At 42.5% G+C, this 144,179-nt stretch overlaps 1 protein-coding gene across 1 annotated transcript; it reads right to left on the bottom strand.

Annotated features, from left to right (window-relative positions):
• Window positions 1-33,805: 33,805 nt before the first annotated feature.
• Xdh (xanthine dehydrogenase) lies at window positions 33,806-95,599 on the bottom strand. Its single transcript, XM_051181842.1, has 36 exons — window positions 95,387-95,599; window positions 89,387-89,444; window positions 86,177-86,273; window positions 85,205-85,310; window positions 81,235-81,361; window positions 80,196-80,257; window positions 72,910-72,978; window positions 72,516-72,602; window positions 71,197-71,338; window positions 68,473-68,565; window positions 67,969-68,120; window positions 66,829-66,922; window positions 66,157-66,266; window positions 64,015-64,199; window positions 62,589-62,763; window positions 61,643-61,726; window positions 59,908-60,077; window positions 57,971-58,094; window positions 55,703-55,822; window positions 54,786-54,882; window positions 53,503-53,627; window positions 52,740-52,873; window positions 52,237-52,324; window positions 52,059-52,145; window positions 47,699-47,890; window positions 47,411-47,556; window positions 46,462-46,543; window positions 45,813-45,908; window positions 44,883-45,011; window positions 44,178-44,252; window positions 42,927-42,979; window positions 40,126-40,240; window positions 39,293-39,358; window positions 37,745-37,933; window positions 36,089-36,265; window positions 33,806-34,359 (listed from the first exon to the last, which is right to left on the bottom strand). The coding sequence occupies exons 1-36, from the start codon at window positions 95,426-95,428 to the stop codon at window positions 34,309-34,311; spliced, it is 3,999 nt and encodes a 1,332-aa protein (XP_051037799.1). The 5' UTR covers window positions 95,429-95,599; the 3' UTR covers window positions 33,806-34,308.
• Between the last annotated feature and the right edge of the window lie 48,580 nt (window positions 95,600-144,179).

Below are 144,179 nucleotides of genomic sequence, written 5' to 3' on the forward strand. Positions count from 1 at the left end.
AGGTGAAGGGCATTCTAGGTGATGACATGGTAGGTATTGGGCATGCTAGGTGATGGATGCTACTTGCTCCAGCCACCCGTGATTTAAGACATATTCTGTGATCAGGAATTCATCCTGATCTGGAAAGAGATCCAGATGCAGAGAGGGAGCAGGTAGGCTCCAGTGCATTAGCCTATTGTTCAAAAGGCCTAGGATATACTAGGGATAGCCCAGAAGCCAAGATTTATCTGTCTTGTTCTGGGGCCCATATACCTATCAATTCAGAAATCCTTCAAGTGTTAGTCATTTGCAGAAATTCTAGAGTAACTACTGCTACTCTGCCCATTTTCAACAGGCACTGGCTATTTACACACACCTTTCTTATTATATCTCATTATACAACCATAAGCCAAAAGGCTCCAGGTTGCAACAGTAGAATACTTCCCTAGTTAGGGCTACTATTGCAGTGAGGAAACACCATGACCAAAAGCTACTTGAGGAAGAAAGGGTTTGTTTCGGCTTATGCTTTCAGATAACCATTCAATCACTGAAGAAGACAGAGTAGGAACTCAAACAGGGCAGGAACTTGGAGACAGGAACTAATGCAGAGGCTGTAGAGGAGTGCTGCTTACTAGCGTGTTCCTCATTGCCTATTCAGCACCCAGGACCATGAGCTCAGTGATGGCTCCATCCACAATGGCCTGGACCCTCCCCCATAAATCACTGAATAAGAAAACACCTTAGAGTCTAATCTTATGGAGGCATTTTCTCAACTCAGATTCCCTCCTTTCAGATGACTCTAGCTTGTGTCAAGTTGACATCAAATCAGCTAGGACAAACCTTTATCACATAAAGCAGTCACACAGAGAATGGGTCTTCAACTGGAAGAGATCAAAAGCCATTCCTAGTGGGGTAGGAACTGTCTAATTAAGAGAAAAGTGGCCATAGTCCCAGATATTATCAGAATATAAAGGTGCATGGCACAACTAGAAGGCATCAGAAAGGACTTTCTTGGCCACTAGGATAATAGAGATGCCCTGGCAACAGCAACCAGGCCCAGGATCAGGCCAAGGTGGAAGCATATCACCAAGAGCAGTGAAACTAGACATGTCTCTTTTATCCAGAGAAAGACAATAGCATCTTGTTTTTGGGAAGCATATGCCAAGCTCAATGTTAGTTATGTATTTTTCTTCATAGTACTAAAACTTAGTGGAAAATAGAGGTCAACAGCAGACTGTGGTTTCTCCTTCCACATCCATGCCTTCCCATCATCTCTCCTTGCATCGTCTTCAGAAAACAAGAAGCTGCCATCTCAGGGAGCCCATTTCTACTCTTTGTCCATCTATGTCCTCTTAATTCTCCTTAGCAACCATCTCTCCAGCCCTATAATGGATTTTTTGTTTGTTTCACCATGAAACACAAACAAATAGGCAGAAAACACTCAGCAAAAAAGGTATTGGTTTACACAAATCTCAGACCTAAAAAGCTAATTAGCAGGTCTGCAAGAAACTGTCATGTGACTTACAAGTTGAAGCCAGCTAGGCAGTGAGGGAATTTCTTAAGTACTGTCTAAATGCAGTGGTGATTTGTGCTGTGGTTAGAGTCTTGCAAAAACAGCTGAACTTGGAATCACATAAGTGCTCTTTGAAAGAGAAAGGATTTGTAGCAGACTGCCAGCCATTGAACTGGTAGTGTCCACACTAGAAGATTCTGGACCCATTTCTTTGCTTTGACCTAAAGTAGAGCAAGATGCCAGAAAAGAGAGGGGGGAAAGGGAGAGATGGAGGGAAGGAAGATGGAGGGATGGAGGAAGGGAGAGGATAAGAAGGAAAAAGAGAGAGAGGAAAGAGGAAGGCAAAGTCTATAATCAAGATGACTAGGGCCAGGATGAGGGGGCAGAGGTATGGCTTAGCTGGTAGAGCATTTGCCTAGAATGAACAAAGCCCTGGGTTCAATACTCAGCACTGCAGAATGTGGTATAACATGGGCACTCAAAATGTCGAGGCTAGAGGATCAAAGTTCAAAGTCAACCTGGCTTCCAACATTGATGAGAAACCTCTAATGTCATCAGTGATAGCTCCTCCTGGGTGTCTGCTATCAAGATACTCAAGATACAACAGCTTAGCCCATGTAAGCCAGTATTAGGCACACTGTCAGGGCTCAGTGACCTCTGCCTTCACTTTCTCCTAGTGGCTTTGTATGAGGACCAATTTGGGCCAGGGGAGCAAGTGCTGCCACTTGCTTTATGTCCTCCCCTTCAACTCCAGCAACTCTGGGGTTGTTTCCAAGCCCAACTTTGCCTCCCAGGTGCCATGACCTTTGGTTCCCTCAGAAGCTCAGCAGCACTGCTACCAGGAAGAAACAAAGATGAGGCACCCAAGTGCTTTGTCTCCCCTGCCATCAGTGCCAGGCTGAGGGAGGAAACCCTCATAGCAAAAGTTGGGGAGGATGGCAGAGCTTCTCTAGTAAAGGATAAATTTAGTGCATGGCTTTGATAGAGAAGATCTCCCCCACCTCTCTCTCTCTCTCTCTCTCTCTCTCTCTCTCTCTCTCTCTCTCTCTGTGTGTGTGTGTGTGTGTGTGTGTGTGTGTGTGTGTGTGATATTTTTAATTTGAACATCAAGTAAAAATAGAATTTCCTGTTGATCAGATAAGACATTCCTGTTTTTCCAGGGAACAGGGCAAACTCTGTTAGCGGGCACGGACAGTGGGGGTTACCAACTATTTCCGAGATGAAGAGTTAAAGAAAGCAGAGGCCGGGTGGGTCCTGTTTCACATCTATTTATTTTTGAAGTGCAAAGACAGCTCGTCACACAGGTTGTGATGAATAATTTCCTACATGCATTACACTGAGAACTTGGGCTGCCTTCAGAAAAGCTCACTCTGCTGGTTCCCTGGGGCCTGGATATTTTTAGTTGCTAGATGCAGTTGGTTTTAGACTTCTGAGGCCTGAACTGCTGGACTTAAAGTACAGTGCACAATGTAAAATGAGAGCATCCTACAGGAACATACAGGTATGGGCCCTCAAACTTGCCCAAGTCCCTTGTCACTCCAGCTTGGGCTCTTCTCTTCTGATTGGGCTCCAGTGCCCTAGGTTCAAGGTACCAGTCTTTACTTGATTCTGCAGAAGGGATTCAAAGAGCACATTTTCAGTGGACCACTGAGGATTTGGGAGCCCCCAGCATCTGTTTTCCTCTGAAAAGCAGCCCCCTGATTTAGGTCAAGGCAATCACTTCTTCCTCAATGTGTAGCTTGATGGAATTGTCAGTCAAGGCTTCTCCACCTCTCCCTAGATAGGCCTGCCCATGAGTCAGCCCCTCTCCTAGGATTCTGAGCTTGGCTGGGGTGATGCAAACATAAAAAGACCACAGTTTATCCACTATAGTCCTGCCCTTGGACCCTAGGCCTTGTTTGGTCCCTGCCCTTCTTGACCAATTATTGATATTCCCATCAATTTCTGTGGGCTCCTCAGTGGCCTTCTGGCAGATATCCACTTACTGACATCCACCACAAAGAAAATGCACTGACACCAGGTGACTAACAGGAAAACCATTGCATTGAGTCAGATTCAGAAGTGGCACTGGTGTGATTCTTAATGGGATTAATAGACATAGCACAAATGTGTGATCTTGTGGCCACTTGAGAAAACACTCACACATGTGACTGCACCTTAACCCATTTACAGCTCTGTGAGAAAAGCAACATCCAGCCCCATGAGAAGAAGGAGGAAGCTGGGGTATAGAGACCTACTCTGCAGCCTGAGAACTCTAGCACTGCCCCTTAAACTCCAGGATATTTACTGTTCCAACCCAGAAGGCTCTTGATCAGACCACATTGCCTCTCAGGCTACTAGAGCTTGGAACAAAGGCTGGAGTGAGTTCCCTGGCTCGAGGGCTATGCAGTCTTTAGCCTATGCTGTTTATGGAGACTCATGGCTCACCCAGTATCCAAAAGTGGGATCTGGACTAGTTATATTTCAGAAAGTTTGGCTTGCCACAGTATCTAAGGAAGGAATATACAAAGACATGAAAACATTTAAATTAGTCTTTAGGATTTCACCATGACAGTATATACAAGCATGAATGTTTGTCCTATTTAAGTAGCCAAACATAGAAAGAGAGCAAATGTCCATTAAGACATAGATTAAATAACCAAAACATGGTAGATTCTCACAACAGAATGGCTTTCAGCCATGAAAGGGAATGGAGTATTGATGAGTACTATAAACTCATTCTCAACAACTTCATGCCATGCCAAAGAAGCCAGAGACAAAAAGCTGAACATATTATATGAGCCCATTTATATGTAATGTTCAGAATATATCATAGAGATCAAACGCAAATTGGCAGCACCCAGACCCTAGAGGGAGGTATGATTAGAGACAAGGTATATAATGATAGAAATTTTACTGTCTGGTAATGGTTTGGAACTAGATAGTGGCGATGGTGGCCCAACACTGTGGAAATACTAAATGCCGTTGAACTGTTCACTTCGACATGATCAATTTTTGTTATATGAATTTCATTTGAAATTGTGTGTGAAATTTAAGTCAATGGATCCTAAGACAAACTAAAAACAAATAAAAAAGATGTCACCAAGGTCTTTTGCATAGAGTGTATAGAACATCGGTTCAGGCCCTTGTGGCTTTGGAGTCTCTGTTGATAAGTCAGGTGTTATTCTAATGGGCCTGCCTTTATAGGCAGGTCAGTTCTTTTCTCTTGTAGCTTTTAATGTGCTTTGTTTTGTATATTTAGTGTTTTGAGTATTGTGTGCCAAAGGGAATTTCTTTTCGGGTCCTGTCTATGTGGGGCTCCCTTTGAGTCTTGCACCTTGATAGGCATTTCATTATTCTTTTTTTATTTAATTTATTATTTTACATGTCAAGTGCAGTTCCCTCTCCCTCCCCCTCCCTCCTTATACCCTTGCTGCCACCTCACATGCACCCTGACCACCCTCCCCTCCCATCCCCCCACCCCAATTCCACATGTAGGGCAATGCCACCCAGGTGGGGTCATGTAGATCTGACATGTCATTTGAAGTAGGGACTAGGACTTCTCTGCTGTCTCTAGGTTAAGACAGTATCCCTGAGGAACCACCATACTGATCTCCAAAATTGCTGTACAAGTTTGCACTCCCACCATCAGTGGAGGAGTGTTCCCCTTTCTCCACATCCTCTCCAGCATGAGTTGTCATTGCTGCTTCTAATTTTAGCCATTCTGGCAGGAGTAAGATGGAATCTCAAAGTTGTTTTGATTTGCAATTCCCTGATAGCTAAGGATGTTGCCCACTTTCTTAAGTGTCTTCAGCCTTTTTGATTTCCTCTATTGAGAATTCTTTCTTTAGTTCTGTACCCCATTATTTAATAGGGTTGTTTGGTGTTTTGTTGACTAGTTTCTTGAGTTCTTTGTATATTTTGGAGATCAGCCTTTATTGGAAATAGGATTGGTGAAAATCTTTTCCCAGTCGATGGGCTTGCCATTTGGTCTTGTCCACTGTGTCCTTTGCCTTACAGGAGCTTCTAAGTTTGAAGAGGTTCCATTTATTAATTATTGCTCTCAGTGTCTGTGCTACTGGAGTTATGTTCAGGAAGGGTTTCCTATACCAGTTTGTTCAAGGGTACCTCCCACTTTCTCTTCTAAGAGATTCAGTGTGGCTGGATTGATGTTGAGGTCTTTGATCCATTTGGACTTGAGTTTTGTGCATGGCGACAGACATGGGTCTATCTGCAGTCTTCTACTCATCCAGTTGTGCCAGCACCATTTGTTGAAGATGCTGTCCTCGCCCCCATTCTATTCTTTTAGCTGTTTTGTCAAAAATTAGATGTTCATAGGTGTGTGGGTTAATATCAGGATTTTCAATTCGATTCCATTGGTCTACCTGTCTATTTTTGTGCCAATACCAGGCTATTTTCAGAACTATAGCTCTCTAGTAGAGCTTAAAGTCAGGAATGGTGATGCCTCCTGAAGTTCTTTTATTGTACACGGTTATTTTGACTATCCTGGGTCTTTTGTTTTTCCATATAAAGTTGATTATTATCCTTTCAAGGTCAGTGAAGAATTGTGCTGGGATTTTAATGGGGATTGCATTGAATCTGTAGATTGCTTTTGGCAAGATTGCCATTTTTACTATATTTATCCTACCTATCCAAGAGCATGGGAGATCTTTCCATTTTCTGGTATCTTCTTATTTCTTTCTTTAGAGCCACAAAGTTCTTATTATATAGGTCTTTCACTTGTTTGGTAAGCGTGACCCCAAGATACTTTATGTTGCTTGTTGCTATTGTAAAGGGTGATGTTTCTCTGATTTCTTTCCCTGCCTCTTTGTTGTCTGAATAAAGTAGGGCTACTGATTTTTTTGAGTATATCTTGTATCCTGCTAGTTTGCTGAAGGTGTTTATCAGCTATAGGAGTTCCCTTGTAGAGTTTATTGGGTCGCTTATGTAAACTATCATATCATCTGCAAATAGAGACAGTTTGACTTCTTCCTTTCCAATTTGGATCCCCTTGATCTCCTTTTTGTTGCCTTATAGCTTTAGCTAGAACTTCAAGTATGATATTGAAGAGATATGGTGAGAGAGGCAGCCTTGTCTTGTTCTTGATTTTAGAGGAATTGCCTTAAGTTTCTCTCCATTCAGTTTGATGTTGGCAGTTGGTTTGCTGTATATTGCTCTTATTATGTTTAGGTATGTTCCTGTTATCCCTGACCTCTCCAAGACCTTTATCATGAAAGGGTGTTGAATTTTGTCGAAGGCTTTTTCAGCATCTAGGGAGATAATCATATGGTTTTTCTTTTTCAGTTTGATTATATGGTGGATCATGTTGATAGATTTTCTTATGTTAAACCATCCCTGCAATCCAGGGATGAAGCCTACTTTGTCATGGTGGATGAGTTCTCTGATGTATACTTGAATTTGGTTTGCCAGTATTTTATTGAGTATTTTTGCATCGAAGTTCATCAGGGATATTGATCTGTAGTTTTCTTTCTTAGTTGTGTCTTTGTGAGGCTCAGATACCAAGGTTATTGTGGCCCCGTAAAAAGAGTTTGGCAATCAACCTTCTGTTTCTATCTTGTGGAACAATTTGAGGAGTATTGGTATTAGTTCTTCCTTGAATGTCAGCGAGAATTCTGTACTGAAGCCATCTGGCCCTGGGCTTTTTTTGGTTGGAAGGCTTTCGAAGACTGCTTCTATTTCATTGTGGGTTATAGGTCTATTTAAGTTGTTTGTCTGTTCTTGATTTAATTTTGGTAAGTGATAGTTATCCAGAAATGTGTCCATTTCCTTTGAATTTTCAATTTTTGTGGAATACAGGTTTTCAAAGTATGACCTGAAATTTGTCTGGATTTCCTCTGTGTCCGTTGTTAAGTTCCCCTTTTCGTTTCTGATTTTGTTAATTTGCATGTTCTCTCTCTGCTTTTTCGTTGGTTTGGATAAAAGTTTGTCTATCTTGTTGATTTTCTCAAAAAAATCAACTCTTTGTTGTATTGATTTTTTGTATTGTTTTCCTGGTTTCTATTTTGTTGATTTCAGCCCTCAAGTTGATTATTTCCTGGCATCTACTACTCTGGGGTGAGTTTGCTTCTTTTTGTTCTAAGGCTTTCAGTTGTGCTGTTAATTCTCTAATATGACTATCCTCTGTTTTCTTCATATAGGATTTTAGTTCAATGAACTTCCCTCATAACACTACTTTCAAGGTGTCCCATAAGATCAGGTATGTTGTGTCACATTCTTGTTGAATATTAGAAAGTCCTTAATTTCTTTCTTTATTTCTTCTTTGACCCAGGTGTGGTGCAATTGCACATTGTTCGGTTTCCATGGATTTGCAGATTTTTCTGCTATTTGTGTTGTTGTTGAATTCCAATTTTAAAGCATGGTGGTCTGATAAGATACAGGGGACTATTCCTATTCTCTTGTATCTGTTGAGGTTTGTTATGCCACCTAGTATGTGGTCAATTTTAGAGAAGGTTCCATGTGGAGCAGAGAAGAAGGTATATTCTTTTGTCTTTGGATGGAATGTTCTATAGATGTCTGTTAACCCCAGTTGAGATATAACTTATGTTAGTTATTTTGTTTCTTTATTGAGTTTCTGATTTGTGGTCCTGTCTAGTGTTGAGAGTGGTGTGTTGAAGTCTCCCACTATGAGTGTGTGAGGTTTTATGTGATCTTTGAGTTTTAGTAGTGTTTCTTTTATGAATGAGGGTGACTTTGTATTTGGGGCATAGATGTTCAGAACTGAGACTTTGTGTTAATGGATTTTTCCTGCGATGAATACAAAATGACCATCTTCATCTCTTTTGATTAATTTTGGTTTGAAGTCTAACTTGTTAGATATTAGGATAGCCACCCCTGCTTGCTTCTTGGTTCCATTTGATTGGAAGATCTTTTCCCAACCCTTTACCCTGAGGTAATGTCTATCTTTGAAGCTTAGATGTGTTTCTTTTATGCAGCAGAAGGATGGATTCTGTCTTCGTATCCATTCTGTTAGCCTGTCTTTTTATAGGGGAGTTAAGACCATTAATGTTGAGGGTTTGTAAGGACCTTGATTGCTGGTGCTTGTTTGTTTTAGATTTGTTGTTGGCAGTGGTATTGTGAATATATTTGTGCTGCTTTACCCTTGGTTTCTGGTGTAGTTAGATTATCTGTTGCCTATGTCTTTGTGGGCATGGTTACCTTCTTTGGGTTGGAGTTTTCCTTCCAATACTTTCTGTAGGGCTGGATTTGTAGATACATATTGGGAAAATCTGGTTCTGTCATTAAATATCTTGTTTTCTCCATCTATAGTGATTGAGAGTTTTGCTGGGTATAGTATCCTGGGCTGGCATCCGTGGTCTCTTAGTACTTGTAGAACATCTATCCAGGACCTTCTGGCCTTGAGGGTTTCCATGGAGAAGTCAGGTGTAATTTTGATAGGTCTGCCTTTATATGTTACCTGTCCTTTTTTCTTCGCTGCTCTTAATATTCTTTCTTTATTCTGTATGCTAGGTGTTTTGATTATTATATTTCGAGGGATCTTTTTCTTTGGTCCAGCCTATTTGGGGTTCGGTATGCTTCTTGTACTTTCATGGGCATGTTTTTCTTCAGATTGCGAAAGTTTTCCTCGATGATTTTGTTGAATATGATTTCGGCACCTTTGAGCTAGGCTTCCTCACCTTCCTCTATGCCTATTATTCTTAGGTTTGGCCTTTCCATGGTGTCCCACATTTCCTGGATGTTTTGTGTTAAGGATTTGTTGGGTTTATGATTTTCTTTGGTCGGTGAATCTATTTCCTCTAGTTTATCTTCCGCACCTGAGATTCTCTCTTCCATCTCTTGAATTCTTTTGGTTATGCTTGCATCTGTAGTTCCCGATCTTTTGCCCTGTTTTTCTATTTCCAGCATTCCTTCGGTTTGTGTTGCCTTTATTTTCTGTATTTCAGTTTTCAAGTCTTGAACTGTTTCCTTTACCTGCTTAATTGTTTTTTCTTGGCTTTCTGTACTTCCTTTATTTTCCTTAAGAAATTTGTTCATTTCTTCCACTTTTTTGTTTGTTTTTTCTTCCATTTCTTTAAGGGATTTTCTCACATCTTCTTTGAGGGCCTCTATCATTTTTATGATGACAATTTTTAAGTCGTTCCCTTCTGCTTCATCTGCTTGGTTGTTGTGTTCCATTCTAGTTGGTGTGCATTCTCTAGATTCTGGTGGTGTCATGCTTGTCTTACTGTTGTTAAGTGTTTTCTTGTCTTGCTGTCTTCCCATAGCTTCTTCCACTAGGTGTTGGTGAGGTCTCTCTCTCTCTCTCTATGGTACTTCCCCGGTGGGCTTTTGTGGGACAGAGGTTAGATATCTATAGATGTGGGTAGTCCAAGCTCTCTAGGAGGTCTCTCCACAGGCAGGAGCCCGGGGATGGGGGTCAGTGATCAGGCTCTAGTAGAAGACTGGCAATGGGGATCAAAGATCCCAAAGGCCGGGACTCTGCATGTTCCTTGTGCCTATAGGCAGACCTAGCCTGGGCCTGGCGCTCTCCAGCTGAGGCCTCTTTCTTTAGTAGAGGCCCTGCTATGGGGGTCAAGGATCCTGCTGGCAGGAACTCAGAGTGGCCCGGCAGAGACAGGCAGATCTCTGGGAGGGGCCTGGAACTACAGTAGAGGCCTGGAGGTGGGGGTCAGAGGCCAAGCAGGTGGAAATTACGGGTGGTCTCTCATGGATAGGCAGGTCTCCTGTGTTCTGCATTTCATTATTCTTATGTTCTGTCTTTTCATAGAGTCCCATATTCCTGAAATTTTTTTTCTAGATTTACCATTTTTCTTTAACTGAGCTATTCATTTCTTCTACCTTCTCTTCAACCACTGAAATTTTCTCTTCCATGTCTTTTAATCTGCTGGTGAGTCTTACCTCTCAGGTTTTGGTTGACATCCTGAGTTTTTTATTTCCAAGTTTATTTTTCAGTTTGAGTTTCTTTGAGTGAACCTTTGTCTTTGTTAAATTCTACTTTCTGTTGAGGAATATTTGTTTAACTATGCAAAGATGTTTTGCATTTGTGTAATTATGTATGCTATTTTACCTTACCTGCCTAAAGCACCTGATTGGCCTAATAAAAAGCTGAAAGGCCAATAGTGAGGGAGGAGGTATAGGTGGAACTTTTGGGCAGGGAAAGTAAGTAGGAGGAGGAATTTAGGCTGAAAAAAGAAAGAAAAAGGGACACCAGGTAGATGCCAGGGGCCAGACAGACAGACACAGAGAAAGCAGGAAAGTAGTACATACAGAATGAAAGAAAGGAAAAAAGCCCAGAGACAAAATGTACATGAATGTAAACGGGTTAATTTAAGTTAAAAGAGCTAGGGGGACAAGCCTATGCTAAGACCAACCATTCATAATTAATAAGAAGTCTCAGTGTCTTTATTTGGGAGCTGGTTGACAGCCCAAAGAAAATTTCAACTACACCTTTCTTGTCTTGAATTGTTGTTATTATTTCATTTGACTGTTAATCTTTTCATGATTTTCACTGAGACATTCATTCATATCCTCTTTAAGATCTTTGAACATATTCATGATTACTATTTTGAAGTCCTTGTATTAGGATTCAACTAAATTGCTTTTCTCAGAGCCTATTGAAACAGGGCTGTTGGCTTCTGAAGGAGGTGTTTATCTAAGCTGTTCATGGTTTTGGTTTTGCCCTGGGCTTTAGGCATCTGAAGTTAGGATATTTGAAGTGCCTCTGTGTACATTCCTGGCCTCATCTTTGTTGAGTGGCAGTCTCATTCTTTGGTTGTTGCTCACTTAGGTTCTAGTAAAGTGTAGCAACTGTGAGGTTTCTGAGTCCCAGTCAAGAATCCAAGTCAAGCTGTGGATTCCCTTACAGGGAGCTATTATGCAGTTCAGTGGTAGTCACAGAGTGTCTTAGTTAGGATTTCTATTGCTGTGAAGCGATATTATGACCATAGCAACTTTTGTAAAGAAAAACACTTAATTGAGGTGGCAGCTTAAAGTTCGGAGGTTCAGTCCATGATCATCATGGCAGGGAGCATGGTGGTGTGCAGGCAGATATGGTGCTAGGGAAATAGCTTAAAGTCCTACACCTTGTGATCAACAGGAAGTAGACTTGGTGTCATACTGAACACAGCTTGAGCAAAGGAAACCTCAAACCCCACTCCCCCAATGACACACTTCCTCCAACAAAGCCACACCTACTCCAACAAAGCCATACCTAATAGTGCCAATCCCTATATGCTTATAGGGGCCAATTACATTCAAAGGACCACACAAAAGAATAGAGATGGGCTAAAAAGGAAAATCTGAAAGGGTCAGCATGGAAGAACTAGGGGGACCCCAGACCAAGAAGCTTAGGGGATGGAGGTGGACTAGGAGGAGGGGTCAAGATTATTTCTTCTAATAATGATAGCTATTTCTCAGTGCATGAATCTTATCATGTAAAACTAAGATGAGGAGTTCAGGGGAATCTTCTGAACCAGATAAGACATGGTAGTGCTAGAATCCTTTTTTCCTATTAACATTTCCCTCTTTTCTTCATGAACTATGGCAATCTGAACTCACCACTTGTAGGAAAGGTCAAATATTCATTCTGTTCTGAAAACTTCTTCCAATTTCCCTTCTGTGTCAGGTCTTTCTTGCCCCAAATGTCTGCCAGAGATATCCTTTTGACTTTTATTTCCCTTTCACCTTTTCCCTAGTAGATATATAGATTACTACAGTTTGGTTGTCTGTGTGACCTGCTAAGACTGGGCAATGACATGGAAACCAAGATACCACGACAGTCACCCATCACAAGAACCTAGCATGGGGTGGTGCTTTGCTGTATGAAAGCCAAGTGTCCTAAGAAAAGATATAGGGATGTCTCCCCATAACAAACTTTTCTAACCTGAAGATAAAGGTCCCAGGAGTGAACCAGTTTCCACTCCCCATTACTGGACTGAGGACATGCCTTAATAGAGTTATAGAAGGGGCTGAGTAGGAAGGGTTTTCATGTGTTGCCATGAGTTAGGGGGTTATTTGTATGGTTTTTGTTTTTTGATGCTTAAATGGATGTTTATTTTTTCTTCCTGATTTACACATCATTTTTGAGCATATAGCTTTTAAGCCAGTCTGTAAAATGCCCAGCTATGATTCACAGGCAGTCTGGACTCAGTAAGAATGGAGATTCTAAAACCAAATTCCCAAGGACTATGGCTACTACAAATAGATAAATAAAAGAACATTCTAGTATTTATAATAATCATGATTTGTTAGATATATAACCATCTCTATGGTACAAATGAAGAAATGGAGGTTGGAGAGATGGCTTAGTAGTAAAAAGTATGCACTGCTCTTGTGGAGGACATGAGTTCAGTCCTCAGCACACAAGTTCACAACTGTCTGTCACTCCAGTTCCAGTGGATTTCCTGACTTTGCTAGCACCAGAAACATACATGGTGCTAGTACATACATACTAGTAGGCAAAATATTCACACATGGAAAATAAAAATGAACATATTTTATTAAGCAAGGAAATAAAAGCATAGAAGATTTAGCAAAGTTGTCCAAGTGAGAAGGTGGGAAATTAAAATTGAATCCCCAAGTCCCACTTCTCTCTCCACTTCATCCTTAGTTTCTCTTCTCCATTTACTCTTCTTGTGTGTGTATGTGTGCATAAATGAGTGCAAATGCACATGAGTGTAGGGAAGAACACATGTGTGCATGCATATGGAGGCCACACAGAATAACATTGGGTGTTATTTCACACTGTCCTCTTTAAGTTAGGGTCTCTCATTAGCAGAGACCTTGCTAAGCAGGCTGGACTGGCTGCCCATTGTTGCACCCTGAGGATCCTCCTGCCTCTGACTCTGCCTCTGCCTCCCCAGCACTGGGATTTCAAAAGCATACCACTGTGTCCAGCTTTTCATTTACAGGGATTCTGGGAATCAAACTCAGATTCTCCCACTTACAAGGCAATCATTCTACTAGGTGAGCCATCTCCCAGTCTCCCTCTTTTCTCCTTCCTCATTCAGTCATTCCTGGGGGCTCTTCTAGGCATTATTTGACCTTACACTATCACCATGACACTTGGGCTCCCTTTTCTGAATGCCCATGGAACCATCATCTGTTTTACTCATTTGAAAACTAACATTATGGTCTTCTAATATATTCTATCCTTAGCTAGTCTAATTTCTAACATGTTACTGCTTTCAAGTTTTCATTTCTTGAATTTTCAAAGGTCACACAGATTTCTTGAGGGAAGCACAGTTGTCCTGACTCCTCTATCCCAGCCTGGCCTTGAAAAACTCTGGACAAAAAAAGGAAATAAGTGAGAGCATCACCCATTACTGTAATTGGGGAATTGAAATGATTCTTAAAGATTTTTCTCACTCAGGACTAAGCTGCCTATAGAAATCCACCTAATCATCAAATGAGGCAATGAACAAAGATATGTACTATTTCAGTGGACTTTATTTTGCCCAACTCTTTCTGCCCTTAGGCAGCATCTATAATTTATTTAAGGAGGTAAAACAGAATCCATTCTTTGAGAATTTGGGGCTCTCACAGTTCCTGAGTTGATAGAAATGCCTTTGAACTCAGCTGGGAGGCATGGCACTATGCTTTTTTAAATTAAGTTTTTTATATACCATATATTCTGATCATATTCTTTCCCCTCACCTTCAACTCCTGCTGGAGACTGGGAATTCCAAAATCTTCATATTTTAGAGAGCAGATATGGCATATGTTCAATATATCCCATAATGACCATAGCAACATCAATAGTAAGACCACTCCATTGACATTTCCACAGTGAAACATGTTCATTCATATTTCCGGGGATAAATAAAATCTTACTACAGCCATGTGCCAGGACCAAATTTTAATTTCAAATGTGTTTGACAAACACAGGATTTCAGAGCTTTTCCTGACTCATAACAGACAGTAACTATAATGTGTTCATGTTATGTCAGGCACCCTGCTCCATGCCTACCTTGACTTAACCTCTAATAACCCACCACCACATTGTAAGGGTCTCATTTGACTCCCATGTGAATGATGGTGAAACCATATTTAACAGGCTCATGACTTGTCTGAGATTATATCAAGAGAAGCATTGGTGCAAGACTCCACATACACATTAACCCTCCCTTATCCTTGTGGTCCCCTCTGAAGGCATTTAGATGGTAGATTGAGAGATTAGGGTGTGTTAAGTTACCCCATAAGATTTCTGAACTTTTGGACTGTGGAGATTTTACCCTAAGATACAGGAAAGCTGAGTTGCAGGCCTTTCAAGAATACAAAAACAAAACAACAAAAAACCCACCTTTTTGAATTAACTAAATGACAGATTCAAGGACCAAGCTCAGACAAAGCATGTCAAAGGCTCTTCTGCAACTAAGGGTCTAACTAGTGCACCTGTTAAGAATTAGGCTCAGGCAATGAAAACCCAACCCTGTAACAAGTTGGGGTATCCTTCACAAATGTACTTCAGGCCCTTCTGAGGAAGATGGTTTCCCGGTGCTTCTCCACAAGACCACTTCAATGACTAAAACAAGCCAGGTTAAGCTCAGAGCCTGGTGCAGAGTGAGCTCAGTGTTGACTCTCAAGGAAACCATGTCACAGAAGAAAAGAAGACAGCAGAGGCAAGCACATAGAAAGACTGGCAGTCTGATCCTCTGGGGTCCTTGTGCCTAGTCTGAATCTGTTAGCAAACACACTCTGCTCTTGAAGTTCTTGATTTGTTTTGCTGTGTTAGGATAAGGGGGAGGAGTGTGGGTATAGATGTAGGTGTCATCCAGAGGTAGATATTGGGTATCTTCCTCAATAGCTCTCCACATCTATCTGCCCATCTGTCCACCCATCCATCTATCTGTCCATCTAGAGACAAGGTCTGTCACTGAACCTGAAGCTCATCATTTAAGCTAATCTGGCTAACCAAGAAGCCCCATGACCCTCCTCTCTCTGCCTCCCTCCACCTGAGGTTATAGATGTACACTAGTTTACCTCTTGCACGGGTGTTGGGGATTCAACCACAGTTCGGCATGCTTACACAGCAAGCACCTTACCAACTGGGCCTGGGTTTTACAGTTCAATACTTGAGCACACTAGACAGTGGCTTTAGGAGGTAGGATGTGAGTGAAATAAGTCTGGTGTGCCAACACAGGCTGTGGGAGGAGTGGCTATTTTGTGGGGGCGACCAGAGTGTGTCTTCATCTACTCTCTGTTGCTGTAACAGAATACTGAAAACTGGGAACTTATACATAAAAGAGGTTTGGTTTTGGCTCATCTTCTGGAGGCTGGGAAACCCAAAATCATGGCACCCCACATATGTTTTGGTTCTAGCAAAAGCCTTATGCTACCCTAACTCATGGCAGAATATGGAAATGTAGGTGGATATGTGTAGAAGAGAGAAAGTATAAAGGATTCCTGGCCCTGTACAATTCTCTCTTTGCTGACTATCCCAGTCCCGAAAGAGTCAGAATTTCAAAGAGAAATGTATTGACCCCACTAAAACTCCATCAGTTCTTAAAGGCCTCACCTCCCAGTACTACCCCAGTGGCCATCACATTTCAATACGTACTTTAGAGGGGTCAGCCACTTGGACTGGAATATGGGGGTTAAGCCAGCCTCCACAGAGACCTGGGTCTTGATCTTCTAATACAGATGAAGACTCATTTTCCTTGTTGGTTGATGTTCGTCCAAACTCTCAGGGAGTTACTAGCTGCCTGGGATTTTCCTACCACACTCCTGAAACTAAAGTTAACTGTTTGTGGTGTCAAGAAAAGCCATCTTGGGCAGCCAAGATGATCTAAAGAGGATTTATCAGAAGACACAAATCTTCAATGGAGGCTCCAGTATCATCCCTAGGACTGTCTTAGGCCTGGGTTCAAATTATACACAATGCTCATGGAGTCACAGTATCTACGGAACCTCTATAGACTCCATAAACTCAGTGCCAGGCCCAAGTACCCACTAAGATGAACAGAAAAGATCCGCAAAGGACAGATACTTGACAAATTTACCATTGTGTCTTCAAGAAAGAGAAATGTATAATGAGCAATACTCATCCTTAGTCAACATTTGTTGAGTGAAATAAATGCAAAAAGACATATGCCTTTTGGTCAAACCCAAGCATGGTTTTACTTCCTCTAAGGGGTACCCCTGAATTGTCCTACCCCATCCTGGCCTCAGATTCCTCCTGGTCAGCCACAGAGTTCATCTGAGTATCATGCCATACCCCTGAGACAGAAGGGAGAATGGAGCCAGAACAAGAACACACTGTCTTGACTGGCTAATGTTGGCTGTGGTCTATCATCTCCCTATTTAAAGCTCTAAATGCCTGCTGTTGTGTCCTAGACAGACCCTCCATTAGGAGCAGTCCAGACCCAAGCTAGCAGCTCCAAAGAGCAATAATTAAGTCAGCAGAGCATGATGCTTGCTTTCAGCTCTTTTCACACCTGCTTGCTAAAAGCAGATTTACTGTAGAAAGAAGAGCTCTTATCTTTGCCAGGCCTGGTAAACATCCTGCAAAAATATCTAGGTCTGGGGCCAGTGGAGCGAGAAGTGGTGGTGACCTGTGATCCTTCTTCTAAGAACCACACAGCAGATTTCTGACATTTCTTCAAGGTTGCCATGAGGCTAGGGAGTAAGTACTTAAGATGGGGCGGCAACTACTTAAGTAAGTACTTAAGATGGGCTAGACTGCAGAGAAAAGTGGTACATGCATGGTCAGTAACAGACTACGAAAAGCTCTGAATAGTATTATTTAACACTTTTTAGATACTCCTTCCTACATGGCAGTGTCATTACCATGTCTTTGTCTTAGTCCCTTCTCAAGTGGGTAGCATGTCTAACTTTTTGATGCTGTGACACAATGTGGTCATGTACAAAATTCTCACCTAAGAACTGTGCGATAAAATTACAAAAAAAATAATTCTCAAAAAATAAACTTCATAATGGTTTTGTTTTTTATTTTTGTAGTATGTATCTGCTTGTCAGCGTGTGTATCATGGGACTTTCATGAAGGCCAGAAGAGGGCATCAGATCTCCTAAAACTAGAGTTACAGGCAATTGTGAGTAGCCTAATGTGAGTGTTGGGAACTGAACTTGGGTCCTCTGCAAGAGTACCAAGTGCTCTTAACTCCTAAGCCATCACTGCAGCAGACCCCACACCTCCAATAATATTTAAGCCAGTATATTATTTTGTGTTGGGTTGCATTTATAGCTATCCTGGCAAATGCAACCTTTGCACATTCATTTGAACACACCTGAAACTTCAAAAGTTCCCCCCAGGTTGAGGGTGCTCAGTGGTGCTCTCAAATGACACTCTTGTAAAAGTGTGGTGACATCCCAGAGTTTATGAGAGGCTCTGTGGCTGAGGTCTCACTCATCTTTCTGGTGCATCTTGGCCAACTCTTCAGCATCCTAGCTTAGGCAACAGCCTGGAAGAAGCAGGAAGAAGTCTCTCTGTGCCTAGGCTCCTCAGAAGAGAGGTCAGTATGTCACTTTCCTTTCTCAAGACCCCCCCACAGCTTTCCATAAATACATACAGCCTGCAATTCCTGTCCAGATGGCTATCAGGAAAAGAAAAAACAGCGAGAGGAACCCCCCACCCCCACCAACGATTCTCACTATGTTTTGGGGTCTCATAAACATCAGTGCCCTTTAGGGAAGCTCACTGGAGCTCCCCAGTCTGAGATAAGCGAGAGAAGCTCCACTGAGGTCATCATCACCCCCAAAGGGCCTGCCACCAGCTTTGGTAGAAGATTCTGGAAGCAGAGATTCCTCCACAAACTGGAAGGCCTGGAAAGGAAATCGTACAGGAGGCCTGGGAATGCTAGAATTAACCCCATCCAAGGCCTGCCATGTCTCCTTGTAGCTGAGGCATGGAATCAAAGGATACATTGAGAACAGCCTGCTGCGGCCACCAAGTGGGAAAGCAAGCTGTATTTCCTTCTCTACATGCTCCCTTTACAGCCCTACCTGCCAGGCTCTACCTCCTGGGCTCCTTCTGACCTTTCAGCATCCTAAATGTTGGTATCCAGGCATTATGCTGACCCCGCCCCCTGACAATGGATAGGATATGCACAAACAGGCATTCAGGCAGATACTCAGACAGCTCAAAGGGCCCGGTGTTTCGTGGCTATGTCACACATTGTGTGGATGCATAAGGACTCTGTACACATGTGCAAGCTTTCCCTTTTAACCAAACACCTCCTTCTTCCTCCCCCCTTCCCCTCTGTCCCCTACCCCTTCTCTCTGTTTCCAGTTAGCTGACACCGTCCCTTCTCATTTTTCCCTTTCCCCAATAAATTCTACATGGGTTTGTTGAGTCTTGTGGTTCATGTTTTATCACCTGCAGCAGCAATTGAAGGAAAATAACAACACCAAGGAATGGATACTTTAGGCTAGCTTAGGGTAGAGGGGCCATGGACGGTTTGGACTAGCTTAGGGCAAAAGGATTTCTGAGGTAAAGCTGAGGCTGAAAAAGAATTTCAGACCTAACGTGAAGGGTATGCAACAGGGGAGGGGGCAGAAAAAGTTGCCCTATCCTGGGCAATCTCCCCTGGACGACTGGTGGCACAGGGCAAAACCCTATACCCTATACTCTAAACCAAGTCAGATTCAACAGTTCAGCCTCCCCCTCTGTCAATATTTCCAACCAGTCTGGCTCAGTTGTTCATTTGTTTTTATAACTAATGAGCTTGAAGTTATACATCATCATTGACCACAGTCCATAGTTTATACTAGGACTCACACTTGGAGTTGTATAGTCCATAGGTTTTGTTATAGTCCATAGGTTTTGTTAAGTATCTAACAACACACATCCAACACTATAGTATTAGATAGAACTTTTCTTCCCTGAAAATTAGCCTCTCCCCTCTTCTCTTGTTTCATTTTTTGCTGCCTCTTTAATTGCCAATCTTCATATTGTCTCACAACATTGCCTTTTCCAGAAAGCCACATAGCTGGATTTGTGCCACATGTAGCCTTTTCAGATGTGTTTTGTTCATTTAGTGACATGCAGAAGGTTTCTCTGTGTCTTTAATGGACTCATAGCTTCCTGTTTTATGGTGCTGGATGATATCCCATTGTCTAGATGTATCATGATTTCTTTACCCATTTACTTACTGAAAGGCAACTTGATTTGCTGCCAAGTGCTGCCAAGTGCTGATGTTTCAGCAGATATCCTTGTGCAGGCTTTTGTGTGGACCCAAAACTTCTCAATTGGCCAAGCAGCAAACAACCCAATTTCTCTATTACATTTACTATAACTTTCCTGACCTCCATCTTCAGGAATGATAATAATCCTATAGGACAGTTTCGAAGTTGACTTAGATGATGCACATGTAGCTTTTAACGTAGTGCCTGGCACTTAGGCAGCTTAGATGCCGGGTGTGCACAAAAGACAAAGCTGTTTTCCCTGTAGCAAGCAGGATGGAGACACAGCCAAGCCCTACAGTACATGTAGCCCAGTCCTAGCTTCTTTTCTGTTACTGTTATAAAATACCCTGAAAAAATGCCACTTTGGACAGAAAGGGTTTCTGCCTTGACTTCCTTGCTATGATGACCTGGAAGCAACTAGTTACATCTCAACTTAGAATGAATGCATGCATGCATATTTGTGCTCTACATTGGTAAAGTTCATGGCCATATGCCTAGGGAGAGGTGCTGTCCACAATAGACTTAGCCCCCTACATTAATTAACCTGGTAATTGAAGCAATCCCTGACAGACATGCCCACAGGCCAACCTGATCTAGACAATCCAGAACTTCCTTCTCACGTGATTCTAGACTATGTCAAACCAACCAACTGCCATAGGCTCCATCCCCTGTGAAAATGACTAACAAAGGGCCAACAAAGGTCACGAAGCTGTGCCATGTAACTACAGCTAGCAGGCTGGCAGGTGTGAGGGACAACAAGGAGTTGTCCTTGTGATGCAGGTCCACTGAGTTTCTAGATCTCAGAAGAACATGGAAATTTGAATCAATTCACCTGGATTTCTGTCTTGCTCAGCTACTAACCCACCCAATGTATGCTATACCTCTTTGTTTATACCTTTGCTCAGCAGACAGGATTGATACTTGGATCATTAAATTACTGTGAGATAAAGCTGTTCATATACAAATAAAAATATTCATGAGGTTTGAAAGATTCCAGTGGGGGGTAATGATGGTGTGAAGATGGAGAACGTGGTATTTGCCACTGAAGAGCCTTCAGCTGTTATCCTGTTAAGTGTAGTAACAATTTAAATGTAAAGGCAATAAACCTGAATATTGTAATATATAGGATATCATAGTCACAGCCCATCTGTCCATACTCCAAGAGGGCACAAGGAATAGGAAATGCTGTAAGTTGGTAATGGCACCATGACTCCCCATAAGGTAGACTCAAGTATCTCCTATGAGCCTAAGTGAATCATTCAATCCTGAGCAGCCTGACCTAGGGAGAGGAGGTAGATGTAAACCTATTGTCGCACAGTGAGGCCTGTTAGCAACACAGGATTCTGGTGTACTTCTAAGCATGATTCTTCCTTCCACTGTATGTTCATCTCCCAGGGATGCCTCTCCTACTCTTCTACTATTCACTCACATGAAATAAAGCCATGACCCATAACTGAAGCTCACAGGTGTGGAAAACCAGGCACATCTGTAACCATGGTGATGGCTAGCTGGGAGGAAACAACAGGAAGGTCCATAGAAGCTTGCAGGCCAGGTAGCAGAACTTCTATGGCAACAGTCTAAGCCAATGAGAGACACTGCTTTAAACAAAAGGTATAAATCCTTGTGGACCAAGACTTAAGGTTGTCCTCTGACCTTCACACATATGCACTATGTACATGTGCACCACCATGAACATTGACGCACACAATACGAACATGTATGTGTATACATATATCAAAGTTAATTGCCATCCAGTAAGAGTGAAAATTCAGATCCTTTGTCACATTGGACATAGTTCAACTGCTCAGTAGCCACATATGCTGTGGCCATCGGATTAGATGACATGATACAGAATGTTTCCATCATCGCATAAAATTCCTTTGGGTGGTAAAGTTCTGGAACATTCTTCTCCTGCTTTCTTAAACTTCCTTCAAGTCTCAGCTTAAATATCACATTCCCACAGAGTCCTTCTCTGACCCTCCAGGCTAAATTGTTTCCCTGCTTTCTTTCTCACACAGCCAGCAATTTTCCTCTTAAGATCTTACAACTGTTTGCCAAGTGATGGTTGAGCCTCTGCTATTTTCCTATCGACATCCAGAACATACTCCTCCCAGTGGCTACATTAGTCGCAGCCCCTGGCTTGGGTGCACTTAGTAAAAGCTGATCATATGTTGGATAAGTGGAATAATGAATACTTTTACACATGGATGAGTGATTACAAGGAGCATTTTGATTAAGAAGTGCCTGGTAAGAAGCAAAAGCTTGGAGGCCGCATGCTCCTGGACTACAACCCTGAACTCCATGTTTGAGTTAGCCTTTGGAAGCCAGCACCTCCTTCTGTGGAGACAGAGAATGTCCTTACCTATCCCAGAGTGTTGTGTGGGAGTGAATGGGATGGCATATTTTCAGCCCAGGGCATGGACTCAGTGCCAGAGGTATGTGCATCCCCCACCCCCACACCTCATGTTTCCTGTGCCCTTCCATCCTTTCCCCAAGGGTCCTTCCATCATCTCTGCAACTCTTTCTCTAGCTTTTAAGTCTCATTTTTCATGCCTGCCCACATCCAAAGGCCTTTATTTCCTTTTAAGTTGCCACTACTGAAAGATCAAACCCCAAATTTCCCCACTACAGACAGCCCACTCACTCTGTCTAGACCCTTTTTTATTTCCGTGTCCTCCCTGTCCCCATAGGAACCAGCCTAACCCATTTTCTCACTCAGAATGGGCAGAGGTAAACTTCACCCCTGGACTTGTTCTCAGGAGAGCCAGTACCCACAGCACCTGGCCCATTCTCCCTAGGCAGTTTCATCAGTTTGTATTTGTGAAGCTCCTGTATCAGCATCCCCCATCAATGCCTCCTTAAAATGCAGCCTCTCAGGCCCCAGTACTCATTGGATCTCAATCTCTGTAACAGGACCTGGGAACAGAGTTTTCAACCATGAGCTCAGATGATTCAACTGCTCTCATCAAAGATTCTCAGAATACAATTAGCCCCACAGAACACTGTGAAGATTCCTTTAATAAAGCACTGATCCTTCCTTAATTTCCGTTAAGAGATCATTTGCAAAATACCTCTCCAGTGGGTTTTCAAGTTTATTTTTATTATTCAGAACTCTCAAGCTCCCAGGCTGAATATAGTTTCATCTCAAAACATCCTTCAAATGGTTGACTCCCCAAAGATGTGACATTATGGAAAGATGGCGGGACCTTTTAACGGATGGGGCCCAGTTGAAGAAAGTGTGTCCTTAGTGGTGAATCCTGGAAGGGAAGTTGAGACCCTGGTGAGGAGACTTCCTCTACTACAAGACCCCAATACACACAAACATACATTATAGCCACAGGCCCAGCTATTATGTACTGAAACTATAAGACAAAATTAGCCCTTCCCTTTTAAATTAAGGATCTCAGATGTTTAGCCCCAACGATAGGCAGACAATATTTACCCAGGTTTGCAGTAGACTCCAGCTTACTGGTTAAAGAAATAGAGGAGGAGAAGGAGGAGGGAGAAGAAGAAGAAGAAGAAGAAGAAGAAGAAGAAGAAGAAGAAGAAGAAGAAGAAGAAGAAGAAGGCAGCCATGCAGTACCAGGCTTCTGTGAACCTCCATGGAGGCATATGTCCACAAAATTCACTGCAAATCCCCATTAGCATTTAAAGGCCCCACTGTAATGAGAGGGCCCTCACTATTGTCTTGGATCCTCATTCTTTCACCCTGCTGCTCCTCTTGATGGATTCTGATGACCTATGGCCAGCTTCTCACTATGGATTCATAGTGAAGAGATAACACTTAATGTGAACACAACATAGTAAGTAGATTGAAGAAAGACATCTTTCTCCTTGTCTTAGTTTCTATTGCTGTGATGAAATACCATGACCAAAAGCAAGTTGGGGGAGGAAGGGAATTTTGACTCATACTTCTACATCATAGTCCATCACTGAAGGAAGTCAGGACAACAACTCAAGCAGGGCAGGAATCTGGAGGCAGGAGCTGATGTGGAAGCCATGGAGGGTGCTGCTTACTGGCTTGTTCCTCATGGTTTGCTCAATCTGTTTTCTTATAGAACCCGGGACCACCAGCCCAGGAATGGTCCCACCCACAATGGCCTGGGCCCTTCAATATTAGTCACTAAAAAAAATACCCACCAGGCTTGCCTACAGCCTGATCTTATGGAGGAATTTTCTCAATTGAATGTCCCTCCTTTCCAGTGCCTCTAACTTGTTTCAAGTTGACATAAAACTGGCCAGCACAACTGACCCCTTAATCAACTTGGCATACAAACACACTACTAATTCATCTAACTCGTGTGCAAGATACCACATTAATGTGAACATGGCATTATACAATATCCCAATTTTAAAATTCTACAATAGTTAAAAATTCAAACACTTAAAAATTCAGTCTCCTTAAAATCTAAAGGTGTTTTAAAATTCAAAGTCTCTCAACTATGAGCACTTGTTTCATGAAAAATAAATTAAATATTTCCTTACTTCAAGAGGGAATCAGGGCACAGTCACACTCTGAACAATACCAAAGCCCAAAAGTGTAACTCAATGCCCAACTTTCTAGTATTTACTCACAATTTTCTGGGCTCCTCAAAAGGCCCAGGTCACTTCCCTGGCTCTGCACACACATGTTGTCTTCTAGGCTCAGTCTCACTCCACCCCACACCTGTTACTGATCTTGGTGGCCATCCCATGACATTGGCATCTCCAAAATGCTGGGGTCTTCTGCGGCAACTGGGCGGCACTTTCACTGGTAGCTTCTCCTGGGCTCTCTTTAGGGTCTTGAGCCCTGCCACACAGAGCCAAGCCTGCTGTCTATGGTCTCTTCATGCCCTCAAACTAGCATCTCTGGTTGACTTTTATGCATCATGAAGTTCAGCTGACAGCATGAGACACCACCTTGGCCTCCTCTGGAACAGCTTCTGTGTGTGTGCTGACCCTGAGGAAACACTTCCAGAAGATTTCCCCTCAGTGACTCTGGTCTCTTCTCAGTCACCACTAATATCGTATTCCCAGCCGACTAGCATCTACTGTCCCAGTAAAGCAAAGGTTTCACTTCAGTGGTTCTGGTCACTTATTGATCACAGCTGACTCTTAGCTACAGCTGACCATAAACCACAAAGCCTCAACTCAAAACTTCTCTGCTGAACGTCATATGCCAAGCCTCCATCGTCTGCATTGCCTTCCATATTCTGATCTCCCAAACTCCATCAGAACACATCACCAAGCATTGAACACTCAATGGCTTTTCTTGCCCAAATTTCCAAAATCTTCCTAGAGTCCTTCCCAAACCACATGTCCAGTATCACAGCAATACTCTACTACCCTCTACTAAATTTTTTTTTTTTAGTTAAAGTTACTAATGCTGTGATAAAACACCATGGCCAAAAGCAAGTTGGGTAGAAAGGGGTTTATTTGGCTTAGACTTTCACATCATAGTTCATAATTGAAGGGAGTCGGGATAGGGGGACAGGTACTCAGAAAGGGCTGGAACCTGGAGCCAGGAACTGTTGCAGAGGCCACCAAAAGGAGTGCTGGTTACTGCATGTTCCAATGGCTTGCTCAGACTGTTTTCTTATAGAACCCAGAACTACCAGCCAGGGATGGCCCCACCCACAGTGGGCCCTCCCCCCATCAATCACTAATTAAGAAAATGCCTTACAGCTGGACCATAAGAATGCAATTTCTCAATTGAGTGCCCCTCCTTTCCAGTGGCTCTTACTTGTGTCAAGTTGACATAAAACTATCCAGCACACTGCTCAGATACAAATAGCATCAAAGCTAGAGCAAACGAGTGTGTACACGATCATTCCAAAATGGCCTTTACATTCATAGCTCATTATAGGAATCAGCCCATTTTCCACATGGAGCTAATAAGAGGGGGGATGGAGGAAGTAGACTTTTAAGTAGTCCTGAGTTGGGTTCTGAGTATAATTATTGTCACTCCTTTCTTTTATTGCTCTGGGAAGAAAAAAGAAAAGCACCTTCCTTTGTACCTTAAGCCAACCCTTTTCCTTCACTGCTCTGCGCTGTCCTGTCTGTCAGAGTGCTCTATCAACTCTGGCCTCAGGCGCCATGCTGGATGGACACAGCCCACTGCACTGGTTGAGGTTTCTCTGGTCTTCAGAAATGAGCAGTTACTAGCAGCCCCAGATCCTATCTCCTTTCCCTTCTTGCTTGGGGCTGGCTGGCTCACTGCCTCTATACTAGGGAAACCACAGAGCACAGCAGCAGCCAACCCCTGCCTGAAAAGCTCCTGGAATGTTCCTTCAGATCCCAACTAACTGCCATGTGTCACTCCTAGTCCCTAGTCAGGTCTATAGTGGGCTTTCATACAAGGAACACTCTGAATTCTGCTCTCAGGTTCAACACTGGACAGACAGAGAACACTGAGCTGATTGAAGATTCTCTGGATGCAGGAGGGAACAGAGGTAGGAGTTGGGATAGAGTGGGAGCAGGAGAGATTCCATCTCCACCTCTGCTGCAACATGAAAGCAAGTAGCCTTTAGTATGTGAGCCTGATGATCAAAGTCACAACCTTGAACATTCTGAATAAGTGCTTCCTCACTGAGCCACACCCCCAGCCCCACAAACATGCCCATTGCCACTTCCTCCCATTCCAAAGCAAACAGCCTCCCAGAGATGCCTTCTTGGTCATGCCCTTCACCAGCTCAGTAGTCTGCCAATCTCACACCTTGGACCATTCCCAACCTGAGCCCACTGTACTCTACATCTGGCACAAAGATGCCTCTTCCTTCAAGGAGCCCTCCCTGATAACACAGCATCCTGATACTCAGCACCTTCTCGCCCTTTTTATTTATTATAATTATAATAATTATTATTATTACTATTACTATTATTATTACTATTACTATTATTTGTATGCCAAGGGCCCCACCTGGAGCACCTGGAGCCTGCAGGAGCCACTAGAACAAATTAAGGACAGAACAGTGTGCAGTGGTTCTACCAAAAAGCCCTCTACCCCATGGAGGCACAAGGCAAAACAGCCCTCAGCTGTGACTGCATCCAGGCACCTCTCCACATTCCTGTCTAGGGTCTGATGACATCCTGCTTCACAGGTCTGTAAAAAAAAATATCTTTGCCATGTTCATCTCAGTCTTGTTGAGGAAGCAAGCCTAAGATCAACACTGGGAGAGTTCATTAAATAAACTATGGGTCAATCTATACTATGGAAAATTACATACCCATTAAAAGCAACATTAAGGAACCATATAAATAGTCATGGAAAGCTCGGGAGATGCATTGCCGAGTTTTAAAGGCATCTTAGATATCACCCAAGTGTTAACAGGTTTGCTCTCTGAAGGTGAACATTGCAGGCCACAATGCCATTCATATGATAGGCTCGTGCTTTGTGGGAGGCCTGAGTAAGTAGCAAATCAAAGTTATTTATGGAAGGTGCCCAGCTTGATGCTCTTGAAGGAAGAGCAAGCACCAGGGGTATGAAATATTATGACAACAATCCCTGTGCAGAACTGACCCCAGTGTCCCTGTTTTCTGAAGTTACCCACATCTCCCTGAGGACTTTCTTTGTTCAAGAGCTTGCATGTACAGCTTATTGTTTGGAGGAAGGTTGATTTTTCTATTTGCTTCTCAGTGATAGCTTCTCACTCCATGGTTTTATTTGCTTCCCACCTTTCCCAAAGAACCCTTCTTCATGACTCAGCAGATGCAATCCAGCCATCCTAGAGATGTTCAGGCCTCAATCCTCTGGGTCTGGTAACTAGATCACACAGCGTCACAAAAGTGACTTTGAAAATGTGATGAAGGTGACATACCCTCAACTACTTTAGGCTCTTGGATTATGTAGATGCACGTATGAGATCTAATCCCACGAGCATATGAAAGCACAGAACATTGTCCAGCTGGGGTCAGAAAAGATGAAGCAACAGTGATCAGGGAAGCATGAGAGAGACTATCTCCCCTTGGAGGGGCACAGGATTGTGGGTAGCACAAATGACAGGCAGCAAGGAAGAGAGCCCTTTAGTTCTACAACCACCAAGATCCAGCCAACAACCTGAATGGGTTGGGAGCAAATGCAGAGTCCTCCAAGTGGAGCACACCCCCAGAGCACCTTGATTTCAACACTGTGAAGTCCTAAGAGGAGGACCAGCTGGAACCCCACTGCTTTCCCACTGTGGATAATAAGGAGGTACTGTGTTCATCTGTAGCAATATTTTATGCTAATAATTAAGGGGGGAAACCTAATGCACTGTAATGGTTTAGGTCAGCATCCCCTAAAGCAAGGGTCGCCTATGACCATCAGAAAACGCAGATACTTATATTGTGGTTCATAACAGTAGCAAAATTTTATAGTTGGGGGTCACCACAACATGAAGAACTGTGTTAAAGGGTCACAACATTAGGAAGGTTGAGAGCCACTGCCCTGAAAGCTTGCTCCCTGGGGAAATGGTATTAGAAGTTCTATGGACCAGGATGTAGACGAGGCTGGCCTCGAACTGAAGAGATCTGCCTGCCTCTACCTCTCAAGTGCTGGGATTAAAGGTGAGTGCCACCACCGTTCAGCTTTCCTCTGAATGTTTCAATTATTCAACTCTCGAGTATTCCCAGCCATTGCTGTAGTCTTTTGAACTTACTACTATTTCTGCATACGTCATAATTCTCCTGGATTCTGTGATACTTTGAGAGATACATGAAACTGGTTCATCTTCATTTTCCTTCCAGAATAGACCATAACAGCTAGTATATAGTCAGCGTTATATTTTTGTCAGGAGGATGGCTGTTTATCTGGATGGATGGTTATTGCTTAATAAAATGAATCTCTATGGCAGTTAGGAATGAAAATGTGGACCTAAGGATATTACAGATGTAGGAAAGAATAGCTGATTTGTAAAGAACGGTGACAGAATTTAAAAAAAAAAAAAAAAAAAAAGGAACAGGAAAAACAAAACTCCTCCTGAATGTCCTAAAGGAATCTAAATGCCTTGGAATTTCACAGTGCTTAGGTATCTGGCCCTAAGATGTAAATTACTATATAAAACAAAAAGGACTACATGTTGAAATAATAGATTTTGAAACAAGATTGGTGAGGCTCATGGGCTCTGTGGTCCAGTCTCATCTGTGCCGCTTAGCTGTGTGGATCTGAGGGGGAGTCCCCTCCTGCCCAGTGTGCTGAGGCAATCACTGGAGCTGATATGTGATCATCCATCACTGTTTAATGATAGAAGTGTAATGATAGAAACCGGTCTTGCCAGGTTTGAGGCCCCAGTTATCCATGCTTGCCTGTTCTCCAATACTGCACACCTCCTGATGCTCAATAGTATGCTTCAGCTGACATCTTCCTTTCCACACCAGTTTTGAAAAGCTTATTCATGCTTACCTAGTTGCCATCCCTTTGCAAACCATGATCAAAGGCCTGAAAACCATGAGAATTCTTCTCCCTACAAAGTGTGTTCAGCTGGTAGGTACAGGTTTGTCCTGGAGATTACACCCATGGCCTTATGCATGCTAGACAAGTATACTATACCACTGATCTATAACCCCAGCCCCCAAAATGCCCTTTGACCTCACTCATTCCTCACAACAGCCAGGAAAACTTAGTGAGCTCGTGTTACTCTTTTACATAGGAATAAACTGAGATTCAGATGAGTAAACAAACTTGAGGGAGAGAAGAAAAGAGGGGAAGAAGGGCTCAGGTGGGCCATGGGTGTTATGCCAAGTCCCCGACACCTGAGAGCCAGTGGTCTTGCTGTGTTACTGTCCAGAGACAGGTGCTCAGGAAGACAAAGAGGTGCCTGTAAGGAATCTTTTTCTGTCCCACCAACCAGCTCCCAAATAATGACACAGAGACTTTTTATTAATTATGAAAGCTCAGCCTATAGCTTAGGCTTATTCCCAACTCATTCTTATAACTTCAATTAACCTATATTTTTATTAATCTACATTCTATCATGGTCTTTTACCTCTATCTCATCCTGTGTGCCTGACTCACTCTGCTTCTCGTTCTGCATCTGGAGAGCTTCTCTGCTTCTCTGCTTCTCTGCTTCTCTGCTTCCCACAGTCCTCTCTGGCCAGAAGTCCCACCTGTACCTCCTGCCTGACCATTGGCCATTCAGCTTTTTAATACCAGTCACGGCAATACATTTTCACACAGTGTCCTAATATCCCACAACAAGTGTCCACAAGGATGACACCTGGAAATAGGCTACCTGTGAGACCACAGAAACACACACATGGGATGGTTCAACACTTAGCCACACAGAGACATGTCACTCTGAGTCTCAAAAAGGCGTTGCAGTGGGGAAGAGGGGAGCGAGGGAAAAGGCACTCTGGGACCCTGAACTGATGCAGGAGCACGTCAGAACAAAACAACTGTGTCCCAAGGTGAGAACCGTTGGTCTTGGTCCTGTTCATGGAGCACCAGGAGAGAAAGGGCTGCTGCATTCCTCCATAATAAAGGGAATGGGACAGGACCCAAGACATTCCTCATGGGCCACAATGGAGCAAGTGGCCTCATACACTGTTCCTTTTTCCTACTGGAGTGACATTGAGGCTCAAGGTGGTTCTCCTGGGTGGCTCCCCTCTACCATGGCCTACTAGTACCCCCGTATGCCACTACAGGCGTGTCCTCACCCAGGCCCGGTACCTCTCACTGTCCTGGTACCCCAAGCTACCTGATCACACCTTCCTGATTTCCAAATGGTCTACATGACTCTCCTCCTTCCCTCCTTGGTTGGAGAGATAGCCCTCCAACACATGCTCACATGCACACATATACATACACACACACAAATACACACCACACTCATGTTTACATACCACACTCACACCACCTGCACACACACAAGCACACATACATACACACACACAAATACACATACACAAGCACACATACATATACACACAAACACACACACACGTATTCACACACACCACGTGTACATATACATACACCACACACACACACACACACACACACACATACACAAGCACACATGAATACACACCTACACATTTTCTCCTCTCTTTGTCATGGACAACATACATCCTTCTGGCTCCAAAAGTAACCTTCATCGGCCTCTCAGAAGTCGTACTAAACTGCTTTACCTTCTGATGTGGATGGCAAGCTAAGGGAGGTGAAAAGCCATTTCCCACCACTTCTCCCACAAGCCCTTATGACAGTTGGGCACCTTGCTTTGGGAATGAGATAATATTCCTGCACTTAATGTTTTACTCTCCACTTGTGGCTAACAGAGGAGTCCTGTTAGAGCATCTTATCCCAGAACAGACACAGAGGCACAGAGAGCAAATATCCCCCTGTCACTGGGTCCTTCACCTCCCCCTGAGCAGGGTAAACCAAATTTCTGTCACCAGTGAAGACTGCAGTAGAGAAAGCACATCTGAATAGCAGATGCATGGTTGTGTTGCAAAAGCATGGACTTGGAGCTGAGAGGTTGCTGTATGTAAGCCTGGCTCTGCCATTGAGTGGCTAGGGGATCTAGACAAAGTCAGCTGCCCTCTGTGAGCTCGCATTTCTCATCTCAACAGCAAATCAGTTGAACTTGGTGGTCCCCAGTGGTCTTCCAGCTTGAGGATGCTCAGTTGGTTTGGGGGATTATGCAAGGCCAAGGCCTTGGTAGGTCAAGGACAGAGATGACCTCAGACTCCCCTTGGGCAATTTCCAGATTGTCTGGGGCCTGTCCCCTGACTTAGGGACATGTTCTTCTCTGATTCAGGATAAAAACAAAACAAAAGGGCAACTTCCTGGGTCTGGGGGCATCAGGTCGATCTTGGGCCTCAGCCATTGAAGGAAGCTGCAAGCTATGAATAGATTCATCCGGGGATCCAAAATAGGCAGCACTTTACAAGTGCCCCCTCAGCTAAAGATAAAAATACGCCAGGCTCGGGGATGTTCCCAGTCATAAATCAATCAGCCAGAACTATTTCTGTCCTTCTCCTCTGCCCAGGATTCCCCTCTGTATGACCTCCACCCTGTCCTCTCCACTCTGTCCCCAGCCACCTTACTGCTGGAGTAGGATGAGGGTCACTAGCTTCCTCATCACAGGTCGTCATCTTGTCCATGCCAATATGGAAGTCCTTACCCCACTTACAAGTGAGTGGATAGGGATTCTTATGCCTCATCGTTCTGCACACCAGAGGGACATTCTGACAGGCAGATTGATTCCCCCAAGGCAGAGGGGCTGCTCCCAGGTTGTGGTGGGTTTCTAGGAGTAAGCAATCTCAACTTAGCCCCTTTCACACCCAACATGGCTACAGTAAGGCTCTTCGTTCATGTGCTTACAGGGATCAGAGCACCTACCCCTTAGGGCCACTTGGAGGATTAAATGAGGCTCCATAGATAAAGCATTAAATTTGGCACATGGCATGTTGCAGATGTTCAAAAACCAGGAATTGCCTTCCCCTGCTAGCCTTCCATCTGGCTCTCATCCTCCTACGGCTGACCCACGTCTTGAAAAAGCTCCTTTGAGAAGATTTTGTCAGCCTGTCAGGTTCAAATCCAGCTCCCGGGGAGGCCCTTGAGGATATCTGATCTACTCCAAGATCCTAAATCAGTCTTCTAGTAATAATCGCAGATGCCATGATGCTGGGCCATCTGGAGACTCCTGCCTTATAGTCAATCTTCTACCTCCCTCTGCAGGCTGCAGTGCCTCACTGCAGGCAATGTTGGCTAGCCCCAGTACGTCTTGGGACCTCACTCTTCAGGCTTGAGGCACTCTGTGTATTAAGGTAAAAACAGCAGGCAAGGCAAGATATCTGGGGAAGTTAACACTTCAGAGCATCTTGGACACTTCTGCTTCACAAAGCACTTGCTGGGTGAGTTTTCTGCTTGCCCCAAACTAAGCACAGAAGGGAATTCCTAGTCATTCATTGCTCACTAGGTAAAACCTCATTAACAAGTGGTCCTACCACATACTATTCCAGAAAATCATCTGAAACAGACCTTATAGTTCCCTGTAAATTCCAGCTTGGTGGTTAAAGCATTGTCAACAGTATCCATGCTGTAAACAACAGCATATCTAGAATACACTGAAGGGTTTTTGTAAGGGTGGGGAGGTAGCCCCTTTGGTGAAGTGCTTACCTAGCATGAACAGAGCCCCAGGTTCCATCCCAGTATTCCACAAATGGAACCAGGTGGCAGATGCCTGTAATCCTAGCAATTGGGAGGTAGAGGCAAGAGGACCAGAAGTTCAAGGTTATCCTCAGCTACACAGGTTTGAGCCAGCCCAGGACACACAAGACCTTGTCTCAAGAAGGGGGGAGGGAAAGAGAGGAGGAGGGAGGGAGGGAAAGGAGACAGGGAGAAAGGGAGACAGGGAGGGAGGGATACAGACAGGAAAATGGAAAGAGATGGAAAAAGAATATGGGAGTGAGTGAGTGTGTGTGTGTGTGTGTGTGTGTGAGAGAGAGAGAGAGAGAGAGAGAGAGAGAGACAGAGAGACAGAGGAGAGAGAGGTATGCATATATTTCACGTTAGAAAACAAGACTGGCTGTAATAGGAAGATGCTGGCATTTGATGTGATAAATCATAGCATTTCTCACATGCCAACCAGCTAACTGTTGCCTTTATTAGTAGCATCAAACATAACTAGACCAAATCACTTCTGCGTATCCTTCCATGGCTAGAAATGCAGGCTCTGTCTGGCAGGCTGGGGGTTTGAAAGAAAGCACCTAACCCTGTCATATCATCCTCTCAGTACTGTGTTGTGCTGGAACCCCTTGCCAGGGCAATGAAAGGGGGTGTTTGTCTTTCTCCTGTTCTCTTCACCGACTGCAAGCACATGAGGGAATACACAGGATTCATTAGGCTCTGACATTGCATAAGAGCAAAGGAAGCCAAGTCTTTGAGAGCTGCAGCTCCCTTATGTAAGTGGGGTTTTCAGGTCATAGATATATAGACTTTGAGCAGGGGAAGATCGTAGAGATTGCTGTAGTCTAACCCTCTCACTTCACAATAAAATGAGGCACAGGAAGAGAAGATAACATTTGAAGGGCACACAGCTGTCACACTCTGGATTTCCCCTATGGCTGACACTGATTTCAGTATCATTATTTCTAGGTGAAAAATAGTCCAAGGAAAGTTCTTAAGCCAAATGTTTTATATATGCATGGGGGGGTGAAGAGACCCAGCACACTGTACATATTCAAAAATTGGATTGGTTGAAGTTTTACATCAGAGAATAATCTTATTTTAACAATACCAAAACTAACCCTGAATTCATTTCATTCTTTATTGTCTTCCATGACCCAAAATAGTTGGAGGTTTTAATCTCCCTCCACTGTCTCACTGCAAAATATGAGTATGGATATGAGGTTACAATGTGGCACTTATTGGTTTGAGGGAAAGGCTTTTGGAAGAAGGCATTTGGATCTGGAGAAACTTTGGTTTAAGCTTCCAGAGCTGTGTGAGAATCCTGGCAATACAGGCCATTTCATGAGTAGGCCGTAATACAAATACTTCCTAAACCCATTTTAAATACATCATCAAAATGGACTCATAATGACCCAAGCTTCTTATTCATCATTGAAGCCCAACATCTCTCCATTTGCTTATACTTTTTTTCCACAATTCTTATTTGGGCCCAAACTGTCTTAAATTTTTCTTTAAAATGCCATCACAGCTCTCCCATGCAGCATATGGGAATCTGGATATTGCAGTGTGCACCTCCAGCTCCATAGAGGCCCCACCTTAGCATAAAACACTGCTGGGGACTTTCTCTTCAGACTCTCACAGACCAAGGTTTACAGTTTTCCGATGATCCAGTGACACACTAGAAAGAAATAAGAGAATTCTCATTGTCATTTTTTTTTCATGGTGTCTTTCCCACTATGTCTCAATATATGCTACCTCCTAGAACAGCCAATACCATGCTAATTTTACAAACCCATTTTATAGTCTCGGCCACAGGGAACACCCCCCCCCCCAGCACAAGGACCCTTACATTTCTCATCCTTCGTTTAATTTTACTGAGCACTTGCCATGTAACAACCATTCCAGTGGGCTCTAGAGAGATGGTAATAACCAATGCAGAAGTGGTTCCTTTACACATCGCACTCACAGTTCTTAGAAAATACAACTGACATGTGGAATCAGCTATTCTTGCAAGTCCACTGCAGGGGTTTATAGTCACTGTGTGTTGTTACAGAGAAAAGACTCTTTGTTCTAGGTTGGAGGCCTCTGAAGACTTCTTTATGATGGAGTTTGCATCCCATTCCTTGCACAATGCTGACTTTGCAACCTGCCCTTAGGTACCACTCTTGTTAAAGATGTAAGGCTTGGGTAACCATCAGCAGATCACAGGAATGAAGCTGCACAGCTGTGGGAACTTCACTGCCTAAGACCTCACACAAGCTCTGTGGGTCTCACCTCTTAGCTAAAGCACAAGAGTAGCCTGACTGGGAATCCACCTGTCTCCTTCACTCAGTATTGAGGTCTAGGTGGCAGATTTTCCTCCCTTGAGGACTCCCCTATCCATTCTTCACGCCTGGAATATTTAGGAGCAATAAGTATTCACTTGACTTCCAAACCCGAAGGCTATGAAATTTCAAAACCCTATCTGTCTGCTAATCCAACAGAGATTTTGAGTACTATTATGTTGCACAACTCAGGCTAGACTGGCTCTGGGGTTTCATAGAGGAAACTGTGGTCCTAGCATGTTCTCCTTTTGCATGGTATCATCCACCAAACATGAAATAAGGGGATTTCTCCTTTGGGGATTCTGAGGACCATAGAATTCCTCTACTGCAGTGGTTCTCAACCTATGCAGCGTGCGTGACCCCCTTGGGGGTCACATATCAGATATCCTGATCCTGCATATCAGGTTATAATTCATACATTCCCATTCATACTGGCAGCAAAATTATAGTTACAAAATAACAACAAAAATAATTTTATGGTTGGGATCACCACAACATGAGGAACTGTATTAAAGGGTCACAGAATGATGAAGGTCAAGAACCACTACTCTACTATGTGCCCCTCCAGTATGGAAGTCAGTCACCCCATAATGTAGTCATTTGGCTTTCCAGAAAGCTGTGAAGTCCTCGAGGTTACTTATGGTCCCAGTGTCAGGAAAGCTAATAGTAATGTTGAAAGAAATGTTGTTAACCATATTGCTTCCTTCCCTTTCCCCCTCCATGGCACTTCATATGGTGTTTTTAACCGAGGAGTCCCCCGAGATAATAGTGATTAGCAACAAAGACTGAGCTGTTCTGAAGATTTAGCCATCACCTGTAACCAGCTGGAAAATGATGAATTTTGGGGGCAACAGTTGAACAACACACATTCCTCCCACCTCAGGAGAAGCCCATCTGCACCTGAAGCTTCAAAGCAAGCCCAACTCAGTGTCCCACCTGGCTCACTGGAGGCAGCCCTTGACCCAAGGCTGGCCAGGTGAAACAGACCCTGACATCTTTCCTCACTGCAGAACTTTCCACTCAAGTTGGCCAGTTGGTGCCTGTCCTCCCCTGGGTTAAACAGGAATTTGAGAAGTATCCTACCAGGGTGGTGAACTGGTCCACACAAGCATTCCGGATCTTCTCCGGAGTGGCAGGGCTGTCTAGCTGGAAAAGCTGTTTTGCATTATCACCTCCATGCTGAGCTCGAGCTGCTCGGATAGCATCTTTGATGGCAAAGAAGATAGACGAAGCCAGGAAAAGAGGTGGCTCCCCAACAGCCTGAATGGACAGGACATGGAACAAGGGATCAACCAGAGAGGTTCCAGAGTCCATGTCATCTCATAGACCCAGGATGGCCCATGAACAACTGCACCCAGCACTATGGAAACACACCATATCAGGCAAGAAGAGACAGCCAAAACTAATAGAGGCCCAAGAAGCCATTTCTTACATAATCGTACTTCATAGTTGCTTTCAAGCTTGTATTATGTATTTTCTCTGATGGTAACAAAATACCCATTAATTATATAATATACCTTTGAAAGTTATACTAAATCATTATTTTTATTACTGAAACCAGGTTTGGCCATGGAATCCTGCCTGGCCTAGTACTCACTATGTAACCTGGGCCGTTCTTTGATTTGCAGTAATCTTCCTATCCCAAACTCTAAAATACCAGGATTACAGGTGTGCACTACCATGTGTGGCTACTGTTTTATAGATCAAAAACTTGCCATGAGCCTTGGCCCTTTCCTCAGTTACTGGCCCAGGGAATAGTCTATCTAGAGCTCTGGCAGGAACACTTCACATGCACTGTAATTATGTGTATGACTCTGCTAGGGTTGCAGGCATCTCCTGATAGCAGCTGGATTTCCTTCCCTGTGGGACTTAGATGGAAGACCACCTACATTAGAATCACCAAGGATACTTATTAAAATGTGTTCAGGCTCAATCTCCTGGAACCACAGATCCAAAATATATGTGGTTATTTATTTTATTTATTTTAATAATTTATTTTTATGTGCATTGGTGGTTAAGTGCATTGCCTACATATACATGTGTGTGAAAATGTCAGATCTCCTAGAACTGGAGTTGCAGACAGCTGTGAGCTGCCATGTGGTGCTGGGAATTGAACCTGGGTCCTCTGAAAGACCAGTCAGTGCTCTTAATCACTGAGTCATCTCTCCAGCCCCAATTTCTGGGGTGATGATCCCCAGAGATGCACTTTTCTCATGAGTCTAGTGACCCTAACATATTGTACTTTATAAGAACCAATGGTCAAGGTTACAATGTGTTCCAGATTCTACCACCCATGACAGCACAGCAAACCACAACATGAGCAAATATTTCGTTGGCTACATGCCATGATTGTCCTTTCTTCAGAGATACAGGACTATATGAATAATCTAAGTTGATTTTCAGCCATGTTCTGCACTTCCTGATAACAGGAATGAAGGAGGCTCTCTGTGCATAACCTCCAGGCTGAGCATAGGTCTGAATTTGACCCATAGGATTTGGTTAAGGAATCTCTCCAAGGCTCCCAGAAGGAGCCAGCTTCAGTTAATACACTTAAGATATGTCCTCATCATACTCCCATTGTTTCTCAGCTCTGCTGCCTTCTCAGAGCCAGGGTCAATCCTTTCCTTCTTTGGGAGGAATCCTTTGCAGAGCCATCAGATGTCTGAATGAAACTCCTTATCACCCACTGTGATCTCATCCTGCAGGTGAGAAGGCAGCACAGACCCACAGCCACAGTACCTTGGAGGCATAGATGGCCTTCTTGTTGGGACAGTCACGGAGCAGGGATACGCTGAACTCAATGGGGATGCTGCCAAATGCAGGGATCTTGTAGGTACTGGGCCCACGAGTATGCAGGCTCCCCTCAGGGGAGTAGTGCAGCTCCTCCATAGTGAAGAGACCAAGGCCCTGAACAAATGCCCCTTCTACCTACAGGACAAAAGGTGACCATGTTACCACATCCCCTTTAGCCCACCCCCCAGGACAGATACTGACAGCTACAATGGATGTAAAACCATAGTGGGGCCTGGAAGGAGGCTAAAACAATCACCTGTCTGGCTCTTGCCTCAGTACCAACACATCTCTGACAGCATGTCACTGGAACTTCAGAACATGTCAGCACAGTGGCAAGTACCTTTCTCACCAAAACCTGCCACTGAATAGATGGAGATGCTGTCTCCATGTCATCACTGGTGATCCAACACTGAGTAACAAGCTCATACAAGGGATTCCTTGAGTAGATTCTTTGAAGTTTGCCTCCAGTTGATGGGTTCCCACTCCTGTCTGACTTTTGGGAGGAAGTGTCTCCCCTCTATGGCTTACAGATCTAGGACACCCTCTGCAGTATATGCTGGTTCCCATCTGCTCCCTCACCTCTGTTCAGAAGAGTGATTGTGGCACTGCCAAGGCTGAACAAACACAGGAGGGGTCGTTGTCAATAATCTTGATGCAATGCTGGCCTACAGAGGGCATTCCCCAAGCAGTCCAATGAGTGTGTATGTGTGTGTGTGTGTGTGTGTGTGTATGTATGTGTGTGTGTATTAGCCTGTTTCTTTTTTTAAAAAAATACACTCATGTTTTCTACCAGATGCCACTATCTCAATTGTGACCTCTCCCTCTATCCTCTTCATCTTGGCCTATTCTATTAATTCCATATTTTCCAAAAATGGTTTTCATTGGGCCATCTTTTCCTTCTCACAATTGAGCCCATGTCTTTTGGTGGATCCCTCCACTTCTCCAGTCTTGGTAACATTTACTACCTAGAAAGTAATTTATCTAATGTTCTGGGTCAGTGAGCAATGGGGAGACAGTTTGTTCTTCTGACCTCTGACCCCAATGCCTAGGATTCAATCTAGTCTATTTCCCTGCTACATTGTACTCATTCCCCAGTTCTTGATCTCTCTCTCCCCCCTCTCTCTCTCCATTTATATCTATATACATATACACATACACATACACATACACATGCACATACACATACACATACACATACATATACATATACATATACATACATATACATACATATATCCCTCTTTCCCTGCTTCCCTCCCCATCTCACACTTTGCCCCCATGCCTGTCTGTGTGTCCATATGTCTGTGTACCTGTCTGTCTGTCTGTGTTACATGTGCACATCCAATGTCTCCTCCTGTACCACACTGGTCTCTGGGGTGTGTGACTGCCCTTCCCAAGTTAAGCAATATTTCCTTGTTTTCTGATTTGAGAGTTGGATGGATGCTCTTACTCGGACAACATGCTGTGTCACCATCCTGGCCCCACAGATCTTACCTGTCCAATATCAATCGCAGGGTTCAAGCTGGAACCAACATCCATGACAATATCTGTGCGGAGATTCTGTGAATGGAAAATAGTTTGAGAGGAAAGGAATGTCTGAATTTGCACAGGTGTGCCTTGATAACACTTAGACTGTAAACTCCAATCCAAATAGCACTTCCTCGAGCACAGAGCCCTGAGCATGCTGAGACATGGGTTTCTGTCACACCTTCATTGCCACTATCAAAGCTGATGCTTGAGATCTTAACAGCTAAGTAAGGAGTGGGCTCCAGCCCTGATCTCATCACACATCCACCTATGAGTGTTAAGAGAGGGTCTCCAGGGGTTGGGACTTTGAACCTGGGAAGATCATGTGAGAAAGCAATCAACCAAAGCATTCTGGTTTTGTAGCATCTATAAAGTAACAACTACATTATTAAATAGCTGGGGAGGGGCAGGCTTCAGTTATAGCTTAATTGGTAGATTTCCAGGCTTGTATGCATGGGGCTCTGGGTTTACCCCCCCCTAAGAAAAAATTTAAAAATAAATAAATGGTTGAAAAAATACAGGAAGAAGATTTTGTGCTGCTGAGGGGGAAATGATCCACAATTTAAATTTCAATGTCCAGAAGTGGCAGTTTATGGTGCACACCCCAATTATTGTGGCTTCCACTACAGCAACAAAAGGGCTGAGGCAGAAACTATGTGGCTCTCCAGCCTTCGTGGACCATTCACCTGCCTCTGATGTAAGGCCTGTTTCCTCACCAGAGAACATGCCTCAGCCTGCAATTCAGATGGCCGTTCAGTTGTTCTCTTCTCTTTTAGGCTAAAGCTTTGCAAGTGTCTTACCTTATGATCCCCTGTCAAGCAATCTATTTCTACTTCAGAGCAAGCTACCCCATAACTGAAATAGTGGAAGGGATTCCCGGAGTTTGTCTCAAAGCTGTAGCCAAGGTTGGGTGTCCTGAAAGAGAAAAGAGAAAAAGGCTTGTGTGTTAGGCATAACCACCCCTTTCCATACATACTACTTGCCCCATAAATCTGTAAATCCTAAAGGTATTTTTCCCCTATTCAGCCATTCTCCTCCAAAGCCCATGCATTTCAAATACTCCAAACTTTAAATGAAACCCAGATATTCTAGAGCATTTGGCTCATGCTTCATTTTTCTAAAACCACATTATAAGCATCCTGTACAACCTGGCAGCATTTAGCAGAAGTGTTTTGGTTTCTGGGTGGTGGTGACAACAGTGACAGATATGTCTGGGCTCCTGAAGGATGTGAAAATCACTTCCTAAAAGAGTGAGCCAGAATTCAAGGTCCTCAGCACCACGGCTCTGCCTAGGATGGTACCAAACTATTCTCACAAGTTCATCTGCTCACCTTTCTCCAGGTGAAAGGTCACAAGATCAGAGTCTCCGAGAATCCCTAAGCAGCCATTCCCCATCTCCTGGTCCCATTTCAAACTTCACCAAGTGATTTGAGAAAATAAGAGAAACAGATGTTGCATTGTGTGTTTTCCTTTTAAGAGCCTGCATGCCCTGTACAATTGTCAAAGTGTATGAACCACAGATATGTATATGCACAACACTAGAGCTTAAAATTTGCTGTCCCTATGGTGGTGGTGGTGGTGGTGGTGGTGGTGTGTGTGTGTGTACGGGTGTATAGAATTCACTTGTGTGATTATATGTTGTGGAATAACTCTTTTATACACTGTGAAGTATTCTCACTCAGATTGGTTTAATAAAAAGCTGAATGGACAATAGCTAGGTTGGATTTTTCAGGAGAGGATGCTGGGAAGAAGAGAGAGATGCAGGGATTTGCCAGCCAGACGGAGAGGAAGCAGCATGGGCATACAGAGAAAAGGTAATAAAGCCACGAGACAAAAGTAGATGGATAAAAATGGGTTAATTTAAGTTGTAAGAGCTAGTTTGTAACGAGCCTAAGCTATCAGCAGAGCTTTTCATAATTAATAAGAAGTCTCCATGTAGTTATTCAGAAGTTGGCAGGCAGAACCAAAACAACAAACAAGCAAACAAAAAAAAACCTTGCCTGCAATTATATACAATGTATTCATATAATACTTATATACATATAAAATATACTACATACTACATAGAAATAATGTGAACTGGCATGACCAGAATTCACCCTCAAACCAAACCAACAGAGGGCTAAGGAACAAGACTCCTCCCTGAGAAACTTCACTGTCTTTGTCCTCTGACATCACCTTGTCTATTTAGGTGGTCATTTAGAAACCCTACCTGTGAGTACTCCAGGCGGAGGAAGTAGGAGGACATCTGCATTCGTTTGTGTTTGGGTAGGATTACTGAGATGGATGACCTTCTTTATCATCACACTAAATGGATTTAGGGTCACCCAGGAAACAGAGACTCAATTGAGGCAGGAAGCCCCTCTCTGAATTTGGAAGCACTAGCCACAGACTGGGGTCCAGGACTAAACAAAAGGGAAAATGGAGCAGCGAGCAGAGCACCCGTATGCAGCTCTCTGCCTCCTGACCAGCGGCCTCACATGTCCTTGCTGTGTAGCTCAGACTTGCCTTTTCTACAAGGAGAAAAGTAACCAATACAATTATATAGCCTGGGTTATGAGTAAACCATTCTATTCATATATGAATATATAGTGCTCATAATAACCACATTCACTCAAGGCATTTTAAACAAGCATGAAAAGTTTTCAGTTAAATTTAAAACATCAGGATGGACCCTTGTGACATTTAATTTTAATTGTCAACTTGATATAATCTGGATTCACCTGGGTAGAGTCTTGGTGAGGAACTGTTTGGATTGGTCTGGCCTGTGGACAAATCTGTGAAGCATTTTCTTGGTGGGTTATTTGGAGTGGGAAACCCTATCCTGAATGTGAGCATCATCATGCCATGGGCTGGGCTCTGGACTGTCTGTGAAGGAAGAAGGTGAGTTGAGTGCAAGCATGCCCTCAATTGTGGATGCTATGTGACACAATAGCTCAAGCTCCTGCTACGACAATGATAGACTATATATAATATAGAGTTATGAGATGAGCTTTTTCTTCCATATGTTGCCTTTGTCAGGGCATTTTGTTATAGCAACAGAACAGTAAACATAATTGTAGCTTTTTTTTTTTAATAACTCTAAATTCAGATGGGAGGGTTCTGCCACTGACCATACTGTGACACAATTTAAGACTGTAGAATGTGTGTACTTCTGTCTACGTGTCACTGTACTAATAACATTCCACCATCCTCTGTATGTTGTAAGAGACCACTAAAGCCCCCTATTTTCCCGAGGACAAGTCACTATGAAATCCAATGTTTAGCACAAGGAAGCACACAGGTTGCCCAAACACCTATCATGGTTCTCCTAAGATATAGCACACTCAAAGGCCAGGACTACTACAGAGCAAGGGCTAGGAGAGGCTTCAAAGCTACACAGAGAAACCATGTCTGGAAAAATAAGCAAAACAAACAGACAGAAAACAAACAAAACAAAACAAAAAAGATCAGGACTAGAACTTGGGTATTTTAATACAGAAGCTCCATCTTTTGTTCCCTCATACATAGAAATCAGCATGAGTCCCATTGACATAATGGGTTTAGAGGCACTATACCTTTTTCTGGCTATGGGCTAACCAGCATTCAGGATTATACTTACTTATAAAATCCAGTAGCAGACAAACTCACTGCACTCGTGTAGGCATCCATGACCTTGAGGAAGACAATGGCCATCAGGAAGGGACAACGATGGTTTCCAAAGACCCAACCCACCACTAAGCTATCATTATTCCCATATTTCACATGGGAACAATTTTTGACCTAGGATCTTACTAGGCATATAATATAACACAGGTACTGGTTACTGTGGGTAATCTATTGGTGGTATCTGCTCATAATGGATACTGAACTACATGGCTGGTAGCAGAGGACAAAGCTCAGAACAACAGGTTAAGTGAAAAAATTATCATCAAGGCTGTTGTGAAAATATTACAATTGCCTGACAGACCTAAGCACATACTACCAGAATTAAGCTAGAGTTGAGCAGTCTTCATGGATATGGTACTTAATAAAATGAGTGTAGAAAGGGAAGTCGAGATCATATGAGACATGGAAAGAGTAGATGTGACACAATACCTTATGTTCTCTAAATCTGTTGAGATGAGGCTGTGCTATCATATGGTTCATGGACAGTCCCATTTTGTTACTTCTCTCTCCTTGTCCTATCATGGTGTGTGTGTGTGTGTGTGTGTGTGTGTGTGTGTGTGTGTGTGTGTGTATTGTGCTGTTAGAGCTGAACCTAGGGCTTTACACATGCCAGGCTAAATGTTATACCCCCAGTCCTTGGCTATTTGAGAAAGTATATTTCTACATAACTCAGGCTGACCACTAATTCATAATCCCCCTGCCTCCACCAAGGATTATAGGCACACAACACTTCTGAGAATTCTTAGCATGTAGACATCTAGTCTAGATTCAGACAACTAGGCTCATTCTTATTGAAAGTCTCTGTTTTCTCACTCCTGGAATCTAATAGGATATCTTCTAGCTCTCTCACAGATGACATTACTGTGGCCCCCAGACTCAAAAGTTGGGTAAGGGGAGAGGCTGCCAGGGAGGCCCTCAGAAACATCGAGTTTTGAGAAGATACACCTCATTGGGCCTGCTGGACATCTGTGTGGATCCATGCCCAAATGGGCTAAGATATGAGGAGGTGCTTAAGGCAGAAACTCTACCCTTCCAGGCTTGGGGGCTGAACCCTAACCTAAACAAACTTCAAGATCTTGGATCAAAAGCTTTCCTCAAGTGACTCAGGCATAGTTCCTTCTGTGTGTGTGACTAGGTCATCATCTACATGTGTTGGGTAGGGACAAAGGTGCCGCTGTTACAGTGTGAACCAGCTCAGACTTACCCAGTCCTCCCAGGAGCCTTTGGGATTCTTTCTCTTGAATGGTTCGAGCCTTTTCAGTATGACCTGGCAAGCTTCCTAGAGGAACCCCACCACATATTAGACATGTCAGTGTTACGCCCTCCATAGCCCAAGTGACTCCTTAGTCCACCTGTAAAACCCAGTGCCCAGCAGTGTTACCTCAAGCAACCCTGCTGACCCTGATAGTAGGCCACCATTAGCCTTTGTCTAGAGAGCCCTCCTGACACTATGCCTAAGCTATGAGAGGGAACTTCTGAGGGACCCCCAAAAAGGCACCTTCTCCCATCATACTCCTTGTTTGAATATATCCCTCATGTGACAAAGAAGTGAGTAAGTAGCTGGGATCCAGCTGACCCCATAGTCAAATATCAATTTTAGCCCATTATCTTGTGCCCAGTTCTAGCCCCCGGTCGTATTATTTCCCAGAAGCCCCAGCTTGCCTTCCAATACCCCTCCCACTCTGTATCCAACTCTCCTGGCTTTGGTGGAAAATAAATGGTGATGCTGGGGTTTCTCTATTAGCTGGGCATATGGAGGAATTGCATCCTCATGGGTAGCAGAGTGAAGTAATGACCACAGCTAAAGAGCCTACATTGGACCAATTCCAGACCATCATGGGGACCTCTTGAGACCCCACACCCAGGGCCCATCCTCAGCCATGAAGGCTCCACTAGGCTACTCACTTACATAAACAGCCTGGCCATTGATATCAGCACTGGCAGAGGCAGCCGTGGGAGATGTGTTGGGGACAGTGTTAGTGCTAGTCTCGCTGATGTGAATCTTGGAGGTGGGGATTTTCAGAGCTCGGCTGGCCACCTGCAACAAAGGAGACAACACTCTCTGAGAAGGCGGTTATCACAGAACTTGGCTGCCCTTCTTCCTAGGGCAAAGTTCAGTTTTACTGCCAGGGCAAGAAACAATCTTGTAAGTTCTACTCTGTTGTTTTTGGAATGTTGTTGCACCTGGCTGAGAGTTTGGAGGAGCATTTTTTTTTTTTTTGGTGGGGTCTGGTTGGCTTAGACATTCAGAAACCTGTTGTGAGCAAATACTGGTTTTTTTTTTCTTTTTTCCTTTCTTTCTTTCTTTTTTTTTGTTTTTGTTTGTTTGTTTGTTTGTTTTGTGTTTGTTTTTGTTTTTAGAGACAGAGTTTCTCTATATTATTTTGGAACCTGTCCTGGAACTCACTCTGTAGACCAGGCTGGCCTCAAACTCGCAGAGATCTGCCTGCTTCTGCCTCCCAAGGCATACACCACCAACACCCAGCTAATACTAGATTTTTTTAAGTATGGATAAACCTCAATAGACAAGCAGATATTCTGACTACAATTCAGCAGGATTAGCCCAACTCCTCTGTTAGGTCCTATTGTGTGTGGGAAATGAGCTGTTTTCATAGCTACAAAGAGCTCAGAGCTCAGGATGGCAGTGATGGACATGTCCTCGGAGACTTCACAGTCAATCCGTTAGAACAGGTAAGGAAACAAGCCAAGATGGGAGAAGACTTGCCCAGCGCTATGTGTGAATGTGCCCTCGGGTCTGTTGCTTCTCCTGGTACAACTTAACTTCCCCCAGCATCTTCCAGACAGCAGACATTCCAGACACAGTCCCCAGGCTTCTCACCTGAACCATCTTCGTGTGAAGACCTTGACCCATCTCAGTACCCCCATGTGTCAGCAACACTGAACCATCAGTATACACGTGGACCAGGGCACCTCCCTAAGCAAGGAGAAGGAGACCAAACACAGCATTTGGTAAATCCTGACTCAGCTCAAGCTTTGAAACCCAGGGGACAAAGCCCAGAAAGGAGAAAACCATCAGCCATGCTTTAGATAGAAACCCAGGTAAAAACTACACAGTATAAAAATTGTTTAATTAAGTAGCCTTTCAGGAGTGTGAGAAATGCTCCCCCACCCCCCACCCCTGTGTGTGTGTGTGTGTGTGTGTGTGTGTGTGTGTGTGATCCTAAGAAGAACGTAGATCATTTCTCTCTGTCCCAATACTATTCCTGAAGAAATAGAATGAAGAAGTTGAGTGTCTGTGTATAGTTTTTCAGTCATAAAGGGCAAGAACTAGAAGTCAACCCTGGCTCCCTGGCTCATTGCTCCTTCACATACTACACCAATGGATGTGCAAATTTCATTCTATTCCAGCAGCAGAAAAAGAGTCCTGGTCAAGTCTGCTACTAGTGATGAGACATTCCTCTTGTCACGCCAAAAGCAGAGTGGGATGGTGTCCTAGTCCAGAGGACATGGTCATAGAAAGCCATTACCTGGTTCAGAAAAGGAAGTGTGAAGCTTATTCCAAACTTGGTCGGGATTATACACAGTCCTCTCTTCTTCCAACAATTCTCCCTGGAGAGAAAGAACATTCAAGATCTCATTCTGTGGACCTGTCTGGCCTGGAACTCACAGAAATCCCTCTGCCTCCACCTCCTATGTGCTAGGATTAAAGGTGTGTGCTACCAGGTCTGCCTGAAAAGAACCTTTTATAGAATACATATTTATGTCTAGCTGGGTATATTTCAGTTAGCATCTTTGCATTAAATCAGAATAGGGCATCCTTGGGGCCATTTACACAGTCACTGTCATAACTGAATTGTGCCCCAGTAGACAAAAATGAGAGGCAGGAGTCTAGATTCTGTGTCATCCTCCAGTGATGGTAGCAAAAACTTCAAAGTATTATAGAATTACCACCCTAAGTGGATTTTCATTTAGACAGTGTGTCCTAATGACTTTGATTGTCCTTCCCAAAGAGGAAGATAATGATGTGTTCTCTATATATTTGTTCAAATAAGTAACTCTGAAGAAGATAGAGCCCATATAATTATCCCTACTTTACAGATGGATTAACTGAGGCTCACTTCAGAGAAATGGAATGACTTCCAATATCAAATGATTTTGCTAATTTCAAAGGTAGGCACATAACTGTGATGTTGTTGGTACCCAACCAGTCCTTTCAATAATCTGGTACTCTCAGGAAGTATACAAATCAATACAGATGAACCTCAATTGATGGGCTATGATTCTGAGTGAAGGCTGAAGGTCCCTTGTTCCTGGGCTAAAGAGCTTCACCTGATATTAAAGAGGAAGCTATCAATGAGTGGCAGGTTCAACAGCCTCAGGACCTGTCCGTTAAACCATTAGCTTGTAATTTGGAGATCAGCAGAAAGGCTGGACCACAGCCAAGCGAGAACAGAGGATTCCCCACCCTCCGCTTACTTGTTGAACTTCTCCACTTCCATCTTGCGAGTGAAGTACTGAGAGCTTGCTATGCATTCATCCCAGCACCTGGGCAAGGTGAACATCTCCAGCTTCTGGTTGAAGTGAGTCAGGTCCCCTTCCTTGTACATGTTCTTCCTCCGTACCTTCCCAAGAGGAGACACACTTGGGTCTTGTAGCTTCTGGGTCCCTCCACAGTAACTGTACATACTGCCTCCCCCAGGAAATGCCATAGGTAAGAGACACTCTCCCCTGCAAATAGGCTTTCCTGCTCCTAGGCTAACTTACCTCCTCTGCAGGCAATCCACAGGTCAACACCACCTCACTCATCCAGTGTTCTGCAATTAGCATCCCCTGAGGACCCCCGAAGCCTCGGAAGGCTGTGTTGGAGGGCAGATTGGTCTTACAAATCCTCCCAGTGCCTCGAATGTTGGGGATCTTATAGGCATTGTCCATGTGGAATAGAGCTCGTTCCATTATCTAGGGCAGAAGAAACCAAAAAGCATAGGATGTGGAAGTCCACCGACTTCTTTCACAGTCAGCACAGGAAATGTACTCATGCCTGTGTTCCCTAGGTCAGATGTGAACATCTCTATTTTAGGTCTGTGTTATTTCTCCCTAGGATAACTTATCCTTCCTATGAAGGCCCCTAACCCTGCCCATGTAAGGGTGTGTGTGTGTGTGTGTGTGTGTGTGTGTGTGTGTGTGTGTGTGTGTGTACGTGTACGTGTACATTTGTGCAGGTGCCTATGGAGGCCAGAAGAGGTTGCCAAAGTTCCCAAATGGGAGTTACATGTAGTTGGGAGTCACTTGACACAGGTCTGGGAACTGTACATTAGTCCTCTGGAAGACCATGTGCTCTTTAATCACAGAGGCATCTCTCTAGTCCTATGAATTTGCTTTCTTTCCATTAAAACTGTACTATAAAGAGTCAATCCATCTCTAAGTCATGGTCTGTGAACTAGCAGTCCCTTCCATATTCCTTCCTCCACTCTCCTGAAGCAGCCACCTATAATCTCTAAAGCTCTTTCTTCTACCAGATGGTTGGTTGGTCTAGTGTTTGTACATGGTTGTGTATACATATTTGTGCATCTGTGTATCTGCATGTGGAGACCAGAGGTTAATGCTGATATGTTCCTCAGTCACTTTTCACCTTATATTCTGAGACAGAGTTTCCCACTAAACCAGGGTTTCCCACTGAACCAGGAGCTCATGGGTTTGTCTAGAAGGGATGATCAGTAAGCTCCAGGGACCCAATTGTCTCTGATCACTCCCTGTCCCCCACTCATAAGACTGCAAGCAGGTACTGTCGTACCTGGCTTTTATGTCAGAGCTAGCGACCAAACTCAGGTCCCCATGCTTGTACGCCATGTCCCCAGGCCCCTTTTCCTGAATATTTAGTTCCGTTTTCTGCATCTCTAAGGACTCTTACATTTCAGGGTTTTGCTTTTCCAGTTGTAGACTCTTGTCAGTCTGTCTCTTTCTCTGTCTGTCTCTGTCTCTCTCTCCATCCCCCCTCTCTCTCTTTCTCTCTCTCACTCTGTGTGTGTGTGTGTGTGTGTGTGTGTGTGTGTGTGTGTGTGTGTGTGCATGTGTGCATGTGTGTGTGTTTCAAGACAGGGTTTCTTCCTGGAACTCACTCTGTAGACCAGGCTGGCACCAAACCCACAGAGATCTGGCTGCTTCTGCCTCCTGTGTGCTGGGATTAAATGTGTGTGCCATCACCACCCAGTTTAGACTTGCATATTGGCTTCTCAATTTGGAAAAGGGAACATTTGTCCCTGCCTTGACCCCTTTCCCCACAGACACACCAGCTTCCTATCTCTCAATACAGCTATAGTTTGGATGAATCAATACTCAGTTTGATATTATAAATCTGTACACATTACAGCTCAACCAGGAAGTTATACTGTGATCTCACCTTCTCTCTCTTTCTTGTCTCTGTGTCTCTCTGTCTCTGTCTCTGTCTCTCTCTGTAAAATTACTAACCCTTGTAAAGTTTCTCTTGATATGTTCAATTGTATCAGATTTTTCTATTTGTTTCATAGAAAAACAATCTGAAGAAACTATTCCTGGAGCTGACTGGCCTACTCTAGTTTAAACCAGCTACCTGCTAAACCTACCATTAAGCTGCTGTCTTTAGAGTCTCCTTCACAGCATCCCTGATTTCCTTTGCCTCTGTATTTTTCTGTTCCTGGAACTCGTGTCTTTCCCTTTTAGTTTCACTCTACCTCATTTTGGAGTACATTTGTCAACATTTTCTTAAGAGTGTTGGTGTGTCTCAGGCTCAGTGGTCATTGAGAAAGTGGGCAGAAGACTATGAGAGCTAGAGGACCAGGAAGTTTGCTGTGGAACTGCATCTCCTAGAAACATCTGAGATGCTACATCCATCAAGCCTCACCATCATGGCTGCCTAAACAAGACCTAAACAATGACCAGTGACAACAACAGTAGACAATGTTAATGTGGGACATGGAAATCTCGTGGGGCCTCAAGTCCAAATACTACCAGCAACTAAGTAAGGCTGAGAGCAGGAGAAGTGGTCTTCCCTAGGGAAGTTCCCCCAATTACCCATGTAACATAATACAGACTAAGTTGTATTTATATATTTAGGAACATATATATGTATGTATGTGTGTATGTATGTGTGTGTGTGTGTGTGAGTGTGTGTGTGTGTGTGAAACAATATTTAAAAAAAAAAAGAGCCCATGAATTTGAGAGAGAATAAGAGAGGGGCTGAAGGAAAGAAAAGAAAAAAGAAAACGATGTAACTATATTTTATTTTATTTTTTAAAAGAGTGGTTGTGTGCATTTACTGTGCTTTCATCCTGCCCCAGCTCTAAACAGGATTATAAGTTTACTAATTCCCTAATGTATTCGGAAAGCATTTATTGGTATATCCTAATTCTCCAATACTGAGGAACAATAAACACCTTTCCAACTCTGGAAAAAGAAAAGAAAGAAAGAAAGAAAGAAAGAAAGAAAGAAAGAAAGAAAGAAAGAAAGAAGGAAACCTCTAAAACTCAGTTTCCAGATTTCCATGTGGAGCCTACTTTGCTTTATTATGCTCTTTATAGGTTGTCTTTTTAAATCTTAAAATCTATGTCCATCAGTTTGGGGATATATATTTTTAAATTGTTTCTTGGCAGCCTCTTCCACTCTCTGTTTTCTGAAATGTCAATTATTTGCACCTCCTGTACTGGTCCTCAATTTTTCTTGTATTTTCTTTCTTGCCCCACAGTGTTTTCTCCTCAGGGGAGAGCCATCAGGTTGCTTTCAACCTCTCTTACAGTTTTAATTCACAAGAGCTCATCTTCATTCTTGAATGGTATAGTGTTACAGCCTGCTGTTCCCTCTTCATGGTGCAACGCCCAGTCTTCCTGAGAAGACAAATACCATCTTTCTGTGCTTTTGCTGGTTTGTTTCACTTTGATTTGAGTGTCCTTCCCCAAGTGTAGTTTCATTTTCCCATAAATAAATTGCTTTTTGTGTTTTTCTGTCTCAAGTCCATTTTTACTTCCAATCCTATCAACTCCTTTCCTTCCTTCTTTCCTTCCCTACTTTCTTTCTTTCCTTTCCTTCTTTTCCTTCCTTCCTTCCTTCTTCTCTTTCTCTGTTTCTCCTACCTATTGTGTTCCTTTTGGGGGGGCAGAAACAATGCCAGAGTCACTTCACTCCACTACCTACAGCTAGGTACTCAAAGTATATTTATGGGATTGAATTACAAGATTTTACGATCTTTGGGGATAATGACTGCATGCTTGTCACCCTGATTCACTCTAAAACACCCAAACATGCTACACATGGTGAGAACACTAGCAATACTTTCAGTTTTGAACTGTTGTAATAGTAGGTAGGGAGTTTAAAGTTTCTAACTGAACTAATCAGCCCCTAGCATAGAGGGAGACCCATGGGCATAATGGGCAACCTGCCTTTTCTGAACTGTTACCTCCAAAAATAGGAATCTATATAGGTGTAACTAGTCTGGTTATAAAATTAGGATAAATAGCTTTTAGAAAGTAACACAAACAATGTACGTTTGATAATTCTCACAATTGATTTTATTTCACCCACTGCCTCAACTTACTTTACTTCCCCCTTTTTAAAACTACACTTGTTGTTTTACTTAAAGGTGTATGTCACAGCATGCATGTATAAGTAGGTCAAAGGACAAACTTGAGAGAGTCAGCTCTCTCCACTGTGTGGGTTCAGTAATCTAATCAACTCAGGTGGCCAGGCTTGGTGCCAAGCACCTTTGCCTACTAAGCAGTACCTGGCTGGCCCTACTGTTTGTTTTACTTTAACACCCAAGTATTCCAAGCTCATCTGCCCAAACTGTGGCAGTAGAAAGAAATATACACTTCTGCTGGTCTTATGCTTGCCATTTGTATGATTCAAGGAGCCTTAGCAGAAGCTAAATACAGAACTACCCAAGGACCATGCTTTACATTACTCAAGGTGCTATCCTGGGAGACAGAAACCCAACATTAGTATGCATTATGAGAACTTCCCCTATCCCAACAGGCATCACTGAAATATTACATAGATACATAGGTAGGATAAGGTAAGATATATGGATAACACAACAATGCCAAGGGCATGCCCTTGACCTCCCAGACACCCCTAGGGGCACAGTGATCCTACTTACACTCCGAGAGAGATCCTCAGTGTTCCCACCATTGCTGAAGTGAGCCACCTCCAGAGCCACTATATTCCCAGTCTTCATGAAGCCAACCTGATGAAAAGACAGTCGCCCTCAATAGAACTCATGGCTTGGTACATCCCACCTGCTTACACTACCCAAAGGAACAAAAATGACCAAGAACCTTGTATTTAGCCAAGAATGGGTGTCTGCCACCAGTTATCAGCATGTCCTCATCACGGTCCAGCATGCAGCGTACAGGGCGGCCTGTCCTGGGGCAGGGAGAAACCAAGAGGGTTAGACACCTGTGAGCCTCCAGCAGCCCAGCCCCATGAGTCTCAGGGATGCTAGACAGGAAGAAGGATTTCCTTTTCATCTGAGAATTGAGCTTTGCAATAAAGGCACTATGCTAAACAACACAAGGAGTGCCAGGCTGAGTCCTCTCCTCACTCCTAAGAGGATTACAGCCAATTAAGGAAAATAAGACACAGGTCAATGTACAAAGAAACTAGTTAGGTTACCCTTGCCCTTATGTGTAAGGGTTTGAAACACAGAAAACTGAGAATTCAAAGCAGGGACAATTACTTTCAACAGGGGAGACTCTAAAAGGCCTTCCTGACCCAGCTGCCCTTATTCTATTTCCCAGAGAATCTAATTGTGGCAGGAGAAGGCGGCCTAGAAACTTACTTGTGTGCGGCCAAGGCCACAGCCGTGGACACCACAGTGCTCCGGGTCTCCTTCCCTCCAAAACCTCCTCCCATTCTCTTCACTCGGACTACAATCCGGTTATCTGGAACGCCCAACATTTTGGCAACAAAGCTCTATGCAAAGGGGAAAAGTATATATCCTTGCATTAATGCAACTTCTGGACTTTTTCCAGGCCTGTCCTCAACCTGCCCAACATGCCTGGGCCTAAGCACTTCTATAAATTCTAGTATTCCTGGCATGAAAATCCTTGTCACACATCTCCTCTTCCTCCCATGCTGTCTGGTGCCAGGGTCGAGCATTCACTAGTCACTGAAAACTGAATTCAAGCAGCTTACACACTTGCATTTAACCACAAGGGCAAGATAGCAACATATTTTCAGAGCAAAATACATTTGCTACGGCTACCACTTAACACTTAATTTTAAAAGATAACAAATGTGGGCAGGATATGCCCTGACCAAGGCCACATAGCATCAAAATGATAAAAATGAAGACTTAATGATAGGCTCTTATGCAAGTACTAAAATGCATCTAACTGATGCAATGACACTCTCAAGTTCCATCTTACTCATGAGAAAACTGAAGCAGAAAATGACAAGTTCAATGATTGGTGGTGATAGAGTCTAGTTCCAAGACTAATACTCATGTCTTTTTTAGAGCCTGTGTCTATTCTTCCCATTCCCTACCTGTCCACCTGGCCTGCTAGGGGCTCTCTTGTCACTGCCACAACTACTGAGCTGACCTGGGTTTTCATGGTGTTCTGTGTGCTCACAAAGAGCTCCATCTCGCCTGCCTCGCCTTTTGGGACAGCGATGGTACAGTTGGTCTCCAGGTAGAAGTGCTCCTGGCCACCAATATACAATTCTCCTGAAAAAGCAATGAGAGACCCCTGATGAGCCCAGTTTTGGAGAAGAGGTATGCTTGCTGTGGTGGCCAATCTTGGTTGTCAATTTGACACATCTGGGAAGAGGGAACTTCAACTGAAGAATTGTCTCCATCAAATTGTCTTGTACACACATCCATGGGGCATTTTCTTCAGTGGTAATCGATAGAGAAGGACTTCCCCCACTGTGGACAGTGCCACTCCTGAGCAGGTGGCCCTGGGGTATATAAGGAAGGCAGCTGGGCAAGCTAAACAGTTAACAGCATTCCCATGGTCGCTGCCTCAGTTCCTGCCTCCAGGCTCTCCTTGGCTTCCCTCAAAAATGGACCTGTAATCCAAATAAACCCTTTGCTCCCAATGTGTTTCTAATCCGTGTTTTATCATAGCATCTGAGAAGCAAACTAGAACATTTGCTAAAGGAAAAAATTCAGCCAAGGAACCACCTGCTGCTGGGTGACCTCTGGGTTTCTCAACTGGGGTATGAAAGGCTCTTAAAGTCCTAGCATCTGTTCCTCCAATCTGCCTGCCATCAAAGCCAGAAGAGCAATAAACACAGTCCTCTCATTGCAGCCATGGGGCTTCTGGGATTTCTAAAATGATCACTGTAAAGTTTGAGAAAGGTAAGAAAGAAATAGGTAGATATGATTGAAAGCAATCGGTCCTGGTGGAGAATTAGTTAGCCTGCTGGTGACTTAGCAAGGCCCAAGAATCAAAGTAGAAAGGTATTCCATGGAGGCTATTGGGTAGCCTTGCCTTGCTGGGATCTGTGGACATAACTCATAGAGTCAGAGTTCAGGGAAGAGGGGGAGGGACAGAAGCTCACAGAAGGTGGGTAAGAATCATCTTCAGGAATCTGGGAGAGTATGGAATTTGTTTCAAAGCTGGACACTTCTGTGGCCATTGTCCTCTCTATACAACCTTCCAAATACACAACATAGTGTAGGGTCACTTAGGTGGGATGGGAGAATGGAGGTAAAAATGTAGGCCCTCTTAACGGCCTACAGTTCCATTCCTAGCAACAGAGCACATCAATCTATGGAATGCTATCAATCAACTCCCTTCTCCTGGCCTCTGAGTATATCTCTAGGATTTAATTGACAAACCAAGGTCCCCGTCCCTTCTGCCACATGGTGCTGCTATACCTGAGACCACATTGTCAGCTTCGGAAAAGCCTTTCTTGAGATCACCTTTCTCAATTTTTATCTCGGGGCCATAGAAAGAGTTGTTCTTTACAGCATCCTGAGGGTCAAAAAAACGAAACTTCAGTAACATGGCTTTTGGGGGAGGGGTGATGGAAAAGGGATTCTGACAAGAAAAAGAGACTTTTTGAATTGCTGCCTCTCTCCTCACAAATGTGCCTCTGTGCTTTCATTCATACTCTTAAAGCGGGCTGTACTGGAGCTCAGGGAATCATGTTCTGTCAGTCTCCTTGCTGGGAGATGGACAGCGTTGAGTCTTCTGGAAAAAGCAAAGAATCCCAAGGATTTTGAAATATAGGGCAGCTGAAAGGTGGGGCAAGAGGAGCTCAGTTTGGCCATTAGTTGACTGAACCCAGGATGGTAAAATGTAAGGTTTCCCCAGAGCACAAACTCTAAGGCTAGGAGGAATTATAAAATCCATTTGCAAATGCCTCTTAACTTATGGTAGGATTACATCCCAGTAAATCTATCATGTTGAATATGTCATATGCTTAAATGCTTTGTGAGCAGCATAGCTTCTAACTAGCTGACCTTAAATAAACTCTGAAAGCCTATATTAGCTTACAGTTGGTAAAAACCATCTAGCACAAACTTGGTTTTCAAATGCAAAATTGGATATCATAAATGATTTGAATGTTGTACTGACAATGAGAAGTTGTGTGTTTATGGGTTATGCTTGTGCACCATTGGAAACCTGAAGAACTGATATAATTTAAACAGAACCAAGGGAAGCTGGGTGCCAGCTGTAGCCAAACATCCATGTGCTGCTCACACTGAAGGCTCCTTCTCTAGAGAGTCCTCCAAAGGAACGCCTGGGGCTAAAAGGTGACTCCTTTATACGAGCAGCCTATTCCAGCTACCTCAATTGTGATGATGGCTGGAAGGTCTTCATAGGTGATTTTCACCTCTCTAGCAGCTCTCTGTGCATGTTCTGGGGTATCAGCAACCACAGCACCAATGATGTGCCCAACACAAGTAACCTAGGACCAAGACAAGCTGTTAAATACCATGAAGTTACTCAAGAAGCAAATATTTACAGATATTCTAAAAAGAGCAAAGGCAGTGCCCACCCTTTAGCCAGATCACATTTTAGGAATGCCCTCATGCCTTGCCACGAGCCTCCTCGCAAGATCACTAGCATCACAATAGAAAGAGATTTCAGCTCAATGCCCAATTCCTATATTTTCACTCTTGTAGCTTATTGACAAGCTGCAGTGGAGATGATGTAGACAATGGCTGCCATTGTCTGCCACGAGCCAAATGGGAGGCACAGTCCCAGCATCTGTTTATCAATGGAAATATGGCTCGGTGATTAAGAGCACTTGTTGCTCTTGCAGAGGGCCTGGGTTTTATTCCATTCCCAGCACCCACATGGAGGCTCACATCCACCATCAATCCAGTTCCAGGACTTCTACAGGCACCAGACACATATTCAGGCAAAACACTCAGACACATAAAATAAAAATAAGTAAATTTAAATTTTTTTAAAGATGGAAACAGACTCAGGAGACAACAGGCTAGTGGCTAGATCTCAACTAACTAAATATTGGTCTTGTCTCTCAGCTTCAGTATCTTTCCACCAGACCACTTTCTTTTATGTCAAACCTTCTCAAAATCCACACTTGTGTCTTATAACTTCATCTAGATCAGCAGTTCTCAACTGGTGCATCTCAACCCCTTTGGGGGGGTCATATATCAAATATTCTGCAGTCAGATACCTATATCATGATTTATAACAGTAGCAAAATTATGGCTATGAAGTAGCAACAAAATAATTTTATTGTTGAGGGTCACCACAACATGGGGAACTGTATTAAAGGTTTGCAGCATTACGAAGGTTAAGGACCACTGTCTAGATGTTCCTAAGCTGCAGGTCACAAACACTGGTTTAGACATGATGACACCAGGTTTTCAATTTATAGTGATTGTCACTTCCCTTTGATGACCTTAAAACTGTGTATCTTATATGTTCTTGTACATGTTCATGTGTATGTATGTTCACATGTTTGTGCAGGTCAGAGGTCAGCATCAGATAGTTTCATCAGTTGTTCTACACCTTATTTTTGAGACAGGGTTTCTCACTGACTCTGGAGCTCAGAAATTGGATAGACTGACTGGCCAGTGAGCTTCAGGGATCTGCCTGTCTAGATTATATATGACTCAGGTCTTCATGTTTGCACAAGCACATAAAAGACCAAGCATCTCCTACAGAGCTGGTAATGGATCTCCTTCATGGATAATTTTAATCAAATACTCACCAAAAAATAAATGGGAAATAGTGATCATATAGCTTATCATATTAAGATGCAAGGTTTTCTAACAACAAGCAACACTTGACATACAAACCTCTAGTTCTCTCTGATGGACCAATAAGTATGGACCTAACCGATTCTGCAATATTGACCTGCTTGTACCTAGTTACCTTAAAATGCTTGCAATACTCCTGGGGATCCAGACATTGATAAAGTAATTTGGTTTTCTACCAAACACTTTATATATTTTTCCTCCATAAATGCCAATGGAGTCCTGTTTGAAGTTTCTATTCTTTGCTTAACCCTCACATTAATTTTTAAAGAAAAATATGGTGATTAGCCTTCAACAACACTTACTCAAACCCAATTTGAAACCTTTAATCAGTATCAGAATTATAAAATGATCATCTGGGAGCTGCCCTGTAATTGAAGTATAAGGAGTTTTGTAGCAACTATCTTCAGGGCTTGGCGATGTTATTATTGCAGAATTTTTTCATATACTTGAAATCAGTAAACAAAATCTCATGGGAGTGGATTGTCTACTTCTAGTGGTGGGATTATGAGTTCATTCCTAGTTAGCTTATTTAATGTATCTTTATTTTCTTTAGTAAAGGATCTTCGTGTTATACATTACAATCTTTGTTGTTGACTCATGCATGGTCATCAGCCTTGTTCTCCTGCCATTTTGACACAAAGTCTCCTATTATACCAGAATACCAGCCATCATTTAAATAACCAAATAACATACTCTGTCCCTATGTGGATTGTCCAAAATACTGGCTACATTATATGCATGATTAGGGATTTGGAACAATGAGCACATATTAAAACCATGATATTTATTTCAGTTATTTCTGATGACAAGTTCAAACATACCTTATCCTTTGCAAAGACAGTTTCATCATTGAAAATGCCAGTTACATTACTACTGGGAATATCTTCCTCAGTGAGGAAGCAAACAAACCCTGGCACCTTCTTGGCTTCTGAAGTGTCTATGGACCTGCGGGATAAACAGAGTGAGGAGCCAGGTCAGCAAACTGAGGCAGGAGTCACAGCATCTGTCCTGGGCAGCCTGTCATCCAATTATCATTCCTCTACCCATCGCTGTCTTCTTTGATGTTAGATCCTAACTCATTTCTATCCTGTTCTGAAAATGGTGATTGGATGCCTTCCATAGTGAAGCCACTCTGCCAAAAGCCACTGGGGACATGGGGTAAACATATCAGATGTTAGTTCCAGTCTGGATTCCAAGTGTAGGAAGGCTTATCCAAGAGGGCAGCAATAACTCTGGGAGGCTCTGGTTAAAATATATCTCACTGGAACAAGCACTTTGAGGCCGTTGCTATGCTATGGATACAGTGGCCCTGGGATTCTGCTCACAGACTAATTTCTTTTCATACATTAATCGTGCTGCGTCTATAGCAGAGCATCCTAGACACAATTAGGCAATGTCGACCTTGAAGAAAGATGCCAGAGTTAACCAAGTCTAACAGACAACAGAGCAGAGGCACTTGGAGAAAGTTATAGAAAGTGCCTTGAAAGAATCATCTCTGAAACACTTAATCCTCATTTAAAAGAAAAACAAACGCAAAAAAGCAATCACCATTATCCCCATATTACATTTAAGGAAATGAAAGTTTGGGGAAGTCAAACAGCTTGTCCAAAGTCATCCAGCCAGTAAGCAACATATCTGGGATTAGAACCAAGGGCAGCAACAGGATGGCACCAGGCAATGAAGCTTCACCCTTCCAACCCATCCATTCACACACTGATGGGATGGAGGGTGCTGAAGTATAGACAATATGAGTTGTGACCCTGTTAATATGGACTCAAGGTAAGGACCAAGCAAAATGACTCACCTCTAGCCCTAGCTGTCAATCAATTGAAACAAATACTTCCCTCAAAGCCTGGAAAAGTTGATTACCTCCTTAAGTATTTTGTATCTAGTTCACCATGCTTGGAGCCTGTCTCCAGGAAGTAAAGATTGACAGGGAGGCCTGGGTCTGTCCCCAGGCAGGGCCTGAGAGAGACATTCCTGGGTATTCTGCCCAGCCACAGGCTATGTCCAGTGACACCAGAGGCTGAAGCTCAGTGTCTGACTATAAACATCCCGAAGTGTCATGGCCCCAGTTCCTAATGCTCCCTGGCCTCAAACACAGCCCCTACCACCTGCCAATCATACATCTGAGGCAGGAAGCACCTCCTACTTATGCCTTAGGTCCTCTGCTGCACCTGCCTATAGAGTTGTTGTAAAGAGTAAGTGAGCCAGTATATGTAAAGTATAATTTGTGTGTTAAGCACCATGCTCGCAATTACAGTTGCTTTAGTGGTAATTCTCACTGTTCAGCTCTTCGCATCTAACAGGCATGGCTGTCATCTGCTAGGTGCTGTGTGGGGATCCTAGAGCAGATAGGGGTCTCAGCAGCTCTGCCAGGACCCAATCCCAGCTTTGTGAGGCTAAGTTCCTTCCTGTAATGTCAGCTAGCATTTCTTTTTTTAAGTTCTGCGTGTGTTCAGCCCAGGCTCTGACCTGAACTATTAGGCTTGTCACCTACATTCACAGATTTTCAGGCCAAGGGTGACTGACCTTCCTGCTTAACTCTCAGACTGACCTCTTGCCCTATTCCCCTCCCTCCAGGAGAACCTCAGGTACTATGCCTGGAGCCAAAGTCTTCCTGCCCAAGCTTCTCTCTGGTAGGTTTAAGAGGACTTCCTGCCTCTGATCTAGGATAGGGAATCTTCAAAGGGCCTCTACCTTCAGTTATGACAGAGCATGCTTCTCACTAACTGACTCCCTGGGAGGCAATACTCACATGATCTTAGCATGGGCCCTCGTGCTGGTGACCAGCTTGAGAGATAGTTCATTCTCATAGCGGGGAATGTCATCACAATACACAGCCTGCCCTGAGGCCTGCATTTCTGCAGCCAGGTGTGGCAAGGGTCGGCCCACCATGTCCTCCTCAGACTGATCCTTTGGCACCTCCTGAAATAATATGGTCACCAGTCAGGCTTCTGAGAACACTGTTCCTCTACAGGCCCAGGGGACACTGGTAACTAGGGAAAGCCACAGGGCACCTAAGAAGTCACTGGCAAAGTATTCATAGTATAAACATATCAAGAAACAACACAAGAAGCTAAATATGCATTAGCTTCAAACTGGGTTATACTCCATTTATATGGCAGAATAGTATGCATCATTAAAATATGCTTTTGAAGAATTTAAAACAGAAGAATGTTTATATTAAACATAAAACAGTCTATATATGTATATGGTGATTGATTTTATACAAAAATAGCAAATGCTACTAACACCAAGTATGTATACTCACATAAGCAGAAGAAAAATAGAAATAGACAAAAATACAATGACTTTCTCTTGGAGGTGAGAGTTTGGGTGATTTTTATTTCCTTATTCATACTTTACTATAGTTCCCAGAATGTTTTATTAACTTTATAATCAATTTAATCTTATTTATTTTTTTCAGAGTAGCAAAGAATCTCTTGCTGAGCATTTTTATGAGCCACAGACTTTTAAGTGGTTTGATTTTATTTTTCATTGCTAGAGATGCACCCAAGGTCTTACCCTTGCCAGGCCAATGCTCTAGCACTGGGCAAGCAGCCCAGCAAACACACTTCCATCCTCCCCCTCCCACATTCTGTTAAATAAGTCCATCATTAACCACGTGTGCAGGTAGATCTCATTGACTTTCCTAAGAAGCACAGAGGTGGTTTGCTCAAGGTTACAGAATAAAAACAGGCAAACTTTGGGTTCTGATCAGGCAGCCACACCCTAGAGTTCATCTATGGGCCACCAGCTTGGGGTTCAGTAACTGCAGCCAGAGTTTGAGTCTATAAATAGTTACTGAACTTATTCATTTTAATGGTTTGTGTTGTTTTTAAGAGACAGAGTCTCCTGTTTCCTGGGTGGTACTCAAATTTTCTATGTAGCTGAAGACAGCTTTCAAACTCCTCCTGATCCCCCTGCTTCTACCTCCCTGATGCTGGGATGTCAGGAATGCTCTTCCACATGTGGTTCTGGGGACTGAATATAGGGCTTAGTGCATAAGCGAGCACTCTACCAACTGAGCTATATCCTAGCCCCTCATTCATTTATATGTTTACAGCCGTTCTGTGCTACAATGACTGAACTTAGACATGACAATAAACTGTATGGCTTGCAAAATCTGAAATATGCTGACCTTTTACCTAGTACACCCCCAAAACTTGTTAGAATGACATGTTTGTTTGCATACACTCATCTGTGCATGCATCTTCAAGAAGAGTTTTGGATTGGCACATTAAGGGTCAGGAAGGACAAAATATATTCTTCTTTTCCCTAAGGAACAGATGCAGTTTAGCATTCAGTCCCAAGAGAGAAACAGAGGCAAACAAGGACAAGAAGCAACAATACGACCCTGGTGTTCTTTCCTGGGTGAGGGACTTTAAGCATCTGCATGCCATTCAAGTCAGCCATTTGCCAAAGCTCAGCCACGAGTCATCATATGTGGCTTCGGGGGCCCTGATATCAAACATGCCACCTGTACTTACTTGGAAAAGCTGGACATTAGCTGGAGGGTCCTTCTGAAAGAGCAGCGTGGCACTGGCAAATGTGGGGTCCAGCTTACCACACACCTGTGGAAGTGAGGTAACAGGAGGCTAGGACTATGTCACATCGTTTTCCTCCTTATATTCACAAGTAATAAAGGTGATAGTCTTCCCCCATCCCCCATCCCCTCATCCCCCATCTCCTCCCCCTCCTATCCCCTCATCCCCCATCTCATCCCCCATCCCCTCACTCCCCTATCCCCTCATTCTCCATCCCCCATCTCCCCTTCCCATCCCCTCATCCCTCCATACCTCCCTCCCCATCCCCTCATCCTCCATTCCCCCTCCCCATCCCTTCATCCCCCATCCCCTCATCCTCCATCCCCTTACTCCCCTACTCCCATCCCCCATCCCCTCATCTTCCAAAACCCTATCCCTTCCCCCTTCCCATCCCCTCACTCCTCCATCCCCTCATCCTAGAGTTTTGGGTAGTATGCTAGATCTGTTTCAAATTTAAATGTGGGCTTTTGGGACTCAGTATTCAACTACATCCCCAGCCACCTTGAGTCTGCGCCCTGAATGCTCACTTCTTTCTCCAACAACCTTGGCTTTCCACATGTATACAAGCTGCTCTTTGTGGAATACCACCCCACCCAAAGCCTTCCTTAAAGTCATCCTTATTCCCCATTACTCTGGAAGATTTAATGATATGGAAAACAGTCTCAGTATAACCTCAAAAAGAATAAGCTAGGGTATAAATCCCTTTGCTCATCATGCTTGCAAATTCCTAGAAAGTGATACCTACAGGCCCAAAGAAAGATGGGCATTGTTAGATGAGGAGGTGGCACTGTCCCCAGGTTGTCCTGACCCTTGTTCTTCTGCTCTCAGATAATGAAAGGGGAGGAGCAACTTTGCCACCCAGTCTAGCCTGCTGAGTCCCCACACTCACATTGTCAGGGCTCATTCTCCCCAGCTTCTGGAGTACTGTCAGGTAGAACTTGAAGAAGAAGCTGAGGGTGAGGGTACGCCGGAACTCCACCATGCCACCAGGGGCATTGGGGGCCAGGTGCAGCTCCTCTGCCAGGCCAGCACACACATCCTGTAGCAACTCCTCATTCCAGAGCCTGGGAGAGGGCAGAATGTGGGCTTTCTTCCTTCCACCCATGTTCATCACTTGGTGCGGAACATGACACCCAAAGCCTCTGCCGAATAGGCCTGGGTTCAGGCTTTGACTCATATGCCATGAATTGCCCAACTGCAGGCAAACTACTCTACCTTCTGCTGCTATAGTCCCCTAATTATAAAAGCACATACAATGTTAGATAGATAGATAGATAGATGACATATATATATATATGTATATATATATATATATGTTGATTAAAAAAACCCTTTAGATATTATAATTACATTGTAGTAGGGAGAAGTCTGATGCCCATTTTATCACTGAGAAATTTTGGCATAGAGTGACTAATTAATGTGACCTCTGTTCCTCATCTGGTTAGTGGTGGAGCCAAGGAATCAAATTTCAAGTTCATCTCCATCTCTTCTATGTGATCCTTCCTAGGAAGGATCACATAAGATACTGCTGGCGAAGCACCTGGAGCAACTGCTACCATGTGGCAGCCTCATTATAGTGGTGATAGGATTAAAAATAGGAATATGAGTAACAGTGGCAGTGCAAGAATAGTAATAATGGCAGTGGAAATAATGGTGGCACCACCAGCAGCAGTGGTACTAATACTTCTTTCTAATGGCAATGAGAGGCATGGTGGTAACCATGGTAATGGTAAGACTGGGCTGCAAGTGGTCATAGTAGAAGCAGTGGCATCAATAGGAATGGTTCCAGAAATGGTGCCACTATAGAGCTGGTAGTAGTGGTGACAATAATGCTACTGTCAGTAATAATAGTAACAGCAGTTGTGACAGCAGTGCAGTAGGAGTAACAGCAATGGCAGAAAGTAGCCATAGCAACAGTATCAGCATGCTGCTAGCAGCAACCACATGAACAGCGCTTCTAGCTTGCAATGGTGCTAACAGCACTAGCAGTAGTAAGAGGAGTAGCAACAGTGATGCTAATCAAACAACCCTAGCGTAGGTTACCCGTGTCTGTGTTCATAATGAAAGACTGAGGATAGAAGAGACAGCGCCAGTAGCAGCAATATTAGTAGGAAATACTACCACTGTGGTGCTGCTCGCCACTCGGTGATATTAGAGAGAATGAGAGCAGCTATGAGACCAGCAGCAGCAGTAGTCATGATTGCAGTATCAGAAGCATCACCAGGAGGATCAATGCCATAGCAGGAGCAGCAATAGTGACATCCCAGCAGCCAGTGCAGCAGTGCAGGCAGCTTCCCAGTGTGACCTGTGCTTACTTAGAGAGCTGCCTGGGAGTGGTCTTGAGGGCTGAGATGGTTCTGTCTGCCATCCCTCCATAACAAAGGGACAGTTCCTGCACCTCAGTGGTCCCTGGCTTGAACAGGACTCTCATGCCACTGGTCACCTTCGCAATGTCATCTTCTCTCCGGGAGGCCTGCTTGAAGGCTGAGAAAAACTCACCCTAAAAAAAGAAAAAAAAAAAAAAAAAGAATTGGCATTCCCCACAGTTTGCAAGCATAGCAAATGGCGAGCATGAAACATAGGGACTGCTAGACAGGATGCCTAGAGAGGTGGGGAGGATGTGTCTGTGCCTTGTAAATCAGTGGGGAGCAAAGACAAGAAATATTCTTAGACTATATTTTTGGAGGTTCTAGTTCACATTCCCAGAAGCTGGAAATGGCCGGGACTCCCCCGCCAGTCAGGTGACTCAGGAATGGGATGGTGTCTACAGAGCAAACAGCTGAAGGTCAAAGATAACCCCAGAAAACCATCCTGGTGTCATATCAGAATCTACTGGCCCTTCCAGAGACCTCAATGAGAGCTCCTTGGCAGGCTGCCTCTCCAGCTGGGACAGGAAGATGTGGTACAGGCTGTGACACCACCTCACCTGTGGCTCCCAGATGTCTATAATGTAATGTGTCCCTCCCACTAGAGTGCTGCAGATAGACATCCTGGTCCCTGTGAGCCTGGGTCCTGCTACGAAGCAACTGTTGCTTCATGCTAGAAGCATGCTTCTCTCCTGCACCTGAACCACATCTGCTTCTATGGAGAGGAGGGTAATATGAATCATTTTCCAGGAAAATCTCATGTGATGTCTGCCCTCCACATTGTGTGGCCCCTCAGGTCACCCTGCTTTGTGGTCACCCTGCATATGTATATTAACACCAAAGGTCCTTTGCTCTGAAGGAGCCATAGAGACTCTTTCAGGCATCGTTCTTGGGCACAGACATGGCCTGGAGCACCCTGCCTGTGGCCTGGAGCACCCTGCCCGTAGCTTGAACTGTTCTAAAGCAGTGGTTCCATGTGCTCTACTCCCAGGCCCACACTGGTGCCACCAGCTGTCAAGGTCCCAGTGTCCTTCCTTAAAACTTTCTAGTTCACAGTATAAAGTCTCCTCTCTCTTATCAAATGGCAGCTTTTGTTAAAAATAAAGTCTCTGAAAAATAAAAGCATAGCCATATGAAGCCTGACTCTATTCTCTGTCCCTACTCAATTAAAAAAAAAAAATCAGTGATCTGTGAAATTCAGAATTCTGAGAGTTGTTGCTGAAAATAGTCTATAAACACAAGCTAGAAAATCATTAGGAGGCCACCTTAGGGGCATAATTGCTCAAATTGAATTAGCATTCTCATTACAGAGGTCAAAATCTACAAGGGCAAACCCTTCTTGCACTGGCTAAGCACTTCCTGCAACCAGTAGCTGTCCCCACAGCTGTTTTGCTGGCCTTGCCTAGAACATTCTTGTTATATCTCTATTGTGGCTGTGTTCTCAATTGGTGACTGCTGAGAGCAGAGAACCACAGCAGGCTAAGCCCTCCAGGGTGCCACATTTGCCCAAACAGAAGAGAAAAGCTGTTCATGAAGCAAAAATCCAGCAGTGGCTGGCCAGAGTTAGGTCAATGCCAACACCTTAGCAAGTCCAAGGTCAGCCATGAGGATCTTACCATAGCAGCTTCTTCACTTGGCATGCAGGACACTTGACCTTAGGAAAATAAAGTCACTGGCAACAAGGCAGGAAGACCCAACAAACAGGGATGTGAACTTCTGGTTGAAGATCACCATTGACTTCCATATGTCTACCAAAACCTCATGACCTTGGTCCTTCAGTCTTATCTATAATCTTTACAGCAGTTACACTGTGCCTACATTACAGAGAGGGCACAGGGGCTCAGATAGGTAAGACAAGCCACTCTAAGTCCCATGTCTGATTATTGAGTTCCATAGTCCATGTCCTGTGACCTCTCCTTGTCCATAAATGATAGAGTTGGTTAATCCAAGGCAAAGTTAGCAAGAATAGATCAGTATTAAAGTTGAGAGGTGCTAGCTATGGTTATGAGACTGACTATCTTTTGGCTCCTTATCTGGAGTCCTATAGTGGTATAGTTTTGACAGAGCCTGGAGTGACTTCCACTGTCTTACCTCACGGCTGAAGGGGATCTCAATGGACAGCAGTATCTCCTCTGGACTGAGCAGAGTCCTTCTGTAGCCGGGGAAGAAGGTGTGGTCCATCCGAACAGTTCTCTTGGTGCCTATACAAAGACAAGACGATGACAGCCACATGCAGGTGAGGCTGGGGATACACTGGGAATGGAAGATAGTCATCGGGGGGATAAGTCCCTCTCTGATACCACGTCAGAGGAAGCAGCTGGCAAAATTGTAACCAAGTCCCCTTCTAAGGTCCTTAAACAGTGTGTTCTCATCAATATCTGTCACCGTTTTTGAGGGAAGAATGCCCTGGTCTGTGGTACGTGTAATTTTATGGTATAAATACACCTGCCAGGGCCAACCTCAAATAGCCATGCAAAGTCACTGAGTGTGAAGCCAGAGTAAAGACAAGAAAAAGTTGTGTCAACCCCTGTTCACTGTCCTCAGCCAAGATAGATGACAAGGATTGCCTTTGGGTAGCTAGCATCTAGGAACTAGATTTCAGAAAGATTCCTACCATTTGCATAGTATGGCATATGTAACAGGCACCCAAGAAATCTTGGGTGGTAAGTCTCTAACAAGCTTTGTTTCTCTAGAAAATGACCCAAGTGGTAAAACTTTCCTCCCCCAAGCCATTCTTTCTGGATCTCTGCCTCAGGCGCTCACCTCTAGACATGAGGGTCAGTTTGGCTCCGCTGGCCATGAACACTGGGTTGAGATCAGAGATGGGGCTGGCGGTGATGATGTTGCCTCCGATGGACTGATGAGGACAAACAGAGAATAAGTGAGGGCTCTCTGACTCCTGCATGTAGGGCAGGAGGTGACAGATGTGACAGGGGGCACTAGATGACTTGGTTGCCTGAGCAGCCCAATGAGACATGGTCATTCAAGGAAACATACAGCCTGAAAGCAAAACACTTGGGATGTGTTTTCAGCTGGGAACATATGTATGCATCAGTAAACTGAGGCAAGTTCTTTACATTTGTTTTCCCTCCCCCAACTTTTTTTATTCTGGAAGGATCGAGGTGCATTATTGAAGAGACTATAAAGAGCTAGTAAGATGAAACCCAAGATAGAGATCAAGGAAAAGGGAGGATAACTGGGAGATAAATAGTTGGCTGTTTTCAGATCTGAACCTTCTGGCAGTTTGACAAAACAAGAATCAGACAGAGGTTCTTGTTACGAAAACCAAGGAGGAAGAACAGTGTGAACTGAGAACAAAGCCTTCTCAGAAGCACACTTAGGAGAACAGGGGGACGTAATGTCAGTTTCTGCATCTGCATTCCTTCCTCTGAAACCAGAGGTGGCACGTTCTTGGGCATGGTAGGGGGGTAGGAAGTGTGCTATGCTGTTCTGTTCTCTTCTAACTTTAAAGGCAATTTTCAAAGAATAGAGCAGAGATAGAACATTGTCTCCCAATACCATAAACTATGTGAATCCCAAACAGAGCAAGAACATTAATGTTACCATCTACAAACTAGAAATGTCATGGCTGTTCTGAAGACTTGACAGAATGGTCAACAAATGGGCCCTTCCCTCCTTCAGAGGGGGCTCTGCCTCTGGTTCACTCCTAAACTCTGAAGGGACCCAGACCTGGCTTCTCTCTAACATGTCTCTCATTCACTTGCTGAGAATCTTGGCCAACTTGAGAAAGAGGGAGGCGTACACTGTCTCTCCAATCTGGAGGGAGAACTGCAAGTGTTTCTCAGTGGCCCACAGACTACCATCATGAGTGGGACCCAGGGACTTACTGAAAACCCAAACTCTGGGCTCCACACCTCCCCTTGTTTTGACCGAAGGACTCACCGCCACGGACTTGACCTGCTTGCCAGCAAACCAGCGTAGCTGCTCCAGTACCCCTCTGAATACTTCTGTCTTTTGTTCTGAAAGATTAGTGACTGCATTCACCAGGACATTTTCTACCAAACTAAGGGGGCAAGCGGCTCCGAAGGAGATTCCTGTGGATACATGCCAGAAATAAAGTCCTATAATCAACACATTTTCCTGAAATCCAGGAGTTCTCAGAACAAACAAACAAACAAACAAACAAACAAAATAAATAAATAAATAAATAAATAAATAAAACCAGACCTCTGGAGATCTTTTTAAAAAAAGTACACAAATGCTATAATCCCCATCTTTCTAGTTCTATCTCCATGTGATTCAATGTGTCATCAGGACCAAAAACAACACTAAGATTCTTGGAGCCTCTTGCTAACACTGACTACTCAGTGGGGGAAACGTAATGAGGACTATATCCTTCCCAGCTCACCCCTACCCCTGTACCGGGGAAGCAGAGGGCAGCCTTACCCTCAGGCCCATGTGTCACTGAATTCAGTTCAGGGATCCAGGCTGGGCAGACAATCAGAGGAAATAGCATGTTCTTAAACTTCATCTCAATGCCTTTGAGAATTAAGAAACCTGGGTTAGAGACCTTAGAAGTTGCTCCACATCACACACAGGGTTCATGGTATATTTAGCACCAGAAGCCAGAAGGAGGTTTGGATTTAGGAAACCGAACAGATGAGGGGGGACTGTCAGCCATAATTTCTGCTTTTCTCTCAAAACAAATAAAAGAAAATTTGTGTTGTGAGATGGCATTCAAAATCATGGGACATTAAGGAATGCCCAAAATTCTTCTAAGCACTTTGTATTTGAACTTACTTGATACTCCTAACAGGGACTGTAGGTTTCTGTTTATAGATGTGGGACCTGAGGTGCCAGAATGTTCAACTTTGTAAAGAATGGTTATTTATGTATATGTATGCAATAAAAGCATTGCATGCCTTGATGTATATGTAAATATCAGAGAACAACTTTCAGGAGTTGCTTCTCTCCTTCCACCAAGGATAGAACCCAGGTCATCAAACTGATGTAGCCAGTGCCATTTCCCCACTGAACTGTCTCACTAGCCCCAACCATTTTCTTCAAATCCATAGCTAAGAAGAAGCACATCTCGGTCTTGAAGCCATTGTTAGGGATGGGTGTAATAACAAAAACATCTAATCCCAAAATTAAAACAAAAGAAGAAAACGAGACACAAAATGTCAAATCTGACTTCCAATCTCCAATGTTTTGCCTGAGTTCTTCAAGGTGAGTGGCTTTACAGGGTTGCATCTTTGACCATTTCTGTCTCTACCCCAACTAATCACTAGAGGCCTCAGCCCATGCTGCTCCTATGCTCACTCCCTCTCACTCTTACCAGCAGGATCACAGATGGGGAAAGTTGAAACAGAAACCCCAGAGTCTGCATCTTGAAATGGCTGAGGACTTCAAAGGGCAACCCAGCTTCGAGGAGTCTACTCCCAAGACTTATGGATTGATGCAGTGAACTCCATCCTGCACTGGCTGTAGTAGGTGTCTACTTTGTATGGTTTGTGTATAAGGAGGAGGGAGTAGAACAGATGGAAGTGATCTTGAGAAAGTATTTCTAATTGTGGAGCTCGTAAGTTCTTCCTATAACCCAGAGCACTGGTTGAGTCATAGAAAGGAGCATGTCCAAAGTCAAAAACATCCCCAAAGATCCTTCTAGCCACTTTAAACCATGCTACCCTTGGTCCCTAGAGCTCTAGTTATGGAGACAAAGGGCCTGAGAGCCACAACCATATGGACAAGAGCATCAATCACCATGAATGCTGCTGAGCCACAACCTTCACAGTCACACCACAGAGACTCGTCTCGTTCTCTAAACCCCATGTGTCACAAAGCTACAGGTGGCAGCCTCTGTGCCCCATTTATGCATCTGAGGATCAGCCTCTGTCCCTGATCCAAGCAAGGCTCTCCTCACTGGACTGAGGGTTCAACCAGAATCTAAGGAGCTGAGCTCCTTCAGAAACCAGAGCAGATTTCAAGCAGCTGCTTTGATTTCTCAAGCATGGTGTGTAAACCACCTCAACACATACACTACACTACACATACAAACATACATAATACACACACAAAATGCGCACACACACACACACACACACACACACACACACACACACACACAAACAATGATCCTCTGAGCTAAACTTCACTGTGCTGTGAATTTCTTGGATTTTACAGCAGAACAGATACCAGACAAGCGAGGTTTAGAAATAGAAGATAATAACAGGGACCTGAACCCTCTGGCACTGCTATTGTCTCATGGAACACCTGGGCTAGGAGGACACAACCTGGGCCTCCCTGGCCTGTTCAGCTATTGTGAGCCCCAGAATCACCCTTGAACATCTAACCTTTGCTCTAGTGCATCATCCCAGAAAAGGAGAGAAGAAGAGAAAAGACATATAGACCCTGGAGTGATTAATCAGCAGGAAGGAACACTTGATTGCAAGCATGAGTCCCAGGGTTCAAATCCCCACCACCCATGTAAGAGACTAGGAGTGGCTACAAATACCCATAACTCCAGTGCTGTGTGGGGCTTGCTCAGCTCAGCTCTAGATCATTGATGATCCTGTTTCAGCAATATAAGGTACAACATGAAAGGGCAGGATACTTCCTGACTTCCCCTGGCCATCACATGTCCACATGTACATCACACACACACACACACACACACACACACACACACACAGAGAGAGAGAGAGAGAGAGAGAGAGAGAGAGAGAGAGATCTATCATTGATCAGACACTGGACTGGATAGTTGGCCAGCATTTTTTCCACCCATATTAGACCAGGAAAGCTGTGAAAGAAGGAAATTTTTCTCTTAGATTGTTGTGTCCCTAGGTCTTCCCAGAGATGGGAAGAGTCATGATTGGCATCCCAGGGATTTTCATGGAGAAAATCAACAAGTGTAAGGATCACATGTGGTATTTAAGCAGCCCACTGAGATGTGATACTACACCATATACAGAATAAGAAGTCAATGAGCCTTTCCTAGGATACACAGGAAGGGACTTCACCAGGCCTTACTGGCTCCAAAGCCACTGTCTTGGGAGTCCATATACACTGAGCTCAGTGAGGCAATGAGTAGAGAGTGGAGGGGAAGCTTGGGGAGAGAATAGAGGGGCAGAAAGAGCCCAGCAATGCCCAAAGGGCCCCATGCAGCCTTACCTATCTCCGTGTTCCCCACCACCAGCTTGGCATCAGGGTGCTGTGCTTTGAGGTCCAGCAGTTCCCCCAAGGTTGAAGCCTGGATCCAGGTCACACGCTCCCCTTCAAAACGCAGCTGCTTCTGGGGAGTGTCTTTCAGCCTCTAGGAAGTGTAGTTAGCTTACTGTACAGTCTCCTTTCTACCACCTACCATTCCCCCAGAGGAATCACTATATCTGCACTGGGGTCAGCCTGTTTACTGACTTGTCTAATACCGAATAGGGAAGGAAGAACACATGCCGAGGGCAAAAGTGAGGGGGATTACAAGCAATATCTGTTGGCCCTATTCAGTACATCATAGCACCCTTGAGAAGAGTTTGGTAAGAGAGGCGCTTTGAGCTTCTTCGCTACAACTGAAAGAGCAACCTGGAGATCAAGGTTGTGCAACCTCCCAAAAGCTACCCGCTAAGAGGCGCCCAAACCAGAAATTCTCAAGCTCCTGATACTGTCCGGCACTGTCTCCAGGCACAGTAGACAAGGAATGGGAAGGATTAGAGGTCAGGAGGATGGGTGTCCAAAGAGCAGAGAGCATGCACAGGAGGGCTAAATCTAGGAGATACAGAGGACACTTGATAGGAAAAGAAATCCCAGTATCAAATTAATGGTGTCTTCAAGGGATCACACTGTAGCACTGGTAAGCTGTCCTCTGGCCTGTTGAACCTCAGAGACAGTCTCCAGGAGCCTCTGTCCCCAAAAAGCATGTGCCCAAAAAACACTGCAGAAGGCTTGATTCTTTCCTTGCAATAAATATAAATGAAAATAAGAAAGTGGACACAAGTGTATCTCTAAGGTAGAATCTCAAGCCATATTCATGTCCTTTTAATGCAGCCATGTTTCCTTTAAAGAAGTAAGCTGCTTATAGATGGATAAATAGATGGGTTGATGGGTTGATGGGTTGACACATAGAGACAGCCAGGAGGTTCACAAGTTGATACAGAATGGATACAGATATAATAATATAATCAACAGATATCATCAATGACAGTGTCTGCTATTGATACATAGTGTATTGCAGAGACCAATGTCTATTCCTGTGGAGCTCAAAGTCCATCCAGAAACACAGACATGGGATCTATAACTGTATGACTCGTATAAGGAGAAGCAAAGGATGTTAAGGGAGAATGGGATTGAAAGTCTTTACTTCCTAGACATGGCAGAAAAAGGAATGAGAACTAAGCTGAAAATCTAAGATGTAAAGATAGGAAGTTCTCAGCAGCCATATAAACAAAGTAAAACTCAAGGGCATAGATTTGGCTAGGCTTCTCCACAGCATCACCTACCAGCAACTCTGGGGGAAAGATGGGGTCTTGTGTGGGATCTAAGGGTTTGAAATCCTCTGGTTTGAATAAAGATGGTGAGGGAGCAACCTGCACGGAAAGAGAACAAACAGTAAGTGGCAGATGCTCAGACTGACTGACCCAGCTCTTCCTCCAGGTGAACTCATTTCCAGGAAGAGGACAGTCAGCTCCTGGAAGAAGGAGGCCTTGCCAGAGAACCCAGAACTATTGAGCACCATTGCACCTTCGACATCTGAACACCACACCACAGCCTCCCATTGTCCCTTCTTCCATCATCACTGAGGGACATGGAAAGAGCATAATATCTCCTGCAGATCTGAGTCTGCCCCACCACCACCCCACTACTAGTCTTCCAGAAACAGAAAGGTGCCATTACCGTTTGGTCTTTCATCTGGTTCATGCAGCAGTTTGGGTTGTTTCCACTTCCTCCACAGCACCCACCATCCTGACAAGATGATATTTTCACATAAGAATATTTTCAGTTTTGAAGAACCCGAGGAAAGTCAATTATTCTTATCTACTAAAGCCCAGCTCTGGTAATCCCAGCCTGCATCCACGGGAGAAGCGTAACCTATCCCATCCAGTCTGCCTCCATTTGGAGAGCTGAGGTCCCTGCATCATGCTCACTTCACTAATGTGGATTAAGGAAGTCTTTGGAGCAACAGGAAAATTTTATTTTCAAGAAAATTTCTCCATGAAAGCTAGGTTCTACTTTATAAGGACATATGTTTTACCCACTTTCCTTCTTCTGTGTTACTTCCTTAGGTAGCCCCTAAGGGGGAGAAAAGGACACAAGAGGCTCTACTTTTAGGTCAGCTGATATTTATGATGCTTGGCTGGTGGTTTCTGCAACCAGGGTCTTTGTCAGACCCTGTCACAGATGTCCTACATCAGCATCAGTCTCATAGATGCATCCAGGCCATCAGCCCAATGGCCTCTACCACTTACTATGCATTTCCTGCAGAAAGCTAAACACTCCACTCCTCACTGTGGCTGTGCTCTTGAGAAAGGGCATGTATCACCCATTATTTATGGAAAAGTGCTTCCTCAGACCTCTCAAGATGTCTGTGTCAAAGCATATATAGAGTAGAGATTGCTGTCTTCCCTAACTAAGGCCTGCACATGGAGGGTTAAGTGTGTGTTCATCTGGCAGATCCAACTCAAAAAGGCAGGAGTTTCCAAAATCATGAAGTGGGTGCTAAGGGGAACTCAGTCTTCTAAGGCAGTAGGTCCTGAAGGAGCAAGACAGGGGCAGGCAGCCTTTTTGTACATGAGTAAGGAAGAATGATTTCCCATGCTGGCCTTTCCCCAAGGAGGAGCAGCAGCCTACCTTTGCCTCCAAAAGCTCCCAGAAGACCATGGAGGTTGAAGGTTTGGCCTTTGAGAACATGCAGCATAGCCAAGAGAAACATTTGCCAGTTTCTGCCCTGTGAATGGGCAGTTCTATATGCAGAGCCCTCCAGCATCTCAGGTATGTGCGTCATTGCACACCAGACTATTACACACACACACACACACACACACACACACACACCTTCTCCCATCTTGCCCTTCTCTATGCTTAGACAGCTTTCTTCTTTTAGCTTTATTCTTGGAGAAGGAGTGATTAAGTTGTATTCTCAGACTTTCTGGAAGCAAGAGGAATTTGCTTATAGTGAAGCATCACCTTACTCACCTGGATGGCCTCCTTGAGGAAAGATATATATTATACTTTTTCCACACAACCAATGTGCCAACATAATACCACTTAGATCACTTCCTTGATAACTCATTGGTATATTTATGCTATGAATTATTGTGATCTATGATAATGAGTCACTCAAGGTCTACTGAGGTGGAGTAAGGCAACTTTTCCATCCACACCTCCCAGGCTCTCTGATTTATGAGGTAAACCAGAAGAGAATTGCCTAAAATACTAAAATCTCCAAGAGAGAAAAATCTAGCAATTTAGAAGTCTGTACTGAGACTAGTTTGTAAAAAGCTAAGCAGAAGGTACACATATATGATCTCAGTGCTTAGAAACAGAGGCAGGACAACCATTGTGTGTCAGAAGCCAATAGGAAGGTGGTGGGTACAACAGCCAAGTCAAGAAGACATAAAACACCTTCATGTGGAAGTTGGTCATGGTGGTGCATGCTTTTAATCCCAGCACTCAGAGGCAGAGGCAGAAAGATCTCTGTGAATTTAAGGCCAGTCTGTTCTATATAGTAAGTACCAGGATAGCTAGGGCTCTATAGAGAAATATTGTCTCAAAATATTTTCCCCACAAAAGCAAAAGCCTTAATGTATATGTAGATAATGGTAGGGCACCAAAAATTCCAAGATAAATTTTTAAATGTTTTAAACTGAACAGAACTAAACATAGAGAAGTCAAAGACAAATATTCTAAGTGGAGACTGCAACACTATTCCATCAGAAATGAATAAATCCTGCAGGTAGAGAAATCAATACAGACATAGCTGAACACGCCACCCTCATGCTGTATGTAACCTTGAAAATTCTGAAACTGAAATAACACTTGTGCAAAAGCAAGTCATACTACTTTCTTGACAGGTACTAATTATAGGCTGTATCATTAGTGCATTCTTTGTTCTAAAGAAAACATTTTTCCCACTTAACAGACATTTATTCTCATTTTATGCAGAACAAGGTTTGTTGAAGCCAATCTATTGACTGCTTGTTGGAAACTTAGAGATCAAACCTCAGATTCAGACTCAGTATCTCAAAGGTTTAAAAGTCAGGGTGAAGTCTGATTTAGAAGGGCCCTTCCAAGTCACATCTGATTATTTTTGTTTACTTTATACATCTCCAATCAAGCATAAATGCCTGTAATGAAAGCTTACAGCCCTGTCTTCTACCACTTCAACAACAACCAAAGCTATAAAATAAAGACAATGGGAGATCGTTGAAGCTGAGGTCATTATGTCAGGGTCTTGAAGGCTGAAGTTTCCATGGAAATGGTGTGTATATAACATTCCACCTGATTTGCAGTATTCACTGTCTGAAGTGCAAAGGGCAAGAGGTTACACGACCCTGCTGTCCAGGAAGCAGCCATGATGGAAATGATCTGGAGATTTTCCTACATCCCCTCTATTATCCATTTGATATTTATTATTCCATTTTCACTTTGAGTTAGCAATCTGTATCATTTTATTCCTCAGACAGGCCAACTCAAAGCTTATTCTTTTCATTGATTTTTTTCTTTTTTTTTAAGAACCAGATTTTGTTTTGTTGGTTTTCCTCTATGAAACCTCTGGTTTCAATTTCATCAACTTTTTGCTCAAAATATTTCTTCTTTTCTTCAGCTTCTTTTGGATTTAATTTGCCCTTTTTTTATTTTCCGAAGGTGGGAGCCCACGTTATTGACTTTTAGATCTTTTTTCTCTCCCAGATTTATATTCCCTGCTAGAAATTTCCCTCTAAGCAATTTGACAAACTATCTTTTCAATTCCATTCAGTTCAAAACATTTTTAAATTTATTTGGGGATTTCTTCTTTGTCCCATGTGTTGTTTGAAAGCTTTTTACTTCATCTCACAGAAAACACTTTTGGAAATTTCCAACTATCATCCTGTTGTTGGTTTCTAGGTTAATCTCACTCTAGTCCCCAAACATTGTGTAATTGCTATTATTTTTAATTTGTTTTATAGTCCAGAATGTGATCTTTCTTGGTGAAGATTCCATGAGAGCATTACAAAAACAGTCTTTTTTTGTAATTTCTGGTTGTGGTGACATAGAAATGTTAGCTACATATAGTTCATTGATAGTACTGTTAAGTTCACCTATATCTTTTCTGTTTTGCTTTTTTTTTTCCTCCTATCCGTAGGATATGGCCATTTCTGATAGAATAGTGATGAACCTATTAGAATAGTCCATCTTTTCAGTTCTATAAATTTTCATTTTATTAAGCTTAAAGCATTTTTTTTTCATGGAATTTCTTCTTACAGTGTTCTGTACTTAGTTGCATACATGGTAAGGTTTTCCATGTCCTAAATATGTTGAACCCATGAACTCACAGAAGAAATGGCTGGATACCTGGACATGACCTGCACTAGACTGGACCCACCAACATCCCATGCTGGTGAGAGGGGGCTCACAAAGCCCCACTCTTCCCTGAGGAACTGTGGGAAGCTAATGGTTGCTGGGGGAAGGGCAGTCATAGTTCTCAAAGGTGTTGCCTCTGGTAAGTTTTATTTGCTTAATAAACCCTCACCCATGGTTTAAAAAAGAATTTGCATTGGTTTGATCAAGCCAGACCGCCTGAAACAGAGTACCAGATGATCCTACATTCAAAACAGCTGGACAAAGCAGCCTTACAGACTACAGCCAGGATTTCTGCATCTTCTTGGAATCCCACATGACAGCGCCCCTTACCAGTAGGAAGTAATTTGGAAAGAAGGACACCCAAATTCCCAAATACTGTATATAAATGTTTGTTTTCATTTAAATGGACTTGGTTATATAAAATAAATAAATAAATAAATAAATAAATAAATAAATAAAAAATAAAGAATTTGCATGTCTTCTTAAAGCATCATTCCCTTTATTAATCTACTAATCAGTGGCCTGGAATTCTCTTACTCATTTCTTCTCTTTTCTCATTGGCTCTGAAAGTCTGCATTTTTGTTTCCTCAGTCTCAGAAATAGTTTCCCGAGTCATATCCAGTTCACAAGTGAGCCCACCAAGTATATTTTTCATTCTGTTACATGGCTTTGACTCTAGCATTTCCTTACAATTCCTTTATGGAATTCCTATCACCATGTTTACATTACCTATCCATTATTACTTGTCTACTTTTTACATTAAAGCATTTTGCATAGTGATTATACTATTTTTTAAAACTCATGATTTGATTTTTCTAACACCTTTGTCATATCAATTCCAATTACGCTCTATATTTAGTCTCTTCAAATTGTGTTTATCTCTGTGTATGTCTTATGATTTTTTAAAACTGGAATGAAGATAGTTATATTAAATACAAAGGAGCTCTGTCAATATGTCTTTAATGATGTGTCAGTGTCAAAGAGAATTACCTTACAGCCTTAGGATTAATGAGTCTGCCCCTGCACTGTCAATTTCACAAGAACATTTGTGGAGTCGATTCTCCCATTAGGTGGGTCAAGGAGAGATCTGAGGTTGGCCTTGCTCAATAAGGTAAGCTCCAATATGATCTGAGAAGTAGAAGCTCTAGTACAACAGTTTTATGTTTTTTCTTTTTCAATACATTTTTGAGATTGTAATCTTGTTACAACATGTTCCCCCCCCCCCCCATGTGTCTCTTCTTCTGCCTGTGATTGTCTATACCGTCCTATCTGTCTTTAACTTGAGAAACAGCAGCTGGTCCTTCAACTTCCCTTCCCCAAAGGATTAGAGAAGAGCTATTACCTTTCCATTTTCTGGCTTTGCCTTTGTGCTTAAGATGGAGTGAAATAGTCTAAGCTCTTCACACACCAGAGTGAGAAACAGAAATCCCACTTCTGCCTGTTCTAATGGCTCATCTATACCCTTTCTCTCTGATAGATGGACATAATCATTCTTGATCTCAACCATGTTCCCAGTTCTACCAGACTCCTGTTCATGCTTCAGTAGCAGTGTGCTGTGTATGGAAAAGTGGGAAATTTAAGCTCAGCAGCTATGCACAAAAGTAAACTGGCTCTGCATAGAATCCTGTGGAACTTGAAGGCACTTCTGCATGCTTGCTTGGTGCCAGGTTTCTGCTGCTTAGAGCTTTCAGCTTAACCCAGGGAAAACTGGGTTGAGAGGGGCAGAGTACTACTCCACAGTGAAGTCATGCACTATCTCAACTCGATGAGCCCTGGGGAAGCATATACTTGTTGACATCCTTTGCTTTTGAAGCTCTCTCGGGGCTCCTTGGATTGGACATCTTTGAGCAGGCTCCTAAGATGGGTGTGCAGAGACAAGATGGGAAACAATCCTTGTTTCCCAGAGAAGCCTGGGCAATTAACGAAGACCATATGGCTGATAAGAAAAGTGTCAGCACTGTCACTTACAGAGCCACTTGTTGAAGGCCTAAGTTATACTGGGTATTGTCCTAAAAGTTCTACAAGAGGTTCTTGATTGTTTTTTCAAACACTGATGATTTATTTGCTTCTTTCAAAGACTTATTTTTGGCTGAACTTAGACATAGTGGAATATCTCAGCAAGGGCAGCTTGGCAATCTGTTCCTGGCATTTTTCTTTAGCTTTCTTCATTCTTTTCTGCAACCTCCTCATTTTGCTTGCTGCATTATCTCCAGTACAATATATCTCTTTGACATTTGTGTTGTAGGGTACATGAAACAGCAAGATGCTGAATCTTGGGTACTTTAGTTCTGGGCTTGCCTTCTTTGTTTAAGGGATTCCTGACAACATATTGGTAGACAGCATCCTCTTTAGAGAAACTAAGACACTTTCAGACTCCACCAGTCCTTTTGGGCCCCAACTACCAAAGCATAGTAGTATCTGTCAGTCTAGGAATATCCTTCTCTCCTTTTTTTTTTTTTTTCTTCAATAACCAAGTTGAGACCACTCAAATTGCATCCACAATGTATTCCTAAACCATCTTGCACTTCCTCCCTCCATTCCTCCTTGGTCTATAACAAGACCTTCCTCATCAGTAAATGTACTCTGGCATGAGTCAAGACACAATGCTTCATAGGAAAGCCCTGTTCATCATTCCCATCATGGATTCTAACCGAATAATACTTCCATCTTTCACCTGGCGCATTGGCAGCAACAAGAAGTCCTTAATTTTTATAAACACTACACAAGTAGGCATTATAATTCTGGACTCTGAATCTGTCCTTTCCATCATTTCTACTTGATTGCACAGCTCCTACTTCATGATCAGTTTCCCAGGTGTGGTATGGCACTCCCTATTTTTATGAGGCTACACTCCACCTCCACTCAACTTTCTTGAGTTATGTAAACCTGATACTTCCTCACAGTGTGCCTGCCCCATAGGTGAGTGACACCATCCACATGTCTAACTTCCCCTGGAACCACAATCGAACCTTGATGAGAAGATTTGACTGAAATCAGGATTCTCTTAACCCAGAGTCAGGTAAAAACTGAGTGGGTAAGCCAAAAGCATAGGGGGGGGGCCAACATTCTGTCCTTGCCATATGGCAAGTATGAGTCTGTGTTTACACAACCAGTGACCACACACTGAGCTATGGATTCAGACTAGAGGGTTATGAACTCCTCAGGGGTTCACAAACTGTCTGGAGAGCTAATTATCAGATTCACAAGGCCAGTAGATTGCCAACTGTGACAGCAGCTAAGAGAGGGAAGGAGGAGGGGTGTGAGGCTGAGCTAGGCAGGGATGCTGTTAAATGCCACATTCAGCACCTGTGAAGGTAGAGCCTGCCAGTCTCCAGGGAAAGTGGCCAAGCCTTGAGGCGCTTTGGAAAGGTAGCACTTGGGCAGTGCACATCTTCCCAAGAATCTGAGCTGCAGGCCTCCTCACAGCAGGAAATCCCACACTATGAATAAGAAGGCAATATCAGCTTGCCTTAGCACATGTCCCCAGCAGGAAGACTCACTCACTGATTTGCCTCATCCTTCTTCCCTGTGGACCTGAAGTCCTTGGCATCCTTCCCAATTGACTCTCTGCAGGTTCCTGCTTTAGGGGCAGGCCACTCCTGTTCCTGGGCCCCACTTACCCTGGCGAAGGTCCGGAATCCCTGGAGGATGGGTCTGTAGCCTGTGCAGCGACAGAGGTTTCCTGCAGGCCAGGGGAAAAGTTGCAGTGTCATCATTCTCCCCAAGTGGTGAGCTTCTGGCTTTGCTGCATGCATTGACCTTTGGCATTCTATGTCTGCTGCCTAGGAGGCCCTATTCATCAAAACACCCATCCTAGTGTTCTCTCAGAATCCTCCCACCAAGCACATATTGGCCTTGCCAGGGCGTGTGACCACCTTCTCAGTGAGTTTCTCAAACTATACCACCAATATTCTTCCCCTTCAGAGTGGGAATCCCTGGAGGAAAGACTCCCATCTTTTATCCTGTGTCCTTCAGATAGTGTGTAACACAGGACTCGGATGAAGTTTGAACACATGATTGACTGGGGTGCTGAAACGATGGTGAACATTCTGGATTCATTTCTCTAGAGAGAGTCAACCTACTCACAGGAGACCAACAATGGTTGTGGCTCAGCATCTAATCTGTCTTCCTCCTGTTTGGTTCTGATGCTGAAGGTCAAGTGAACAAACCATGCTTTATGAGACTCTAGGCCAGTGGTTCTCAACCTGTGGGTCACAACCCCTTTGGCAAACCTCTATCTCCCAAAATATTTATATTGTGATTCATGGCAATAGCAAAATTATAGTTATAAAGTAACAATGAAAATACATTTATGGTTAGGGGTCACTATAGCATGAGGAACTATATTGAAAAGTTGCAGAATTTGGAGGATTGAGAACCTCTGATCTAGGCAGCTTCCCAAATGTCAGTGGTCCTCCATACTAGCTATCCTGGGAGAAGGCTGAGCCATGAAGGATAGGATATAGACATCCCAGGAATCAAGGACCAACAAGGACAACCAGGATCTTCCCAGTAGATCTTGGCCACCATGTTTTGGTGGCCAGAGCTTTCCAAAGAGCAGCACCTGGCATTTCTAGCCCATTCTTGACTGTCACCATGTTGACCTGTTTGAGACCCACATGCTATCCCATTCCCAGGGCTGTGCCTGAAGGTCCACACCTTGGAAGGCATTCTCAATCTCCTCAATGGTGGGCTCCGGCTGGTTTCGGAGCAGTGTGTACATGCTCATAACAATGCCTGGGGTGCAGAATCCACATTGGGAACCATGGCTTCTGGCAATTCTTTCCTAAAAAAAAAGAAAGAAAGAAAGAAAGAAAGAAAGAAAGAAAGAAAGAAAAAAAGAAAGGAAAGAAGGAAGGAAGGAAGGAAGGAAGGAAGGAAGGAAGGAAGGAAGGAAGGAAGGAAGACACATGCTTGTGTTGTCAGGAACCTCCCAAATCCTTTATAAGTCACATAAAGCTTTAGGGATCATCATCAGGTTACCAAGCCCCTGTGAGGCACAGGCTCCTCATCTTTATCCCACTACTTACCAAGGATTTCAAGATGTAATTAAAAAACAAACTCTTTTCATCCGTTTATTTTCTTTATTCTTCCCTTTCTTTCTGTTGATTAATCCTGGGACTTTGAACATACTAGGCTGGACTCAGTCACTCAACAATGCCTACAGTCCTTTTTTTTTTTTTTTCCTTTGCTTGTTTGTGATGGTGTCTCACTGTGTAGTGTAGGCAGGCCTTGAACTTCATAACTTCATATCCAAGCCTCCCAAGTAGCTGGGTTGCAGGCACCAGGACCTTAAACTACCTTAAACCCCTGGCATTCTGTAAGCATCTGCATCATTCAGATGCTCAGAAGGGACCCTCTGAGCACAGTTAGGACATGAGAGTTGGAACACAGGGTAAACTGAGTTTACTCTCTAAATGGGATATTACAAAAATCCCACCCAAAACTGGTAGGTTTTGACTACAAGGTTCCTTTCCTCATCCACATGACTTTCTTCTTTTTCTGCCTCTTGGGAATCTCTCTTGGTACTTACATAAAACTCACAGAAACTATAATCTCTTTATCTATAGTCTACTCATTAATTTTGTGAACCCAGACTATAAACCTAGTATGCATAAGCATGGAAAAGTCCTATAAACAGAGAGGAGGAATGGGGAGACATTACATGAAGCCCACACTGTAATAGGGTAATAGTTATAAGAAGAGATGGAGTGAGAAAAATTCCACGTACAAAGTTTGTACAATATGACTTTATTCAGAGAGACTGGCATCTACTGTGCCTACTCAGAAAAAGCCATTCTAAAAAGGATCTGAGTCTGGCTTCAGTATCACAGTTTAGATCAGGGAAAGAGAACAGTCAGCAAGAAGGCTGGGCACAGAGTGAGCTTGGCATACCAGAGCTGCTGAGAGAATATGGGTGGAACCTGCTGGTGCTAAACACCTTGGCTGAGAAAGCAGCTCCTCACAGGCCAGGGCAGGATACAGAACTTTCTCTGTGTGATGGGAAGCCTTGGGAGATTTCAGGCAGCAGTAATATGATTCATGACTCGAAAAAAAAAAAAAATCATTCTAGGCTACTGGATGGAAAATGCATTCTCAAAGCAAGCACAGAACTGGGGCACTGGGATGTGGGCTAGCCAACCAGAGATGATGACATGGACCAAATAAAAAGAGTGAAAACAGATGGGGCAGTGTCATAGATGGTTTGAGTTGGAGAGTGGACCACACTTCTGTATGCATAGGGTGAAGTATATGAGAGAATCAACATTTACTCCTGGATTCTCGCAAAACAGAGTGGATTATTTTTGCCATTGGCTCAGATAGATCAATAACCAAGAAGGAAGACATTATGGGCAAAATAGGTTTTTAATAAGGCTGCTATTAGACATTTATACAGTGGTGTCAAGCAGATAATTGGAAACAAGTCTAATTTCTGAGAAGATGTGAAGCCTGAAAGTACAAATATGTGCACCACTTGCAGGTAATGGGCATTTAGCATACTTAGGGAGAGTGAAAATAGAGAAGGGTAGGGCTAAGGCCTCAGCCTGGATACTAAGCAGTCTATGGCTGAGCCAAGGAGTCATGTGATACCAATGGGAGACATGGGAAAGCCAGAAGCCAAGAAAAACAAATGGACAAGGAATAGACTCTGGTCCCATCGTTTATATAGAGGCAAGATGAGATCTCCAAGAATAAGAGTTTTACTGTTGGAAGAAAGGGTATAAATCCCTGCATTCAAACTATTCATTCTTTATTTAGCCATGAAAGCTCAATGTAAGCTCACACTTCCCACAGGTTGGGCAGGTTTAAGGGTGTCCCCTTTTCCTGCCTAAGAAACAACCTCACCCTGCTCTGATCTCACACACTGGATGAGATGCTCCTCCTTGGAAGAGAACCTGTTTGCTCATCTGGAGGCCCCAGTGCCTGGTGTCACAGGAGAAGAGCAAGGAAGATGTGACCTCCTGAAAGACATGATTCCTCAAGTGCTCGAGAGAGGGCTAAGGCCTGGATTTAACACTGGAGCCATCTCTAGTTGCAATTTTCCAAAGAACTCCTGCATTAGTTACCCCAGTAGGGAAAAAAATAATCCACTGTTTTCTGCACCCACCAATTTCTACTTGGCCTAAGTGCATCTAGATTCTCTCTTCAGACTCCCAGATTTGTGCATTGGTCCCTCACTGTTCCCACCTTCAAACCACTGCCAAGTGGTCTAACCCCAGTTGGGCATTTTTAAGTTTGTATGGCTGGCCTTAAAATTGCTATAGTTGTAGATAACCTTGGACTTCTGATTTTATTGATGCCTTCCAAGTGCTAGGATCACAAGTTGGTTTTGTTCCTGTCCAGCTTATATGGTGCTGGAGAAATAATCCAGAGCTCTAAGCATGGTAGGCAAGTACTCTGTCACCTGAGTCACACACCCAACCCTCTCTTTTAGCTTATCCTTTGTCCTCAAGAAAGTGTTGTGGTTAATATTGGTTGATAACTTGATAGGACCTATAGTCAACTAGGAAATGATCCTCTGGGTATATCCTAGTAGGAATTATCTAGATTAGGTTTGCCTCTGGTCAAGGCTGTGGGGGCTTATCTAGATTAGGTTGAGATGGGGAAATGGCTAAATCTATGACTAAATAGAAGGGAGAAAGGTAGTTGGACATGACCATTCCATTGCTCTTTGCTTACTCACTATGATGCAGTGTACCCAGCTGCCTGAAGCCCCTTATATGACCCTACCACCACAGCAGCAAGTACCCCAATGAGTTCCTCCTTCCTCACATTGCTTCTTATATCAGGTATTTTGCACCAACAATGTGTAAAGTAACTAATTCAACATTTATGTGATGGGAGATGTCATTCTGTATATGTTTCTCATACTGGTTAATGAATAAAGCACTGTTGGCCAATAGGAAAGCAAGATAGGTGGGACTAGGACAAGGAGGAAGGAGGAAGTAGTAAGGGGTTAAGATGGAGTCTGGAGAGAGCAGAACCGCCAGCTGCCTCTCCCCGATAAGATAAGACCACGTGGAAATACATAGAAATGGGTTAATAATTAAGACAGAGCTAGCCAATAAGAAACTAGTACCTGGTCAACAGCATTATATCAAATACAGAGTCTCGGTGTGTTAATTGGGGCTGGCGCGGTGGTGGGACCAGACCAGCGGCAGGAGGAAAAACCTTACTCCTTACATTTATGTTGTTCAAGGGTGGGAGGGGAGTGATGCAACTGGAATAAGAGGGAGTACACAGGCTTATGACAGAGTCATGGAAATGTGGAATCTGGAAGACTAGGGGTTGTCAATGCCTACTCAAGAACAAGGGGTCCTTCACTGCCTTCCCAGCTCTGGAACAAGGACGCCCCTGGACATTAGATTCAGCTGATTTTGTTGTTGTTGTTGTTGTTCCCTTGGGGTCACACAGTATTATATCATCCTGACCCTAATGATGGGAGAGCTTTGGGTTTGCATGCCCATTCTTTCTACCTTGTAGCACCTAGAAGAGATTTGGAGAGGCCCTGGAACAACCTCCTTTGCTCAAGCAGTGAAGTTTCTCCCAACATCGCAGAGCAAAGCTGCAGATTTGGCCAATGCCTCACTCTGAATTGTTCTGGCCTCACATTCACCACCCTACTCACCTGTACAGGATGCAGCTTCTGAGTGTCTCCTATGCCTTCCACTGTTGTCACAGCAACATGATGCAAGGAGCAGATGGGGGCCAGGCAGGCATTGACAGAAAAATGACTAAAACCACAGATTAAGGTCATTTCTGAGCTCATAAGAGCAGTGCAGGACCTGATAGGACCTGGAGGCTTTCCACATCTCTTTGCTCTATGCTACATTCTTGTGTTGGCTATTGTTGTCATTGCTTCTCCATCTAAACCTTGAGACAGGAACAAAAGGCGCTCTATTCCAGCTGAGACTGCGCCTCACTGTTTCATGAAAACAGCCAACATCTGTTTCTAATGCCATCATATGCCAGCTTTCTGCTGGGGGCTTAGAGAGTAAGGGTGAATCAGATGAAGTCCCTACCCTGCAATAACTTGCAGTCAGCATGGGAGAATAGAAGTGGGTATGAAGATGCAATGTAGAAATCATTCCAGAGAGCACTCGGAAACCTGCATAGACATGAAAGGCCTAACTCAAACTTGGGGGATCAAGGAGCACTTCTTAGAGGAGATGCCGTTTCAGTCCAGTATTTCCAGGTGGAGTCCTGGATGAGAGAACATACAGGACAGGAAACAGTTTATAGCAAGATCAAGAAAGAAGTAGGCCTAGGCTATGAGTTTTCATATTGCTCAGCTTGCGGAATATCTGGCTCTTGGTGGCAAAGGAAACAGGGGAGGGAATCAGGGACATACCATGGAGAGTTGGAGAAGGACTTTTAAAATGGGACAGCATGTTTTCCTAGTCTGTAGAATGGACATTTTATCAGTAGTTCAGAGTTTGGTCCCCATTCATCAACCAGGAAAGATACCCCATAAGACATCATTTGACACTCCTTGTACATGACTGGAGTCTTCTCAGAAACACACATCCTCCACACTCACTCATAAGGTAACCCTACCTCCAACCCTCCCATGGGCCACCAGGCAACAGGCAAAGGATACACGATCTTGTTCTGGAGACGGTCATACTTGGAGATCATCACTGTGCATGCCCCACAGCCACCTTCTCCACAGCCAAGCTTGGTCCCACTCAGTCCCACTGAGCAGCCACTTGTTAAGGACCACAAATCCAGAGAAAGGACTGACAGACAGATGGGAATGTTGAGCAGAGTCTCACTAGCAGAATTTATACACAGCTCAAGCCCAGGAGGCAGCAGAGCCATGGCCTGTCACTCTATGATGAGGTGGGACTGTGCCCAACAGATGTAAGAACAGGTCACCTCCACTGCACGGGTGAGTTGGCGTCTACAAGTTCCAGGGTCAGGGTTCCCCCAAGGTCTGAGCAAGAAAATCATAAACCCTACCCCCGAAGACTGAGCATATGGTGTCTCTAAGTGAGCGGTGAAGTTCCTCCACCAAGCAATGATATGTTCTGGGACTTACCAAGTACTGGATTTTTTATTCAAATTTTCAAGCTGACAAAGCCCCAGAAACCAAAACCGAAGCTAGACTGAGCTTTTGAATCTCTCACAAAATATATACAAGTGAAAAATAATAGGTTCCCCCCCGCCAAGATAGGGTTTCAATGTATATCCCTGGGTTTCCTAGATCTTTCTCTGTATACCAGGCTGGCCTGGAACTCACAGAGATCCTTCTGTCTCTGCTTCCTGAGTGCTGGGATCAAAAGCATGTGCTCCCACCACCTGGCAAAATGAAGTGTTTTAAAAAATGGGAACGTATAATGGATTCAGCTCTTATATATACTGTGAAAAGATAATCTAACATAGATTATTACATTACATAACTAGTAGGCTATTCCAACCCCACAGCAGTCCTGTGTCCACCTTCCTTGAATCACACAGACCTCTGTGCTGAATTTCTGTCAGTCCCAAAGCCCTCACAGCTCTTCTGCAGATGGGAGACACAGATGACTATTAGCAACTGGCCATATCCTCCATATTCAATATAAAATTAACAAGGAACAATGGTATCACATCTTACACTTACACTCTTGATTTTAATGGGCCAGGCTTGGTCAACCCTCCCTAGGAAGCCCTTACCATGTGGGAGGAGTAGATGGGAGATGGCCTAAGGGGGAAGGCAAGGGGAGTCAGGAGGAAGGGTGGGAGGGAGAACTGTGGTTTTAATGCAAAATGAAATAAAAAATAAACTTAAAAATGCAAAATAAAAGTTCTTGATTTTTCAGAGCGATTTGCTTAGCAGGCAAGAGCTACTATTTCCCTGCAGATTAAAATGCAAAGCAAAACCAGGCTGAGGTCTAAGCTGTCTTCTTGTACATTACACTCTGCTGACTCAGAAATCTCCCAACTCCAGAGTTGTGTAATCTCTTCCTTTGCTACCTTTCTTTAAGCCAAAGAGGCTTCCTAAGACCTAAAGTTCTTTTGTTTGCTTGCTTGTTCTCATTAACTGAGGTTGTGTGATGCTATCTGTAGTTGATACATCTAGAAAACCTATGCATGAAGAAGGTGTCCATCTAGTCTTTATCTTCTAGCCTTGGCATCTTTGTAGAAAGCCCAGAGTTGAAACAAGGCTAGGGACATTTCTTCTGCTCTCACAAATTAACTACCAACCCAGACTGCAATAAGTAAATGGCCTTTATACTTTACATGGCAATTTCCATTTTAAATTTCATTTGAGTTTCACTCTTTAAATCAGCCCACTGTGATTAAGAGTTTCTGGGGTTCTGAGGCTTGTGAAACCAAAACTAAAAATAGTAGGGATCTAAACTTAGCTTTGTTTTCAGAACACTGAAATTCATCTCAACAACCTGCTGGTGGAGTTGAAGGGAGATATCGTCCCCTTTGCCAACCCACTGAACCTCTGCCACAGAAGAGCCACCAGGGTAGTCTTCTGAGCCCTCAAATACACCACACCAAGTCCTCTGCCATGCTGCCTGATAGGGAAGGGATGAGGCCATAATTCCGGGCTCACTTCTGTGAGTGCTGAGCAAATGGTTCACTCAAAGCCATACCTCTGAAAGGAGAGGAGTACACATAGACAAATGTCAAAAGGAGCCTAGTCCTGACAACAGCACCTGGAGGGTTTCCAGCCTGGATGAGAAGCAAAGCACGTGGCTCTAGGCTTCCATCCAGAATCTGCCAGAACTTGCCCAGACTGTACTCAGTGAAAGAAGACTACTTAATCAGTGCCCGCCTCACTTCCTCTCAGAAGGGAAATAATGTTACACTTCATAGAATTTCTGTGGAGATTATATGGGATCAGCTATACAACCTACTTTGAACTTTGTCTATACATAGTGATTGTTCATTAAATATCAGCACCTATATTTTAAGTCATTTTCAATCCAGGGTCCCAGAATACTTCAATAACCTGAAAGAATGAAATGTGTAAGGGACCCTACAGAAGCCTTCCCCACAATGGATGAAGAGCAGAAATCCAGGACTCTTTCTGGGGCAGTGGGGGAGGAGGGCATCAAACATACCTTTCCCAAGGGTCACAAATCAGATAACCTGCACATTAGATAGTTACAATTCATAACCATAGCAAAATTGAAGTTATGAAGTAGTGATAAAAATAATTTTATGGTTGGGGTAACCACAGCATTAGAGGGTCACAGCATTAGGAAGGTCTAAGGAGTCTCCTGCCCTTGGTGTCTCTAAAGCCTGCCCATTAAACAGTTGGTACCTTACACAGTTTCTGCTACATCCTTTCCCAGCATTCAACCCTTGTCTGGGAATACTCAGTAACATAGAACTTATCTATAGCATGTGGAAGGCCCTAGGTTTGATGCCCAATAAAGCAAGAAAAAGAAATAGAAACCCTTTCCCTGGTCTCTCTGGGCCTCTATATAGCTAGAGAGGGTCCTGGATAGTCTTCTATATGTTAAGCAAATATCAACTAATGAAGATCCCACCATTGCCAAGGAGAGAATGACCATGAAACTCACAGGGGCCTTATAGGATTGGCCTTATAGGGCACAGGGTCAAACTCTGGAATTACTAAACTCTTCACTGAAGAACTCAGAAAGGATGCCATTAATAGCCATCTCATTTGAGAACTAAGAGTTTATGATGTAGGGAGGCAAGGATTATCCAAGATCTCCCAGCTATTGAGTACCACAGCTATCCAGACTCCTTCAGAGCCACCCTCTGGTCAGTGGGAAATAATGTAAGCTTCAGAAAACAGTCCCATCATCCCCTCCTCCTCACTCCCATTGCAGAGTCAGGATACACTTTCTTCTCAGGTAGACCAGAAGAGTTGTTTCTGGATCTGCATTTTTCTCTACCACCTACCAAGAAAAAGAAAGGAAACATGTCAAAGAGCCGCCTAGCCATTCTTTTGCAGTTGACTTCCTCCCTTTGGTATCTCATACCTCCATTTGGAAAGCTATTGGGCACATACAGAACAGACCATGGCAATCAAGGTATTTTCTCAACAATCCCATAAAGTCAAACACATGAGCTGTAAGACATGACCATGATCATGCCTTCAAGCCCTAGAATTCCACCTGGACACACCACAGAACAATCAGTTCTATGCTGGCAAGAGCATGGCAGTCTCCTAAATTTCCACCTGGACTGTGGTTAACATTCCTCAAACAGCTGTGTCTGGGGAATCCCAGGTTCTCTTGGCCAGCATTGCCTGACTTAGCTCTCTGCTGACCGCAGCCATTCTTTCCCCTCTGCAAATCAAATGTATGATGCTGTACTTCTTAATAAATTTGCTTAGTGTGAGTCATCAGCTTGCGCAAGACCTCCTAGGCCCAACTATTGCTTTTGTCCTCTTTATTTCTTGTTCTCTTTATTTTTTATCCTGGTCCTCCCACTCAATCCATCACCATTCACTTATCCTGGAAGTTCAGGACAGCATAGGACACAGAGTGGTCTGCCATACCACAACTAAAGGGAGGCCTGATGCAGTATTGCTAACTAAAAATGTTTAAACTCCTGTATAAGCTTAGAAGGAGGTGGGAGTATTGGTTTGCATTCCCAGTATTTAATCAGGCCAAGAATTTTGTTAGCAGTGAACATACTACAGACCATCTATAATGTAGACAGGGTTGGTTTGAGTGTATTTAAGTCAGTCTCAGAAGGATTGACTAGAGGAAGTCATGGGCCCTCTATTAGAGGTTTTCTTTATACAATGGACCTGTAATGTTGGAGGCTAAGAGAAAGCAGAGGGTCTGAGAAATGCACATCACTTGCATTATGGGATGTGTGAGCAAATGGTCCCTGCAGTGGTCCCTCAAGAACCCTTGAAGCCATCAGAAGAGTTAGCTCTGAACAGTTGAAAGGCCACCTTAAAAAAGAGCCAATTAAGTAAAATCTTTCTTTCTATCTCATGATATCATTCTAAGTTGGGATTGATTGGAGAAACTTCACCAGAAAATAAAATTGTGTGTGTACATATGCATGTTGTGTAATGTGTGGTGTATATGTATGCAGTTCATGTGTGTGAGTGTGTGGGTGCATATACACACAGAGAGATCACAGTAGGACATAAGATGCCTCCCTATACCTCTCTTGGTCTTACTGTCTAGGTCTCCCACTGAACTGGAAGCTCACCATAAAGGCTAGACTTGACTGGTCCATGAGCTCTTGGGATCTGCTTGTCTCCAATGCTCAGTGCAAGCATGTACAACCATCTATGGCTATTGTTATGGAAGCTGGGGATTTATGGGACTTGGGTTCTGGTGCTTGCAGAGCCAGTGTTCTTACTGAGCCATAGCCCCAGCCCCAATAATGGTATTTTTGGATTGATTCCAAATAATACACTTCTGAAACTTGCAGAATTTCCCCTTCTCTGACGTGTAAAGGAAAATGGGGGATACAAAGTAGAATTCTTAGACAAATATTCTACATTTTCTCTCATTTGGGAACCCATAGATTTGATAAATCTTGATAGTAGAAGTGAAACTATGTAGGGAGAAACAGAAACTAACAGGAGGGAGTAGGGGAGGAAGCAGAGGGGGTATATGAGTAATACGATCAAAATACAGTACATATTTGTATAAATTGTTTAATTTAAAATTAATGGTTTTTAATTAGCTTTCTTTTATGATAACACCCTTGGAGTTCAGCTTGCTCAATATTCTGGTTACTGAGTCCACATAAGGCGAAGTTCCTTTTCTTGGAGAAGAAATCATGAATGCAATCATTTATCACCCTTCTGGTGGGCATCGGTGACCTTGAACATGTTACCTCTCCCCAAGTTGCTCCTTCCTCCTCTATAGTAAGTCACTATAGTCCTCCCACCTAAACACACACACCTGCTGTGACCACCTATAAATTCAAGGTAAGTTCCTTTAGCATTTCTCAAGACCCTTTTAAATATGTCCTCAGTCTTCAGTTTTAGCTGTCCTGCCTCCTAGTTCCCTGGCACCTGATCTGATTGGATTAACAATCCACCTCATATCTCCTAGCTCCATGCTTGGGGCATGTCTCCCTCTTTCTCACACATTTTGACTTATTGGAGCATCCTATGCTCCCCTGTTCAAGGCTTTCTACATCACCACAGCTGTAGGCCTACCCTCCCTTGAAGATCTACAAAGAACAGCCATGCTACTTTTGAGGTGTGGCTCAGAGCTTGCCACAGTGTGCCCCATGGAACACTCTTTCAACGGAAAGCCCGAGGGAAAAAAGACTTGGCAGGTGTCACACAGATTGAATCTGAAGGGTTCCCTACCGGGTCATGTTTGGAACACTTGTTACCCAGATGGTGGGACAGAGCTGGGGTAACTGGTGAAAGTAGGTCATTTGGGGGGGGGGGCTTTGAAAGTCACACCCAGCCTTTGGCTCTTCTTTTTCTTTGACTCCTTGCCTGCCATGCTGTTGATCACTGTCCTCCACACTCTCATTGCCAATATACTGTTCAAGTGTATTTGTGGACTAAGTCCTTTGAAATCATGAGGCAAAACAAATCCTTCCTTCCTCCTTCCTTAAATTGATTCTGCCAGAAATTGTGGTGATAGTAATACAAAAGTAACTTACACTGTGGGGAAGCAGGTTTATAAAAATTTTGGTTGATAAGCCAGCAACATGGCTCAGGTCATAAAGGTGCTTACTACCAAGCTTGATACCAAGCTTGATAACTGAGCTGAGTTTCATTCATATCCTCTCTCTTTCTCTCTCCTCTCTCTCTCTCTGTCACACACACACACACACACACACACACAGAGAGAGAGAGAGAGAGAATAAATGCATAAAATGTAGTAATTTAGAAAACTTATAGAAAAAATTGAGTGAGCCAATTTCTCTGAGAATTTGAACTTTAAAAGAAACGCTGATTGCTGAATGTGGTAGCAGGGACAGCCTGGTCTGAATAGTGAGTTCCAGGACAGCCGGACTACATAAGTGAGACCATGTCTCAAAAAAAAAAATGAAGGGAGGGAGGGAAGAAGCAAGGGAGATAGAAAGGGAGAAAAATCTTAAAGGATGATAGGACACTACATATAATGAAATCCATAACTTTAAAATGATAATCAGTGAAAATCAAATAGATGGGAGGGAAGACCAATTCCCTCTAACACTGATAAATATGACTGATCACCTAGTAACTGGCACAGTAATTGATCCAGTTAATAAACAATGGCACTGATCAGTACATGGATGTTTGATGAATAAGATAGTTACATAGGTATATGACCTCAGAGTACCTGCTCATAAATTATTAATTATGAAGGAAAGAGTTGCCTTTGGGGGAAGAGAATTAATGGACACCGCCTTAGCCTAGAGTTGAAAGTTCAGGTCACTAATGGCAATCTGATATGATATACTCCTTGATAGAATATGCCACAGAAAAAGACATGTTACTTCCTGGGTAGTTCTGCCCAAACATTAGACTGGGAACCAAATTATAAGACAGCATGAGGAAAACTCAGAAATTTTGTCTCCCTAAGGAATAATTAACCATTCTCTTCAGAAATGCCAGTGTCACTAAAGACTAAGAAAACACAGGAGCTACTGCAAGTTAAACCAGATGAGATGAAAAAGCCACGGAGTCCATGGTCTAACCCTGCTGGTGAATGATGAATGACATTAATGGGAAAGTATAATAAATTTGCATGAGACACGGTGATTTTATATCAAAGCTGTATTTTCTGAATTTCATAAATGGACTGACAATCTCTAAGAATGTCTTATTCCTAGGATAAAAAAAATGAAGAGACATGAAGCCTGAAACTCTCAATTGTCCAGTAGAACATATGCTTCCCATATTTATACATATTTATTACATCTATAAAACTATTTGTATGCTTGCATACAAATTTTCATCTGTACTTGTACATATGTATAATCAATATATTTATCCTGGAAGAAACAGATAGAGGGGGGCAGGCAAGATGGCTCAGAGGTAAAGGCACTTGCCACAAAGCTTGACAGCTTGAGTTTAATCACAGTGACCCACAGAGTGAAAGAAGGAACTGGCTCCTACATGTTGTCCTCTGTCTGCCTGCTCCCAGATAAGAATGAGCCACCATCTTTCTACAGCTTCTTTGGTAATGTCTTTGCACAATATCTATGGCCCAATGCCCCAAGCATCTTGAAAAAGGAAATTAATCCAAACTTACTCAATCTACCTCTGCTCACCCAGCCCCCCCCCCACTTGCCTTGCTTATTACTAGTGCTTTTGTCCTTATTCTTGGCTTCTTCATCCTTCCAGCAGTTTCCCAAGAGCCCACATCTTTTTAAATGACAAACATGGCTGACTATTCATCATGAGCATCTGACAGGACCAGAAACTTCCAGAGATAGAAGAGTCTGATATGATGCTACTCTTTAAGAATCTAAAAATCACTCCTCCATGGTGCAAGTAAAATACAAGGAGAAGCAATTTCAGCCCAACCAGTTTACTTCAAAAACACTCCTCTCTAGACACAGAGGCTGACAGCAAGCCACCCCTTCAGAAGAGATGTGGGTCACATACAAATCAATAGCTTAATATATAATAAAACCTTAGAGTAAGACATGGCCTTGAGAGTCCTTAGATTCTGCTACTAACTCACTGGAAAACACATTTATGAAGGCCCCAAGGGAGATGCCTTTGTGTGCACAGTATTTCTGGAAAGTCAATTTAATGGCTGTTTCTTATACCTAGATAATATTACTGCTGAATAAAAAAGTAGTTTCAAATATGGGATTCAAGAGCCTTCATTTGACCTAGCTTTTGCCTTAGTGCCAGCTGCTCAACTCAAAAGCAGAAGCATCTCAGAGAGGATCCTGGACCGGAGGACCCAGAGATGGGAGCACTCAACCTGAATCCAAGAGACTTGACAGTACTGGTATTGAAATGGCTCCTAAGGTTTCCATGCTAGTTACCCAAACATATCCTGGCAGGGTAAGTCCTTAGGAATTCTCTGAAGCACATGTCCATTCCTTCAAATTCCCTCAGAAGTTACTCAGTCTCTCCACCCAACACAAAAGTAGACACAAAACAAAACAAGTAAAATCCTTCTTCCGGGATCCTTTGGTCCACTCATTGTTTATACTGTCATGCAGCCAGTTACTGTGGGGCATGATGGGTCCCCTCCTACAATCTTATTTATTCTCCAGTGGGGAAATAAACAGAAGCAGAGACAATACACCTATCGCCCCTTTCTCCCCTCCAGCACAGCACAGAAGTATCAAAAATCCCCAGGCTCTCAGGGATTTGTGGTCCCCATGCCACTTTTCTTCCATCTTCAAGCACCAGTGACATTTAAGGGGTTTGCAATATTTATTTAAAGAATTGAGAAATGGTGAAAGGAAATTCCTTTATGAAAATAATAATAATAATAATGGCTTGCCACAAGGTGTCAGTATGTGTCCCCACACAGTAAATCAGCTCTAGCTGTTAAATTATAATACGGGATACACCAGAATCGATGGCTCTTTGTGCTTTATGTCCTGGCATTAGCATGAAAACACATTCCTGCTACTGTTTGCAGTAAACAGAGCCTTCAAAGCACTAGGCTGGGTTTACTTAAACACGGAAATAGAGGGGTGTTGATGATGCCCCACCTCACCTAGTCTGCTTCCTGCCTCTGAGTCAATATGTCCACTTCTCTCCTCCCTCTCCTTCTCTCCTTTGCCTTCTGAGTGTCTTGCCTGTTTTCTTCTTGCTCTAAAGTTACCAAACTACAGCAATACTTTTTAAGGGATAAAATGAGACCAGCGGGACCAGGTAAGAGAGATGACACACTTCCCTTCCCAGACAGCAGGAACTCCAAACCAAAAAGCAACTCCTGCTTACCTTTTTGCCATTCACAAAGAAAACCAACTCATCTGCTGTCATTTTGGCTGGCGGAGTCACTGAGCTCCTAGGAAGTACTTGCAGATATCACTGCCCTGCAACTTGAAAGATACGCCTCCCAGCAAAAATGAAACAAAGTCGGCCAATGGGAAAGAACCAGCCCCAGGCATGAAGAGTTCTTGGCAATGGTCACAGGTTTACATAATCCAGGAAGGACCAAACACGCAGCAAATCATACTCTCTACTCCTATGTCAAAGTACACAGAGGAAAAGTGTGTGCATAAATTAGTGAGGACTGCGTCTTGACACCGAATGACTGTGAATTCTGGGCATCTGCCCTTGTGGAACCTGCTTCGTCCTCCTCCTATTTGCCATACCAGGAAGAGGGGGAATGAGCCGTTTGTCAGCTACTGCCAATGGAGCTGATTCACTCTCTTCCCTCTTCCTGTCTACACTTGTTATTTCTCCAGTCTGGCTTACACTACGCAGACTCAGAACTGGCATGCTTAACTCATTCTCTCATGGCCTGGTGAACAACGTAGGTCACAGTCATGGAACTTAATGTCCAGACTCTAGCCCTGACCTTTGACTACAGCCAGTCACTTATTGCCAGCAGAACTCAGCTGTTTCTCATCCAAGTACTAACCAGGCCCATGGGAGAAAGGGAGGGAGGGAGGAAGGGAAAAAGGGAGGGAGAGAGGGAGGGGGAGGGAACTGGGATCAATACGTAAAATAAGAAAAAATAATGCGCACGCACACACACACATACACACACAAAGAACTCAGTTATTTCATCCTGGAAAGGGGACATAAAAATATCAAAGTCAGAATGTTGAGAGACAAATGGTCTTTTGGATGTGCTTTAGAAACTTGCAAAAAAAAAAAAAAAAAAAGTTAACACTGTTGCTAAATCATCCTCATCATAGCAATAATCCTGAAACAGAAGCTGTCAAATGAACACAGGAACTCACAAAAATAAATAAATAAGTAAATATTTCAAACACAAATAAATAAAAATGCTTATATAATATAATCACAGTCTATTAATATAGCTTACCCCACCCACCATCAAGTACCACTAACTCCTGGTGTAAGGGTCTATGCTATGTACCCAGGCAACACCAATGGGCTCTCTCTGCCCCACCCCAACTCCACTGCTCCATTCATTTCCCCCCCCCCATCTCCACATCAACAGCCACCCTGTCCTTCCCCAGCCCTGCAGTCACTCAGCCAGCCCACAAGAGGACACATTCCGTGCTCCTGGAAGAGCACAGTAAAGCAAGAAAAGCGCATGAGTCCGGTGTCCTGGCACAGCAGCATCTTCGAGAAACAATACTATTGAGACAGACACACCATCGACATGATGCCTCTTGGCCTGGACAGGACCAGGAAATGAATTAATTTTCCAGCTGATTGATAACCCAGTGTGCACCTAGACTATGCTGGCTCTTGTGCGGCAAATCCCTGTGAGTTTCTCAGTCCAGGACAAATGGGGATGTTGATGGTAATAGACAGTGGTTGTTAGCCAGAGTGGAATTCCCTACAAAATGTGTCATTTGGCTGTCTGAGACATGTTAGTGACATGACTGGTAAGGTGGTGGTGGTGCTGACGATGGTTGATGTTGTTGCTGTTATTGTTGTTGCTGCTGCTGCTCCTGGGACCCAGGAAGTGGGACTAAACATTCCAAGCCCAAGACAATCCCTCACAACAAAGACTTGTCAAATGTCCACCAAGAACAGAGAAATCCTGATCTGAAATGAGAAGGGTGGGGAGAGGCATTAAGGCTAAACCTAGGGTGTGTGTTTCTAACTCTCCCTGTTTCTCATATTCCTCTGACTGACTGGCTCATCCATTCACTGACTCACCCATTCTTATATCTCCCAGAGCTCTGCCCTTCCACCAAGGCTGTCCCGTACAGTCCTAATGAGAGTTACGCAGGTCATATTTAATATTAGCACCATCACCTTTGCAAAAGTCACTGCCTTGAGTTCAGTGCCCTCATTTACAGACATGGTTTACCACACCTACAAAATCAACTCTGCTGAAAATCAAACAAGAAGCTAAACTGTCCCCAGCAAACATTGGGCAAGTGCTGGATGAGGGGTTTAGGAATGTGAAATTGGGGAGGGCGGGATTCTAATGAGAAAGTAGCCTGACTAGGGTACTGCAGGGACAAAACAAACCGAGAGGGAAGTTGAGAGGTCAGCTGTAGCTAGCCTCTACCCATGGCAATTGTCACAAAGGGAAAGAAATGGCTACCCACAGACACAGCTCCAGAGAAAGGAAAGTGGGCTCTGGATTTGGAAGTTGACACCACACATCGCCTCCACCCCACGCTGGTGCCTTGTAGAGCAACAGATCCCTCAGAACCACATGAAGTAAACAAGCAGTGGTGAGTGGACTGTAGTTTCTAGACAGGAGCAGCAGCCCCCAAAACACAGACTGTGGAGACAGCAGCTGTGCGTACAGAAACAGGAAACTGAGAGGCTCTCACCACTCCCCACCCTGGCCACAACAAGAGAAACTGAGTGGATGACAGGAAGTTTAGCTTGCGGGGGAACTTGGCGCAATGGCCTGATGAGTCAGGAGACACAGGGTTGGGCTTTTTCCTACCCAGGAACAAACATGGACTGAAAATGTATTTGTCTCAGTTTATTGCCTAATTTTGTTCTTCTATTTTTTAATTTTATTCTTAATTTACTGCATATCTTACTTAGTTTTTCTAATTCTTTAATTTGAATTTTTCCTCTTAGTATGTATAATTTTGTATTTTAAATGTTCAGGTAATACGATGTAACTTGTATTTTGCTGGGGAAAGTTCTTATGTCTTCCCTTCTTCTCTCTACACCTAATATATTTTCCCTACTGTTTTTCATATATCTAACCCATATACTTGATCTAATTCTTACTCTATCCTCTCCTATCCCATCCACCATACCCATTCACTTTACTACTTAAATATGTGGCATTTTACCCCAACAAGAACCCTAGTACTCTAGTCTTCAAACTTTATAGGAAACACAAGTCAACAGCATAGTATCTTCAGCAGCTAACATGGGGATGTATGTTGAATCATCATAGTTGTCTGTTGTAGAATATTATTTTAACTAGGCAAATATGTGTTGCATTTGTTTATGCTACAGAATATTACTTTAACTGTGTAAAGTTGTCTTACTTATGCTGAATTTGTTTAATTATGTAAAGATGGGTTGCTGTTTCACCTTGCCTGTCTAAGGCACCTGATTGGTCTAACAAAGATTTGAAAAGCCAGTAGCTAATCAGGAGAAAGGATAGGTAAGGTTAACAGGCAGAGAGAATAAACAGGAGAAAAAATCTAGGCTCAAGAGAAGAGGAAGGAAAAAAAGAGGGGGAGAGAATGAGGGAGACACCCAGGGCCAGAAGCCAGGCAGTCACCAGCCAATAGACACAAGAAGCAGGGAAAATAAGATATACAGAAAAAAGTAAAAAGCCAGAAGCAAAAGGTAAACAAAGAGAAACAGGTTAATTTAAGTTAAAAAAGCTAGCAAGAAACGAGTCTAAGCTAGGCCAAGCATTCAAAATTAATAAGTCTCTGTGTCATGATTTGGGAGCTGGTGGGTGGCCTAAAGAAAAAGCCTGGTGCAGTTGTTACTGCAGCTTGGATGATCATTAATTCAAATGAAAACAAGCAACCAAATAGAGTTCCATAAAACAAAGCAGACAGAAGCAATGGGAAGTAGGGAGGAGCTGCAAATCAGAGGACCCATACTCCCCAAGAGATGCACAAAGTGTAGCAAAGAAACATGCAGGTCATGGGATGATATTCCACTATGACAATTCACGGGCTGACAGCTTCTTAACCATAGAAAACAAAGATGGTAAGATGCGGAGCTGCAAACACACACACACACACACACACACACACACACACACACACACACACACGTTGCAGGGTTTTATCAAAAAATATTAAAAGAGCAAATAGAGGACCCAAATAAACAGATAAGGAATTTAGCTTAAACGGTGAAATTGATTCAAAACACAAAAAGGAAGTTGCCAATATGGCATGGCTGTAAGAATCAGTAATTAGGAGGGGAAATTTTAAGATATGGAAAAAAAAAAAATATCACCAAGGAAATACAGAGGTTACCAAGGAACAAGCAAAATTCTGAAAATGAGAGAGCCAATCAAGTAAATAAATAATATAGCAGAAAACATCATCAACAAACAAGATCAAGCAGAAGAATAAATCTTAAGAGTGGATGAGAGACAAGGCCATGACACATACAGACATATAGAAGGAAAATTGGGCCAGGGAGATTTCTTAGTGCTTAAAATACTTGTTTGAGGTCTGGAGTTTGGATCCTCAGAGCAAGTGAACATGTGGACATGAAAGCCCACCTGTAATTCCAGCCTGAGACAGTAAAGGCAGAAAATCTCCAGAGCTAGCTAGCTAGCAAGACTAGCCATACTAGGGAGTTATGGGTTTGCCAGAGAAGCATTGCCTTATTGGACTTCAAATGTGTGCACATACACTCAAGAGAACAAACTCAAGCCTACATGGGTTAGAGAAGATGGTAGGAAATCAATTGTCTTAAACAACCTAGTCAATGAAATTGTAGCTAAGAATTGCCAGAATCTAGAAAAACAGATATACAAATACAGGAGGTCTTCTAAACCCCAAAACAGTTATGAGCAGAAAACAATCTCTCTAAGATATATCATAGTCAAGATATCAAAAATATAAAGCAAAGAAACCATAAGAGGAAAGAGCACATCAGATCTGATGTCAGCAACCATAAAAGCCATAAAAGTATGGAATAATCTATTTCAATCCTTAAAAGAAATTATTGTTAATCAAATTGCTATACTCCAAAAACAAATGTGTACTAATAAAAGATGGAGAAATAAGAATATCTCAAAATAACACAGGCACATACATACACTAAATAAATAAGATAATTCATAATAACTATGCCATCTCTAAGAAAAATATTTAAGGATTATTATACATAGAGGAAGAAGAAAGACAGTTTCACACATAAGAACACAAGAAAGAATATATTCTATGAAAGCGACAGACAAACAAAGGAGACCTGAGAAAGAACCAGTCATGTCCAACACTACCAGGAAAGGAAGAAAAGAATTGCCAATCAGCCAATGGAACAGAACAATGAGCAGCAAAAGCATAAACAATATAAACAATAGCAAACCCTTCTCAATTATAGCCTTGAATGCAACTGTTTTTAAGGCAGTAATTAAGAGACACAGACTAATGGACTGGATTGAAATACATGACCCAATTATCTCCAGGAAACTCGCATAGCTAGGGGAAAAGGTTGGAAAGCAAACTGTCAAGCAAACAGAAGTCACAAACAAATTATCAGAGCAATTCCCTGATCCTATTTGGTATATCTCAAACCAAAACTAGTGAGAAGAAATGAGACATGAGGTAGTCCACTGAGTACTAATAAAAGAAACAGTTCATCCAGAGGATACAACTACCATAGATATTTATGCACTGAATCTTGAGGCCCCCAAACTCATAAAACAAACACTAAAAGACATAGAAGACCACATAAGTCCACATACAGTAATAATGGAGGATTTGGTACCCCACTGATATATCTAGATAGACCTTTGAAACTAATGATCAGCAAAGGGGCCTCGGAGCTAAACTACATCATAGATCAAATGGACCTAATAAATCTACAGAACACTTCACCTAACTGATAGAAATGAACATTCTTCTCAGACACACTTGGAAACACTGAAAATTAACCACATCATCAGCCACGACCCAAGCCTTAATAAATACAAAATTATCTCCCACATCATAACAGATTGCAGAGGACTAAAGCAAGAGACTAATATCAAGACTAACCTCAAAAAAATATACAAATATTTGGGGACAAAACAATATGTTTTTTTTAATAAAAAGTGGGTCATTGAGAAAACCAGGAAGGAACTTAAAAATCACTAGAAGCAAACAAAAATGAGAAAATTAATAAACAGAATCCCTGGGGTACAGGTAAGTCAGTCCTAAACACTCACATTAAAAATTCAGAGGGATATCAGTCAAATAACCCAATGAGACACTTAAGGACTCCTAGAAAGCAAGAAGAAGCCTACCCCAAATACAGCAGGAAGAAAGTTGTAATAAGGATCAGGGCATAGATTTGTGATTTCAAGACTAAGAATACAATAGATAGAATTAATCAAAGAATTGCATCTGTGAAAGTATTGAAATATAAAATTGACCAACTTCTAGACAGACTAACCAAAGAAGACATGAGATAATAAAATTAGAGTTTTTGAAAAGAGTATTATTATAGCACACTCTAATGAGAGCACATTATCAAGGACTGCTTTGAAACTTATATTCCAAAGAAAAAGAAAAATCTGGAAGAAATGGATAAATGTCTAAACTCGTATGGCCTACCAAAATTAAAGCCAGAAGATATAAATAACCTGAACAAACCCATGATAAACAAGGAGACTAAAGCAAGATTAAAGGTCTCCCCACAAAGAAAGTCCAAGGCTAGACCCATCTATTGCTGAATTCTACCAAACTTTCAAGGAAGATATAATGCCAACATTTCTCAAACTATTTCATAAAATGAAAATGGAATGAATACTACTGAACACATTCTACAAAGTCAATGTAAGCTCAATGTCAAAATCAGGCAAAAACACAACAATAGAAAACCACAGAAAAATCTCCCTGATGAATACACATGTAAAAAAAAATCCTCAACAACTAAAAACAAAAAACTGTAATAACTTCCATGTCTCTAGATTGGCAGAATTAATATTGTGAAGTTGGCTTTATTACCTAAAGCAATCTACATATTCCATGCAACCCTCATCAAATTTCCAATGACATTCTTGACAGAACTAGAAAAGAATAATCTTAAAGTGTTTATGGGCATACAAAGAACATGATGGCCAATGCAACTATAAGCAGAAATAATACAACCGAAATTATCAAGTTGCTTGACTTCAAACTATACTACAGAGCCATAGTGTCAAAGACAGCATGGTAGTAGCACAAAAGCAGATGTATAGATCAATGGACTGTGATAGAAGACCCAAAGGTAAATTCACTCAGCTATTAACACTTAAATACTGACAAAGTTGTGAAAAGACATGCACCAGAAAAACAACAGCCTTTTCAATAAACAGTAGTAACTAAACTGGTTTTCTACCAGTTAGATTCATTATCTCTCATCTTATACACACACCAAAAAAAAAAAAAAGCTCAATTTGGATCAAACATCCAAACACTGTAATTAATACTGTAATTAATAAAGGGAAAACACTTAAGGATATAGGCACAGGCAAGAAATTTCTGAATAGAGTTTTACAAAAGCACAATAATACCAATAGCACAAGAAATAGCCCCAAGAATTGGTAAGTGGAATTTTATGAAATTGTAAAGCTTCTGCACAGCAAATGAAACTATCAGTAAACCATCTACTGAATTTTAGAAAATCTTTGTCAACCATACTTCAGAAAAGGGGTTAATAGCTAGAATAGTCAAAGAAAAAAAAAAGTAAACATAAAAACTGTAAACAGATGGGCCAATGAACAAACAGTTCTCAAAAGAAGAAACATAAGTTGCCAATAATATTTGTTTCAAATGTACAACATCCCTAACCATCAGGAAAATGCAAATTAAAACTTTTGAAAACAAAATAGAGAACAATAAAGATAGACATCTAGTGTCAACCTCTGACATCCACATATATACACCTGCACAAAACACCCACCCAAATACATTACATACATTTTATCATATGGTTGTGTGTGTGTGTGTGTGTGTGTGTGTGTGTGTGTGTGTGTGTGTGTGTGTGTGTGTGCACCTGCCCCAGTGCACATGTTGAGGTCAGGAGATAACTTTCAGGAGTCAATTCTCTCTTTCTACTATATTGGTCAAGAGACTAGAAATCACATTATTAGACTTGGCGGCAAGTACCTTTAAAATTTCAGTGGCCCTTAAGTTTTTAAGTAAAATAAAATGACATAGAATTCCAGTCAGAAAGGCTACCATCACACAAGCAAATTACAGCAAATGTTGGGGAGAATACAGGAAGGGAATTCTCATCCATTGTTGGTGGGTGTAAACTGGTATAGCCAACCATAAAAATCAGTGTGGAAACTTCTCCAAAAACTAAAAACAGATTTACCATATGACCCAGCTGTCTCACTCTTGAGCAATTACTCAAATGACTCTATATCCCACCACAGAGACACTTGTACATCTGTTTATTGCATCTCTTTTTACAATAGCAGGGGAATGGAATTGTCCTAGATGTCCATCAAAAGATGAACAAGTTAAAAACTATCATACATAGACACAATTGAATTTCATTCAGCCATAAAGAAAAATCAAAATGTGTAAATGTCAGGAAAACATATGGAACTGAAAAACATATCAACCTAGATGACCTGAGCTCAGAAAGACAAATTCTATATACCCCCTCTTATACTCAGATCTAAGCTTCTAGTTGCTAAATAGGCAAAGGTGGTGTCTAAATTACTGGTCTATTGCTGTGATGAAACTATGACCAAGGCAATTTATAAAAGAAAGGATTAAATCGGGGTTTGGTTACAGTTTCAGAGGGTGAGTCCATGACCATCATGGCAGAGAGCATGCTGGCGGGCAGACAGGCAGGCACTGGAGCAGTAGCTGAGAGCTTACATACTAACCCTCAAGTAGGCACTGGGGAAAGAAGGAGAAACCAGGCCTAGCACACTTCCTCCACCAAAGCCACTACTCCTATTCCTTCCCAAACAGTCCTGCTAACTAAGGGATGAACACTCAAACATATGAGCTCCTGGGGGGCCAGTCTCATTAAGAGTACCACACAGCAATGCCCAAACAAAGCAATATGAGGCAGAAGGAAACAAATGGGGAAGACACTAGAAGGCAAGAGCTATTAATGTAGAAGAGAGGATACTTGGGGTAGAAGGGAACATTGGGGACAGGAAAAAGAGGAGGAGGAGCAGAGTAGAAGAATCGATCAAAACGAAGTACACATGAAAATGACATAAGGAACCTTTTTACTTTGTAAGCTAATTTTAAAAAGTAATTAATTACTTTAAGAAAAAGTCAAATAAGATATAACTGAAATATGTTATTTATAGTAGATGGTCAACACAGGCCCTTTCTCTGTGCTGAACTCAAAATTCCACTCTATACCTGTGGAGTGTTAAGGGTGAAAGGGAACTATGGATTTATATTGCTGTTTGGAGGCTTCATTTCTATAATTACTAGAGCTCATGTGTGACACAGCTATATCATGGGCAGAGGATTTCACAGCTCTCCTCCCCAGCATCTCTATGCTCCCTCTTCCAGTGTGTCCTTAAGATACATGCCATTCTGAAAGCATGAGAAATAGTCCTCCTCAGGGAAGAGCACAGCAGTTGGTTACCAATAAGAAATGGTCAGCCCTGAAAGCATACACATGCAAGTACAGACTGAGCAGGTTATATTTAGAAGCATATGCATATAGGAGAAAGGAAGGGGAAAATGATATAATTATATTGTAATCTCAAAAAATAAAACTTAAAATGAATTAGTCCCCAGCATAGGTTACTAATAGAAAACAGGCCTTGCCACGTAGGGAAACAGCAGTCCCCAAGAGGCTGCTGTTTAAACTTCTGGTATTGTCCAGCTGCCAATAGAGCTGCTGACTCACTAGGTATTTGCCCCAGCCAAGAAATGAAACTACTTGAAATTGTTTTAGGAATAGAAAACTTTAGGTCTTCAAATGCTTATATATCTTCGAAATAATGGTTAATAGTCACTTCAAAAAGACACTGTACTTTGTAGTCATATATATTTTGCATTTGATTTCTAGGTTAATTAATGTGATTGTTTTTGTCAAGCATTGTCTTGTGTCCTTAGCCAAGAACAGAACTGAAGCAAATGCTACAAAGTTATTTTATTTACTTAGTTTTATTCACCACCCTCAAAAATCTGTCAGCGCTGTAAAGAAAACTAGAAACATGTTTTTGCTGCAGCCCAACAATTCCCTGAAGTCTGCTGAAAAAAAATATACTTTGTGGGCTTGTGTTTATGTGTTGACTTTTTGAGACAGTGTTTCTTTGTGTAGCCTGGCTGCACTGGAATTCACTCTATAGATCAGACTGGCCTCAGACTCAGAGATCTGCCTGCAGAAGGCTGGGATTAAAAGCATGCATCACCATTGCCCAGCTCCAGGCTCATATATATTGTTATAGACTACATATGCTTTAACCTGTTTTAATGCCCAAAACTTGTTATTTGCTCATAATCTCTACATGATTCCTTCAGAAGACAATTTGTCTGCCTTAACACTATTGGGTGGGACAGGGGAGACAGCTCAGTGGGTAAGAGTGTTGGCTGTGCTAGCATGAGCACCTGAGTTCATACCATACCAAATGAATTTTTAATATGATGTTAAATGTGGTTCATCAAGAGATTTTGGGCAAGCTGACTAGTGTTTGCTGTGAGTCAACTTGATGCTGATGTCTTTGAATCAGCTAGCTTGATACCTTAGCCAGCAGGTGGGTGGACCTGGCATCCTGAAGCCTGAATCTGAGAGTGTGGACCTGGGTCTTATTCCCACCAGGGCCAGCCTGAAGCTTGAATCCACAGATGATGAGATAGCATGAGACTTTAACCTTAGTCTCCAGGGACTGACCAAGTACTAGGATGCAACTTTGTACCCTAGGTTCCCCCTTGGTTTTTGACTGTGCCAGAAGGCTCATTCTACAAGTTACAGCTTGGAGTTTGGGTCAGAGAAGCTTTCTTGAAATGGAAATACTGGGCTAGATCCAGCATGTGATTCAAGGAAAACTATAGTACTCTCCTTCCCCAATTGGAAGGTCTCATCCCACACTGAAAGCAGTGTTGGAAAAATGAAGGCAGACAATATAAAAACACCGCCCTGTTCTTCCCAGTACATCTCTCCAATCTTGCTATGTTCAGCTACTGTAAACCACACTAGGTATCCTTAGCTTTTTGAGAAGGTCTTTTCAAGAGCAGACTTTTGTCTAAATTAATGTTTTTGCCCGCGTATGGCCACATTCTATGATGTCATCTTGCTGATGTCAGTTTCCTCCCTCTGTGACTCCTCAGGGTATAAAAATTTAGGTGCCATGTAGACTTGTTTCAAACTAAAGGCTCTATATGTGCTTCCAATGTTGTCCTGAACCCCGACATTTGAGGTGTGCTAATGCAAAGTTGTGTTCTGAAAATGGGGCAACTATAACTTACATTGCATTGCATTAACTCCCCCACTTTCTTAAGAGATAACTTGGCTCATAATGCACGACACTAGCACAGAGAGCTCCAGATTCCACAGAAAACACAGATGAAGCCCAACTCCTCCTTCAAACAGACGCCGTCCACGCTGGAGCATCATTTTCAGGAAATCGAAAGTGATCAGAAATGTCAACTGCTGCCAAAGCACATTCTTGCTTCTGAAAACAAGACTCCCTCAAGGCCAAGCACTCCCTGGAGAAAAGTCCATTTAGACAGGCTTTAAAGCTCTCCCGAAAGGTCCGAGTCCTGGTGCTGAGTTTGTGCCATGGCCACTCACACTCTTGCCATGTCACCAGCTCCCTGTACAAGTTTCAGTGCATGCCTTCGCTGTGGTCTGTACACTCCCTGTTTGTATCTTGGTGTGCATGCTTATCTGTAACACTGTGTTTGTTTTTTCTGTTTGCTACAAATTTTACTTGCGTGGAAAAGAAAAATTGTCTTTCAATATGTTCAATTGTTCTGAATTATCTTGTGCAAAAGCTGATTACATTCATATATACTTCACTTTGGATAAAAAAGATCTTGCTGTGTCCTCCAGACATCACTGCCCAGAGTTCCTACTTGGCCCTGCCAGACATTTATGTTACTAAATTGGTCTTAATAATAGTCTTTGACACACACCTAGCATTTTTTCTCATCCCTTGAATTCATTTGATTCTTATAATAGCCTTGTGATGTGAGCAGAGAGGTTATTACTGTATTCCCTTTTTTAGACAAAGCAAATGAAGATGGGCAATGTGGACTTGCCAACTGTTACAATGGAGGGTGCCAGTCTCTACATCTGTCATCAATTTCCCAGTAAAGAAATCACCTCTTTGACAGAACCTCAGTAAAAACCAGGACTCACCTCAGCATTCATGGTATCCTCAGTTGGCCTGAATTGCACTTTCTGGTTGGGAGCATCCTCTTCCAGTGCCTGCAGGTGAGCCCCAGGAACAGACTGTTTACAGATTTCTGCCTGGGTCTAAGATAGAGCCACATGTATAAGAAGTCTCAATAAGTCCTTGCTGAATTGGGTCCACCATGCAAGGGATGAACTAGGTCTCAGCACTGCTTGAACCTATGCTTTCTCTGAGCATAGGACTTCTCACACCCACCTGCCAGTGGCCATGTCAGAGAAGCAGCAGGTAACACTTGACTCCAGGGTGTCAGCCCACCAGGAGGTGAATCCCTGATGGGTGAATCTCCAATATGCAAGGCCCCCAACCACAGATTCCAGAACGCCTTTTGCTGCTTCTGTGCCTTCACATGTTTGCCACTCCATCCTTCTCTGGCATCTGGCATGTCATGAATGGGTGTGGGGAGGTCCCCACACTGCCTGCAATGTAGTGTGTGTATCTCACAGAAACATCCCATTCTACTGGGCATTTTTACCTGTGGATTATTATGAAGGTGATCCTTCCTAAGCCGTACTGTCTAATTGATAATAATAATATTAGTTTAAATAGAGCTTTGATGATAAAAATATAAATAAGGAAGTGTCACATAGCTAAAACACATGAGTTTTTATTGAGGAGCCACAAAGACTTTTTCTTAGGTTAATGATAAAACAAACAAACAAACAAACAAACAAAACCAATTGAATCCCAGTAGACCAGCTAGTATAAATTCTTCTAATCTTAATGTTGTGAGATGTGTTCACAGGTTTCAGAGTTCATTATCGCTCAAACAAAGCCTTAAAATGACTCCAGGTTAGATCAGATGTTTTGATAATAGCTTTGAGATGAAAACCTCCAGAAAATAATCTGAAGTTCACAAGGTTACATAGCTAAGGTGAAAAATACAAAGCAGCCCAAATGTTACTAGCAGACATAACTTTCTGCTAGGATTGGATGATGACCAAAGGTGATGATTAATTCCTTATATATCCATTTCTACCCTCACATATATATGTGGGTATGTACCCTAAAGGTTTAAAGTAGAGCTGACTGATTCTTTTTCATATATAAAAGTTTAGGTTTGTGATTCCTTTAAGATTGCTTATAAGATTACCTTTCAAGGTAAGTAATAAGGTAATTGGCCCTTTTTTGTAATGCAAATCGCCAGTAAAAGACCTGAATGAGAAGAATCTCTTGCTTGCCTACATGGTTAATATATAACAAGTTGCTTGGGTATGAATGTACGTGGGTTCTTGGGATACTTTGGTTTTCACCTGTAATATGTAAAATGTTTAATCATGTAATAGATACTTGTATTCATTCACTTGAAAAACTGAATGTAGCCACATTGTAATTTTTATATTGCCTGAAAGATTTTGCTTGTGTATATAAGTAATAAGGGAAAGAATAGAGTTAGAAAGACTTAAAGTGGGTTAAAAGGAAAACATCAAGAATAAAAGAATCAGCAGAAGATCAAGAGAGTAAGGAGAAGGAAAACATCTAGAAGGGGCATTTCTGAATATAGATAAGAAAACAGAACACACACTGAAGAATGCAGACGAATAAAGAAGGAAACCATCAAGAGAGTGTGTGAGTGTCTTTGTCCCCTAACCCCCTCAGATAGAAAAGTCAGATAAGCCAACTGCTTGGCTTCTCTTTGAGCGCTGTGCTGCTGGAAGCTGGCCCTGCAGGCAGTGGTATCTACCATTTAATATATTCTTAGCAGCAGTTAACTCCCTCACTAATTTTGTCTACCTAATTATCTGTTAGGTAATCAGCTAGCCTCTCCTAGCATATTCTTTAGAGATATTCCATTTCTCTCTGTTCTTTTTTAAACACATGTCATACAAAAATAGACACAGAGTCAAAACCAAAATATTTTTATCTTAGCATGACTCTATACTACAACACATGGAAACCCAGAGATTCAAAAAACCTCAGAAGCAAAGTTAAAGCCAGAATTGCTTTCTAAGTTTAAATTTAAATTATTTAAATTTAGATTATTGCACAATCCTCTGTTTTGACTTAGTACTTTTGTACTAAGTAAATCGTGTGATCACAGAGACATTAGTTGTGATGATGGTGTGTTAGTGACTAACTGAAAGTCTCTCCCTCTCTTCCTCTGTCCCTTCTCCCCCCTTCCCCCACCCCACCTATCTCTCCCTCCCCCTCTCTCTCATCTGCACTACTCCCACATCCCTCAGGAAGGAGAGTCCTTAACTTCTTCACTGATTCAAAGAATTAGCTCCCCGGTGCCCTGTAGACAATACTGGTTAGTTGGAAATCAATGGGGAACATTATGTACACAACTCTTGCACCTCTCATTCCCTCAACTGGGTTTATTTTCCATAGTATCAGCTGAAATGCTATACAATGGATCCCATATATGTGTATCATCTCTGCTTCCTTCACCCAAACATGAGAGCTGATCTAAGTGCCCATCAAATATTCATTCTTTCTTTTCCTACTGAAGAGTTTCTGTGGGAAAGCCACTGCACACACAGTGAGAAACTCCATTTCCTGCATTCCTCCTACCTGGATAAAGCCATGTGGTTGAGGTTTGAGGGAGGCAACTGAGTGACTCTAGTGTGCACACTGCCATCTTTTTTGTTTTTTCCCACAGCTGGGAAATGTCAATATCAATGTCCACAATGACCTTGGAAGCTACATACTGGAGCCAACACTGCCTCTGGCCATCTCGCTCCTTAAATGATACCTCTAGCTAAGTGCCTCTCTCCCACACTTGCACATATAGGCATAAAAATGATCATCAACACGAACCATTACCTGGATGTAATAGGCTTAATACAGTTGTCTCCCTCTCATCCACAGTTTGGCATTTCATAATCTCAGTGGTCAGTGGAAAATTCAAGAAATAATTTGTAAGTTTGAAACTGTGTGCTATTTGGAGTAGAACGGAAACATCTCAAGTACCCTAATCTACTGTGCCTGAATGAGTCATCTTTTTGTCTAGGACATCTGCACAGTGTGTCCCAGCCTCACATTGTTTATGTTCAGATAACCTTTGTTTCAACATCTCCCAAAGCACAAGCCTAGTGATGCCGGAAATCAAAGCATGCCACAGAGAAGTCAGAGCATGCTTTTTTTAAGTGGAAAGGTTTGTATGATGGGAACACACACTATAAATACAGGATTGAGTACTACCCATGGTTTCCAGAGCCCTAAAATATGTCCCCTACATACCGAAAGGATTAGTATAATGCTGTTGTATTTATTCAGGAAATGTTTGATAACCACAAATGAAAAAAAAAAAAATAGTGACAGCAATGGCAGAAGCATGCATGGGAACCCTGGCTTGCTCACAAGCAAAACCACATAAATAAATGTTGTCACCAATGATCATGAGTTCCTAAGTAGAAAAACTTTGGTCTTATCCTTAGGCCCTAAGCTTAAGTGTCCCAATCTTAGGCTCTGCACACCTTACACATTAGGCAACCTTCTCATGTCTATTTATTATCTACTGTACTGATACTTGGTCCATTGTCAGGCATTGTACCGAGTACTCATTAAAATCTAGAGTCAAAGAATCTTAGGGGTGTTGTTATTATACCTTATAGGTTACCCATGATACTCTGGGCCAGCAATGCGGGAACTGAACCTCGAGCTTGTTACCTGGCTTCCAAACACCATCACTCCCCCAGCAAGGATGCAGAATGCAGATTTACATATTAACATATTTAAAATAGCAGCGTCTAAGAAGTCAAAAGATCAGCTACCATTTCCATTCTAAATGTACTTATTCTAGAACTATCCAAGGGAGTGTCCTGTTGTGATTGGCTTTTGTTTTGTTTTTCCTTTAAATAAGAGGACCACCTTCTGCCCTACAGAAAGAGGTACATAGGGGCTGGATAGAGGATAGGCAGAGGATGGGGGTGGGGATTGATTTTCAACATCCATGTCAAGGGGATCACAAATAGTTACTCCATTTCTAGGGGATGCAAATCTCTGACCTCCACATGGTACACATAAACTCACACACATACATTAAATAAATAAATAATTTCTTAAAAGAAAGAGACCCGGGGTTGGGGATTTAGCTCAGTAGTAGAGCGCTTGCCTAGCAAGCGCAAGGCCCTGGGTTCTGTCCTCAGCTCCGGAAAAAAAAAAATACAAAAAGAAAGAGACCCACTGTTTACATCCCAAAGTTCCAAGTACAAACTGGCCACCTCAGAACTAGCCAATCGAGTACATTCAGTTTTTACAGCACTCAAAAGAGAGAACAGACCTTGGACAGACTTGCCCACCATCTTGTATTCTGTGTAGGGCACACACTGATGCTGTTGCTCATGCTTAACCATCCTGCCCTTGGAGAATCAGAAATTTCCTTGCTACCTGTGTCACCTATTTGAAAGGCATTGATCCCTCTCTCCAGAGCCTTAAAGACCAGTTGACACTTGGCATTTGTAGATTAATGTGGGTCCATAGGGAGTTCATTGGGAGGGTTCTAGTCCTTGTCTGGCTCCCTCAGACCTTGACCCCTTCCATGGCTGATCCTGAGGCTGTGGTCATGGATAGATAAGTGGATGGATGGATGGATGGATGGATGGATGGATGGATGGATGGGTGGGTGGGTGGGTGGGTGGGTGGGTGGGTGGGTGGGTGGGTGGATGGATGGACAGACGGACAGATAGGAGCCCTCACCCCAACACTAACCCTACCTTGGGCACCCATCAGTGTTGGGGAAGATTTTATCTATTCACGAACAATCTTGAAGGTTTATTGGCCATTTTTCTGAAGCATAAAATTTTTCTCATGTGCTGCAGGGATACAGATACATCTTAGCAATAAGAAGCTGTCCTTGAGAGTCCCAAGAGGATAGCTTAGATTTCTAGCTTTGTTTTAAGGTGTTAAGTAAGGTTTTGGACTCTGAGATTTTTCCTGATCTACAACCAACCTCAATGTCTTTAGTATATACAGCTGAAGATACCAAGCCCTGAGGTTTGGCTGTGATCAAGGCCAAATTGTTTCCATGGTGAGAGGCATTTTTATAGAACACAAAATCTTATGGAGCAGCTTATATGTGTCCCATCCTAAGGTAGGTATTCCCTGAATATTTCACTTTTCTTTCCAAAATTTCCTAAAACCTAATGTCTTAGTTTGTGTTTCATTGCTGTGAAGAAACACCATAACCACAGCAACTCTTACAAAGCAAACATTTAATTGGAGTGGCAGCTTACAGTTTCAGAGATTCAGTCCATTATCATCATGATGGGGAGCATGGCGGTGTGCAGGCAGACATGGTGCTGGAGTTATAGCTGAGAGTTCTACACCTTGTAGGCAATAGGAAGTCAACTGGCAGTCACACTGAGGGAAACGAGCAAAACAGACCTCAAAGCTCACCCCTACCCCATGCCAGTGACACACTTCCTCCAATAAGGCCATGCCACCTAATAGCGCTACTCTCTTTGGGGTTCATCTTCCTTCAAACTACCACATATAAATATAACTTTTATTATACAGAGAATGACACTCAGAGAGATTAAGCTAGGTCATGTAGGTGATAAGGTGTGATTTGAACCCAAGTCCTGTTCTTCTAAAATCTCCCAACAGCAATAGAGAAGTGATGCTAGATTCCCCAGCCAGGGACTATTCAGAAAGGTCTTTTGATCTTTAAAGGAGAGGGGGCTGAAGAAAGGCTGTTTTCCAGCAAAACCTTATGATCACTGAGTTGGTATCAACAGCAAGAGCTTGAAATTAAAATTAAGAAGGTAGAAAATGTAATAAAAGAGAAACCAGCATGTGTTGTGGCAAGGCAGGCACAGGGTTCCTTGGGGCTATCCTAAGGAAGAGGTTATTTGATTCTGTGTCTACTCCTATGGTCACTATGAAGTACTTTGTGGAGTTGACTAAAAGGACCTTGTGAACTTTTGATTTCCAAGATTCTTGTAGAATGTGAACAAGTAATAAAGAAAGAAAAACCTTTAGCGGAGATCAACATAGGCTTAGCTATCACTTGTGTCATCCCTTGGCTTCTTGAGGACCCCTAAGAAGGCCAAGATGCCATGTTCACCCTCCTTGGAGGAGCAGATGGAACAGAACTTGTGAACTTCTACTACTTCCCCAACTCCAGGCCAAGAATATGCAAACAGAACAGAAGAAAAGCACCCTTGTGCAGTCTGCCCAACACTTGGATTCAGTCCTCACTCTCCAAGAAAGACAAGAGGTTTTTGGAAAGTACTTTTCACTGGTGGCTTAGAAGTTTCCAAGAACATAAAAAGAACATGAACTTGAGTGGGAAAAGTTTTATTAATATTTTTTAATTCTTGAGAATTTTATACTCATATACAATGAAATATAATCATATCTATTCTATTTTTCTCTCCTCCATATCCGTAATACTTTCTTCTCCCAACTTCATGATTCATTGTTTCTTTTTAGATAATCACCTAAGTTCAATCAGTACTGCCCATGTATGCATGGATGTGGAGCCATCGCTAAACCATGGGAAATCTACCAGTGGCCACACCCTCCCCTCCATGTATAACATCTGTGGGTCTGAGCAAAGTGAAGGTGATAGACTTGGGACTAGGCAGATAAGAAAGAAGACAGACATCCTAAAGGAAGGGATACTAGAACAGTGGATCTGAGAGATGGTGAACACACAATGACAATTCACAGCCCCCTAATCAAACTTCCTATCCTCGTGACTCTCTGTTGCCTTCTCTTTCCTGTTGAGCAGCCAGAGCTGACTGTTAATAGTCATTACTAATCTGCCAACTATCATTTTCCAGTTCTGATTACTATCAGTGTTTTCTCTATCTTAAAATGTCCCCATTCATCATCTCTATCTTTTTATCATCATTATTCTGAGAATCCCACGGTATTGACTGAGGTAATAAGAATCTGGGTGTTGGCTGCCTTGTAATGAATTCCATAGCCCCAGTGGTAATATCTAGGATTCCAAGGAAGGAGTGTGTGTGTGTGTGTGTGTGTGTGTGTGTGTGTGTGTGTGTGTGTCCTAAAAAAATTATTTCCTCCTTTTCATGCCTTCACCTATACAGTGGTTCTCAACTTTCTTAGTACTATGACTCTTTAATACAGTTCCTCATGCTGTGGTGACCCGCCCCACCATAAAATTCTTTACTGCTACTTCATAACTGTAATTTTGTTACTGTTATTAATTATAGTATAAATATCTTATATATGATTCCTCCAAAGGAGTCTCAACCCAAAGGTTGAGAACCACTGGCCTATAACATCCACACACCCTCTTGTACATTTAAAATCATTTGCATATTATTTATAATATTAAATATAATGCAAGTACTACATGAGTAGTTACACTTCTTGCTTAAGAGAGTATGGCAGGGAAAAAACTGTACTCATTTGATACAGGATTTTTTTTCTAAGTATTTTCTGTCTAGAGTTTATTAAGCCCATGAGTATAAAGGGCTGACTGCTTGTGTAGGATATGATGGTCAGTTTTAATTGTCAACTTGAGACAACCTACAATTACCTGGGAAAAACCTCAATGATAAATCATCTGGAAGGGCCTTTGAACATGTCTGTGGGGGATTGATTGTCTTGACAGCTATAATTGGTGTGAGAAGTCCCAGCCCCAAAACTGGCAACACCAATCCCAGGTTTGGGGTACTAGACTGTATAAGAGTAGAGAAAGCATGTATACATTCAGTCCTCTGTGGGTATGATATGACTAGCTGCTTCAAGCTCCTGTCTTGACATTCCCACAGCGATTATAACCTGGAATTGTAAGCAAAAAACCTCATGTCCCCTAAATTGCTATTTGTCAGAGTATTTTATCATAGCAACAGAACAAAATTAGTACAGAAATTAGTATCAAGAACGAGGTTATTGCTGTAGGAGACCTAACCATGTTGTTTTGCAAAGAATAATGTGGAAGACTTTGGAATTTGGGCCTTAAAAAGTTTATAGCTTAATGGTCTCATTCTATAGGGAGCCTGAGTGATAAAAATGCTAAGAGAAATGCAGAAAGTTTGGACCCAGCATGTGAGATATCAGGGGGTAATAAGAACTCTATCAGGAAATGACAGGAGCCATTTGTGTGATATTTTAGCCAAGAATATAATTTGTTCTGCCTGTGTCCTGAAAATCTGAGTAAATCTAAATTTGAAGATGATAAAACAATTTGTTTGGTAGAAAAATTTCAGGATGAAAGTGCATTCGAACTGATGCTAAAAAAATAGATATAATTAATTTTTTTCAATCAGATCCGTTGTAGAGAGCCTCCTTCATTACTCTGGGGTCATGGGAAACTGTTTCCTCAGGATTAGCACATAGAAACTGTTGTATCTGTGATCCAAAGGGGCTGGGACACATCTCGAGGTAACAGCACAACTTAGCAATGTAAGAGTCAATGACTTGGTACTTATTTAAGCATGGGAAGTAACCAACCTCGGGTACCCTCAAGTTATGGGGACATTGGAATCCAGGAGTGCACAACCACACTCATTTCTTCTTCAATTTCCTTTTTTAAAATTTTTTCATTTCACTTTTTTATAAGTGCACTGGTACTGGTGTTTTGCCTGCATGTATCCAGGTGCTACCGACAGGTGTGAGCAGTCATGTGGGTGCTGGGATTTGAACTTGGTTCCTTTGGAAGAATGGCCTTGATCTTAACCACTGAGCCATCTCTCCAGTCCCGGTACTTATTTAAAACATCATAAAATACAAAAGGATGGGGAGGGAGTGCTTGAAGAACAGTTGAGGCCAGGTACTAAGTGACAAGGTCAGAGTCCCCAAAAGAATCTCGGAGGATATTGCATGAAACTGTGAAATATAAAGCCTAAGCTACAGCAAGACAGAATACTGGAGATGCCAGGGCTGTGGAATGTCTACCAAGGAGAACCACAGGTATGGGGTGGAGCTTCCCTAATCCTAAAAGAAAAACTATCTACTGTGGGTCGCAGAGTTGGAAGGGTGGGGCTTTCCAGACACTTTGGGCCCCAGAAGCTTTTATCATAAGACCCAGATGCTAGACAATGAAGCTGCAAGATTTGTTGTTCTCCCTACTAAATTTTGGTTTGTTTGGTGTGGTTGTTCACTTGCTATCCCTGTTCTTCCCTTCTAGAGTGAGAGTGTTTATTCTGTACCATCTTATGTTGAAAGCATCTAAATTATTTTTATTTGATAGGATTTCAAATAAAAGGATTTGGATTTTTAAAGTGCTAAAATTGCTAAATCCGGTGGGAACATTTGCTATCTGACTGTATTTTATATTCTGAGATAAACATGAGGCTTCTGAAAAAGGAGTTAAAGGTTGTGGCTTAAAGTAATGTGTTTATGTATCAAGTTGACAAGGGGTGGAGCTGTGATGATAAGTTTTAATTGTCTACTTGACAATTAAAGGAAAAACAAGAACTATTACTTCCCAGACTTCAGGCCTGGGCCTAGTATTTGTTTGAAAACACTGGTTTATTTTTTAAAATGTCTCCACAGGGCCTCCTCTTCCCAGTCTCCACCTCCTCCTCCTTCTCATCTCCTTCTTTCTCCTTCTCCCCTCCCCCCCCCATGCACACACGCACATGGACATGAACACACACATGCACACCTTTCATACAAAGGAATGGATTTCATTGTGATATTTTCAAGTAATTATACTTTGTTCTTGTAACTGAGTGGCTCGCAGAGACACTGAGAATAAACCAGTACAGAGATCCAACCAACACTGGATTGGAGCCAGCAAAAGAGTTGGAGAGGAAACACTCAGAGTTACAAAAACAAAACAGCCACTGCCCTCAACAGGAGTTCAGGGACAAGGAAGTGAGTTCCACTAAAAATAAATTCAGTCACTAAAAGTTCTGGTTTAAGGGAAGCAGAGCTTTCCAGAAAGGGGTGGGCTCTGTGGATGTTGGTCAGAGTTCATAGTTCCACCATAGTGATCACTGGTAGAGCATTCCTAAAGGGGTTTGGAGATAACAGTCACTAAAGGAAAGAAAGTGAGCTAGAGCAGGTGCATAAAGTGTGGACAGGGTTGAAAAACAGACAAGTGGGAAAACTGATCCAGATTGAGGGTGAAGAAGGAGACAGATTGGTCCTTGCCTACCTCTGTAACCTCCTGGTCTCTTGTTGCATGATGCCAGCTTAAGTCCCCATCAGTTCATGAGAGTCATTTTGGGTAAAAAAAAAAAAAAAAAAAAAAAAAAAAAAGATGGAACTTGAGAATAGTTGAGACTAATGTCTGGTGTACCCATCTCCAATGAAAGTAATACAATGGTTCTCACTTCCCTGTCTGTGGAAGCTGCTGATCCTGCAGTCAAGTGGCCCCTTTCCCCCTCCCAAGGCTTCTCTGCTTCCCTTTATCCCTCCAGGAAAACAAAAGCCCCTCACTAAGCCCCCTCCTGCAGACAAAGGGCATGAAACTTTTACACCATGTGGGAAGCAAAATTCTCCCAGTGGATATTTGTAGAATGAGTTAATATATTCATACACAAGGCCTCTCAATAAGTGCAGTTTCCCAGAGCCTTGTTCCCAGGAACAAGGTAAGAGAATCAGACATCACCACCAAGAAGCAGTAAATTGTCATATTATGATTTAAAGTCTCATTTTCACATGTGCAGTTCCCTCCCTCTCCTTCACTAAGGGCCTGGAGCTGCATATCCTTTTGGCCAGCATCCATGGCAGTCAAGGGTGGGAAGGAGAAGGAAGGGGAGAGGAGGGAAGGGAAGATTATGTATTGGGTGGGGAGACTACTCTGGACAAACAGAACTCAGATAGGCTGTTCCCTATGAGGACTTCCTCATGTCCAGTTGATATGGGTCCAGTACAGCCATCTGCTGAGAATCAGTCACCAACAAAAATTGGTGGGTCAGCTTGAGAGCAAACTCTGCTACCACAGGCAGGAGCAGGGGCAGCACTGTCTGAGCCGTGGGTGCAAGTGGTTGCCTTGACATGCTCCCTAATTATGATGTTCTTGCTGACTGGAGAAAGCCACAATTAGTTCTAGAAAGAGTTCTGGAGAGATGGGTACCACAGCTAAAGCACCATAGTAATTGAGACAGACATTAGGTGTTAGATGTGGGTATCCGAGGAGACTCCCTAAAATGAAGATCTCAGACCAGGGCATTATCTTTGAATTCTTGAATCATCCCAAGGTTTGGTCATGTCAGTGTGGTTTGTACCTTGGAGGATGCACATCTGTGGTAGGCAGATGTGTCTTGCTAGACGTGGTATGATTGGAAGTCACAGGTTGGAAGAGAAAACTTGCTATCATGATTCCCAAATCTTGTCCCCAATCACACTTGTAAGAACAAATTTTTGTCACAAAGAAACTATTTCTAAGAGACTTTGGTGGGGGGGGGTCATTTTATTACCAGGCCAATAGGAAGATCTACTAAGAAAAGGGTCCATTAGAGTTAGATCTTGGATCTACTACCAGTGGCCTCACATTGCCCCAATCACACCATTGTCACCTGTATTAAGGGGGGTCTAGTTCCATGTTATGCAGGCTCCTCATTTGTCAGACCTGAGTCAGTGATCTCTCACTAGCTGGGGTCAGCTGATTTTGTGGGTTTCCCTACCATGCTCTTGACTCCTTTGTTCATATTATCATTCCTCCCTCACTTCAATTGAGAGGCACCTTAGTCCTGCCTCAAAGAGATGATGGGACAGACTTAGTAGACTTCCTAGGGGAAACCTTACCCTCTCTGAGGAGCAGATGGGAGGTTGGGGGGAGGGGAGTAGAGGGAATGGGAGGAGAGGAGGGATGGAGAACGGGGATTGGCATGTAAAAACTAAATTAATAAAAATAAACTTAAAAAAAAGAAAAAGAAAAGGGCCCTAAGGTGATGTAATCTCAGTGTCAATAACATTCTTATAACTAATATGCCATTGTGAGATGAGAGGCAGGAAGACAGGTGTAAAAAACATAGAACTCAAATACTTTCAAATTCAGGTTCCCATTTATGAGCTCTGGACCCATGGGCAAGATCCTTATGCTCTCTAAATTCATATCCCAAGTTTTAGAATGGAAATGATGATATTTTCCTTAGCTAGGGATTGAAAGATGATGCTTGTCAACTGCCAGGAACAAAAGATGCTTTTCTGAGCAGAAGCAAGCCTTGGCAGTTGTTGTTTTAAGTCACTTTTCTAAGAACTTCCTGGCCACAGGAATCTAATGACAAACCAATGCTGTTCTCTAGGCACTTTTCAGAAAAAAAAGCTCTGCATTCCACACTGAGATACCAGTGGCCAGCCAGATGGCAAGGGGTGTCAGCTCCTCATGCCAGGTCTATCTGGGGCCTTGCTATTCAAGTAGGAACATGGTGTCCATTCATTTCGGTTGTTGAGAACCAAGAAAAGACTGAACTGAGTGACCTCTACCAGCAGCGGTTCAGGACCAGTAGGGGATGAGATGGGCAATCACACTCCTTCCGTTGACTCAGAAATATCTAATCCTCTTAGCACTATGCTCCTGGTTCTTAACTGGACAGTTGCATCTGCAAGTCCTGGCACTGACTTCTGACACCCAGAGATACTTATCCAAGCTACACCTACCTGGATAAAATGCATATTCCTTCTGGTAACACACTATATACAAGGCCAGTCATCATGGGGCCACATGCAATGAGTCCATCATTTGACCATAGGTTGGAGCCAACTGTAATCATCAGCCCTCAGAAATCTCAGTTGCCCTTGAAAGGTGCCTGAGTGAAGCAGCGAAGTGAGGTGATGGCCGAGGGGGATTAGGACAGCAAAGGTGACTGGCAAACATCTGAGTGTTTCTTCAGGGGTCCCTTAATGAAAGCAGAGACAACAAAAATGGAACAAAGCACCTGTCTGGCAAAGATAAGATGGCAACCAAAGTATCACTGAGGACTTTGGCTTCGTGGAGGGGAAGAAGGAACAGCTCTTCCTAGAATTGGAGGGAAGGAAATAAGCTAGGTGGTATTGCTACCAAGTATTTAGATTTGGTAGTGGGAAAAAAATTAGAGCATTAAATCCCATGCTAGGTTTTGGAAGGAATGCTGTATTTTATTTGCAATGAATACTGGGCAATGAAATTAGTTGAAAAGATTATGGGGTGTGATAAATGAAGACAGAAAAATGGAGATGTGTGAACTTCTTGAGGAAGGTAAGAGAGCTCACCTCAGCAGTGGGGCAACTGGCAGTGCCCCCTCCTGCTTAGTATTGAAAGATTATAATAGAAAAGAAATGCCATTTGGATATACCCAGCTGGGGAGACTTACCCAGAAACACGCATCTTAAGCCTAGGTTTACACAGGACTAAGACACACCAGGGGAATGTAAGAAGGAATGAGACAAGAGAGCAGATGTTTTCAAGGGATTATTAATACAAGAGACTTGTGGGATGGATTGGAGAGAGGAAAAGAAAGAGGGGAAATGGTGTAATCTGTCAACTAACAATTTGAGCATCCGTGGAAAGGCTACCATAAATGCACTTCCCGGATAGTGAGATCAACAACTAACTTATCCATGGAGCCCTCATCTAGTACCTGTTGGAAACAGAAGCAAACACCCATACCTAAACACTGAGTCGAACTAAAACCCAGATGCAGATGGAGAGGACAAGACCAGGCTGCAGAAACACATAGAGACAGCTTACCTGAACAAGGAGGAGCTAATGTGCCCCCAGTCTGATAGCTGGGAAGCCAGCATGGGACTGACTCAGGCCCCCCTGAATATGGGTCTCAGCCAGAAGGACTGAGCAGTCTAAGGGACCTCAGACAGTGGAGCCAGAATGTACCCTGGTGCACAAAAGGACCTTGGAAACACATCCCCCATGGAGGGATAACTGCCTTAACCTAGAGACAGGAGAGAAGCCCTAGTCCCTACTTCACATGACCTGTCAGATCTACATGACCCCAACTGGATGGCATTGCCCCACATGTGGAATTGGGGTGGGAGGATGAGAGGGGAGGGTGGTTAGGGTGCATGTGAGAGGGCAGAAAGGGTAAAAGGGAGGGATGAAGGGAGGGATGGAGGGAGGGAGAGAGAGGGAACTGGGGTCGACATGTAAAATAATAAATTAAATTAAAAAAATGAAATAAAAAACAATGGGCCACAAGCTCTCATCTCAATAAAAGGTGTGAAGTCAGAAAGTATTAGTATACATACATTCATACACACACACACACACACACACACACACACACACACACACACACACACACACAAAACGATGTGGTCATTAGTATAGACAGCTTCATGAAACCAAGGAGAGTCATCTGAAAATAGGATAAATGAATTCATGTTTAAGACTTGAGGCAATGGCCAGTGGGTACCTCAAAAGAGAGTTTTTAATTCTATAATCACAGACTATTAGATGCATAAATCTTAAGAGTGTGGTTCATAATTTTTGGCAAATATATATACTCATTTTATCTCCACAATTTATAACACTCTAGAAAGTTCTTTACTGACTCTTCACTCAATTGTCACTCCCTCTCCCTAGTAGTATCAAGCCCTGTTCCAATTGCTACTGCTATAGATTACACTACTGTCATTTGGATTTCTGTCAATATAACCATACAGAATATCTTTTTGTGGTCTTGGAGGTTTCTCTCAGAGTAATAAAGTCCACCCATGTCGCTCTGCCCTTTAGCCCTTTATTCTTTTTGTTCCAATTGCTAAATGGTTTTTCATTGGGAAAATGCACCACAATGTATTTATCTTTTTCTATGATCTTTCTCTGCATACTATCCTATTACACATTAGATATATTTTTAATTACATAAGAAATGTCTAGGTTGTCCTCCAAGAAGAGTGTCATATTTTACCCCAAATATGGATGCTATAAAAGTCTTAGCTACTCCACATCCCATCCAACATTTAACATTTTCACCTTTGTTGATTTTAATAACTTAATTGAGAACGAGTTTTTGTGGTGTTTTGTGCTTTCATTCTGACCTCCAGGCTGCCACTATTTTCATGTAATCCCCAAGTGCTTCTCTGGCCATTTTCATATCTTTACTGAGCTGAAGAGCTTGTTCATTGATTTTTGTGAATGGTGGGAAGTATAGGGAGGATTTGTGTTTTCCGATATGGTAACCTAGTTGTTCTATTAAACTAACGTGCACAACTTGGATCACATTGGATTCTTCTGGCACCTTCATTTAAAACTCAATTGACTTCCAAGTGAGGATCTATTTCTGGATTTTCCCAAGCATTTCTAACTTTCTGACACTGAGACATGACACTATCATTGTGTTGGGTAGTTTTCTGTGAACTTGACACAAGCTGGTCATCTGAGAGAAAAGAACCTCAGTAAAGAAAAATGTCTCCATAAGATCAGGCTATAGGCAAGGCTTTAGAGTATTTTCTTAGTGATTGATGAGGAAAGGTCCAGCCCATTGTGGGTGATGCCATCCCTGGGCTGGTGGTCCTGGGTTGACTGCAAGCAAAGATAAATGTACTAAAGGATATGATTCAATGGTCCACACTGCAGCTACTACAAGACTCTTCTTTTTTGTTGTCTGTTGTTTTTGTTTCTTTATTCTATTTTGTTTTGGGTTTTCTTTTAAATTGGGTTTTGTTTTGGAGGGGAGGTGGCAAGGGCAGAGAAACAGAGAGATAAGTAAGATCAGAACAAATGATGTGAAATACACAAAGGATCAATAAAAGTTTAAAAAAAAATAAATTAAAGAAAGCCAGTCAAACAAGCCATGTGAGCAAACAAGTAAACAGCACTCCTCCATGACCTCTGCATCAGCTCCTGTCTCTAGATTCCTGCCATGTTTGAGTTCCTGTCCTGACTTCCTTCAGTAATAAATAGTGATGTAGAAGAGTAAGCCAAATAACCCTTTCCTACCCAAGTTGCTTTGGTCATGGTGTTTCATCACAGCAATGGTACCCCTAACTAAAACAGTCATCTACAAAGTTCATGTATGAGAACCAGGCAATTGAGTTGAAAACAAATCTAAAAAGTTTTACATCAGTTTGCAAATTGCACTGAGCCACATTTATAGCTATCCTGCTGTGCATATGGCCAAAGGGCTGTAGTTTGGACACTCCTGATTCCATTGTCTTTTTTGATAGTCTATGTTCATTCTCCAATGTCTCAATCATTCTTGCTTTGTTAGGACTTGTTACTAGGAAGCAAACATCCCCTAATATTACCCTTTTCAAAATTGTTTTAGCTATTCTGTGTCTTTTGTAGTATTTTCTGTGTTTAAAATCAGCTTATAAATGTCAACACAGGTGCCTAGTGGGATTTTGCTTGAAAGTGCATTCCTTTTAGAATGGTTCAGGAAGGATTGACATCTAAGTATTTTATATTTTTGAAGCTATATTAACATTACTTTTAAATTTCATTCCCAAGTGCTTTCATTGCCACTATAAAGAAACATTTATATTCTATATATTAATTCTTATATACAAATCCTATATTCTAAAATTGAATTCTATAACATTGGTAAATATAATGTTCTTTTACCTTTTGTCTTAGAATAAGAAGTATTAGTTATCTATGCATGATATTTGTGACTTTTATTTCTATTCATCAGTTTGCTTCATATTGGCTGAATAGATGGCCTTGCCATGACTTTCTTCTTCTTCATAGAAGGAATAAATTTATTTTTTATGCCTTTCTTCTTTTTCCACCTGAACAGTAAAAAATCTTATGAGTAGGAATCAAAACTTATTCGTAGATACATTTATCATCATCCCTGACATGGTAAAAGTCTGACATTTCGGAGACACTTGATTTTAGTTCTTGGCCACATATCAGTTCTTAAAATAAAGTGACAACTCATAAACAGGCAGCCAGCCACTGATTTTAAAAAAAAAACACTTTAAAAAATATTACTAGTCTCATATACTGAGTTTTATGTAAACATTATGATAGAAGACCAAGGTAAACCCAGAGAGTTCTCTTTGATGTGGGAGCTGCATCCACCGTGGCAGGAGCTAGTGTGTACAACTTGTTATACTGGTGGATCAGAAAGCAGAGAACTGGGCTGTAGCCATGGACATCACCTTCTAGTTTCACCCCCAGCCCAGTGGTCTATGTAACTCAACTGTGCTCCACATCCCAAAGGTCCATCATACCGAAATAGCACCACCAGCTAGGAAGCATCTGTTCAAACACATAAGCCTGTGAAGGATGTTGTATATTCAACCCATAGTAGTGACCATTTTGAAATAGATGTGAAATAAGACACAACACACTATTCTAAGTCTGAAGTTCTAGCATACAAAAAGACCATTACTAGTAACAAAAGGATCCAAGTTCATCAATAGTGATTCCTAAATACGTCAAATGACAAAGATTTTGGGGAACAAACAGAATCATCTATTCAATACTCATATGCAAAACACAATACTTACAAGGCTTTTTGTAAAATAATAGTTAACAATAATCACAACCAATTATTGAGAATTTATGGTAACAGCTTCAACTACTGATGTTATATTACCTATCAACAGTTAGAGCTAGGCATTACATCACAATCTGTTGGTGAGCAGGTTAAGGTTAAATTACTTATCCAAGCCATGTAGCTCCTGTGTCACAAGTCCAGACTGTTAGCTTAACTGATGAACAATGGCTTCAGATTTCATCCTATGTTGAAGAGCTATCCCAGTCCTCAGTGATCAATTGTGCAACTCACAACTTCAGGGCTCTGTCTGTAGGTCACCACTCTAACCAATGTCAAAGATAGGGTCTACCACTAAGCAGGCGCTTGGTCAACCTTAAAATAAGTAGCATAATTATTCATTAACCCTAGCCATGATCCTAATATCTGGCTGTTTCACCTTTCCACAACTGAAAACCTCCATTCTGAGACTGACTTTGTTCATTTATCCTGGTAATTCTAGACAACTTATTGATTTTCACTTTCTGGTTTTAGAATTATATTCGGCTTATGTCTAATGGTTTCAACTTTTTAAATGTTGTATAGTGACATTATGGCTACTAAAGAAGCTTCTTAAAATCTATTTTAACCAAACTTAACATCATTGTGAGCTCGCTTTGCATATTTTGCTTTGCTATCCTTCTTCCTATTACCAAACCTTCTCTATCTTTAAGTTTTAGGTATACTTTTTGTTAAAAAGAAAAAAAAAAAAAAAAAAAGCACATGACAGAATTTTATGGTGCCATTTTTAAATCCATTCTACTTTGACTAGCATATTAGCTCCATTTATTTTATTAAAATATTTGAATTTTTCCTACCATTTTACATTGTGCTTCATTTTTCTATGATTCTCTTTTCTCCTTTCATTGTCTTATTTAGTTTAATAATCAGCATGTGTTCTATTTTTCTTATTTTGCTTCTTTTTCTTCTCTGATTTGAAAGTTTTGAACTGTATTCTAATTCTTTTAATGCCTGTCTTTGAATTTAGAAATATTTTTAAATATTTATTCCATTTTTCAATGTTTTCTCTTTCAAATCCAGAATTTTAAAACATTCATCTTTTCTAAAAAACAATCTGTCAAAAACGTGGCAACAAAGGTGACTAAAAAAAGGGAAAACTATTCTAAAATGGGGGGTTTTTAGGTAGGAGATATAAAATGTATGCAGACTGCAAAGGTTCATAAAACAGAAAATGTCTACTACACTTCAAAATTTCATGATGTGAAAATGGAAATTTTGACCTGCCAAGAAGAAAGAAAAATTACTTTTACTTGAAAAAAAAATCAAGTTGGCTGGAAGAAACTTCTTTAAAAAAAAAAAAAATTAAAATTATAGAGCCAGGAGGTGGTGGTGCATGCCTTTAGTCCCAGCAATCCAGAGGCAGAGGCAGGTGGATCTCTGTGAGTTCAAAGCCAGCCTGGTCTACAGAGTGAGTTACAGAACAGACTTCAAAGCTACACAAAAAAACTGTGCCTTGTAAAACCAAAAAGGAAAAAAACAAAAATATAGTGTGTGTGTGTGTGTGTGTGTGTGTTGTATACAAGTATGTGCATGCCATAGTGCCTACTGGAATGTCAAGGAATAATTTAAGGAAGTTGTTCTCTCCCCCCCTCACCCCCCAACATGCAGGTACCAGAGATCTAACTCAAATTGCCAGGTCTGGTTAGCAGGAACTTTCATGGTCTAACCCAAGCTCCTTGTTTCCAGAGAACAGAAATGTCCTGCCTAAATAATGATTTGTGAGCATGATACAAGCTGTGCAAGGACCTTTTCTTCAACAACTATTCATAGAAGAATAGAGAGGAAATGTGAGCATGAGATACGGCAGTGAGGCTAAGAATGTTCCATGCATAACCCTCTCCTCCTCCCAGGCAGAACCAAACTGATAAATAGATTCCCTTACCTCAGACAGGGTGAAGGGAAGCCTATTTGTACATTAAAGAGAAAAAGGGGGAGAGAGAAAAAGAGGGAGGATAGGAAGGAGGGAGGGAAGGAGGGAGGGAGGGAGATAACAATTACCAATTGAGCAATTACAATTGCAGTCACTGATTGCCTTTAAAAAAACAAAAACAAACAAACAAACAAAATCAGGTCACATGAGTTCTGGCATCCAAGTCACATGTAGGTGGTGATTTCCTGGTTGATAATGAGTGGTTCCTTCTTCATTTTCTGAAAAATCTGCAGGACTGGCTTTCAAGTTGGCAGGTCAGATCATAGATTTTTAAAGCTATAGTCTCTGTATTAAAGCACAACAAACTGGTCTCTTGCAGCTAATCCAAGGTTCACTAAGAATATCTACAAGTAATGACTATCTGAAGGTCACAAAGAAAGCCATCTGTTGCTTTCCAGACACATCTACGATATAGATGGCAGAATGGTATGAAATGGCTGCTTTCTAAACTGATATGTCTCAGAATATAAATTCTAATGGGTATTAAGTGATTGCTAGAATAGCAAAGAATACTCCTAAGGTCAAATATATACATTTGTGACTTTTAATCTTTTAGTAATTTATTTGCATTGATGTTTTGCCTATATGTGTGTCTGTGTGAGGATATCAGATCTCCTAGAACTAGAGTTACAGACAGTTGTGAGTTGCCATGTGGGTGTTGGGAATTGAACTCGGGTCCTCTGAATGAACAGCCAGTGCTCTTAACCATTTTTTTTTTAAGTATTGTGTTGCGGATTCCCTAGTTGATCCAAACTGTAGAGTACTTACCCTGTGTTCTTTTGTGGAACACAAGTTAAAATTATAATTAAAGAAATACAGATATTTTTTTCAGGGCTGGGGCAATGACTCAGTGGGTAAGAACACTTTCTTTATAAATATGAGGACCTGGATTCAATCCACAGCACTAATGCTAACATCCAAGTATGCCTGCATGTACCTGTAATTTCAGCTTTAAGGGATGGAGACAGTAGACCCTGGGAGTTCCCTGGCCAGCCAGCCTACCCAAAATGGTGAGCTTCCAGTTCAGTGAGAAACATTGTTCAAGGCAATAAGGTAGAATGCAATAGAAGACACCCAATGCCCTGCTCTGCTCTCTGCTTGTGCATACATGGGCATGTATACCCACATACTTCCATGTATACATGTATAGCACACACATATACACAAACAACGTATAAAATTTGCAGATATCTTTCTCACTGCTTTTTCAAATCTGGTAAAATACAAATGACATAAAATCTACCATTTGAATCATTTTTCTAGGATGCCCAGACCCAATTAATATCTACAATACAACTCCTACACCTAAGGCTCAGGGAACATTATCGAAGAAAGGGTAAAAAGATCATAAAGAGGACCAGGATATATGCTGCTAGACAGTGTTTTCTAGACATGACATGGATGCTACATCCATGAAATCTCAACAATAGGGTAGGCTAAACAAGACCTGTATAATGTATCGTACCAGTTGACATGCCAATGTAGATAGAGGAAAATTTACCAGGTCTCACCCCAGATAAAGAGCTATAGGCAATCAATAGCTATTGAGAGAGGAAGGATAAGTCTTCTCCAGGGACTAGCCCCCTTGTAGGTTATCCAGTTCCAAGTGGTCAGCCCTAAATACATGGGCTCCATAGGTTAAATACACATATATATATGAATAAATGTATAATACTAGTAATTACAGGAGAGATTATGAACTTGAGAGAGACTGGGAAGGTCTCAGAGGGAGCAAGAAGCATAGAAATGATGTAAATACAGTTCACATATGAAATTCTTATATAGGTAATGTAAATATTAAAAATACAGTTCAGTGTCACCAAATGCATTTGTGTTGTTGTGCAACCACCACCACCATCATCATCCATCTCCAGAACTATTTACTTCTTCAAAATGAAACTAATACTCCCCCTGCCTCCCTCCTTCCAACCCCTGGCAATCATCGTTCATCTCCCTATGAAACTGACTGCTCCAGGAAACTCACAGAAGTGGGGTCACATAGTTATCTGTCTTCTTTTTTGACTGGCTGGTTTCCCGGTTTGCCTCCCAGTTCACAAGCATTGCAACATGTACCAGAGTTCTCTTCTTCTATGGTAAAATTGTGTTTTGCTGTATAGATCACATCTGGGCTGATTTGTTGAGAGACACCTGAGCTTTCTTCTGCATTTTGTTTGTTGTGAAAGGGGCTTCTATGACTCACTATGCTTTATTTACTATACATTTCATTCTTTTTATATTTGTGACACTGAAGAAAAAAAAATTAGTCAGAAACGTTTCCCTCACACATACACAATATGCCTTCTACTGATTAAAACTGCCTGCTTCTGATCAAGATACTTCAAAGCCTTATACAACGTGTGTCAATGTTTTTCACAAACAATGCACTCCCCCTTTCAACCATCTGGCAGCCACACAGAACCTTCTAGAAAGCACTCATAGCTGTCTATTTCCCCCCCCCCCCGCCTCCAGCTTGTCTTTGTCCATAATGAACTTCAGACATCTACATGTGTTCTCAGAAAGTGCCTGGGGGAAACAGAGTGACTAGAGTTTAAGGGCCTTTTTTTCCCTCCCTTCCCAATTGGAAAAAAAATACTCCTTTCTCAAGAGGGAGAGATTTTCATCGAGTGTTTGAAATATTGCAATTGCAGCCTTTACTGGGATGAAATTTTATTGCTCTCCATCAAAATTCCTCCAGGATTTAAGAGCAAAGAGGAGGCACCCTTCTTTAGCAGAGAAGCATGGATTGGCATGGCTTCAAGCTGTGTTAGTGAGGAGAAAACCCGCAGATACTCTTAGGAATGGGAAATTTACTGGCCAGTCAAACCATATGAGGTGGGAGGCAAAATCTAGCTAGAGAGCAGAAGAAAACCCTCAGCCTCCACCTCTGGAAAGGTGCTATATTGACAGGAAGACAGCCTGAATTATCAAGACATTGAAATGCTTGTTCTGTGTACAGGCTGTAAAGCTCACATTACGCTCTCCAACTCCAGGCAGCCCCCTTCACCCTTCTGAATCTGGTTCTCCTGAACCTTCTCCAGCCCACCTCACTCTCTAACCTTCCAGATTTAACTAAAAACAGACCAGACTAGATCCTTCACCTGACAACCCCTGTCCCAGTACTCCCTGGCTCCCCTTAGCTATAGTTGCTGGAAAGGATTACAAACGTCTCTTTCCTGGCCATTGTTGAATGCAAATCACCCCCTTTCACAGGTGATTCTTGAACTTGGAGCACCTTCACTTCTGTGTCTGTTTCTTTCTTTGTGTTGCTTTAGTCCATACCTAGAGCTTAGTTTCTTTTCCTTAAACTCTCAAACACCACCCACTGAGACACGCAGGTAGAATAGGTTTTACGAAGATCCCAGAATGCTAACAAGGAAATCACAGCCCTGACAGACTTCCCAGAAGTGGACACAGAAGTTTTTACCTGCCTTCCCCTCTCCGTTCTGTGTGTCTTGCTAAGTCCTCTCCCAAACACATGTTTGGTTGTGGAAGGAAGACAGAGGAACACTTGTGACCACTGAAAGAACCTACTCCAAGCTATGCTTACATTATGCCTTCTTCAGTTGATACCAGCTAACTCAAGAAATTTCTCCAGTGACTTCCCAATGTAAAAAACAAAACAGCACATTAAGATGCTTCACTACCACACCACACTTTCTCTAAGAGTCATCAAAATTAACCTCACTCTGTTTGCCCAGATCTAACCCTTTTAAAGACCATGAGAGTTGGCTACAAATTAGGGTAAAGTCCTGCTCAAGATGTAAACTCTCCACGATGAGCCTCTCATTGGCAGGATGCCTACACATGTGAGATCTAGGTCTACATGACAGCTTCCCCCCTATCCTCCTGCTCTTCCAGCTTGATTCAGATCATGTATGGTCCACTAGGAATCCTAGAACTTGGGAACTCGAAGACACAGAGTCCAGGCAAGCACAATGGGGAATTCCCTATCCTGGCCCAGGGACAATCCTTCCCTGGTGTGGTTCTTCCTTTGTTCCCATGTCCCCCTCATTGAATATCCTTGAAAGATGTGAGTTCTTATGTGAATGGACCACACTAGAGAAGCACTAGTCAGGCTGGTACTCTCATTTGGCCATCTTGGCAGTACATCCCTCACCACTATAAATGACTCACCTAGCATTTGGCTTCTTCTTGAAAGGCTTGCTGGTATGAGTCAAGCCCGTAGCCCCATGCACCTTCATCCAGAGCCTACCCTAGGCTTGATGCTTTCAGCAAGGCAAATGCCACCCAGTGTTAAAGCTCTTCTGTGATACATCAGCCGGTCCTTCCCAGACAACTCCCCTCCTCCAATTCCCCCACATCCTATTGTTCAGTCCAAGGAAATAGAAAATACCTTTAAAAACTCAAGGAGGAAGGGATTTAATTCAGAGAACTAAGTCTTTTCAAGTTCATCAAAGGGGCTTAAGGATCAGGTTCCACGTTGATCATCCTGAAAAATCCCTAGAAAAATAAAACCAGTCCCCCATGAGAACCACCCCTCTAGACGATAACTATAGCCACAGAAGCAGAAATCCAACACCCTGTCAACTGCCTCAGATATCAAAGAGGAAGAAAGCCAGCTACAGGCATCCCATACTGTAACTAAGACTCAAAGTTAGAGCAAGAATCTATGAACAGTATCAGTTGTTCTCTACTCCCAGAAATACAGAGAATGAGCCCTGAATCCATCTGTAGGATTCTTACGTGTCTCCACACCAATTTTTTTTTTCCAGGAAGGGAGGGTAGAGGGATGACCTTCATTTCACTTCTAACTTTAATGTGTGTTTGTATATACCAAATTGCATGACTGTCAAAGCCAAATTACATCCTTGCCTCTGGCTACAGGAAGCCTGAGAAATGTAGTTTGTAGTCTTCCCACCTCCCCAACAAGAAGATGAGATAGAAGTGGGGTGACTCACTAAGAGGATCCAGAAGCAATGCTGCCACCACTACCTTACAGACAAATGCTCCAGGACTCAAAGAGGACAGGTATGTCTGTATCTAAAATGGACAAGAACTTTGAAAGCACATCTAAGTCATGTGCTTTTTATCCTGTTGCTCTGAGATTTCGTCCACACAGATGAGTGATGTGTCTCCATACAAAGCCTTATTTCTTGGATCTCAGGTAACTGTAGCAACTCAGTTACAGCCTTCTATGGAGTCTTGCTTCTTCTTATGCCCCTCCACAAGTGTGGGATTCAGAATTACAGAAGAATGAGCAGTGGCTGTAGCTCTAATGGTGTTGAGCCTCTTCCATTGATTCACTCACCTGTGCTTAACCCATAAGGTGTATTTTTTATTTCTCTGTTTGGTGTTCACTCTATATTAAGTCTTATATCCTAGAAAGGCCCCTCAGGCATGGCATCTTCTCTCTGAACCTTCTATCCTTCATGAAACTTTCATTCTAATTTTAGCTTAAGCCTCTACGTGTGTGTTAATCACATACTTAATTAAGGACCTCCCATCCTTGTGAGAATCCACTTGGCCCCTGTCCACTCTTGACTGAAGGACACCTTAAATAATACTAGGATATCTGAAAATTAAGATCAGACAGAGGTAAGGTCTATATATACCAATCCTAGAGAACATGGTAAGGAGTTTGTATTTTATTCTAAATATGATAGAAAATTATTAGAGGATATATTAATCACACAACTTTTCATATGTTAAGATCATTCTGAGTGCTGTGTGGGATAAACCACAATACTATGTGTGTATTCATGTATGCATGTAAGGGGATAAAAAATAAAGAAATATGGAGATTTGCTAAGAAACTATCCTGATGAGAGGTCTGGATGCTTTGAGTTGAAAGAAAGCCTCCTCCAAAATATATGCCTATATTAGAATTCTAAGAACCTATAAATATAAAATATTTGAAAAGGGGGTCTTTGAAGATGTAATTAAGCTAAGAATATCAAATGAGATCATCTTGGATCATCAAGAAGAGCCCTAGATGTAATGACAAATGTCCTTATATGGCCAAAGATGAGGACAGAGGACAAAGGAAAGTCCATGCGAAGACAGGGACAAGTAAAGTAGTGTCAAAAGTCTGGGAATATCTAGAGTCCTCACCCTAGATTCTTCTAAGTGTGGCTCACCCAACATCTTGAATTCAGACTTCAGCCTCCAGAGTTTCTTCAGCAGGAGGAAAAAAAAAAAAAGCTATTGTTTTTTGTTATTGTTGCTGTTGTTTGGGGGTTGTCTTTGTCTTTGGTTTTTTTGCTTTTGAGGCTTTTTTATTGTTTTTTATTTTTGTTTTTGAGACAGGGTTCTTCTGTATAGCTGACTGTCCTGGAACTAGCTCTGAAGACTAGGCTAGCCTTGAACCTAAGAGATCCATCTTCATCTGCCTCCTGAGTGCTGAGATTAAAGGCATGCAGCAGCACCACCTGGCAAAAAAATCTATCATTTTAAGCCACCAAATTGTGTTCCTTTGTTTGGAAAATTAATAGAGCACATTTATAGTTTTGTTCAGTAACAAATTATCTCAAAGTTTATCAGGTTGAAACAATAAATATTTATGATCCTGTACATTTATGTTCTGGGAGTAACTTAGCTGGATGTGATAATAAGGCTTCATTGTCAACTTGACTGGCTGTAGACTCATATACCCTCCAGGAGTGTCTGTGAGGGTATTTTCAGAAATATCTCCCTGAAGAAAGATGACCCATTCTGAATTCCAAAAGCATTATACCACGGCTGGAAAACTAGAGAAAGCAGACTGAACAGGAACATCCACTTCTCTCTGCTTCCTAATCATGGGTGCAATGTCTGCAGCCACCTCACACTCCTGCCACTGTGATTTCCCCACCCTGATGGACTTTATCCTCTCAAACTTGGAGCCAGAGTAAGTCCCTTCTTCTGTAAACTGCTTTGTCAGTCATTGTGTCATAGCAGTAAGAAAAGTAACCATTGTACTGGTAACTGCAGGCCAGGCTTTCTCAAATGTGTGGATAGTGTGTGTGTGTGTGTGTGTGCGTGCACAAGCACACACATATGTACACACCTGTGCATATGTTTGCATGTGTGCTCATGTATGGGTGAGTGTACACGTGTACATATGCATGTAGAGATCAGAGAACAACCTTAGGTATTGCCTCAGGAACACCATCTACATCTTTTGAAATAGTCTCTCACTGACCTGTCTCCACTTCCCCAGCACTGGGATTACAAGCATATCAGCACACCCAGCATTGTTACATACATTCTTCACATAGAACTCAAGTCTTTATTCTTGTCATGCCATTAATTCTAGGTCAGGTTTTCTCATGAAGTTGTAGTCAAGGTATCAGTGGGGGTTGACATTATCTGAAAGTATGGCTGGAGATGATGGCTCCACTTCTAAGATATGGCAATCACATGGCTCATTGCAGACTTCAGTTCCTCACCATGGGGAATTGGTCAGAAGGAAGCCTGGATATCTTCATGACATCATAGCCAGCATCTCGCAGTAGAAACCATGCTTCAACTCACCACAGCATTCCTACTACAGTTGAGTCTCTTTGAATAACCCACACTCTGAGAATAAGTAATACAAAGATGAAGAAAGATGGAACAGTTTGGGATACATTGTGAAGATATTGTGAAGACTTATGTATGCATGAAGAAAAGAGAAGAGTTAAAATGTCTAACAAAATTTTGACCCATGAAACAGCATGAACAACAATACCACTTAACAAGAGCAAAAGAAGGTTCTGAAGGCAGGAAAATCAAGTTCTGTCTTGGCCTGTTACATTTACTATTAAAGATTCAAGCTGAGATATTGAGCAAACACATAGGCTTATAAGTTTGGGGACAAGAGATGTAAAACTTGAGATAGAAATGTAGACATTATAAAAAAAATAACATATTAAATTATGTTACCATTATTCCAAGGAAACTCCCAATTTCATTATGTAAATTGATCAAGAATCATAAAGAAGACTAACAGAAAAGCAACAGAAAAACATAAATTTGGATTCCTAATGCCAAAGCATTTCATGGCTTTGAGAAGCAAATGTTATTGAACATTGATTCAGATGAGGAAAGCAAGTTGAATATTGGTGGTAGATGTCTTAGCTGGGATTACTATTGCTGTGATTAAACTCCATGAGCAAAAGCAAGTTAGGAGAAAAAGATTTATTTGGCTTACACTGTAGTCCATCATTGAAGGAAGTCAGAACAGGAAGTCAAGTAGGGCAGGGACCTGAAAGCAGGAACTAATGTAGAGGTCATGGAGGGTGCTGCTTATTGATTTGCATCCTATGGCTTGCTCAACCTGCTATCTAATATATCCCAGGAACACCAGCCCAGGGATGGCACCACCTACCATAGGCAGCCCTCCCCCATCAATCATTAATTAAGAAAATGTCCTACAGGCTGGCTGACAGCCTGTCTTATAGAGGCATTTTCTCAATTGAAGTTCCCTACTCTCAGATAACTTTAACTTGTGTTAAGCTGACATAAAATTACCCAGCACAACTGATGTCATTATGCCCTCCCCAAACATGGTTTCTATGGCAGAGTGGGCTATAAGTAGCTGAGGAGAAAATGGGAACTAGAATATGCAGAAATGAAACAAACACAAACCTTTCAAAGAGTCTTGCTACCAAATGGCCAGAAATATGGAACAGTAATTAGAACTGTCCCATTAGAATGGGGAGGTTTCTGAAAGGAGGACATTGGGGGATGTCCACACTATGATAGGAAAGAGACTGTTGCAAGTGGTTGATGTTGTAGTACAAGTATAAAGCCATTGTCTCTGTTTTGTCCCCAAGATATTCCCCTAAAACATGTGAGCTTGCAAGGCCCAAGGAGATTTGTTCTGTTTAAAACAACAAAATGAAGCAGTTTACCACATGTCCTATGCCATAATTGCTTGACCATCCTTCTTTTCTTGGAGACTGTCAGCTCAGGAAAAATGGTTTGTTCAATATTGGCTCTCCAGTGCCTGAAGAATGAATTGTGTAAAGGTAACTAAATGGGATTAATTAACCACTTGATCCTGCCAATTGTCTTAAGAAATAAATGCTAGCCTTTTTCTTATGTGACTTATCAGTCCTCACAGAAGCGCTATAAATCTAGCACTCTTCTATTCCTCCATTTTGGTAAACTGGGGCACAGAAGGATGAAGGAATCTTTGTGTCACTGTAACAAAATACCTGGCATAGGATTCTAAAATAATGATGATAATAATAATAATTTTAAAAGGTATATTTAGCCAGTGCTTTGGAGTTTGAATAACCAAGGTTCAATTGGATGACCCCATTGGTTTGGCATCTGGTGTGGTCAGTGAATGGCAATACATCATAGTGAAAGGGCATGTAGGAATAAGGAGTTACCTCTCAGGTTGAAAACAGAAAGGATCTGGTATCCCACAAACCTTTTAAAAACCATACCCTGTCTATCTAAGAACCTCTTATTTGGCTCCACCTCTTAAAGGCTCCATGGCACTTTCCCTCTAACCAAACCTCTAATCAAAACAGACCCTTGGGGGATACTAGAACCACACTCAAAGCATTGCAAGTCACATGCCCCTAGCTCCAGAGTTAGTAAGTAAAAAACAAGATTCTAAGCCAGGTAGTCTACATCCAGAGTCTGCCCCTTAAGTCCTAGGCTGATGGGGTCATTGTAGCATGCCTGTCACTTCACATACAGGGAGAACTCAGGCACTGACTAAACACCTGGAAAGCAGAATCCCTTCCCAGAATTGGAAAAAATGAGCTGACCTCCATGCCCTTCTCATTCACCCTCCAAGAAGGAGACCCTGCCCTAGAAACCACTGCTGTCTTGCCTGCTTTCACACACAAGAGCATTTCTAAAAGCAGCTGAGTCAGATGTACACAAATTCCCCACTGGTTCTGCTAGGAACTTGGCTGATACTCACATTGGTTTCAGAAAGGTGCAGACACAGTAACTGAGTCATCAATCTTGGCAAGGAAGAAGGCAGGTTCTGAAAAGATCCACAGAGGAGCCAGCAGTTGCATTGAGTCTGCAAAGGTGCATAGACATGTGTGGGTGGACAAGGAAGCAGGAACACAAGACACAAGGGCCTGGTGGGAGTGGGCACAGCTTCCAGTGCTGGGGCTTTGCTGTGTGGCTGCACTGAATCCTACATCCTTCTTGTGTTCCATTTATCACAGTGGGTCTAAATGTGTCCTGTGCTGGCCTTAAGTTTGTTATTTAGCCAAGGAGATCCTTGAACTTTTGATCCTCTAGCCTCTACCTCCTAGATATTGGGGATTATAGGCATTTGCCAGCATGCCCAGTTTATGCCATACTAGGGCTCAAACGCAGAGCTTTTTACATTTAAGGAAGCACTCTACCAACTGAACAACATACAGCCAAGGCTTTGACCTCGAGATGGACCCTGGGATGAAGCTATGCTCTTAGCCCTATTCACTATCCAGTCAAGATAGTATTGTGGCCAAAGGTCAAGGGTCTCCCTCCTGTTTAGTTCTATTCCAAGTACCTCTTTGGACTCACTAGTCTACTGGAGAAGGCTGAGCTGAGCTAACGAGACTTCTGTGCAGCCAGAGAAAAAGGCAACCAGCTCAATAGCCACTGGCATGCACAGAGTTGCACATGACCAAAAGCCCCATCAAATCCTTACCACTGATTGAACTCTGCCATGTGCTGATTGCCACTGAGCTCCCAGGGCTCAAGGTCCCATCATTCGTTCTTCTATGACACTTTTGCTTTCCTTTTCCAAACACCATGCACAGTGTTATTGCAATGTGGGGAGGATAAGCATAATCCTGGCTTTTCTCTATTATGAAAGATAAGGGTTCAATAACTCACCTTATAATCGCACTGTTAAGAAAATGATAAAAGTACACCACACCTAGCTGGGTTGGATCCAGACCAGAATGGCATTTAATCTGAGACTTCTTTTAGCAAATAGGAAAAGGGAGAGAATTCTAGAGAATAGAAAGGCATGTCAGAAGACTTTGAGGTAGAAGGCAATTTCACATATGAGGAACTAGGAAGAGACCATTATGGCTGGAGTATAGTAAAGAGAGCTACAGATGGGACGATGAGGTTCAGGGGGATGGAGACTCTATCTTACAGCATTTAGTTAAATGTTAAAGGATTATTATAGTTCCTGTACAGAGGGTTGTTTCAGTGGGATAAGAAACCCAGTCTCTTCAAAGAACTCAGAGACTAAAAAAAAAAAAAGAGGAGGATGAAGAAGGAAGGGAGGAAGAGAAAGAAGAAGGAAGGAAGAGAAGAAAGAAAGTGAAGGAAGAAAGAAAAAAGAAATATGAATGTCCATGAACACAGGCTTTATACATGTTAGTTTCTTTATGCCTAGAACATCAAATATTAATGAAGAAGAATTCTGTGTAAAGAGAAGGATGAGAATGCTACTAAGGACTTCAGCATGACTTCATCTGTGCAGCTACCCCCTCATTGACCCATCCCTTACTTACAAATAGTAGACTCTAAGTACCAAACTCTGATGGACTTTCTCCTCCATTGATGACACCCCATTAATATATGCAGTTATAGTCTGTTACCAGAAAGAGCATCTGAACAGCTAAGCATGTATTCAGAGACCCTCTGAGTCAATTCCCAGCTTTCTGCTCCATCCTGACCTCTACATCTATAGCCTTTAATTTGTACATGTGAAACTGGGAATTGAATGGGCTAGGGTAATGTGTGTTTCTACTGTGCCTAATAAATTGGATCATTAAATTTAATTTATTAACCAATACTTTATGAGATCTAGGTTTTGACAAACTTCTTGTGGGAATAGCAAGTGGAGATTGTTAAGGAAACACAAGACCCTAGACTTGAAATGTAAATATCAGACTCTTAGTTGCACAACCAGGAAATAAGAGGGTAGCTGTGTCCTCACATTGGTCCTTGGCCACTGACCACCAAATTCCTCACACAGCAACATTTCTTCAGTATAGAAACAGAAACCAAGAATGCTCTCAGAATTTCCTTGAAGTTACCAGAGAACAGAGCCCCAGATGGGACATGGGACCTGAGAGGGAGGGTGGGATTGGACTTTGCCATAAAAGATTAGATATGTTCCAAATTGCCTATCAGAAATGGGTGCTGACAGCATACATTCAAGAGAGGACACAACCTAATGATGAGGCCTCAAGGTTCCCTGATATATAGTTTCAATCCAGTGGTCACACAAATAACCCTGGTTAAACTAAATGGATCACAAACTTAAGCCAAAGTCATAAATCTGAGAAAGGACATGGCAATAAATGGGATGAGAGGGTTTGGTAGGGATAGGAGAGGGGCAAGAGAGGGTAAGGGGAGAGAGTAATCACTATGCATTATACACAATGTATGAAACTGTCAAATAGGACACATTGCCCAGAAATATTAGAGATATATAAATCAGGTCTTATCCAAAGGATTATTATGTTCAGTGTCCATAAAATGGCTAAAGTCTTATTCCAAGAGAGCCAAAAGGGTAAGAATTATATATGAGTATGAGTGACTGTAAGTTCTTTCTTGACTGATATTTTATCTTGTAGAACTAGCATGGACAAATGAGACTGTAATGTCTTGCTATGCAATGCCACACACAAGTGTGTTACTCAGACTCATTAACCAAGAAGCTCAGAAGGATGCCAAATGTAAAAACTGAGAGTAAGACAAGGCTACAATTAGCTCAATTAGTGAAAGCTACTCAGCCACTTGGGCCTTGTAATTTGAGAGATCCAGTAATGTCCATGTGTCTGTGGCAGATAATGATACTGATCGTATATCTGGCAAAGAGTAGTGATCTAAACAACACCCCCTAAGCAGAGTCATGTTCTTCTCTTCAAATAACTATTCTCCTTCGAGACAACTCCTGATATGCTACTGAGCCCTAAATGAGGCTGAATGCATGGCCGTGGGAATTAGAAATAACATTCATTCACAGCTTTTGTTTTATCTAAACGTACACAAACAGCCTTGGGACATACACAGCTGTATACTACAATGAAATAAAATTGGTCCCCAAACAGCCAATTGGATGGCAGGTGATTCTGGTTTCCCTTAGCACTATTCCCATCTTAGAGTTGGTGTAATTGAAGCCACAAATGATAAAGTATAAAGTGCACTGTTCAAGATCCAGATGCCTTCTGGGTAAGCTAACAGGCAAATTACATAAGGATATCAGAAGATATGCCACCCTTTCATCTTTCAAGTCTTTGATAATGGTGCTAACATTTACAGTTCATTCAGATGCATGGCATTGCTATGATGTATTATTTGGTAGAGAAAAATTCCCAGGGGCTTCTGCTTAGATTTCATCTCCTAACAATCCTCAGGACACACACCAAGAAACTAAGATGGGATAGTCCCAGTGACTAGTTTGTCTATTCAAATCATGAGCTCAGAAACTTTAAAAGCAACCCTGAAGCAAATTTAAAGACTTTCCAAGACCACTGTGATATGGATGCAAACTAAAACTCCATTTATCACCCAACTTTCTTAAACCCAACTCTGATAGCACAGATGCCTTTTAGGTACCCAGGGATTAGCACTAATTCTGTTTTCTTGCTACAGTTCCTACAGTTTCTTGCTACAGTTTCTTGTCCAACTTGCTGTTATACAGATATACAGATGCACATCCCCTGAGGAAATCTTAAGAGTGATATCTACTTTGTAGAACTGTGTTAAATGTCGTGAGGCTAAGGAAATGGCTCAGTTGGTGAAGTGATTGCTATATAAACCAAAGGGCTTGAGTTCAAACCCTTGTACTCATGTAAAGGTGTGGTAGAATATGCATCTAATCCTAGCTTTGAGGAAGCAGACAGTGACAGCTCCCTAGGACTTGCTAGACAGACAGCCCACCCCCTAGGTCCCAGTGAGAAACCCCATCTCCAAGCCACAAGGCAGACTGCTCCTGAGAAACAACACCCAAAGTTGGCATCTCCCATTCCCACTATGCACACACTTATACACACATGTACCCACACATACATGAACATGTTCAGGGGTCTCTACAACCATCACAGCCAGAAGAATAATGATCCAGGGGAGGCAAGAAGGTATATTAATTCAACACAACTCAGTAGCTGGTATTTGTTCAAACGTCAGGAGTCTGACTCCAGTAGTTTGTTTTAGGCATATATTTAAGCACAGCACAATTTGGTTAAAAATTTTTTCCTAATGATGAATAACTCAATCCTATGTGCACAGTAAAGTTTAAGATATGACTACACTGAAACTCTTTGTAAAGTACGTGGGACATCTTCCATAAAGATAGGTTCTGTACGTTAACAAGCTCATGATAAGGGTCTGGGGGGGGGGGGAGGATGTAGTCTCAGCCACACAAATAGTGCAAAGGTCACCAGGCTACTAACCACATTGCTTCCAGCCTTCTGGTCAGAAAACTGGTTATACATCTTTTCCTTTGAAGAGACAGCCCTGTATGTTTAACATCCCTGGTTTTCCTAGTGTTTATCTGTGAGAAAAAGCACGTCCATCTCACTCACTCACTCACTCACACACACACACACACACACACACACACACACACTCCTTCCTCAAGGAGACTCAATCCTTCTCAAGAGGTATCAAGTCTCAGATAAACGTGTGTCTGAGATAACAGTGAAAGTTCACAATTTTCTGCCAGACTGACAAGTTGGCAGTGCCAAGGTCCTTTGTGTAGCTCCCAAAGTTACTAATTATATTTCTAGTTCACTTGGCTGCATATCTAGCAGTCCTAAAGGCACTAATAAAATAACCAAACTGTGCACAGCATTCTGAATCCTACTCCATCCTTGCCAACCACTTCAGGGATCCAGTTCAAGGCATCCCAGGAGCTTAAACACTGCCACATAGTTTAGCCTCTCTCAAAGCACATAGTGTTGATGACATCTAGCACTTCTAGCACCCTCATCTGTAGCTGGCAGAAGACATACACTATAGATCTTTGGATGATGGCTATGTTCCCCTCATCAGTATGACTCTTAATACTCCATCTTCTTAGAGGAATAAGGAGAGTCATGCTTGAAAAAAATCCCTCCCAATTTTTTTCTGTTAGTCTTTGGATTTCTTCTTACTCTTGATTAACAGATGTTATGGGACTTTGAATTAATATTTAATATCTATTGGGTCTGAGTTTCAGGAAACCAAGCAAACTAATAGGAATTGAATTGGCTTCTCAGGTACTATCATTGTGAGAGGCCTGGCATCTGTCCCACACCAATCTAGCATCACATGCTGACATTCTTGATAAATTTAGTCAGGGTTTAGTAGGAAAAAGTAAGCTACCTTAGATATGCTAAAGAAAAATGACTAAATAGAATAATTGTTGTTTTACACTGTTAACAGGACCAAAGTAAAGAGCAAGAGAAGCCATCTCTGCCTGGATGAGTACTCCAGGGCTGTATTGTAAAGGTCAAAGACAGAAATCTTTTCTCATAGTCCTGGAGGGCTAGAAGTCTGCAAGTGTCTGCAGGACTGGCTTCCCTAGGGCCTCTCCCCTTTGACTGGCAATCAGTCATTATATCCATCACATTCTACAGAAACATAAAACCAATGTGATGAATGGACAGATAGACTGCTGGTTGGTTAGTTGATTGATTGATATTGTAATGTTGGTTCAGAGGATTATACAAGATGAGAAGGCCTAAAGTCCATAGTCAGCAATCTAGAGACCCAAGAAGATTGACAGTATAGTTCTAGTTCATGTTCAAAGACTTGAGAATCATGAAACTGAGCTGTGCATACTATTCCAGCCTGAGTCTGTGTATAGAGGTAGACAACTCATTTCCCAGGAAAATATGGGCAGAGAATGAATTCTCCTTCACACCATGCTTTGCTCTGTTCCGTAGATTGGAAGGGACCCACTCACATGCAGAATGCAGAGCTTTCCTTAGTCTGATGACTTATGTTAACCTCATCCACAGACAAACCCAGAGTAATGTTTAACCAGCTATCTGAGCACCCCATAACCAGGTCAACACATTAATTCTCTTCCCCTTCTTCACAGACTTCTCTATACATGATTATGTCCAAATTTCCTCTAAAGACATCACTTATATTAAGTTGTGGCCTCATTCTAATGTAGTTAATGTAGTTTTTCCCTTTAAGACTCCAAAGTCTCCAAACACAGTCACCTTCTGAGGTACCAAGGGTTATCACTTGAGCATACAAATTTGGGAGAACTGAAACTCAGGCCATAATCTGTGTGGTGGTTTTCTCTCTGCTGTGCAGAAACACTGACAAAAAGCCATTTAGTGGAAGATAAGGGAGTATTTCCAGATCATGGTCTATTACTGAGCAAAGACAGGACAGAGACTCCAGGCAGGAACCTGAAGAAAACTCTGCTTTCCATTCCATGCAGAATCATCTCCTACCAGAAAACATACAACAAGGAGGTATAGCAGAAACCTTCGGGCTCAAGCATAACGAACTTTCATATATAGTCCAGGACATCTGCCCAGGGAATGGCACTGCCCTCAGTGGACTGGGCCTTCCCATATCAGTTAACAACCAAAACCATACTAACAGACTTGCCCATAGGCCAATTTGACCTAGGCAGTTCCTCAATGGAAGCCTTCCACTCAGATGGCTCTATGCTAACTAGGATAGCCCATGAAGAAGACCAACCACAGGGATGATGTTTCACAACCCACCCACTACTACAAGGACCTATGGTAGCCCTTGTGCCATCTCCTTAAGATCCACACTGCCAGTAAACGCTCCTAGACTCATCCCTACCCAGCTCCTCTATTCCCTGCTGCAATGTCCTAGCTAGAGTCCATTAGGTACCCTGAGTTATGTTACAGCTGAAGTCATCACCGCCTGTGGCATGCTGGAACCAAGTGTGCTCTGCTGGTGGTAACATCACTATTCAGAGACAGAATAGCCTCTCTTTCTTCTGACTTAATCAAGCATGAGAACCCCTGTTAGTCCAGCACAGCTACATCTCTACAGATAACAGAACTGGCTTCCAGGCCCTACAACATAAGAAAAAACATGAAAGTCACCTCGAGAGGACTAGAGAACCAACAACTAATGCATTTGAGCAGATACTCAAATAAAGGGATACAGGGGCAAGCTGTGCACATATCATAAGCAAGTACTATCTGAGCAAGGTAGCATTTTCAAGGTTCTTCAGTATGAGCCAGGTTGACTCCTGTCTTAGGTAGGGTCACTGTTGTTATGATGAAATACCATGACCAAAAGCAAGTTGGGGAGTAAAGAATTAATTTGGCTTATACTTCCACACTGCAGTGCACCATTGAAGAAAGCCAGGGCAAGAACCAAAGTAGGGCTGGCACCTGCAGGCAGGAGCTGACGCAGACTTCATGGAGGAGTACTGTACTGACTTGCTCCACATGGCTCGCTCAGCCTCCTTTTTTCACTTGATGTTAGCCAAAAGGCTGAGAAGCAATCAGCCTGCTTTCT

This window comes from Phodopus roborovskii, unplaced genomic scaffold (assembly GCF_943737965.1).
Source record: "Phodopus roborovskii unplaced genomic scaffold, PHOROB, whole genome shotgun sequence".
Lineage (NCBI taxonomy): Eukaryota > Metazoa > Chordata > Mammalia > Rodentia > Cricetidae > Phodopus > Phodopus roborovskii.

What these genes read in the sequence shown, in the direction of transcription:
- Xdh (XM_051181842.1), bottom strand. Translation starts at nt 95,428, where the DNA reads ATGACAGCAGATGAGTTGGTTTTCTTTGTGAATGGCAAAAAG. An exon ending in AGAAGCTGCATCCTGTACAG is followed by an intron (nt 81,362 to 85,204) that starts GTGAGTAGGGTG and finishes CTTTTTTTTTAG; the next exon opens with GAAAGAATTGCCAGAAGCCA. An exon ending in CAGCCATCATCACAATTGAG is followed by an intron (nt 54,883 to 55,702) that starts GTAGCTGGAATA and finishes TTTGACCCTCAG; the next exon opens with GATGCTGTAAAGAACAACTC.